The sequence below is a fragment of the Ostrea edulis genome, chromosome 9 (genome assembly GCF_947568905.1).
Source record: "Ostrea edulis chromosome 9, xbOstEdul1.1, whole genome shotgun sequence".
Lineage (NCBI taxonomy): Eukaryota > Metazoa > Mollusca > Bivalvia > Ostreida > Ostreidae > Ostrea > Ostrea edulis.
In genome coordinates, this window is record NC_079172.1 from 26,701,859 (window position 1) to 26,836,454 (window position 134,596).

The 134,596-nt window shown below is 35.9% G+C and overlaps 4 protein-coding genes across 18 annotated transcripts; 2 read left to right on the forward strand and 2 right to left on the reverse strand.

Annotated features, from left to right (window-relative positions):
* Positions 1-3,314: 3,314 nt before the first annotated feature.
* Positions 3,315-36,737, reverse strand: LOC125659132 (peroxisomal ATPase PEX1-like). 2 transcript variants are annotated; one of them, XM_048890683.2, is made up of 20 exons: positions 36,583-36,737; positions 34,357-34,488; positions 34,111-34,194; positions 33,296-33,410; positions 32,081-33,042; positions 31,692-31,815; positions 30,174-30,399; positions 29,647-29,882; positions 28,002-28,172; positions 25,580-25,734; positions 24,300-24,471; positions 19,640-19,845; positions 17,646-17,780; positions 17,332-17,396; positions 17,182-17,241; positions 16,988-17,070; positions 15,132-15,235; positions 13,611-13,994; positions 13,213-13,403; positions 3,315-3,509 (listed from the first exon to the last, which is right to left on the reverse strand). In XM_048890683.2, the coding sequence occupies exons 1-20, from the start codon at positions 36,679-36,681 to the stop codon at positions 3,425-3,427; spliced, it is 3,789 nt and encodes a 1,262-aa protein (XP_048746640.2). In that variant the 5' UTR covers positions 36,682-36,737; the 3' UTR covers positions 3,315-3,424. The 2 variants fall into 2 exon arrangements, with proteins under 2 accessions (XP_048746640.2, XP_056005961.1); XM_056149986.1 differs by having other exon boundaries at positions 19,640-19,848.
* A 9,840-nt stretch (positions 36,738-46,577) lies between these two features.
* On the reverse strand, positions 46,578-65,395 carry LOC125659135 (transcriptional coactivator YAP1-A-like). Of its 10 annotated transcripts, none has more exons than XM_048890690.2 (9): positions 63,865-64,083; positions 63,056-63,710; positions 62,028-62,051; positions 54,142-54,371; positions 52,307-52,518; positions 51,760-51,937; positions 51,101-51,184; positions 49,721-49,824; positions 46,578-49,428 (listed from the first exon to the last, which is right to left on the reverse strand). In XM_048890690.2, the coding sequence occupies exons 2-9, from the start codon at positions 63,493-63,495 to the stop codon at positions 49,327-49,329; spliced, it is 1,374 nt and encodes a 457-aa protein (XP_048746647.1). In that variant the 5' UTR covers positions 63,496-63,710; positions 63,865-64,083; the 3' UTR covers positions 46,578-49,326. The 10 variants fall into 10 exon arrangements, with proteins under 10 accessions (XP_048746647.1, XP_048746645.1, XP_048746646.1 ...); XM_048890688.2 differs by having other exon boundaries at positions 51,101-51,187; XM_048890689.2 differs by having other exon boundaries at positions 51,101-51,187; positions 63,886-64,035.
* Positions 65,396-77,673: 12,278 nt separating this feature from the next.
* On the forward strand, positions 77,674-117,400 carry LOC125659134 (uncharacterized). 5 transcript variants are annotated; one of them, XM_048890687.2, is made up of 10 exons: positions 77,674-78,007; positions 80,853-81,044; positions 95,381-95,451; positions 97,004-97,137; positions 97,715-99,089; positions 113,201-113,222; positions 114,616-114,759; positions 115,627-115,749; positions 116,979-117,110; positions 117,293-117,400. In XM_048890687.2, the coding sequence occupies exons 1-5, from the start codon at positions 77,721-77,723 to the stop codon at positions 98,582-98,584; spliced, it is 1,554 nt and encodes a 517-aa protein (XP_048746644.2). In that variant the 5' UTR covers positions 77,674-77,720; the 3' UTR covers positions 98,585-99,089; positions 113,201-113,222; positions 114,616-114,759; positions 115,627-115,749; positions 116,979-117,110; positions 117,293-117,400. The 5 variants fall into 5 exon arrangements, 1 of the variants encoding a protein (XP_048746644.2); XR_008798746.1 differs by lacking the exons at positions 77,674-78,007; positions 80,853-81,044; positions 95,381-95,451; positions 97,004-97,137; positions 97,715-99,089 and adding an exon at positions 114,284-114,353 and having other exon boundaries at positions 113,182-114,145; XR_008798748.1 differs by lacking the exons at positions 77,674-78,007; positions 80,853-81,044; positions 95,381-95,451; positions 97,004-97,137; positions 97,715-99,089 and adding an exon at positions 114,284-114,338 and having other exon boundaries at positions 113,182-114,145.
* Positions 101,721-110,723, forward strand: LOC125659136 (BTB/POZ domain-containing protein 6-like). The gene is made up of 3 exons (XM_048890693.2): positions 101,721-101,931; positions 107,376-107,635; positions 108,693-110,723. Exons 2-3 carry the CDS (start codon positions 107,382-107,384, stop codon positions 109,744-109,746), a joined length of 1,308 nt encoding a protein of 435 aa, XP_048746650.2. The 5' UTR covers positions 101,721-101,931; positions 107,376-107,381; the 3' UTR covers positions 109,747-110,723.
* Positions 117,401-134,596: the final 17,196 nt, after the last annotated feature.

The following is a 134,596-nucleotide window of genomic DNA, read 5'->3' on the forward strand; positions in this document are numbered from 1 at the left end:
ATAAGAAAGTTATGACGATTTGAAAATCGTCCAATCAGAATTAAGTACACGTGCATGCACGTACCGGATAGTTATTTTGACTGTTTTCGTTTGTTAAGAATATCAAGATACATATACAATACAAGTTTGAAAAGATTTTGACAAAAAACAAAAAAGTTATGGTCATTGAAAGAATTGAATTTTCAAATGTCAATTAATGCACGTGCGTGCGCATGCGCGTTTTCAAATTTTATAACATAGATTTGTAGATATTTATAATCTTTACATATCCTGCAAATATCATTAAATTGTCTTAATTTATATGAAAGTTATAATCGGTTTTGTTTTATCCAATCAAATTAAAGCACACGTGCATGCGCGTGCAGAATTGAAATTTTTACGATGCCAAACGGTTAAGGGTCTCAAGTTATTCCTGCAATATAAATATCAAACGATTTCATTGAAAAATAAAAAAGTTAGACGCATTCCAAAGTTTGTAAACAAAATATCCAATGCACGTGCATGCATTTTCAGACAAAATGACGTTTGTTCCGCACATCTACATAGAGTATTCTATCATCCTAAAAAGGTTTCATCTTGATCCCTTCAGTAGTTTCTGAGAACACTCGTGGACAAAAAAGGGTGACAAGAATAAAGAAAGAATAATAATAATAATAATAAGAAGAAGAAACAGAGTAAAACCAATATGTTCCCAAACTTTGTTTGGGGAACATAACTAGTACTTATTGTAACGGGGACCGTTACAGATGTTCCCCAAACATTCCCCCATTTAGGAAGTGGTGACATTTATTTCAGTACAAGTGGTTTTGACCATTGCAAACTCTGTAGCATGTGAATATATAACTAACTTATAACGTTCAGTCCATTTCATACTAGTTCAAATCAGTTATAAAGATTTGAGAGTTTTGTGCACGTGTACGTACGTGCATGCACGTGCATGTAAATAATTCGACCATTTCGATACATTAGAAGTCTTACTATATGAGTACAAGAGAAGTTTCACAACTGTTCAATGAAAAACGAGAAATTAACGGCAACTCAAAACTACAAAGACCAAAATCAATGCACGTGCATACACGTGCGCGTGAGTACCACACAGCAATTTTGTTGATGCTATTCAATAGACATTTGAACAATATACTTACTATATGAATTTGGTATCGATTGCTTCACTCATAAGAAAGTTATTGGGATTTCAAAATCGTCCAATCAGAATTAAGCGCACGTGCATTCGCGTGCAGGGAAGTGATTTTGAGACTATTAATAAATTGACAGGCCCAAAACATACCTGCAACCTAATTTTCAAACCTATTCATTGCAATCTCAAAATGTTATAGACCAATACTTGAATTTAGACGTCAAAAATCACAATGCACGCGCATTCACGCGCACACGATTTTGATAATGGAAAATTTGTTGACACCATTTCATAGACATTCATATCATAGATCCTCAGGGTAAATTTGAATTCATTTCCGTTTTTAATTCAATAGTTATGACCATTTTAGTCCCCGAAAAATGAAAGAAAAGATATGCACGTGCATACACGGGCACGTGAGTATGACTCAGCATCAATGTTGATGTCATTCAATAGACATTTGATAGATATACTTACAGTATGAATTTCATATTGTTTCCATCATTTATAAGAAAGTTATGGCCATTTGAAAATCGTCCAATCAGAATTAAGCACACGTGCATGCACGTGCCGGATAGTTATTATGACTGTTTTCTTTTGTTAAGAATATCAAGATACATATACAATACAAGTTTGAAAAGATTTTGACAAAAAACAAAAAAGTTATGGTCATTGAAAGAATTGAATATTCAAATGTCAATGCACGTGCGTGCGCATGCGCGTTTTCAAATTTTATAACAGAGATTTGTAGATATTTATAATCTTTACATATCCTGCAAATATCATTAAATTGTCTTAATTTACATGAAAGTTATAAACGGTTTTGTCTTATCCAATCAAATTGAAGCACACGTGCATGCGCGTGCAGAATTGAAATTTTGACGATGCCAAACGGTTAAGGGTCTCAAGTTATACCTGCAATATAAATATCAAACGATTTCATTGCAAAATAAAAAAGTTAGACGAATTCCAAAGTTTGTAAACAAGAAATCCAATGCACGTGCATGCACATGCATGCATTTTCAGACAAAATGACGTTCGTTCCGCACATCTACATAGAGTATTCTATCATCCTAAAAAGGTTTCATCTTGATCCCTTCAGTAGTTTCTGAGAACACTCGTGGACAAGAAAGGGTGACAAGAATAAAGAAAGAATAATAATAATAATAATAATAATAAGAAACAGAGTAAAACCAATATGTTCCCAAACTTTGTTTGGGGAACATAATAAGAAACAGAGTAAAACCAATATGTTCCCAAACTTTGTTTGGGGAACATAATAATAATAATAAGAAGAAACAGAGTAAAACCAATATGTTCCCAAACTTTGTTTGGGGAACATAATAATAATAAGAAACAGAGTAAAAACAATATGTTCCCAAACTTTGTTTGGGGAACATAATTATGGAAGCTCACCGATTGGTTGACTAATGAATATCAATATTCATAAAGTCGAGGATTTTTAAGGTCATATCCGAAAGACCCGTGATTCTCACTTCTAAATGCCGAGCGTTTGGAGAAGGAGAATACAGTGTAAAGAATATATAGTAACATAATTGGGCCAGATTTCATAGTAAATCGGAATACACGAGTTCTGATCAGACAGTTATATAAAAAATCTCATAAAAATCACGAACTTTACAAACTAAATGAGTTTTGTTGAAGACATATAAAGCTTATAAAAATTACGGCCTCTACAGTGCATGTTTAAAGTTAGGCACCAATTTGATTGCAGTGGAAATTAACAGGGCTTTACTATGCACCAAGTAAACTTCGTTCTGCAGCATCGGTGTACAGCGAGGTCACCGTCGCTATGACGTCCCCCCTAAGCCTGGTGATACTAAGAACTTTCTTGGGTTCCAAGTTAATTTAAAAAAAAAATGTGAAATCAAGATGTCAATATCAAGAAAACAAGGTCCTCCATTGCAACAAGTGCTACATATACACAAGATCTCACAACCTTGTGATCAATATGATCAACCTCCACTATACACACTACAGTAAAACATCTTATATACCAAACGTTTTATAAAGTTATTTCATCTACTGGGGAAAAAATAAAATATCAAAACCATTAAAAAGGTATAGGAAAACATCAGATTTTTTTTACATGTATTACCTGCAATGTGTTGTACATCATTGAGGGGGCTGGAAAAAAAATAATGGAAGTCAAATCTAAATTGCACCACACTTTATTTTCACAGTGCTTGGAGAAAAGTTGTGTACAAATCTTGCTTTTATTTCATGAACAAGACAACAATGAAACTGCACATGTATTGCAGGAAGTTAAGCCAGGGTCTGTCTGCTCCCTATCATCTGTTCTATAGATGTACCAAGGCTCCCTCCTCTGGTACCAGTGAAGTTCTCATAACTGAAAAAAATTACATACAGTGCATTAAAAGACTTAATACATGTACTATTAAATACATTTGGATAGCAAACTCACTATGACCATTCTCTAATCACATGTCAACAAGATAATGATTTCAGATGAATAACCATCATGGTGGTAAAAACCATGACCAGAGATGGCGAGTATTTTATGCATTTCGATGAGATACCATGCATAAAATGACTATTCCAGACAAATAATCACAGTGGTAATTATTTTATTTTATGAAATGGCAAGTATTTATGTATCTTATATACGAGCATGAATTTGTAGAAACTAATGGTCTGCAGGTTTTCCATCCTCGGAGATGCTGTATGGAAATGATATCTCGTAGTGACATGCTCGCAAGACTGTCTTATCTTCGGTCAATGAATTACTTCAAACATTCCTCTTATACCGCCATTGTTCAGACTCTTTTTGGTGCTGATGGAAGATTAAGCACATTAGCATACATCAATGCCAACCTTTTATCCATTTTGAGACCTCTATTGAGGAAGATCTCAAGAGTCTATGGTTATCAGCAAAACCATTTAACATTTTCCATCCAGCTTTGTCATTTTACTTTTACAATGTATATTCAAAGAAATGGAAGTGAAAACTATGGACAGTACTTTCTTATGTTACAAAGAGATCAATGTCTAGCACCATAATTACTGGTATTCCTTAAACTGAAACCTTAAAATTCCCAATTCTTCCAAAATATGATTTTTGTTTAATATATCAAATATAATATTTTGGTGTTTTTTTCAAAAGTCTAAGTTATATATGTAAAAAAATTTTTTTATGTCAAAGCGTTTTGTGCAAAAGAATGAAATTTAAGGAGGAATGCTACCCCAGAGAAATTTGATATGGAGGAAAAAATTTGGAGGATATGTACAACAATATTTTGATAATCAAAAAATGCAGATTTAGTAAAAAGTAATCTGGGGGGGATTAAAACTCCCTGCCTTATTCGAACCAGTGATCTTCAGCTTATAATTTCATTCATGGTTTAAAAATAAGTTAGCCACTATGACACATACTGTAGAGTACCCCCTTAAATGGTAGATGAGGAAATAATTGTACATGTATATATATGTGTGTGCACCCAAATATATAAAATATCAATTAATTATAAAGATCACAGATTCAGAAGATATAATACACCCACACAAAGAAAGGGTAAGATTAGTCAACTGTAGATATATGTATTGTGATGTATTCAACATTCACCAATGCAGAAGTTTAAAAATCAATCGCTCTGGTGTAAATTCAAAAGCATTTAATATCTAGCAAGATATATTTGTTGCAACAAAACCACTGCTATTTATTCATTTCTGCTGGTGTATATAAATATATACAGAATGGCATATTCACTGTTTTTATCTCAGGACTTTGTTTAACATGTAATTGATTGCATGTTTATAATTCATATACTACATTTTTTTTTTTAGCTTTGTTTACATTTCAGAATAAGATAGCAAATGTAAGAAGACAAAAATAATTTTTTGTGGCAATTCAGAAGCATTATTATCAATTCCAACATAGAATTCACCTCCTGCTCTCACTCCCACTCTTTCTTCACTTATTATGAATGGCTATTCATTTACATTACACTAATGATATTACTCTGAATACTACAGATTACTAGTTACTAATTAAGTTAACTCTGGTACAGAACATGGATTTTACTGCTTCAGCTCCTATAGAGACTTCCTGCTTTACATCAATTCCTTCATCAACAGAAGAAAGGACTCCTCAACACTCCAACCCCATCTGAATAAAACTCAAACATTCATACAAAGGTCAATTGTTTTTCCCTCCGCTCTAAAGCCCTGTTATGCAGTGGTCCACAATTATGGGAAATACAACAAGTCCACTTCTGGTGGCTTTGAGAAGTGCTTGAAAGAATTGCAATCACCGTCTGTCAGTGAAGAGGGGGTTGGAGAGATCACAATTACAATATGAAGTTGACAATTAGGAGGACTACCAGTGTCCATGGTTGGGGACAAATGCATTTTTTATTTTGTTTTGTTTTGTTTCTTTCTTCCATTTTCTTTGAGAGTTATTGATAAAAATGAGAAAATATATATATATAAAAAAAAAAAAAAAAAAAGATATGGCAAAAAGAAAAAACCCTGAGAAGATTACATAGACTTTCTGAATATGAAATAGCAATAGGATCCATTCAACACCTTAAAAAAACAGAATGAAGAAAAAATTAAAAATTAAATCTGTTTGGAAATTTCATTACTTGACTTATATTGATGTCATTTTTTTCATATTGAACATTTACACAGATTGTATACCAGTAATGTGAAAGTAAAAACAAATTCTTTATGAATAATTTCTGTAAAATGACTCACAGTACGATTTTAACATAAAGTAATTACTTTCATTTCAGCTTCATATCATAATAATACTTTTAAAAAATATTTACTGCATTTCAAACCAAAAACCTATGCCAGATTAAATTGACTAAATCAAAAGATTTGACACCAAGTTATTAGCTTCAATACTCTAGGAGAGATGTTCGAAATCACATCAAGATTTCCCATTCATACAGATAATCTATTGTGCTAAAAAATGAAAATTGTGCAGTCAAATTACAAATAATGAAACATTTCCCTCACAGGAATGTTACGCTTTTGAAAAACTAGAAAATAAATTGAAAGCATCGATCATAACAACTGATTTTTTTCTTATCATTATTTTCTGTTAGAAAAATCTCATTTAATTGCTATCCCCTGCTATATATACAAATAAAGAACTTGGTCCCTAAAAACCATCCTAATTTCATGTATTCAAAGGAACAGCATTCAAATTTGTGTAAATTACAAAGCAGTTGAATGCAGCTCCTCCCTACCTAAATACAAAATCCAGATGAGCAATTTCAATTATAATATTTGATTTATCTTGTTTGTCAAAAGTACATGTTTTTCATACAAAACGGAGACAATACATGTTACAAAGGCATTTTCCTCATCAATAACACAGCTAATAGAAGTTGCACAATGTTTCTCTAAGTTCTTTCAAATCCCCTTTTGTGCAATGAGTTCTCATCACAGGCAGTGCGGTGTGTTGCGTTTTTGTTGTATCTTGCCTGTAATTAGTTGCTTCAGAAAAAGATATTTGATTTTTTGACACTGACAATAAAGCTCTCCGACTGTAAATGCAGCCGGTATTGTGCCATGCTGAATGAGCCCATTTCAAAATTTGTTTAACCAGCCCTCCTATCAATTGCTTCCACTGGTTAATTTTTGACTCCATTTGACATTCTTTTCAGACTTTGGCTGTTATCAACGCAGCACAAGCCCTAATGGAAAAAGATGAATTAAACTCATTGTGCGACTTTTCAAAATCTCCTTTGGAGAGAAAATAGCCTATTGAGGCATGTGGATCTATAAAACATTTTGGTTAATTAGACGATTTTGTAAAGTTTAGTCAATCATAAAATATTCAATCATATCCATTAAATTGGAACTATATGTATGGTTTTTCTATTCAATCAAAGGAAATTCATTGTGTCTCAAAATCAATCACTGACAACCAACCTTGGACCCCAAAACGAAATTCTATAGAGAATATCTGTCAAAAATATAACACTGTAAAAGCCCTCGAATCAATTGAGCTTTGTAACTGATGTATTTAACAAGGAAATTGAGTTGACTTGCTGTTTTCATCTGTTAACAATAAACTGAGACAACAAAGAGGGAACAGTACAATCATAAGATAACACAGTATCCGGTAACTAAACCAGCATAAATCAGGCCGGATACCAGAATCTGGTGCACGTCTGCAGAGTGTGCACTGTATAAATTTACCAGATAATCAGGCAATACTTCAAAACGATCACCCGGTGGATCGTTACGACACTAAATCTTTACAAAGTCATTAAGATGGTCATATTATTGCTTTCAATTACTATGAATGGCTTAAAAACAAATTCCTTTCAATTAAATGAAATCTTGACATGAATTAAATGATAATGGGGCATACATCATTGTCCTGTTCCTATCTTCGGTTCTTATATGTATAAATTTATCGTTCCAATATTTTTTGTCTCTGATATCCTTACAAATTGTAATAGTAGCCATTTCTACATGAATTTACTGCAGTTGAAAAAAATGTGCGTTATGAATCTTGATAAATATAGCAAGTCTATTTAGATGGCTGGCAATTCAGACAGAAATGAGAGTAGAATATAAATACATGTATGTTAATTAATGCACATCATGAAGTGTGCTGGCATGAGGCATTGCAGTTCATACCCTCATGTATTTTCAAAAATGAAATTTATTTCTTCAATGTACTACATGTATTGACATTTGCAGAAAAATGTTACTAATACTAAAGCATTGATCGTGGTAGTTTATTGACTACGGCACTGGTCTATTCCTCCTGACTGTGGAGTTTACAGTAATGAACAAGCTGACATTTTAGCTAAACATGGTGCTGGATAACAACAGTAGGAAAAGCCAGTCTGCCTAGTAGAGATGAAGACGATCATCAAATCTCTGTACGGTCAACCCCAGCAACAAGACAGTCACATGTACCAACAGATGTCAAAACCTGACCAAACTATCATCTTCAGATTGAAGACAGGGCACAACCGATTAAACCAACATCTAAACAGAGTCTGATGAAAGTTGTACCATCTCCAATGTGTCCCTGTAGTGAGGCAGAACAGGATACAGCCCACATTCTACCGACATGCAAGAACCACCAGACATTGGGACAACAGACACGGCTATCCCCAACAACAATCTAGGAGAAACTATAAGGAACAGTGAAAGCCTTACAGGAGACCACCCGATTCTTAGAGGAAGCACAAATTCAATTGCAACAGCAAATGACAAGAAGTAGAGGCCACTTGCTTTTTTCAACTGAAAGGTTCCAGGTTTAATTCATGACCCTGGCACCATCAAACTTAAGATGTTTAAAATAAATAGTGACTATTCCTGCACCAAGTGCCCAGCATCAGAAGGGAAAACCATTGGTTTCCCATATGCATGACCATAAAAACAGATATTTTGTGTCATGGTAGTCACTGGTTCAACAATGAACCCACACTGCTATAGCCCTGAGCACCAACGCATAGGTCAAAATTTGTGACACTTCACCTGCACTGGTTTACTTCTCTCTAAGAGTGAAAAATCGAGTCATAAAAAAACAAAACAAATACTAACTGAAAGTCGGTTTTAACCACAGGCAACAAGTTTAGACACTTGATAAATTTTGACCCCAGGATAATAGTATATATAATAAAGATACTAGGGGGTCAAAATTTTTCAAGCAAGCTTGGTGACTGTGTTCCATATATACCCTCAGTGGCAGCCATTAGTTTTTATACACGGTTTAATAGACGAGTTATTTCCCTTTTCATGTCTACTTTGGTTTCTAAGTGGCAGACTGCTCAGCAACAGAAAAGTCTGGTCGAAGAAACAAATTTCCTACAGTAAAAACTGAATGCGAACAAAACATTGAACACAAATACATAAGCTACGCTGTTTCTCCCTTCACTTGTGTGTGGTATCATAGTTGTTTCAGGTCACAGTCTATTCTACATGATCATGATTACAATTATGCGAGTTATATTTCTCATAGATTTATGCTATTAAAAAAAAAGCCAGTCTACAAAATATATTTGTTACACGATTTGTGGCTGACCCACATGTAATATGGTGACCAGCTGACCTAAACTGGAGCGAATCTCTTGCCCCAAATGGAATTTACTGACCACATACAAACCACATTAGGTCAACTACAAATCATATAAATAATTGTATCTCTATACTAGAATTCCATTATCTATCTTACAATGGGGAAAATATCTTACTTTGTTATAAACAACAATTTGCTATAGAAGCATTCATCATAAATGTGTTCTACTGTACAACCAAAATACAAAAATTCGAAAGTGTACACCATGATTGAATTGCTTCAAATTCCAATGTCTTTAAAGATATGCAACCATTTATCTTTGAACTGGAAATTAAAAAAAACCCACAACGAACCATGAACTTAACTGTAAACCATTACAAAGAATTCAGAAATGTCATTGCATGTACAGGGGGTGGTTAGAGCATCGCGCTCAAAATCACACAGCCTCTCACCTCTGGTCGGCGCGGGTTCAAATCCCACTTGCGCCGGTAAGTGAGAAAGTTTCCCAGTTTACTTTCGGAAGGTCGGTGGTCTCTTCCCAGGTACATTGTATCTGGGTTCTCTCTTCCACCAATATAAAACTGGGCGCCACAAGATAACTGAAAAATTGTTGAGTGTGGCGGAAAACAGCAAAACAATCATTGTATGTACATCTAGCAATGACAATACTCACTAGGATATAAGTGTGCACAGTTTAATAGACTGAACTACAATGACTTTCTCAGTTGTTTTGAAGATCTAATTCAGGAATCCTTACTAGTTGTAAATAATCAACTGTAAGAATCTGAAATATTACAAAATTTGCAGTAATGGAAATTGTACTTTTTTCAGAATATCTGTCATATTGTGACAAAAATCATTCAGGAGGAATGTCACATCATCATGATTGTTTAAACAGGAAGTATGATATCGATATAAAAATATGTATATTCTTTGTCCTTTTACCATTGGTTAAGCTCTGTGGTGAGCTGGCAATTAGGCTACATTATCATGCATTTAAGTTGTATGGGTTTTTAATTTTGATGACTGCACAATAAAATGAAAACTTTTTGTTATATGCAACAAAATTTTTAATTTCCAACACCACAACTCTATTCATATACTCTATCATTTATTCACAGTGTTATAGTTTCACCTTCTATATTTCATTTTATTAAGGGGGTGGCTTTCTCAGAAGAAAGGAGAATATAAAAGACAGCTTATATTCCATTTTTTCGGCAAACAAAAACAAGTACCCCACAGGCCTCATCAGTCACCCAAGTATTAAAAGGATCATACTATGAAATCTATAAGGAAATATTTTCTGTTCTGCATAGCTATTAAGCTAAATTCTAATATTCAGCAACAGCATAAAACAAGATGTGTTCTTAAAACTTAAATGCCCACGAAAGTGCCTATATATTGTTGAAAGATTTGTAATTGGATCTGTCCTAGAGTCAAAACCCTGGGTTGTAAAATTAACACTTTTGGTACATCCTTTTCTGTTTTTCCTAAAGATATATGCATTCAGGCCTAGTTTTTATACCATATAAGCAAACTTAAAGAAGTCTTTCAAAGGATAAAAACAATAAACACTGTAATAATTTTGGTCCTATTCTGTAGTCAAATCCCTTACCCCTGGGATCATGAAATTTACAATTTTGGTAAAGGACTTTCCACTCCCTCTAAATCTTTATCTAGTTTCAATTTAGTACACTATATCAATAGCCTTAAAGAAGATATTATTCAAATGTTTTACATATACACTATATATACCAAGTTTGGCCCCACCATTTAGTCTGAACCTCCACCTTGGGAATTATGAACTTTAAAATTTTGGTAGAGGCCTTCCCATCCTAAATCACTCTGTATTTAGTTTTTCTTACAGATATATGGTTGTAGAGAAGATGATTTTTGAAAATTAATAAATTTTTGCCCCTTCTCTAAGGCCCCGGGGGTGCAGGAGTCCTGAAATTTTCAATTCATGTCACCCTTGTCTCAAATTTGCTTCATACCAAATTTGAAAAGAATTGGAATGATATCTGTAGTTATCAAGAAGAACTTAAAATTTATATTGTTCACACATTCAATAACTGACCATTTTGGCCCCACCTGATAACAAAACCCCTACACCTGGGATCATGAAATTTACAATTTTGGTAAAGGACTACCAGCTCTTTCTAAATTCCATCTAGTTTCAATTCAGTATCAATGGCACCAAAGATGTTATTTAAATGTTTTACACACTCTAGGGATCATGAAATTTACAACTTTGGTAGAGGCTTCCTGCTCTACATCACTATGCATTTAGTTTTTCTTACAGATAAGCATTTGCAGAGAAGAAGATTTTTGAAGAAATTGGTCAATTTTTGACAGTTTTTGCCCTGCCCTTAAGGTCGGAGGTGTGCAGGAGTCCTGCAGTTTACAATTTATGTCATCCTTGTTCCAAAGATGCTTCATACCAAATTTGAAAAGAATTGGGATGGTAGTTAACAAAAAGATAAAAATGTTCATTGTTAATGCACAACAGACAATAATTTTTTTAAAAAACCAACAAGAGGCCCATGGACCATATCACTCGCCTAAGCAGCAATTCCTAGCAATAAACAAGTTTAAGCAAAACTATCATTATACAAGCAGCTTGGTTCAGAAAAAAAAACTTTTCAAAGGTAACCACTAAAAATTCACCAATTTTCAAACTTAATTATTAAATTTTACTACAAATTCTTTAATCATCATATGCCCTTGTAGACGTATATGGCCTTTCATATTAACAAATTTCATCTAAGGATGCTTTGAGTCCAAGTTTGGTTCCCTATACATTCACATGTAAAACTTTGATCCCCTATTGTGGCTCCTTCCTAACCCCAGGGGAAATGATTTTTACAAACTTGAATCTCCACTTTGTCAGGAAGCTTTCATATAAATTTCAGCTCCTCTGGCCCAGCGGTTTTTGAGAAGAAGGTTTTTAAATGACCCCACCCTATTTTTGCATTTTTGTGATTATCTCCATTTTGAAGGGGGAAATGACCCTTCTTTAGAACAAACTTGAAACCCCTTCACCTTATGACAATTTGTTCTAAGTTTGATTGAAATTAGCGCAGTGGTTCTGGAGAAAAAGATTTTCCTATACATCAGCATGTAAAACAATGATTTCCTATTTTGGCCCCACCCCACCCCACTCCACCCCCTGGAGCCATGATCTGAACAAATTTGAATCTACTCTATATCAGGCAGCTTTTGGGTAAATCTCAACTCCTCTAGTCCAGTGGTTCTTGAGAAGATCTTGTACAGAATTTCTTTATATATTCGCATTTGTAACTTTCATGATTTTTACAAACTTGAATCTCCACTATGTCAGGAAGCTTTCATGTAAATTTCAGCTTTTCTGGCCCAGTGGTTCTTGAGAAGAATTTTAAATGACCCCATCCTATTTTTGCATTTTTGTGATTATCTCCCCATTGAAGAGGGCATGGCCCTAAATGCTTTGTGCCAAGTTTGGTTGAAATTGGCCCAGTGGTTCTGGAGACAAAGATGAAAATGTGTAAGCCTAAGACACTGACGTCGCTGACAGACAACGGACAAATTTTGATCAGAAAAGCTCACTTGAGCCTTTGACTCAGGCAAGCTAAAAAAAGAAACTTCTTTGAGATAACAAATAAGAGTTCAGGAGATGAAAGGTGAAGATAACAAACAGTGATCAATCTCATAACTCCAATAAGCAATACAAAATAGAGAGTTGAGCAAACACAGACCCCTGGACACACCAGAGGTGAGATCAGGTGCCTGGGAGAAATCTGGAAGTTTATGTTCCAACTGATATACAGTACATGTAGTTCATTTCAGTTGAGATCTCAATGTACTTCGAGAGAACGAGAACTTCAAGAGGAAGTTCAAGAAATCAAGTTAGAAAAAATTTGCTTACAGCTACGCAGGTATACAGAGAGAAAATTGAGATTGTGATTTCCCTTCAAGAGATGGAGAACTTCGAGAGATACTGTAGAAGTTGAAGTCATCGAAAGTCACCTGTAATATGTTTGTATATATATGAGGTACTTACATATGTTGAAATTTCCTTCTCTCTTTCTCACTAACAGATGCATGTGTCTTCTTAAGGGCAGCCAGTAGATGTGATTGGTTGATTTGGATCATCTGACCTTTGGAGGTGGCTACAGGAGAGAACATGGAATCCACTGTCGACACATGCTCAGTGGCCTTATTCACCATAAGTCGAGCTCGGATTTGTTCCACCTAATTTTCCAATACAATTTTGAATATGTAGTTACATGTACAAAATGTACCATTTGCAGTATTTTAGTAAATAAAACATGTTTTCTGACTCTAAATGAATATCAAATTAAAGTATGTTTTGTAAAAAAAAAATTCATGAAATCTAAATACACTTGACAAATATTTGGATCAACAATTTAGCAGCAGTCCATACTATTTTGTCCTCACCTGACAGGAAAGTTTCTCTTCAATTTCCTCTAAGAGAGGAGAAGGACCGTCTTGTAACTTCAGAATGTGAGCAATCTTTTTATTTGTGGACAGTTTTGGAGGTTCTGCCTCTACTTTCAGCATCTTTTGGCTCTTTGACTTTCTGGGACTTCTACTTCTTTGTTTTCTGTTTCCTTCCTTAGGAGGAAGTAAAATATCAGGGTTTTCTCCCTTTAGTACTTTTCCTGTGAGTTCATGAATGGCCTCTAGTTGAGCATTGTATAATAAAGCTTTGATGTCTGCTCCTGAAAAGTGTTCACATTCTCTGGCAAAATATTGCAAGTCCACAGTCTTTCCTAAAGACATTTTTCTTGTGAGGGCATTGAAAATTTTTAGCCTTTCCTCCTGTAAGAGCAAGAAGAATTGATAGACTAAGTACAACCATACTAATATGTATCTCTAGCAGTTTCTTTGAATTTGAAAAACTTGTCCCAAGTACATGCATGGACTTCTACTTCCCTCTGAGCTTCACCATATTGGGGCATATTTAAAATGTTGTATAGCTGAAGACCGGAAAGACACGAGTTTCAACATTATTCATGTTTCACCTGATTACAGGCTGAACTAAATTCCTTTATTAAACCTCTTCTTTTTTTTTATCAATATCTATGGTATATATAAAGATCAAAATGCAAATCTGAGTAGCACCATTTAGCTCTTTGGTCACCAACTTGAATCTACACTTAAGGAGGTACTTGATCTACATCATCATAATGGCTGACTTCCTCTTAAAACATGGGTGAAAATAAAGATATCAGCAATATTTGTCTATTCATTAAAAAAAGCATCGCCTAGCTGAGTAGCTCAATAGGTTAGCACATCGCCTGATGAACTGTAGATTGCAGGTTCGAATCCAGCAGTGGTTTTAAATTTTTTTCAGATTGCTTTCTACTAAAACTGCATTTTTTAACTAAAGAATGTAAATTTGAAAGTTCTCAATTTCAAAATATTGTTGTACATATCCTCTATTTTTCATCCATATAAAATTTCTTTGGTGTCGCCAACTTCCTTAAGATGAAAACACAGTCAGTCATACACACAAAAGTTGTTTGTGAGGGATAATACTGGCAAAATGTACAGAAATATCATGGAGAGATAACTACACACATGTCAAATGGCCATAACTTTCTCAAAATTGAATGAATCAATCTGGACTACAGATATCAGTTGCACAGGTACAAAATGATGTGTTGATGGACAGATGGACAGGACAAAGTGAAACCCATATAACATGGTAGGGGGCAGGGCGTATAAAAACAGAGGTTCTCTAGCATATCTTTAGTGAACATTCCATAGTAAACTTTGTATAAGTAAATCATACTGATCTTTCATATGCAGTTACATGTAGCTACAGTGTTTAAAGAGAGATAACTCTTGTCTAACAAAGTCTTCCCCAAGAAGTTTTACACAATAAGAATGATATATATTCAGAGCTGTGTCCTTTCCCTATGCCACAAATCTACCAAAGTAAATTTTTCAAACCTCATTTGGGAGTTGGCATCGAAGACATTTATCTAATCTTCCTGGACGGAGAAGGGCGGGGTCAATTAAATCAGGTCTACTTGTGGCTGCCAGGACATACACACCTGTTTACAAATCAAATCAAAAACTGTAAAAATGTGGTCATTAAAACCTTGTAGTGATTCTTATAAGATTATGGTATAAAAGAAAATCCACTATCAGTGATATAGTAAAGCATTAGTGGACAAAACTGCAAACAATATAAAGATATAAATACATTGCCAATCATACGTGGCTGACACTGTCCCTTTGTACAGTATATCATTAGTGGGAGAATTTGATGTTGATAAATGCTACATTTTCAAACATGATATAATTGATTAGTAGATGAAGTTGTAATTATAATGATACCGTTATACATGTATCAATTGTGGACACAATTTTGCTTAATATTGCTACATTACATCATTTGAGGATCATTTTATCATTAACAGTTAATGTTAATCACTTTTTTGTTACATTTCATGACAGAAACTGACCCTAATTAGTTCAATGGCGTCGCCTTGTTGAATTCATAAACAATACCTATTTCTCAAACATTGCCTACTGAATGGATTCTCCTGTTGCTCTTTATATTACAATAGTCCAAGGTATATATAATTTTGTTAACAAGCAGAGTTCTGAGAAAGACGACACTTTTATAACAAAGTCCACACACGCCAACAGATACCCTTTTTTCTTCAATGTTGATTATCTAAATTCTTTATATGCAATATATCCCGGTTAATCTTCTCATTAAATGTGCAAATGTAAAAAATAAAACAAGAAAGGAACACCACATGTTTCCTGTTAAAACAATTACAGATTGGAATACATGTATCACTTCAATGAATCAACATTTTTAATAGCTGAAATTTTGTATTGTATTGTCTACGGAAAAAAGTGCACTATCTATGATTTGACCCCTGGCCAGGATATCAGCAGGACTATATACACAGGAACACGACATTGAGAATTATTCCTATAGTTACGTTCCATTGGTTGTCATTCAGAGGTTGAATATCAACAACATTCTGCTATTCTTTAAAGAGCACATTACCAGTAAACAAAAAAACTGACAATGCGGTATAGAGCTATATTATACAACATCTCTACAGTATGTCTTCTCTAAATTCAAATAAATGAGGGACTGTGTTATTAAAAGCCATCTGTACTATATATTAGTTTGTGTTTACTGTAGAAATGCTGTTCAATTTGTATCGATATATCGACAGCACCACTGCCTTCAAGTTGATAAATTTCTATTTCTCATATCAACTGTGCCAATCTAAAAAGCAGTCATCTGCATAAAAAATAACTTCCCTCTACCTTTATGGAGACTTGGTTCCAGCAATTAACACATTTCCATCATTATTCAGTTTTATAATAAAGTAATTATGTTCAATAAAATGTAACACTATGAACAGGTGGATCCAATTACATCAAAGGTTTGTAAAGGAGGCATTTTTCATCTAAATATAAATCTGTATAAATGATAGCCGGACATGCTTTGACACACACTACCACTCAACTTCACCACTGCTTTACAAACTTATTTCCTGTCGACCAGAATCATTGGTTCCCCGCTGTCAGATTCTAATGACCGTATGTCAATATCCATCTTATAATCACTCCAAATGACAAATTTAAATTCACTCCTCTGTGTGCTTGTTTAAAAGGTGAAAAAAATGTCAAGATGTTTATTTGGTCTTAAGTGCTCTGTGGTCAATAAGTAAAGTTTTCAGGTAAAGTGCTGGTTCAGGTTCATTTATTCTGCTAAACGTAATTGTTGATGATGCTGATCTGAATCCATGAAGAGGAACAGGTGTTTTACTTACCCTCTAGGCCCTCCACCCCATCTAACTGGGTCAACAGCTGATTCACAACCCTATCTGTTACCCCTGTGTTGTCATGGCCACGCCTACAGTATATTATCAGATAAAAGTATTTGAAACTACTGTACCAACACACATGAAATTTTACATTCAATATATACCAGTGAGGAAGAATATATACCACATCTGTATATTACCTGGGAGCAAGGGAATCAAATTCGTCAAAGAAGAGAATGCATGGCTTGGCACTTTGAGCTCTACAAAGTATTTACAAACTCTTGGAAATTATCAAACATCAAGAAAAAGATAATCACAGGGAAATGAAAGATAACTCTTACTTGTCTTACCGTACAAAGTTGTCCCTGACTGCCTGCTCACTAGCACCAATATATTTACTGAGAAGCTCTGGCCCCTGGTAATAGATTAAAAACCATTGACTCATTTAGTAATACATTCTTCTTTGGTATACCTTATTCTGAATGGATTTTTTTCATGCATTGGGTATTTTATTCTAAACAATGCAACAAAATTCGCTTTCAATTTGTACAGTATACATGAATATATTGCTTGAATAACCAATATTACTTTAATCATGAAATCCCCTTGCGATTCAGTAGGGAGGGATGTGGTACATACAATGCTGTATGTGGCCTATGTTTACCTTGATACTGATGAAGTTGAGACCACACTCTTTGGCCACAACACCAGCTAATAATGTCTTTCCTGTCCCTGGGGCTCCATACAGGAGTAAACCGGACCGCAGTCGCAGAGGGCAGGAGGAGAATAACATGGGATACTGTGGATAGTAAAACAAGTTAATATACCTCCTGTATAAACAATGACGGTTAATTACAGGGATTATCACATGGAAGACATGTAACAGGCCATACTAAGGCCACTGCCTGAACTCTTGACAAGTGTTCAAACTATGTAATAATCAAGCCCATGAGGTTACTGTCTGAACTCGTGACAATAATTAAATCCAATATCCAACCCCGACCCCAGTCTGAACTCACGACAATAATCAAATCTAATATCCAACCCCTCTGAACTCGTGACAATAATTAAATCTAATATCCAACCAAGACCCCAGTCTGAACTCGTGACAATAATCAAATCTAATATCCAACCCAAACCCCAGTCTGAACTCTCAACAATAATCAACTCTAATATCCAACCCCGACCCCAGTCTGAACTCTTGACAATAATAACAACTAATTATTAAATATTGGATCCCTGTTGGAACTCTTGAAAAGTGTTTTAACTAATATCTAATCCTGGAACCCTGTCTGAACTCTTGACAATTTTAAAAGTGTTCTAACACCTGAGTTATCAATCTAATTAAAATCAGACTTCTTAATCTGCAATCATATGCAGAATAATTATATGTCTGCTATTGCCTATTAGAATTACTTAAAAGTCATAAAGATATTTCTATAGGTGTAGGTGTTATAATGCAAAAGAATGGCATAATAACATTAAGGTCGTACTCTACATTGTCATAATGGCTGACTTCCTTTAAAAACATGGATGAAAAAATCGATATCAGCAATATTTGACTTTTCCTATTCCAGTTAAATACCTAGCCGAGTAGCTAAGTAGGTTAGAATACCGACTGCTGAACTGTAGGTCGCAGGTTCGAGTCTAGCAGGGGTTTTAAATTTTTTTTCAGATTACCTTCTACTAAAACTGTATTTTTCGACAAAATAAAGTAAATTTGAAAATTTTCAACTTCAAAATATTGTTGTACATATATCCTTCACTTTTCATCTACATCAAATTTCTCTGGTGTAGCATACCTCCTAAAGCAAATTTGTTATAATGAAACAACACAAAACAAAGACGTAAAAATGCAAAACAATTGCATATTAATGTGAAACAAAGGCATAACAACATGAAAGGAAGAAGTAATAATGCCGATTTTAAAGCATGATAATGCAAATAAAGGATTAATAATGTAAATAAAGCCATTAAGGAATTTTAATGTAAGAGAAAGGATTATACATGTAGCATAAACTAAAGGCATTATAACACAAAATAAAAGCATAATAATGTGAATATTTTTATGCCTATATTTTGCATTATAATGCCCTTAGTTTCAACATTTTTAAGGAATTTTAGCAAAACTAAAATTTTTAAAAGGATTTTTCAGGAATTTTAGGGCTGCTAAGTTTAGAAAAAAAGTCCAGAAAACTGGTCATAACAGTAATTTTTCTAAGTTAAAGGGGCACATCTCCATAAACAATCAACAAACCAGAACAAAACTCAAACTCGATCTGTAACTCATCAATATACACCTGCATACAAAAAAATCAGTTCAATATCTCAAGGCATTTAGAAAAAAAGTCTGGAAAACTGGTTGTAACAGTAATTTTTCTAAGTTAAAGGGGCACAACTCCATCAAATATCAACTAACTAGAACAAAACTGAATCTCGATCTGTAATTCATAGATATACACCCTCATACAAAATATCAATTCAATATCTCAAGATGTCTATAAAAAAAGTCCAGAAAACTAAGTGTTACAGAAGGACAGACAAGGTAAAACTATATGCCCTGACCACTTTGTGGCAGGGCATAAAAAATATGTACGTAAATATTGAAGTTATGGTAAATCTTGCAAACTTTGAAATAGGCCAGTGTAACCTACAAACCTTGGAGGGCCACATCAGAGTTTCCTTTAGTGTCTTTTTGACATCTGTAAGCCCTCCAACATCATCCCATCCCAACTCCCCCGCCTCGTGCAGCGGCACATTCCTGATAGATGCTGGTGTGAACCCTGTCATGGCCTCGACAAAATCTTCCTGGGTCAGGACCATCTCTGGCTGGGGACTGTCTGCTGACTGGTCTGGGTTCTTGTCTACTTCAGCAAAGTTAATAATTATAGAAAATTATAGAAATACATGTAGTCATGTAATTACATCATATTAATTAATGTGATTATGTTTGTAATAATTTTTTGACTTCCATAATGTGTATATTATGTTCCGATCTTTAGATGCGCGATTACCTGCTTGCATGTGTGCACACACATATAAATACATGTATGAGATTGTCCCATACAAAAAGGGACCTTATGTATTTTGACGTCTTGATGGAAAAAAAACGCCAGCAAAGATTATCACATCATAATTTGCAAGTTGCGTCTGTTACATATGTTTACAATGCTTTCAATATGACTAATGTGGACCCGTCTTAGAGACAAAACCCTGCATGGGGTTTCGAAATTCACTAATTTGGTACATCCTTTTATGCTTTTCCTAAATATGAATTTAGTTTTTATACTGTATCAGCAAACTTAAAGAATTAAGTCTTTCAAATGATAAAGACAATAATCACTATCATAATTTTGGCTTCACCATGGAACCAAAACCCTTACCCCTAGGATCATGAAATTTACAATTTTGGTAAAGGACTACCTACTCCTTCATAATATCTAAAATGTATTTAGATTCAATTTAGTATCAATAGCCTTAAAAAAAGATATCTTTAAAATATTTTACACATATACACTATATATATCAAGTTTGGGCCCCACCCTGGAGTCAGAACCTCTACCCCGGAGATCATGAAATTTAAAATCTTGGTAGAGACTTTCCTGCTCTACGTCACTATATGCATTTAGTTTTTCTTACACATGTATGGTTGTAGAGATAATTTTAGAACACTGGTCAATTTTTGTCTCACCCCTATAAGGCCCAAGGGTGGAGGAGTCCTAAATTTACCATTTATGTCTCTCTTAAATCTAAAAGATGCCTCATACCAAATCTGATAAGAACTATTCCAGAATGTTAGTTATCAAGAAATTAAAAATGTTCAATTGTTACAATGTAACACATTTAATCACTGACCATTTTGGCCCCATCCTGATACCAAAACCCCTAATCCTTGGATCATGAAATTTACAATTTTGGTAAAGGGCTAATCTGCTCATTCTAAATATTCATTTAGTTTCAATTTAGAATTAACAGCATTAAAAAAGATGTTATTTAAATGTTTTACACATAAATATATATACCACGTTTGGCCCAGCCCTGGAGTCAGAATCTCTACCTTTGGGATCACAAAATTAACAATTTTAGCGCAGGCCTTCCTAGCTGCTCAATATTACTATGTATAAACATGTGGTTTAGCTTAATTTTTTTTTTTTTTTTTTTTTTTACACATGTGCAGTTGTAAAGAAAAGGACTTTTAAAAATTGGCAATTTTTAGTAGATTTTGCCAGAGTAATGGTTAAATTGTGTTTCATGAGAGTATTTTTTAAAAACAATATTATATAATCATTTATTTTTCATTTTCTTATAAATCAAAGTAAGATTCCAATTCAACACATGTGTTCAAAAGATCAAATGATAAAAAAATCACCCAGTTTCTGTCTACACACAGTACAAGCAGATGTGACACAGATACATTATTTGATGGAGAGATGCTTCTGTTTGTCTAGCATTCCTTGCAATAACAACACTTTTGTAGTAAGTACAGAACTAAAATTAGCTCAGCATGTCAGTAGAGCCTAGCTAACTCCCCTAAAGCACCCACAACTCTTTCTCTACATCTCAGATGGAGATTTACAATTTGGTGCATAGATTCAATTAAGAACAAGAAAATTTGAATACAACAAATTTCAAAGTGTTTCCTTCAATATCATTGGAAAAGTTGTAATCTAAGACATTCCCAATAACTTGTAAAACTGTGGAATAATTCAAGACAACATGCAAATTTCTGCACCACTACAAAGAGAAGTTACTTTGACATATGGTATATAATATGCCAATACTCCCTATCATATCTGAGGTCTGTTACTGTCGACTTCTTCTACTCACAAAAAAATGTCCACAAAACATTGACATAAGTTGACAGTGTGCTTTGACCTCTTTTTGTTGTTTTTGTGCTTATAAGCCTTTTTTTTTTTTTTTTTTTTTTACCTTACACGGTATCACTGTTAATTACATAATCATTTGTTTACAACATCCATTGCACATCAACATTCAATTAAATTTTACATACAATATTAAGTCTACACACAAGAATGTTGCTCAAGAATATTACAAAATCATTATATTACATGTACTATTGTTGGTAGCTTTTTAGAGAAATATATTTATAGTGCTGACAATGCAGTGCACCACAATTATGAACAATTTTATTATTAAAGTCATATTTGTAACTCAAAAACAGCCCTTCACAGAAAGTCATGTATACTTGCTGTATACATCTGCACATGTGTAAAGTATGTAAAGGAATCTGCAATCACAAAAAATATGGACAGATGTACTGAGTGAAAACTAGACAACTCCCACATCTGAAGCTCATGAGGCATCTATCAGAAAATATAATTTGTCTATGTTAAAAACAAATGTCTCCCAAGCTCCCCAAATTGCCACATTACACCGCCTCCCCTTAATGCACTGCAATGGTATGGAGGAGAAAGCATGAGCATGCAGGAACATAGACATGAATTGCACTTTGTGCATTGAGAAAAAAGATGGAGAAAAGATTCAACATCATCGATGTGACCAGTGTTATTGTTGTATATGATACAAAAATAATGACTGTTATGCTGAAGTACCAGTAGGAAGGTGACCATACCCTTGTACATGAAAAAAACCCCACTATAAAACAATCCTCTTTGACCTACTGTAAATTGTATGAAAATATATTAGATCCCTGGGTCAGAACAATGTGAACATAATTAAATGATATAAATGAAGAATTGTGCAAAATTTCTAGGCTTTCTGATATTAAGCCATAAAGGAGAAGTGTTCACAAGCTATTTTACACCCTCCACCCCTCTTAGATCCACTATAACTTTAAGGATAACAATTCGATCTTCCTGTCCTAACAATATGCATATCTGAAAATGGCAATGAAGCATTGTACAAAGTTTGAAGTCTATTGGATAAGCCATGTAGAAGAAGGGTTCACAAGCTAATTTTATACCCTCCACCCCTCTTAGCTTTCAGAAAAATAATTGGATCCTCAGATCTCAACAATATACACATCTACAAATGAGAATGAAACATTGTACAAAGTTTCAAGCTCATCCAATAAGTGCTATAAAAAAAGTGTTCACAAGCTATTTTACACCCTCCACCCCTCTTAGATCTATTATAGCTTTTAGGAAAATTATTGGATCCTCCTGTCCGGACAAAATGCACATCTACAAATGGTAATGAAGCATTGTACAAAGTTTCAAGTCTAACAGATAAGCCATATAGGAGGAAAAGTGTAAACAAGATATTTTACATCCTCCACCCCTCTCAGATCAACTATAACATATAAAAAAATAATTGGATCCTTACATTCTGACAATATGCACATCTACAAATGACAATAAAACACTGTACAAAGTTTCAAGTCTATCCAATAAGCCATACAGGAGAAGAAGCATTCACAAGGCATTTTGTAACAGACAGATGGACGAACAGACAAAAAGTACAAAAACAATATGTCTCCCCCTCCCCCTAGAAAAGGGAAGACATCATGAATAAGAGTAGAATATCCTTGGCTGTTTCATGCAGCATGGTTAATATAGCTATGGCTATTTTCATTCCAGTAATCATTATTACATGTAACAGTACATATAAATTTGTGACCCTAAAATTGTTTTTAATCTGAGAAAAAAAATTGGTCAGTGGCTTCAATGGATTTTCAGCACATACATGGATATAAGGATGTGGGATTGTTGGAAACTATGATTATCTCAGGTAATATATCACAGGGATCAAGAGGTTAAATACAAGTACACCTGTTGGTCAGACATTCTCAGCCAGACACAAAAACAAACACTATGACACCCACTTTTCTGTGTCAAAAGAATGTATACATTCCATAATTGTTGCATACAAAATATCACATATTATAATGTATCCAATGAAATTGAGAGGAATCAATCTTCAAATGATCCAATGGGCAATAGTTCATATGGAAGTGGAAGTGCTCAAGTACACAATTGTCAATTCAATATTGTCAGATTAACCATTATGTCATGCATATTTTGATAATAATATAATCCTATGTTGAAAAGTTGTGATGCTTTATGACCCAAGTTTGTTTTGGTCACAGCATCTTGGTTTATAAATGTAAGATAAAACACTGATGCCCTGTATGGCAGCAAAGTAAATAAGGTTTGTATAGTGAACAAATTGCATATTTCTGTCTTTGAACAACCTTTAATTCAATATGACTGGAAGAATATGAAATTCTAGCCTAAATTTTTGCACTTGTTTACTTAAAATATTTGTAATTGGTTACTTAAAAAAATGTTGTACTTGGTTACTTTGAAAAAAGAGTAAATTGTGAGTGCATCTCTACCTTGCATGATTGTGTGAGCATGGATAGCTCGACTGACAAGATTCTCCAGGTCCTGGGCTACATAGCCCTCCGTTCTCCCCAGGATCACATTCAGATCCAACTGTTCCAAAGTCTGATGTGACACCATGTGTCTATTCCTGATAATTGCTGTAAAGATTTCCTGTCTTTTTCTCTGAAGAGAAAGAGAAAAGGTGTGAAACACTGCATGTTTAAAGCTGACAGGTACATCTGTGACAACAAACATTTGCAAGTTTTCAACAATTCACTCACAAAGTTGAACTTCAGTATTTTTCACATTTTGTTTTCAGAAAAATAAATCTGAGAAAAGATACTATATAGCATGGATTTTTTTCTGTGGGTCTAAAATTTGGCGATTTGATGGCTCAAAGGTATGCTTAAAAATTTTAACGGAATAAATTTTGGCAGAAAAAAAAAGTTATCTTTCTTGTAAATACTGAAATCACAATTAGGTGCATATTTGGTGAATGAAATTTTAGCAGAAAGCTATCCAACTTCTAAAATAAGTCAAATTTGTCACCCCGCGGGAAAAAAAGCAACACGGTAAATAGGACTCTTGTAGTTTGATAGTGGAGTAAACTGGTTGTCTTTGTAGAAACCTTGTATTTCTGATTTATTGAAAACATACATGTATAATGAGTGTGAGGTTTACATACTTATATACTCCTGAATCTAATCAGTGATAATTTAAAACATTTTTCAAAAGAGTCCTGTGGCTTTCGAATTGGGAAAAATTGTCAATATTTTGATCAAATTGGAAAAACCTAAACATTATTGTAAACATGCTAAATATATCATATCAAACAAGAATTCAAACACAAATTGATGTCATTCTTCTTTTATTTAACTTTCTTTTCTTTAAGCTGTTAAAATTTTCTACTATTCTTTCTAAATCATCTAAAATTGATGTGTCTTTCTCATGTCGTACATAAACTATTCACATTGAACTTATTTTTTAACAAATACGTTTTTCACCAGTTTTTATTATTGGGAAAAGTGCAAGTTAAATTGGGGGGGAAATTGTAATTTTTAGGAGGGAAAAGGGCTGATATTCAGAGCTAAAATGGGTTTTAAAAAATCACTGACAATTGACAGTAGAAGTAGGAGATGAACACACATAACATGACCATACATGTATGTTCCTTCAATACAATATCGTCTAAAAGTACATGCATGCACAATGAATAATAACATTGTTTAATTAACATTATACATGTGGAAGCAAATTTTGTACATTTTAGAAAGAGTACTCTATTAAATACCTTGTTTGGTGGGTCAATTCGTATCAGTTCTTGTAGAAAGTGAGTCCCTCTGGATGTGATCAGTAATGGGTGAATGGACGTCCGTGACTGACTGGTTGCTATGACAGCAATACCACTGCCATTGGAAATTTCTTTTCTAAGTATGTCTCTAATAACTAAGAAGTAAATATACAATGAATGAAAATTTTGAAAAGAAATAAGTTCGCTTTATGCATAAATGGCCTTGTTATTTTCCATTTCAGGCATAATCTCAATTATGAATAGAAAGAAGAGATTTCAAACTTAATTTAACTATATTACATCTCTTCAATGGAGCTAAAAGATGGAAGAATTATCTTCGCAAGCCAAGTGTCCGATTCACTTACCCTCGAAATGAGACTAAAAGTGTCCGATTCACATGCCCTCGAGATGAGACTAAGCAAATCAGACACTTGGCTTGCGAAGATGTGGAAGAACATACAGAGTATTCCAACCCATACTGTTAATGAGTTCTGTGGGAAAATGTCATATTTTGACATTTGTTACAAAGTATCTAAATATGAGCACAGTACCCTATCCAAAAAGGATGCATTACTATCCATACTAAATCTATTGAGAAACAAAATATCAAAAGCATGACCTATGCCCCTGTGGTGCGAAATTGAAAAAGGTTATAACATGTATGATAGTGCCAAAACAATTCAAGATATTGAGCGAACAATATCTTCCTATGTCCAGAATGGATTGACCCTTGACCTTCGACTATGTGACCTCAAAATTAATAGGAGTCATAAATTATAGCCAACCCACATATGAAATAAAATTAATATCAAGTGAGTGGTTCTCAAGATATTGAGCAGACAACATATGGTCTACTGACAGACATAACGACCGATTGACATACCGACCAACCAACATACCGACCAACCAACAGGTTCAAAGCAATATGCCCCTCTTCTTTGAAAGGGGGGGGGGGGCATAAATATCAAACTGAGGGTTGTGTTCTTTATCAAATTTCGAAAATAGTTCACACTTTTAGCTATGTTACAGAAAACGTGACCGAATTTAGCTAAAATGACCTACTTTAGCTAAAATGACCTACTTTTGACATCAAAATGTATGTTATGAATATTGTGTCATAGATCTTAACATCACAATGCATTTTTGTAATATTTTTATGCCAAAAGCTTTCATTTTTAAAAAAAAAATATCCAGTCAAATAACAGCTAGTTTTAAGACCCTAAATAAATCTTGTTCTTTAATTGATGCAACTTATTTCGTTCCGTTCTTGAGTGGAGTGCATAACATACAATGTTGTGATAAAGATTATGTCATATTGCAAATTGGAAGCCATGATGTATTCAAATAATGATATACTGGTATCTTCATAAGATTTTTAAAGATTTTTTTTGTTTTGTGATAAAATTTTGATGATTCATAATTCATAAAATGATTTTTAAAAAATTAATTCCAGTGACTTGTATATGTTTAGTAGATCAAAGATGAATTTTTGAATATTTTGAAGAGATCGAACTGCAACAACTGTTCAAATTCTTAACCTATTCATACATTGCATATTTATTTCACATACTCCATCATTTTTTCTAAAAAGGCAAAGGAACATTTTATACACGTAGTTTTAAAATATTCTAACATTCAAGAGCAGATCGCTTATTCCAAGGGCAATAACTCTTCCAATCATGTTTAAACCTCAAAACAAATATGTAAAGGTACTGAAAAAGGCCCTGCATTTTCATCTGAAAAAAAAAGGCAGTTCACAAATGGAATAATTCAATCCTGTTAATTTACAATTTAATGATAGGTCAAGATTTCTTGAATTTTTTACAGAACTGTAAGGATGAGGTTCAACATTTTTAATAGATTACAGAATTTGCAAGTCCAGTGGTTTAATTAATTCATGGGAGAACACTTGCAATATAAACTTCATAAGCTGTGACCATATATGGATAGTTTAATACATGTAGTAAATATCTATATTGTCCAAGCCCAATATTCAAAATAAAAAAAATTATCAAGCATCAATGCTTTCTTAATCTATAATCAGAATAACGGGATCAATTAATAGTGGGAACATATAAAAAAAATTATCAAAAAGTTTAAAAGCTGGTGAATTGTACACAATTCAAAAGGTTTAGGAGTATTGACACATATGATAAAAGCTGATAGGAGTATGGCATCTTAATGGGGGACATCTACGAAAGTCCACATGGATCTTTATATTGATGATAATCAATTATCTATAAATGAAAATTTAAATAACTAAAGTATGATATTCACAAACTTTCTCTCTAAAACCTATGAATAGCAATAAAATTAATCAACAAATAATCTGTACATTGATTCAGCATTCACATGTATTACTGCACACCATGGTTACAAAACAAACAAATCCATTTGGAGGTACATGTAGTAGGTGTCATACCTTCACCAATTCTAGCCCCATAAATGGCCTCCCCACTAAGTTCTGCTTCTGGACCAGTAGGAGCTGGAACCACATGATCTAAATCATCCAATAGAATTATAGACGGATGCCTCCAAATCGCCTCATCAAACACCTCTTCTAAATACTTCAGTATGCTGTCTGGGCGTTTTCCTAAGAGAAATGAAAATGTAATTCAAGTATGTTTGATAACCTAAAACAGCATGTACCAGTATCAAAATAATACTGTAAGAAAAAAAATTTTAATTGAGAAAACTTGAAATTACTGGTACTATAGATATTGTAAAACAAACTTAAATACTATAGATATTGTACACAAACTTAAAATACTGTAGATATTGTGTACACAAACTTAAATACTGTAGATATTGTACACAAACTTAACTTAAATACTATAGATGTTGTACACAAACTTAAATACTGTAGATATTGTACACAAACTTAAATACTGTAGATATTGTACACAAACTTAAATACTGTAGATATTGTACACAAACTTAAATATTGTAGATATTGTACACAAACTTAAATACTGTAGATATTGTACACAAACTTAAATATTGTAGATATTGTACACAAACTTAAATACTATAGATATTGTACACAAACTTAAATATTGTAGATATTGTACACAAACTTAAATACTATAGATGTTGTATACATAAAGGCATTTAATGTATAACAACCATTTTCCATATCTAGTAAATGGATGGTGGGATTTTTATGGTGGGATTTTTATGGTGGGATTTTTGTAATCATGGTATCATTTTGAAAGGTTCATGAAATAAAATAATTCACCATAGGAATTTTCAAAATTTTGATTACTGCTTGATTCATTTCACCTACAATTTTACATTGAAGTTTATGGGAAGAGCATGTTTTATTAAAAATATCTTTAAAAGAAATTATATTTTTCATACATATCTCTTGGTAAAAAATTACATACAGTTTCTCTTTATGAAAATATAAAATAAAATAAATCATTTACTGCACACATTTTAAAAAAATTGGATTTTTCTTATTTTTACGAACAACAAAAAAGTATTATGTGCAAAAAGGTCAGCTTTTAATCATTTACCAGTCATATGAATTGATCTACTTCACTTTCATCATTATTTAATAATAAACACTTATTTTGATTTAAATCATTCAAAAACAATATTTTACTTTCCCTTAAAATGTGAAATAATACATGTATATAACGGAGTATACGTGTATATCTTAAAAATAATTGTAGTCAAAACCTACATCAGATGAATATTCACGTCCTGTAAATCACTCATGATTTACAACACTTAATTTCTGCAATATTAGCTTCATCCCTATCAAACTTTGAATTCGTTCATCACTGTTTACTGTATGTAGGGAACTATTTGCCCTGCATTATTTTTGTCTAGACCCATCAAAAAATGATTTTGTCACATTTCAAATCCCCCCCAACCCCCTAAGCCAATTTTTGTTCTTTAAAACAGTAATGAGAAATTTTGAAAATATATGGTACATACATGTACATGTATTACAAAATTCTTCATGAGAACTTTTTCTATCACCTCAGATAAATCTCACCAATTCATCTACGGACATCAAAATTCTCAAAAATGAAAAAGTGACTTCAAGTACTGCACACCTCTGAGTGGTTTACATTCGACGTGAAAGATTCGAGCCAGGTTTTCCTTCTCAGCCATTTTTCTGCACAATGCTTTCGCCAGTGAGCTCTTTCCACTACCTCGACTTCCGGTGATGAGGAGCATTCCATTATATAGCCCTGGGGTGGTCACCCTGAACATACTCTCAGCCAAAGGTTTGATTCCAAGGCAGATCTCTAAGTGAGCTAAAGCTTTGGATACATATTCCTTCACACCTCTAAAACAGAGATCCACTAGATGATGTATATGTATCTACAGGTGGGAAATCAAAAATGGATCTCTCATACAGAACAGAGATGAATACAATGCAGAACAGTCTTGACATAATCATAACCCACATGGTACTGGTACTTCAATTAAGAAGAAGCAATTTTTAACATACCCTGTACATATAATTTTTGAGCATCCCTGTAGCCACACTGGCTTAGTTGCTTACAAAGACACAAAGACACTAACTTCCACATTAAACTTTTAAGTTGATTTTCGGACAAGTTTTAAAAGACCATACCCTAAATCAGTGAGTTGAATCTTGGGAAGCATAGTATCTATGGTATCAATATTTGTATACTGCAGCATTGGAAGGACTGGCCATTTTGGTGGATTGTGACTGTCCTGTCGGTTCAAAGTTAACGGAATATCATTCATGTTGCCCTGGTGTACAATAGAGTATGGAGGATTGTCTTGAACTTGGAAAGTTCCATCTGGGAAGACAAATTGGAACTCCATATCTGTATCTGCAAAAAAAAAAAACGCATTATATTTTAACAATATAACTGTATATGTAATCACATGTGTTTGTGGACAGCTATAAGTATGTCCCTAAAGCTTAAGCAAAACACACCCCATCTCCCTTTGTGATCCATCACATGAATATATCTGATGTTGATATCATTGATCACATACTAGATGTCAATATCATTAATCACATGTTGATATCATTAATCACATTCTAGATGTTGATATCGTTAATCACATACTAGATGTTGATATAATTCACAAACCAGATGTTGATATCATTAATCACATACTAGATGTTGATATCATTAATCTCACACTAGATGTTGATATCATTAATCACACACTAGATGTTGATATCATTAATCACATACTAGATGTTGATATAATTCACAAACCAGATGTTGATATCATTAATCACATACTAGATGTTGATATCATTAATCACATACTAGATGTTGATATCATTAATCACACCCTAGATGTTGATATCATTAATCACACACTAGATGTTGATATCATTAATCACATACTAGATGTTGATATCATTAATCACACACTAGATGTTGATATCATTAATCACATACTAGATGTTGATATAATTCACAAACCAGATGTTGATATCATTAATCACATACTAGATGTTGATATCATTAATCACATACTAGATGTTGATATTGTTAATCACATACTAGATGTTGATATAATTCACAAACCAGATGTTGATATCATTAATCACATACTAGATGTTGATATCATTAATCACATACTAGATGTTGATATCATTAATCACACACTAGATGTTGATATCATTAATCACACACTAGATGTTGATATTATTAATCACATACTAGATGTCGATATCATGAATCACATTCTAGATGTTGATATCGTTAATCACATACTAGATGTTGATATCGTTAATCACACACTTGATATTTATATCATTAATCACACACTAGATGTTGATATCATTAATCACACACTAGATGTTGATATCATTAATCACAAACTAGATGTTGATGTCAATTATTACATTTCCTTTCTGAGAATATGGAGTGACTTCGTGAACAAGATTTATATCTATATATCAAAACTTTACAAATTTTACTTCAAAACCATTGTTGGTATTAAAAAAAAATGTATAGATTAAACAGTCAGATAAAGTCACAAAAATACTTTGAAGAACAAATGGAGCAAGGGACCAGAAAGAGAGAGGTCTTTAGGACTAAGAAATTTATTCCACAGAACTAAAATGAAAACACAAAATAACTGCTTGTACATGTTTTACCTTTGAAGAGAGGAAACTTGATGATGATTCCACTGAAAACAACCAAAGGAAGTTTGACAGTTGTGGCCACTGTTATCCACTTTCTGAAAGCCATCTCCACCATTTGACTTGTGAAACCATGTGGCTGAAAAATTTATGAACATACATAAATCATATTACTTTCTATATGTGGTCCTCCTACACTAAATGTAATGTATGCATGTTCCAGTCTTCTCCTTCGTATTTCAAAAGCATTAAATGCAAAACCTGTTTGGATTACTGTCAGTAGATATACAACATTTTTACATTCACAAAAAAACTCTCCCAATTTTTAATTGACACATACTAGACTTCCCATTTGATGAAATTGACACATACTAGACTTCCCATTGGATGAAATTGACACATACTAGACTTCCCATTGGATGAACTTGATAGGAGGTTGGCATAACAGGAAATGCGGATATCGTCTGCAACCAAACACAACTGGTGGCATCCAACTTCATCAGTCTGCGTAAAGTGTCGGATACAATCACATGATGGCACAATAATGGCTGTTCTTGGGTCACTTTTTGTAGCATTTCTTCACAGCTTTCATTTGTGTTGGTTTTCTTTCTGTCTAGTACAACTACTCGGACAATACACTGTGTCAAGTGATCCTTCTCTTTAGCTGGAGCTCCAGTAGTCTCTGACTTTGGGGATGGGACTGTTTTCTGAATTCCTTTGGATTTCTCTGCATTCAATTCTTTTTCCATTTCTGTCATTTGTATTTTTGGTGAAAGTAGTTTTGAAAGTCTAGCCAAAAACATCCCAGGTATATGTAAGTTCATATTTCCAGTCTGTTCAATGATGTCTTCTGCATTTACAAACACAACTGCTGGCTGTTGCAAGAAATTACACTCATTACAGTGATCCATACTGGGAGAAGGACTTGTGGGGTCCTCAATCTTCCCTTTTCTGGTCACATTTCTTGCCCTACAAGGCTGAACCCTAAATGTGAAATTTAGTCCTTCAGGGATCGTGTCACTCCCCTTGTAATCAACTGACTTTTTGCGAATTTTTTCAAAGTCTCTTATGTCAGGATCCTGGATCTTGTTGGAGGTGTTCTGCACACCCAGTAGCCATGGCACCCATTCCTTCCAGCTCCATTTTGATGGAGAAACTCTGTGACCAGAAGAGTACAGAGAACTATTGGAGTCTGAACTGTCCTCACCCGAGAACCTAGGTTTGAACTCCTCCAGCTCTCTTGCTGGCAAAGAATTTGGTTTTTTTGGTTTAGAGTCTTTGACAGCAGTCCCTCGAACTTTAGGCGATACAACAACTTCCGTGTCAGGGACTAGTAATACACAGTCCTCCGCTGGGTTTGTCACTGCTACAAGATAATATGAGTTGACTGTCGTGATGTTTGAATCATATCCAGCAATATGCTATCATTGCATATTATACAGTGAAAATTCAATTCTTAAAAATTACATATAACTGCATGAAGTGATTAAACATGTACATACAAGCATTGTATATACATGCAGTAACAAAGGTATTAATAAATGTGTCAATTTTATAATGTTTTCCTATATATTCATGTACATGGCAATCTAAATCAATGGCTCCTAAACCAAACTTACTGACTTTCAGGTAGACACAGATGCTTCTTTCCACCCACACAGGTAAGACTAGGCCGGACCAGATAACCCTCACCTGGTCCAGGAGGTGGGACTCAACATAGCTGGCATGCTTTTCCTGAGGAAGAAACAGGACTATAATATTAATCATGTTTAATATGATTTTAATCGTGTTTGATATAATATCAATTATGTTTACTATAGGATTAAACATTCTTTTTGAAAAATTTATTGATGAATAAATTCTGGACATTTTACTCACACACTGATTAAAAGTGCATAGAGGTTTTAAGTTTGTGAATAAAATTTTCAGAGTTTACACATCAATAAATTCTTCATAAAGAATGTTTGATTCTTATAATTCCAAATTGTTCCCTGTATTAAAAATTTCAAAAATTTGAATAGTTTCCTCATCAAATCTCCATATATATGTTTATTTCAACATGTCGTGTGATGTTTTTATCAATACTGTACTGTATCACAAAGTAAATGTACATTTACATGTATATTGCCTTTTCAATGGATTAATGTGAAATCATCATATGGATAAGACAAAAGCCTATTCACCATTTTTACAATTGTGTGTATAAATGCCCCTACTGCTAATATTCGGGGAAAAAATGTAGAAGTCTTGCTACATTAAAAGGAAGAAATCACAAGCTGTCAGAACTTAGTAGGGTTATATTGTCAGAGAGATAAAATCTACTTTGAACTGTGCTTGTACCCAAGTCAATAACCTTATCTAGACCTGACAATTTATGACATCTCCCTGATATAGATTACAGCAGGAACATCACAGTCATTTCCCTGTGACCTACCAGTATTTCCCAGTCGTCACAAGACTGCGGCTCAATGGACACCTGGTTACACATCTGAACATTTCTTCTGACCCTCACAATTACCTGAAGAAAACATTAATCACTATCAGTCTGGAATTATGAATGCATATTCTAACACATGTAGTATAGCATACCCTTCGTGTACTTTGTTTCCAGATTTGCAATTTTGTCAATGTGATATTCCAGACTGCCTGAAGACAAATTATATAATTTCATAATTGAAACCTGTTGTTTGTCTTTAAGCTTGAGCTTCTCAGCAAATAAGCCATTGATGCCTAAGTGATTCAAAGAATTGGTGTCTCTAACAGAAACATACACAGAGAGGCCTTCATATGTCTGAACTTCGAAGACCAGCAACTGAAATAAAAATACATCTGTGAAAGTATCACCTGTTGAACAAAGATATTTGAATGGAATACTTACTTTACTATTGTACACTTTCAGAACATTTTTTTGATTTTAACTTACAAATCAAGAAATCAAATATATAACATCAATAAAAAATATACAAATCATTTTCCATTATTAACCTCATACTTCTAGGTGAGAATTATTCAAAATTGCACTGAAAACAGTGCAACTAAAATATCCCCACATGAATTTAATATATAATTACAGTGATCCCCCGCTATATTGTCCCCCGTTATAATGCCACCCCCACATACCGCCAAAAAAGTTCAAAGTCCCATTTTCCTCGCTATGTAAAACCCCGTTATAACACCATCCCCCGCATACCGCCATCCGCCAACCTATTTACAGTTACGAATTGGTCAATTACCATTATAATCACTCCCACTAATTATCGCCAATCAACGGCAGGAAATTTTCAGTGAGAAGGCTTAACCATTTATCCGCCGTTAGTCCCTCAGGTATCAAAGTTTGGAGCAGATAATAAGTTATGTAACCGATAATCATCTGAGTTCAAATATGCAGTATTGTTTTTGAAATCTGAGTATGGTGGACACACCGAAATCTAATAGCACATTGATGTGTAGATAAAATTTGTTTGATTTCTTATGACAGCTGTACACCCCCTCCCCTCCCCCGATATAATGCCACCCCCGTTATAATGCCAAAATTGCCGAGGTACAAATGTTGGCGTTATAAAGGGGGATCACTGTATATTGGGTCTATTTCATTGTATTCTAATTAATGGATCAAGTCCCTAGCTGGGAAGGAGGAAAGTGTGTTTGCATTTCAATTTGAAAAGTGTTAAGCACTAGCTATCCAAACCAAACATGTACTGACAAATAGTATTTAACTTTCACTTTTCTTTATTATATTATGATTGTGCTATTTGTTGCAAGCGCAAAGACATGTATTTTGCCATTTTGAATCTCATCTATCCAAGTTCCGTCATTTCGAAATGATACATAAAATTTGTAAAAGCATGTAAACTATAATTTCTCAACCATATAATCACTCCTCGAGTACCAACCAGTTGTGGTAGCTCAGTGGTAGAGTGTTCGCTTCATAAGTGGGACATCGTGAATTCAAGCCTTGCTCATGCTATTATCGGATCAAACCTATTAAGATGTTAAAATAGGTAGTGATTGCTCCTTTGCCAAACACTCGGCATTTAGAAGTAAGAATCACGGGTCTTATGGGTTTATGACCTTTAGAATAGAGGTCCTGTGTCGCAGCAGGCGACATGATAAAGAACCCTCACTGCTATGGCTCTAAGCGCTCAGCATAGGTCTAAATGTGTGGTACTTTACCAACAGCTGGTGACGTCTCAATATTATATGAGTGAAAAATTCATGATGGGACGAAAAACAATCAATCCATTGTACTGGGCCCTAGGATGATGAAACACCTGGATGATGTTCATTACTTTTGAACTGAAACTCTTAATTTGCAGACACTAGAAATTTGATGAAACAATATCGAATAATAAGTTTATTTTGGAATGATTGACTTAAGATTAAAATGTTTCATGATCCTGAGGCCAGGTCTGCTACGTTTATGTTAAATACTGACTCTAAATACAACATCACAATGCACTCTATATATCAATTGCTTTATATTCCCCGCATTCAATGAATAGGCAGATCAAATGTATAAACTCGTGCTATGAGATGGTTAAGGTGCTTTGACAGCTGTCCGTACAAGTCATGAGACATTGGGAATTTTTTTATCCAGAGTTGTGGATATAAATACTAATACCAATACTTTTTGCTTCGCCCTCAAACACGGTCACGCGGTCAGACATACATTGTACTGTATTGTACAGATTGATAAACAAACAAATTCACATTAGACCCAGGCTAAAACATGATTTGCCTTCTTTATTTTTGGGAGTAAACTTTTTTCTGAACTTAAACTGAATGTTTGATTTTAGGGCGTTCATGTATATATATACTATACATGTATTTTCATAGGACCTCCTGCAAATGATCACACCCTGTTCTCAAACAGGGTGATTCACTTATAACGAATAAAATAAAATACCTCTGATTTATTGGCAACTTTCTTAATGATTTGAGATGGAAGGGATACAAAACAATTCTTGTCATTTCCAAAATGAACTGGAACAATGTCAAAACTCATATTCGTTCTGCTTTCTGCCTCTCATTTGTCAACATCCTGTTCAGTCACTAAGGAATATCGAGCCCGATATAATTAAGATTTAGATTGATCACCCGAAGAAGTAAGTCATATAACTTGCAACCTAAAATCCAAGTAAACTGTAGAAACTACTTTGATAGCAACTGTTCTACATGATGTATATAGGAAAGGTAAAAAAAAATATCCACTACAGTAAAAAATATTTAAATACATTTTTAATTTAAAAGTAGTACTCCAAGTTATATGATCTATGGAGAAACAGGTCGTTTCACTTTTATATGTAACAATTATGATAATGATATCTCACTGGGCAAAATCACTTTTAAGTCCGAAGAGTAAGGTTTTATAAGCATTTATAAATGATAAATTTTGTAAAAGAACTTTATGCGAATTCTTGGCTGCACGTGTGTTAAAAATATTTTTGCTCTGTGTAATTAAGTATTCCAAAGTATAGAATCAACAAGCCTTTGTAAATATCAGTTGATTAAAATCTATTGTTGAACAACTTCTTAGAGATCAGTTTATTCAGAAATGGCAAAGTAATATCAACGAGTCGTCTATGGGTCAGATATACGGCATTTTCAAAAGTAAATTTGGATTTGAAAAAAATATTTAAGTGTTCTACCTTAAAAAAAAAAAAAAAAAGACTTTAACAATACTTATTAGCTTCGGAACTGCAAATCATCGTCTCCCAGTCTCGATGGTGTGGTGCACTCCAAAACGTGATAGAATTTGCCGTATCTGTAACAAGGATCAAATAGCAAATGGATGAAAGGTGAAGATAACGAACGGTGATCAATCTCTTAACACCTATAAGCAATACAATATAGAGAGTTGGGCAAACACGGACCCCTGGATATAACAGAGGTGGGATCAGGTGCCTAGGAGGAGTAAGCATCCCCTGTCGACCAGTCATACCCGCCGTGAGCCCTAGCTATGTCTTGATGTGGTAAACTGAGTTATGCGTAGTCAAAATCAGTGTGCCAAAAAAACGGCCTAACAATCGGTATGAAACACGTCAGACAGCATTTGACCCAATGATAGGTTGTATTGGCAAACTAGATATAAAGACCATAGACTTTGCTAAATGCTTACTTTAAACGAGACTGTTGGAACCCCTGTACCAACTTGTTTGTCAGTAGCCTGACTAGATTTTAAATCTGACCGTAAGAAGAACAAGCTCTTGCGTATCGATTCAGTTGAGAGATATATAAACACCATATGCAGTTGATAATGGAATATTGCTACATAAATATGGGAAGTTGATGGAGAAGCTGAAATCATAAAGTTGAGTTGTTAGTTTGCCGTTAATCTCTACTTTCAATAAAATGTCTAAGTATGAAGCAGAAGTGGGCGACTCTGTGGTGTCTTTTATTTCAAGTTCATTGTGATATATCGAATCGACATATGAATGAAAATTATAATACGTCGTCGATATATCTAAATGTCGAATTGAAGGCCACAGCAAGAGATTTTTTCTTCTCACGTAGAAGTTTTTGAATAAATTTTGCTACATATGAATATAAAAAAAACAAAAAACAAAAACAGGTTAGCTAACAAAGGAGCACAATTCGTGCCCATAGGAATTCCAACAGACTGTTGGAAGATCTGATCACCAAAGACCACGGACATATTGTCAATGAGGAACTTCATATTTTTTTTTAATTTCAACTTCAGAGTACTTGTGCGTGGAATCAGAGTGGCGTTTAATAAAGAAACTTTTGGACGACTGATCACTAGATATGAATATTTGCGTTTTCATTTTTGTTGGAAGAAGCAACTGTCTATGATGTCAAAAAGTCTAGTCTTTAATTTATCGTGAGGAATGGTCATGTAAAGTGTAAAGTGTTGAAAAGTCATACGTTTTGATGTTGTTGAATTGAGAAAAGCTTTGCGATTTACTAAATGTTCCTCAGATTTTTTTAGAATCCACATTTGATTTACATCACTTCTGGCATATGTAGTCGCACTGTACGTTTGAAATTTCTCCTTCATATCTGTTAATATTTTCGTGAGGAGCAAAGATAGGGGCTTGGTAGAACATTTACTGGATCCAGCAATGTATCTTCGTTTGAAAGGGTTTTAAAATATGAAGTTTAGGAATCCAGTATAGGTACGGTATCTCATATTCATCCGACCCATTGACTGGGATATCAAATGTTTCTAAAACTGAGGCATGGTTTTGAAAAATTCCGTCTTTTGAAAGGACAGTTGCAGTACAATTACGATTACCAAAAGTGCATGGAATTAATGTCAAGTTCGTTTCAAATACAGTTGTAATAATTAGCCTTACAAACAAAGACAATGTTGTTACAAGCTTTATCAGGTGGAACCAAAACACATTCCTCATGTAACATATCTAATTCTTTTATCACTTCTGGTTTAACTATACACAGAAGAAATGGTGGTACGTACTTTTGTTTTAATATTTCTAATGCGGGGATTTTAATATTCCTCTTATACATTCTGACAATGTATCAAGTTCTTTTTCACATTTAGCCCATCGTCTGGCATAATCCTCGACAGAATCCATAATAGAAATGAAGTTCTGTCGCCAATTGAAAGACCGATGTTCTCTGTACTTAGGACCTTCTAGAATAGCTGGACTTCAGTTGAAAGAAGACAAAGGACAAGAACACGTGGGTGGATTACGTATATGATGGTGTAGATTTAGGTACCGCAAAGTTTGTTTATGATTGAAAAGTTTAGATGTAATAGTAGAAGTATATTTGTAAGAAATACTGGGTGTAGATTTGAACTTGAAATATACCTGAAACACGTCAGACAGCATTTGACCCAATGATAGGTTGTATTGGCAAACTAGATCGTTACAACGACCATATAATTTACGAAATGCTGACTTTAAACGAGAAGATTTACATTTTCAACTGTTTTCTCCTATATAACACTATTACGAGCAATACGTATTTATCACTGTATAGATGCCTTCACGGGGTCAACAGAGGTCGCAGCTGTGCGTATGAACATTTGTTAAAAGTAGGTTACAGGTACTACTTTTACTAAGGCAATACAAATCTAGGCTAGCCATCGCTCCCGCTTACTATAAAAGTCTAGGCCTATCACTAGATGAAATCAACATCACAAAATGTATCTATGAATTTATTTGTATTCCAAGCTAATGGACTGTTCGGCACCTGGTGCGACGTTTCGGGAGTTCGGTGGCGACGGTTCGGGAATTTGTTAGCAACAGTTCGGGAGTTGATTACTGAAATTATTTTTTTTTAAAAACTAAAAGTTTACGTACTTAGAGGGGTGCACGACGGTTTGGGAGTTGTCATATGTCGCTCACCCGAACTGTTGATAGGTCTAATTCACTTAAAGTAACAAAATGCATAACTATTTCTTTTGGTTGTGTTATACTATAGCCAGGGCCGTAAATTACATGGAGGCGGAGGAGGCAGCTGCCTCCTCCAACTTTTGAGCCAAAAAAAAATTAAAATTTAAAGTTCATTAGAATTTATGTTGTTTCCAATAACTAAGAACATGATACCTCCCTTAAAAAGCATTCCAAATCTTTCTTTTAGAATGAGTTAGTCAAGTAACATCTTAGAAGGCCCTAGAATCAAGGATTTTGCACGAAACGTGTTCAGTGTGCACAAAATGTGCTCAGCGTCTGGGGGCCTGGGCGGCCCCCAGACCCCCGCCTAGTTTCCTGCCTCCTCCAAATTGAAGGTTAATTTACGGCCCTGAATTAGCAGAGATATTTGTTATTCAATGTATCAGAGGAATTTCGTGCCATGAAAGTTGTCGACTTAATGGGATAAATGTTCACCGTTATCAGCAGACAGTGTCCGTAACCTTTGCAAAAATGCTTATTATCAGCATGTACAATGTCAAAAATAGATTTCAAATGTGAATATCAGCATACAACTTTAGTTTTGTTTCCTTCAAGCAGTCTACTCTTTAGAAAAATACTTTTTGGGCGAAATAAAGACATTTTTACCCCCCAAGTGCAACACTAAAATATTGTTTCCTTGATTATGTTTTACCCGTTATATATGTATTAAGAGTTTTAACACTCAGAATTAATTCATAAATCCACAAAAAAATATCAAAATAGCACTGAAAGTATAACGTTAGTCATGAATCTTGAATCAATCGTACATACATTCTGACAAGGTCATAATGATTACGCTATTTAAAATCAAATTTGATGAAGTTTTAAATAGGCCTAATGTATCTAAAATACAGGTACTATTTTTTTTTCTTTTATCTTTGAGTGTATAGTGAAAATTGAAATTGATCAGATTATGTATTTATCTACTGTCGGATAAAAATGCAGTACTACAGTACATGCAATTATAATACTGAACAAAATAAAGGTTTGGAAATGGTTGAAATAGAAAATCTAAGATGAATTCAGGGCATATTTGGATTTTCCTCTGTCTTACTCTGCGATAAGAATGACATGACGGGAGATTGAGGGGACGTCAATCTTGACTACGGTACTCTTAATTATTGCATTTCCCTCGGAAGAGGGGGGTGGGGTTGAGAGGGAAGCCAATCTCCATTACGGTGCTACTATAAACATCGCTCGCGCGCTCTCCCTTTGGGTAATCATTGATGTTATAAGAATTAAATTATGAGACGTAGCATAATTTAGAACATCAAAAATAAGTATACATATCAATTTTAAAACGGAAAAATAACACTAAATATCAAATTTATTTGCCAGCTCCCAAACTGTCGTGCCCGAACAGTCGCGCACCCGAACCGTCGATCGTCACCGAATTCCCGAACTATCGGTGCCAAACTCCCGAACCGTCGTATATGCCAAATCCCGAGCCGTCGCGCTCCCAAACTGACGATGCTTTCTTCCGTAACAATATGCTTTCCTGCGAAATATATCCATAAATTGAGATATTATCAGTAGCGGATTTAAGGGGGGGGGGGGGGGGCGCAGCCGGTGCGCCCCCACCCCCACAAATTTTCGAATTTAAGGCAAATCGTGGTATCTTGTTTAGAAAAATGTATTAAACGATATAAGAAGCAATAATTTCTTCCACTCCCGGAGAAATAAATGACAAAATCTTTTGATTTCTTGAATTACTTTGATGGGATAACTTTTCCCCCAAAAACCCTCAATATTGCGTCATTTTATTAATTTCATCTTATAAAAAAATGATAGAAAATAGTACAAATGACTAAATAGGAGACATATTTCAAGTACTATAAAATCTGTAAAATCCAGGAGCTTCCGGGGGCTTCGCTGGACCCCCTGCCTCATAAAGTGCCCCCCCCCCCCCCCCCCCCGTAACCGCAATTCCTGGATCCGCCCCTGATTATGCAAAAACGAACCTCGATCATCTATATTGCCGCTTCAGAAGCCTACACTCGGTGATAAATGGGGAATGGACGGCGGAAACAATTTCAAAACTATATGAATATTTTGGACCAACCCTAGACTCAAAACTCTGTGGTTGCGAAATTTCTATTTTGTTACATCCCTTTCTACTTTTCCTTAATATTAAAAAATTTAAGGAGTTTTTGAAATGTTAAAGACGGTAATCACTACATTAATTTTAACAAAAACTCGACCCTTGAGGTTACATGTATAAAATTTACGGTTTTAGTAAAGGACTAACTGCTCTTTCTTAATATCAATCTACTATCAAAAGTATTAAAGAAGATATTATCTAAATGCTTTACACACGGGGTCCAAAAGTCACACAAGTATTTGTTAAAAGTTACATATATATACACTAGCCCCAAGGGCTATGAAATCGATGTCCTTTTCGCCATATCTAAATAAAATTCCAATATTCAACAACAGTGCAAAACAAGATGATTGTGTTCCTAAAACATAAATACCCACACGTATCCATAGTGATGAAAGATTGTACAAAATACGTTCTATTAACACAATATCACTATTTTGTTATTAACACAATGTCACTATTTTGTTATTAACACAATGTCACTATTTTGTTATTAACACAATGTCACTATTTTGTTATTAACACAATGTCACTATTTTGTTATCAACACAATGTCACTATTTTTTAATCAACACAATGTCACTATTTTGTTATTAACACAATGTCACTATTTTGTTATTAACACAATGTCACTATTTTGTTATTAACACAATGTCACTATTTTGTTATTAACACAATATCACTATTTTGTTATTAACACAATGTCACTATTTTGTTATCAACACAATGTCACTATTTTGTTATTAACACAATGTCACTATTTTGTTATTAACACAATGTCACTATTTTGTTATTAACACAATGTCACTATTTTGTTATTAACACAATGTCACTATTTTGTTATTAACACAATGTCACTATTTTGTTATCAACACAATGTCACTATTTTTTAATCAACACAATGTCACTATTTTGTTATGAACACAATGTCACTATTTTGTTATTAACACAATGTCACTATTTTGTTATTAACACAATGTCACTATTTTGTTATTAACACAATATCACTATTTTGTTATTAACACAATGTCACTATTTTGTTATCAACACAATGTCACTATTTTGTTATTAACACAATGTCACTATTTTGTTATTAACACAATGTCACTATTTTGTTATTAACACAGTGTCACTATTTTGTTATCAACACAATGTCACTATTTTTTTATTAACACAATGTCACTATTTTGTTATTAACACAATGTAACTATTTTGTTATTAACACAATGTCACTATTTTGTTATTAACACAATGTCACTATTTTGTTATTAACACAGTGTCACTATTTTGTTATCAACACAATGTCACTATTTTGTTATTAACACAATGTCACTATTTTGTTATTAACACAATGTCCCTATTTTGTTAACACAATATCACTATTTTGTACCCTCCCTAGTTATTACCCTGGGGTTCCTAAATTTTTTTCCTAAATACGCATTCATTTTTATACAATATCAGCAGTCTTCCAAATGAAAAAAGACAATGAAAGAGAGCAGAAGTGAACAAGCTCACATACCCCACACTCCAACATTGCTTGATAATGCCCCACATAATGAATGGTAATGCTCTATGTATTACTGCAAGAACAGGACAGACGGGCTAGAAATTCTAAGTTCAAAAGGGGTATAAGTCCCAGAAAAATTATTGAATTAGAATTTCTTAGGAATATGCACATTTACACTGTGTGTCCTTATTCACTACAAAGTTTCACGAAATTCTGTTTAGTGGTCTCAGAGGAGTTGCGCCGACTAGAACAGGATAGATGGGCTCAAAATTCTAAGTTTAAAAAGGGTATAACTCCCAGAACAAGAGGCCCATGGGCCTCATCGCTCACCTGAGTCATTTTGGCCCATATTTTAAGATTTTCCCTATACTTTCGCATGTGAGACCTTTATCTCTATTGTGGCCCCATCCTACCCCCCCCCACCCACCCCCCGGGAACCATTATTTTAATAAACTTGAATCTGTACTATGTAAGGAAGCTTTCATGTGAAATTTGTACTTTCCTGGCCCAGTGGTTCTTGAGAAGATTTTAAAAGATTCCCCCTATATATTTTTATGTAAAACTTTGATCCCCTATTGTGGCCCCATCCTACACCCCGGGGTCATGATTTTAACAAACTTAAATCTGAACTAGGTCAGAAAGCTGTCATGTAAATTTCGGCTTTTCTGGCCCAGTGGTTCTCGAGATTTTCCCTATATATTTGCATGCAAACTTTTATTTCCTATTGTGGCCCCATCCAACCTCCGGGGGGCCATGATTTTAACCAACTTGAATCTGCACTATGCAAGGAAGCTTTCATATTTTCAGCTCTTCTGGCCCAGTGGATTTTTAAATGACCCCACATTATTTTTACATTTTTGTGATTATCTCCCCTTTAAAGGGGACATGGCCCTTTATTTGAACAAACTTGAAAGCCCTTCAACCAATGATGCTTTTTGCCAAGTTTGGTTGAAATTGGTCCAGTGGTTCTGGAGAAGTCGAAAATGTAAAAAAGTTTACAGACAGACAGTGGACAACAGGCAATCAGAAAAGCTCACTTCGAGCTTTCAGCTCAGGTGAGCAAAAAATTATTGAATCAGAATTTCTTGGGAAATGCATATCTACACAGTGTCCTTATTAACTACAAAGTTTCATGAAATTCTGTTGAGCAGTCTCGTCGGAGTTGCGCTAACACCAAAGGGACTGACGGTACGGGCAAAACATTATACCCTTTGTAACTTCGTTGCGTGGGGAATAATTACTATGGTACAAATGTATTAATGATCCCAACCTGGAACCAATACCCTTGGATCATGAAATTTAAAATTTTGGAAAATGACTATCTGCTTCCTTTAAATAATCACAAGCTTTAAAGATGTTATTCAAATGTTATATACATCTACAATATAAACCAAGTTTGGCCCTGCCCTGTAGTCAGAACCTCTACCCCCCCCCCTCCCCTCAAGGATCATGAAATCTAAAATTTGGAAGAGGCCTTCCTGCTCTACATGACTATCCCCAGCTTTTCTTCTAAGAAATATGTTCAATTGTCAATACAAATTATGGATGCAGACAAATTGCAATAGGTAACCTGAGCAACTCGGGTGACCTAATAATTCCAAGAGCCCTAAAGTTTACAATTTACCGTTTTCCCCTTGTCCCAAAGATGCTGCATACCACATTTGAAAAGAATTAGAAAGGTAGTTTAATAACAAAATGAAGTTAAACATTTTCAATTCTTAAAACATGACAATCGACGTAGACCAATTGCTACTGTGTGACTTAGGTGACCAAAAAATGTCAATTTTTGTCCCACCCCTGAAGCCCCAGGGGTGCAGGAGTCTTAAAATACAATGCATGTCCTCCTTGTTTACAGATGGCTATATAAAACAAGAGATGTTTGTAAAACACATATGCCCCCCATGGTGCAAAATTGAAAAGGGTTATACACACACACATCATTTAATTGAGAGTAGTATCATCAATTCAAAATATTGAGCAGACAATATCTTCCTATGTCAAGAGTGGATTGACCATGTGACCTAAAACTCAATAGGGGTCATCAACTCCTGAAGATGTACCAGTGTGCCAAGTTTGATGTCTGTCAAGCAAAGGGTTCTCAAGATATTGAACGGACAGTATATTCCTATGTCCAATTTGACCCTTGACTTCTGACCATGTGACCTTAAAATAATTAGTAGTCATCTTCTCCTGAAGATGTACCAGTGTACCAAGTTTCATGTCTGTCAAGCAAAGGGTTCTCAAGATATTGAACGGACAGTATATTCCTATGTACAGTTTAACCCTTGACCTTTGACCACGCGACCTCAAAATCAATAGGTGTCATCTTCTTTTGACGATGTACCAGTGTACCAAGTTTCATGTCTGTCAAGCAAAGGGTTCTCAAGATATGGAGCAGACAGTATATTCCAATGTCCAGTTTGACCCTTGACCTTTGACCATGTGACCTCAAAATCGATGGGGGTCATCTTCTTCTGAAGATGTACCGGCATACCAAGTTTGATGTCTGTCAAGCAAAGGGTTCTCTAGATATTGAATGGTCAGTATATTCCTATGTCCAGTTTGACCCTTGACCTTTGACCATATGACCTCAAAATCAATAGGGGTCATCTACTCCTTAGGATGTACCAGTGTGCCAAGTTTGATGTCTTTCAAGCAAAGGGTTCTCAAGATATTGAGCGGACATTATATTCCAATGTCGAGAGTAGATTGACACTTGACCTTTTGACCTGAAAAACAATAGGGATCCTCTTCTACTCATAACTAACCCACATATGAAATATCATTATCATCAAGTGAATGGTTCTCAAGATATTGAGCGGACAACACATGGTCTACAGACCGACCGACAGGTGCAAAATAATATGCCCCCTCTTTTTCAAAGGGGGGCATAAATATAGTACAAACAGTAATTCATTTTATACAATTTTTATTGTTTTTTTTCATATTATTTTTATCTACAAATGTTCATGACCTTCCTTTAGGGTCATTATTTATTGTCAGTGAATTCATTTTCATTCTCACCAGATACACATATATGTATATACATGTATATATAAAAACCCCTGTTACACTTCACTTGCTTTGCTTCTTGAGATCCTCATATGTACACTTATATTTTCTATAAAGATTTGCTATACATGTAATATACTATTTTAAAAAAAAAATTGAAAGAGGCCATATAGTACAGAATATGCTAAATAAGATTAATATATTGATCATCAATAGGCTCATCCTGAAGTTGTTACTTTCACAAATGAAAGATTTACAGAGTGAAGCCACTCTTGCAATTCTTAAAATCTTAGAATAAAAAGACAACGGTATAAATAATCTTTCAAATGTAGCACTTTCAATTGCACATTTTATCTACATATGCGCAAAATTCAAATCTACAAAATACAAATCTAAAATCAGTTGCCCACCCCCAACTCCGAGACACTTTGAGTATGAAAATCTTTGATAGTGATTTTTGTACTCTTAGGCTGGCTGGAAAAAGATACTTTACTTCAATACAAGCCTGAGAAAAAAAATTTGTTATTTTAGGCATGAATTTCCAGCATACAAATGATAAGGACATTGGAATGTATGTTCATGGCTCTGTCTTACACCTGTACAAAAAAAGATGTCCAAAGAACACGGTATTTATCAAAATGTACCAAAATAAAATTTGACAAAACATTTCAACAGACACAACATGGAAGTATAATATCTATAGATTACAGATTTTGTCATCCTATGTAGGAAAGTTCTTCTCGAGGAGACCTTTCTCTTCTTAATGACAGAAAAAAAGCAATAATAAAATGACAATTACTCAACTCTGAACACTGAGCAATGAGAACTAAAACGCTCATCTCATGAACAAATACGGTCAACCGGACCTTGCCCCCTTGCTAAAACAAAGTTGCTTTTACCTTATAATATGGTACAACAAATGCTGTCCATCAAAATCAATTACTAAAACAAATTCACTTTACTCAAATTCTGGTTCAGTAACAACACCGAGGTCAAAGAAAATATTGATGTATCATTTGCGATTGACTTCCAATATTCTACGAGTCCTGTTTCTCACCGGATACACTTCCTTCTTCATTATTTTGAACACGTTCAAGCAGAAAAGGTCCCCCAAAGTATTTCAACAAGTTTAGAGACATCCTTATTGCATAATGATAGTATCATGGTGTGACAATAAGGGGGGAAAAAAAGATGAAAATTTTACAACCTCAAAAAAAAAAAAAAAAAGCAGCACTCAGTTTGTAATGTCCATGGTATTGTGCAAATGAAATGAAGTTATTACAAAATAAGGACAGACTGTTTGTTATACAAGACTATCACAGGGACAATATGAATCAAATATCACATGCATATTAAGGCGATAACAGCATAAAAGGGAGATAATCTCCAAATCTCTCACTACTGAATATTCATTTTTACACATAAATCTAAAAACAATAAGATCTTCTAAAATTATCCACCATTGTGAACAATTCGGAGATGTTCAATCTTTTGACAATTAATGAAAATAATATCAATTCGTCTCACTGCCGCTGCCATTTTCTCTCTCACTCAAATCGTCACAATGTGATCATCATATCACAAAACAATTCATTTAACAGGAAGAGTGTTCAAAGATTATTTTGTAAATCATTCTCTTTTTTCCCCTTAATTTGGCAGGATGTTGTATCTAAATATTCATCTGTTCAGCTAAAAGGTTCATAAAATCTATGTAAAAAATCATACTTAAAAATAACGAATGAAAATACTGACAAATAAAAACAAGGTTTCATTCCAAAACAACAGTATAGCATAAAAATGAAAATAAACACTTTAATAGCCCTTCACAAGGAAAGACAGTCGAGGCTGTTAAAATACACATATGATCAACCCAAATTTTTTACAACAGATATTTATCACATTACAGCCAACACAATAAACTAATGTATAAATGGGTTAAAAATTTTCTTTTTTTTTAAATACAGGGTGCATAGACCATTATTATTATCATTATTGCATGCAATCATCTTCTATGACGGGGACAAAAATTTACGAAATTTAAACAACTTTTCACATAGTAACAGTGTTAAATATTTGACAATGCTACCAAAAAACAAAAATTTCCACCATATTTACATATGTCAAGCCCATCGACACATTGGAGCATCAATTCTTTGGTAGTATTTTGATTTTTGTTTTCCATTGTTCATGCAGTGCAAGTGGTTTTACACTGCTTCATCATGAAGCTTTAAACATTAATGTAAGATTACTTATGTAGAACAATACTGACCATATAACTTTTGTCCTACATATATATGTATATATACTATATCGCATTGTGCTACAAACCATTGTAAGTCAATAAGAATTTCATACACACTGGCATAGAAAAAATTGGCATGGAACACAATTAATAAGATGAGAGTATATGATAAATGATTAATAATAATGATGAGAGAGTACAAAATATATCTCTTTTATTTCTCTTTCTCATTTTTCCCTGATAATCTAAAAAAAAAATCTATTGAAAAATAACTTTCTCACTAAAACTGTGCAACTTTAGGTTTGGCAGTACATAAGATTCCTCTTAAACTGCTCCTGGTGGTCACATGACCTTGTGTCATGTGACAGAGGAGATGCAACATGGAATATGTAGGTTGTTTCCGTGTTTCACAGCCATGTGAGCGAATTGTCCCCCGTGAGAATATTATCCAGTTTATTGACATTTAACACACTTTCCATGTCATTTAAGAGTTCATTGCTGATGTCTTCCTGAATAATACAAACGGAACATTTTGATTATTTTTCAATTTTCACAAGTGGAAAGATACTACTTGTAAATAATTGTCAGCCCTGACACTTGAGAGATGACTATTAAAAGTTTCCCTCCCTAATAAAGAACGTACTTGAACAATATTATCAAACTTATGCCAAGTCAATTCAGTGACAATTTTCTTATCAATGGACTGAAAACTATACAAGCAGTCAGCTATTCCACAGTAAGTATATCAATTTGGAAATATTTAACCCCCCCCCCCCCTATTCAGCCAGAAAACAGACATACCTGCAGGCTGGGGACCAAGTCCTCACTGTCCATGTTGCTATTTTCTTCATTTCCTCCAATGTTTCCTATATCCATGTTATTGAATTCACTGTGTCTGTGTCCTCCTACAAAACCAGCATATAACTTTAAAAATAATGCACAGTAAATATCAGCTCTATTGCACAGTCAATTAACACAGACATATAAACTGTCAGAGTCAAACAGTCCTCTGAAAAATGTGTGTAACTACACCAACATGGAAGCTTCACAACACATTGGCTGTAATCCTAACCTCTATCTACCCAGTTATCTTTATAACAAAATATAGTGAGGATTCTATACAAGTGTGATACATCTCTCATTCAACTCCTTGAAACAATGTGTATATCTGTGGGGCTGTAAAACCAAACAAATATATGCACAATTTCAACAAGATGGACAAAGCAGATACAAAATCATACAATTAGACATTTTATTTATCTCATATTATATTACTATTCAATTCCTTCACTCTGTGCCATGGATTTAGCTTCATACAAGGTTGTGTTTCTTACTTGCATGTAATAGTCGAAAGTACCTTGTATAAATTAAGTTTATCCAATGGCTGATATATATGCCACACATATGAAAATATCTGATACTAATTTTATCTACCCCCCCCCCCCCTCCCCCAAATCTATAAAGCTAAGTTCAGTACTAGAGTTCATATCAAGGAAGTAATTCATATCAAGGAAGTAATTCACATCAAGTAAGTAATTCATATCAGGTAAGTAATTCGTCAGTAAATGATACACAGTTAGACACATTATACACTGGTATTGGTTGGTCGAGTGAATGAAGAGAATATACAAGTAAGCAATACTATACATAAATTTTCAGACAACCAAGAGATACACAAAGTTGGATTCCAGATAAGGCACTGTTAACATGATGTAAATAACCTGTATTTCACAGCATGACCATACATACAAATTATAATATAAATTGAAGACTTTGAATTGTAAATTCACAATCTTTATTTTGAATGCAGAAAAATCTCATGAAAAGTTTGAACTTGAGACAAACCAACTTCCTTATCTCAAATCTTCCTTTAACACCAACAAGTTTCAATTTTTTCAACTCGCACAAAACAAATACTACTCTTTGTCTTCAATAGGCATGGCACTTAATGATACAAATAATTATTTGCATATACATTATTTTTTTCCCTTTCCCAAGTACATGTGTAACAAAGACTTATGTAGAAACATTGTCAACACATCAACGACAGTACAGAGATATATATTACAAAAAACAATGACATCATAGAATAATATGGCCTACGAAAAACAAAATTGGATGGTTTCAGTTTTCGTTCAGAGATTTCTAGAGAGGAGGAGAGAGCTGAAGGGGACAAATTACCTCCATCTTGTTCCATTTCGCTGACATTACTAAGGAAATCTTCAGGAGTTCGAGAGAGGCCATATGGAGTGCCAGTACCCATACCTCCTTAATTTAAAACAGAAAACACTCTTAGCATGGTTAATTGGTTAAACAATTCTGGAGTTCAGAAGATCTTATTTTTAAATGCTAATTACTTAATGAAATCAGAAAAAGCCCAAATTGTGTTCAATTAACTTTTTACAGTTAATTATTTGACGTATGTACATGTCCTGAACTTTCAATATGGCAATAATTGACTTACTTTTTTTGTAACAATTCATAAATTGTATATTAATTTAAATATGAAAGTACACATGACAAGTCGCAGAAAAACAGTAGAAGTTGCTTTTCAGGGTATTTTTTCTCTCTTCAAAATGCTGATTATTTCATTGAATGAATATTCTAATAGTTATGTACAACAAAATGCACTGTTTAAAAACCATATTAATATGCATGTTCTTAGTAAAGGATTACACACACCTACACCTTATAAGGACACCAAAGAAAAGAAAATCACAATGTTACAGCACTATCACAAAGAGATTACAAGTCTGCAGTGTGTTATTGGCGAAGAAACGAAGAAAATAATTGACTCGACCTTCCAAAACCACCGCACAATGAAGGGCAGGATCACTCACCAACACCGCTGTCTGAGCTTTCCTGCTTGATGTGGTTTGTTGTGGCATTTGACTGTCCAAGGAAGGGGTCTGCCACTGTAGTCATTTCCAGAGCTTGAGATATCACAATGCCTTGAGATGAGGGGGGATTTTCATGAATCTGTTGTTGTTGCTGCATATGCGCTCTTAGCATCATTTCCTGTGAATGACGTGAAAATAATAAGAATGCATGGTCTACTGAGAGGTGTGTAACAAATTTTATTGCAATGCATGTCTACAATGACGAGAAATGTGTGTTTTCTTAGCTTTGGTGCATCTGAGAATCATAGATTCCACTCCCTCCCTTGGGACATTTGAACTCGACACCAAAGTGAGTATCATTTTACAGTTGGATGGGAAAATGTAGATAGTGTTTTGAATGTCCAACAAAAAATTGCCATCATGACCCATTTAATTAGTTTACAACTAAGAGTGAATCTCTTTCTATCTGGGACTTGCAGTCAAACACACTACACTCCCTCTCACCTAGAAGGTCTTAGGACTTCAAAAACCCTCCAGATTTCCCTACCTGACGCTGTAGGTCTTCCTGCCTCTTGCGCAATAATTCTTTCTCCATCTGAATTTTTGAAATCTGAACTGAGGCTGGATTTTTTGTACCCATTGTACGATTGGCTGGGTGCTGAGGTGGTTGTCCCATTGGCCGTTGCATTTGCCGTTGCTGCACCTGTTGAACACCTTGGGGTTGGGAGGTGCTGAGTCTCAACTGTTGCAGTTGCTCAGCTACAAAATAAAAGTCCTATTTATTTCCAATACAATGCTCCCTTGTTATAATGCTATTCCGATATATTGCCAGAGAATTTCAACGTCCCATTCTCCTTGATATAAAACCCTGATATTATGCCATCCATGAACATTATTGTTTGCATTATAGCCAATATAATATTTGGACAAAAAAATTCATGATCAGTAAAATGTCTCAAGCAGTGAAGCTATAATCTTCATCATGGGCTTCCCAGGAATCAGTATAATTCAAATTATATAATTTGACTAAAAATGTAGCCACTGTGGAGACTCTTCAACATGTTTCTCTAGACAGAGGCATAAAATAGAAAAGTATAAGATCAATACTTTAACCTAATCATAAATGATCTTATTGGGAAGACTTCATATCAAATAATTTTTCTGGACTGAGGAAAATTTATTTAAAAAGAGTACCGCAAATGGAACATGATACGCCCGTGAAAATGCTAACATGGGTGTTTTTCTTAAGCCATAATTTGTAGAACTTTGCTTTGGGTAGTATCAGTCATCATCAGGTTGTGACATACTTTCTTTGCATAATATGAATATTTCTTAAAAATGAACAAAGTTCAACAACCTGTAATTTTCTTAAAAATTTAAGAAAATCAAAACCCTTGCCACGTGCACATCTTCCATACCCATATAAATACTCTGTAAAATAACAAGGTCCTCACTTGAAAACTGTGCAAGGAAAAACAGAACAAATCGTGTATTCTCTGTGTAATAATTCCTCAAAACGGACCAAGTTCAACAACCTGTAGTTTTCTTAAAAATTGAAGGAAATCAAAATCCTTGACACATGCAGATCTTCATTACCTATATACAAACACTCTGTAAAATAAGAAGGTTTTCACTTGAAAATTGTGGGAGGAGTTCACTGAACAAATCATGTACTCTCTTTGCAATATTTTCTCAAAACGGACCAAGTTCAACAACCTGTAATTTTCTCAAAAATTGTGGAAAATATAAAATCCTTGCCACATACTCATCTTTAATATCCATACAAATACTCTGTAAAACAAGATGGTTCTCACTTGAAAATTGTGGGAGGAGTTAGCCAGACAAATTATGTACCCTTCATAAAACAATAATTTTCAAATAAAGGGGCAAAACTCTTGCAAGAAAGGTCGAAATGGATCAAAATTGCAAAAAGATCTAGAGTGATCCAAAAAGAAGCTACATGGCTAATTTCAGCTTAATATGTGAAAGAGAAATGAAATTAGAAACAAAAAACCATGAACGGACATCTCTGTACTATAATATGTCCCATCTAAAGATGGGCGTATGAAAAGGAGGACAGTTTGGAATATCATCAAGACATCAATATAAAATAAAATAGGACTCTTGAGTTCATGCTGACATTTTGTTTTCCCTACTATTGACTATTGAGGTCTATGGGAAATGAATTGGTACTCTTTTCCCTGGAGCTAGATATGCCATAAAAAAGTTTTGGAATTTCCAGATCTTGGAAAAAATAATGAATGACAGAGAGAAAAATATCAATATTCATCTGTACATGTACACAGGGACTTCTGTGTCCCAACAATCTCAGAGGCACAAATATATGAGAAAAAGTAGTATTTGTAAAAATTGAATACTTACGTATGCGTGGATCGTACCAGCTTGTGGTGCGCTCTACGTGGTTGATGAAATAAATATCCCCTTCTGCGGTTGATGCTTGCTCCCATCCAGGTGGGAGAGGAGGTAGTGGCCCCAGATTCTGGAGTGAAACGTTGGGAGACTGAGAGAGGGGCGGTGGTGTTCGACTGTTGAGAGCATTGGTGCTGCCTGTTTTCCTAGGGTCCTGCCAGGTGGTGATTTGGGTTAAGTGACTTCAAAAGAAGAAAACAGTGTTCATTAAAAATCAGTTCTCCTGACCTTCTAATAATGCTTTTGACAGAATGCATGGGTGATGGTTGGGTTTATTGTTACACACTAAGCATATATATTATCACTATTAGCATATCTAATGGACACAAAATTTACATCAAATCCAAATATTGGTACATCATAAAACTTTAATTATGGTGCATTGTATGTATAGACATTATACATGTTCATGCTCTGTTCAATGTTAGATTTTCTTGTCGCCAACAAGTAAAATATTTAAACTGGAAATTCGTTAGATTTTATTTCATCTTAAGAATAATGCACAAACATTGACATCTGTTCTCATAAACAATGCAATTAATTACATGCAGAAACATCAATTAAACAAGAGGCCATTTCTTGGCTTTTCACTCTGACCCAAATCGGAAATGAATGAGGAATAAAGAAAAACACACAAAACTAGGGTGTTTTTAGTGCAAAGTAGGTCACAGGTGCCAAAGACTGCAGACGAAAATGAATGATTCAGAAGCAGACAGATCTTTACTGCCAAGTCATGCTCCATTGAATTTTTGCACCTCTCCCTTAATTTACTCCTTGAGCATACAGACTCATTCATCTTTGGCCAGTCAATTCTTCCAAGCCGCCAAAACAAACTCTACATGTGGGCAGTAGAATATTTGGGGAGTCAACAATCATGCATGATTCATTCATATCTACAATTATGATGCAGATGACTGCAGCTGAATTGAAGCTATAGAGCACATGAAAAATGACTAGTTCATTGCCTCCATCATGTGAACTACTCTTCACCCTCACTTAATCTGTTCCATTCACACAATTGTTCAATCATGCTTCTAACTAAATCAGACTATAAACAGTGCATCAGTACATGATCACAAATCACTCCATAAAGTTCTTTGAATGTAGGATCTAAGAGTAAATGCTACTTGAGAAAGCTATCTCTGATCTACAGACAAGAATGAGCAATTTGTACAAATGAGGGTGGAGAACATTTTCCCATGCATCTAGTTGTAGTTATCAATGCTGCCTCCTAAATAAAGTACAGCTTATTTAATTCAGGGAAATATCTGAAGTTTAAAATGCCACTCTGTTGAGTAATATCATTACTGTCACAAAAAGATTTTTTGCCTTTCCATGCAGGTTTTCAACCAACAGTTTTACTGAAATGAATTCCAAATGGTGGTCAATGTTAAATTAATTTTATGCTGATAAGTCATTTAATTCCTTAACTAAATAAATTTACTTATAGTCAATACATTTAAAAAAATATTCACTTTGACAATTTCCTAATCCCTCAAATTACAAATTCCACCAATTTAATCTCCATTATATATCACTTTTACCTACAGTTATTGACCAAAAAGTAAAAAGTGTCAAAAATCTGCAAGCGTGTCACGTGAACAAACACTCCTAGGCTAAAATCAGCCTTTTATGACAGCCAAACAATCCCAGATTATCAATATGGCCAACAGTAATAAGAGGTAACTCAAATTTAAAACTCCCAACTTTTTCAACAAACAAGTGCACACGAATACCTGGGTTTACACTTGCACTCCCACAGTTTGGTGGCCATTTTTTAAAGTTTGCATTCTTCTGGCCTTCCAAGACTGCTTTTTGATCAATGTTTTATTCATTATACACCTTTAGTAAATTGAGAATTTTATTCCCATGCTAAGCATTTATTGTGAACAAAATAAAAAAAAAAAACTTCGAAGAATAAATATGTATTTTCATAGAAAATGAACCACCTTCGAATTTCATATATATATTGGCATATTTTGCCTACATTCCATTTCTGATTGTACATATCCGTATTTGGTAATTCTGCTGAATTCCTACATTCCAAGTGCCACACACACACCTGTCAACATTTTGCACAGGTAACAAAACTCGTTTCAAACAGGATGTACACCATCTCTTAATGCATTCAGCCGACATGCTTTGAAATGCAGACTTTGTTTACGTAAAACATACAACACGAAACTTGCAAAATCATAATCATCCAAAAGGAATTAACGATAAAAAGATACCAGCTAACTGAAGGGGCCTGTGTAAGGCTACAGGTAATTTGGAACCCCACATCGACTACCTCTCATTTATCTTCTTTCTATGGGGTAGTTCGGTGCAGGGTTCTCCCACTCTACACTTAATCCTTGTTTACAAGGTACAATTGTAGCAACCTGCTGATTCTGTATCCGCAAATAGACCATCATGTAACTGTCCCTGAACTGCTGCATTTTCAGATTTCTATAACATTGTATGTTCACCAGTACTATTTTTTGTGTACATAAAAAAGAAAAAAATATATAGTTATGCATGTTAAACCCAAGGGAGATAATCTGTACTATATCAGCTATTTTCAAAATACCACAGCAATTAGTTTAAACCACACTTATCAAAATTGTTTCTCTGCTTTAAAATAGAACTACGGAATTTGAAGTATGTGAAATCAGTTATGTATACACATGGCCCACAACATTAGATGAACAGAAACTGCAAGCACTTGCAGATATTTGATGACAGGAGTCAAGAAACCACATGAAAAGTGTTCTGTAATAGGGGAATGTCACCATATGACACCAAAAGTATTGTGATTAATGCAAGTCCCCAATTCTTAAGATTGAAAGAATAAACTGTGTTTGACAAGTGAACATTCATATACTTATCCATATATTTCAAGCAAAACTTTCCATGCGTATAACCAATAAGTATACTGATTGACTTCAGATTCATGACATTACCATATATCACAAACTCTGCTGAAATCAAAATTCAAATCTGCAGGGTATTCAAGGTGTTTCAAACATTATATCAAACTTTCAAAAACTCTTGACACGCACTAGTTTTCATAGTAAATGTGACATAATTTTTTTGTCAATGTTAACACCTTTTCCGCTCTAATCACTGACTCAAAAAATTTGCTTTAAATCTTTTGACCGCTTACAAAAAATAAAAATGAAGATTGTATACCCCATTTTGTCTTTTCTGTGTGTGTTGAACAAAAAATCCTGGGTGGCTTCAGACAAAGACATGATGATTGACATTGTGAAATAATTACACAGCAACACTGAGGCCTGAACAGTAATCCAACCCCCAAATCCCACGGTCACATAGGTCTGAGAAAAACATATCATTCCTTCTCCTTATCATCTTTCAGATCCCCCCATTAAACAAGATACATAGAAGTGTTCTAAAAGCCCCTGTACCCAGCAGAACAAAAGGATCTCCCCACCGAGAATATTAACCTTTTAACCCTCAAGAAAAGAACCATTTACAAGTATATAAAACAATTTGCACAAACCATAATGGCCTGTTAAATTTACCCACAAAATTAAAATCAAAACAAACATTGACGAATATAACATAGACTGGTACAATATGGATTTGTCAGTCATTGGTGTACACCCTGACAGAAGGAATTCAAATGTATAAAGTGAGTTCATTTATAGGTTCGTGGGTTTGAATCCTAATGAAGGCAGTTATATGAAAAGAGGCATATTACATACTACTGTACTGGTAAATCTAGGAGGTATGGACGTGCCATTTTGATAGGCGTTTCATGTAAACATCTGTGTACGTTAGACTGCACAAATCTTAAAATCAAATGCAAAACTTTAAAATTAACATCTGAAAGAAATATATCTTAATTTCTGACTGGATGGCTGGCAAATTGACATCTGAGGAACGAGGGTACATGGTGAGTGGTGACTATGGAGACAGTGGGTAAAACTAGACAAACTATCATCAAAAACAAAAGGTCAACTGTACTAGCTCCTGGGATCATGTAAATCTTACAGGATAGTAACCCCATTCTTCTATGGATTACCAATGTTCTGTAACCCTCCACAAATTAAGGGCAGGCTACAATGTCAGACACAGCAAGAGATTTATCTTCTTTACTATAGACACCACAGCTATACCCTCAACGTTACTCAATTCTCATCCATCTCAATCCATTATTCCTGGTGTTTACAAACTCAGAGGTTAGCATTTATTTACTTGATTTGAAAATACTCAAGTGGCATAATATACACAAAGTAGTACACCTTCCACTACACTAGAACCATCCTTCAGCTGTTTGTCTTGGACTGAGTCCAGGTCTGCTGGTAGTAATGATCATAACGACATCTGCCAAATCCGACAATCTCACCCAGACACAAACAAAACGATACATTGGAGTCAAAATTTCCACCACCACATTCTCTCTGGCACAGTTTTCTTCTTCTTTAGTACTAAGTTATATATCTATATATATATATCTATATATATATCAAAGCCTACAGTCAACTAGTTTGACTGCCGATTTTTATGCCATTAATCATGCCAAATAAGTCAAGGTCATGTATTAGCAAAGTTTAACCGATGTAGCCTAGCTAGCTCACTTTGAATTTTTAATTTGCACCACATGCCAACAATGAAGACACTACATTAACTTTACCATTAAAACTCCCAGGAGTTTAAAACTTAATTGTTTCTTTTTTGAACATCTGGAATTAGCAAAAATCAATTGCCCTCTTTAATCATCATATCTAGGTCACTAAACCAATGACTATCGAGATCGATACATTGGTGTGTATACAGATCACAATATCCAGTCAGTATCACATATGCAATACAATGTGCATCTCCTGTTGTTACTAAGAGATCTTGGTTTTCATCTCCAATACCACATGACCTAAACCTCAGCTCTGGTACTGCAAGCTTGGAGATGATCATTCAACATCAGCCTCCCATTAGGAGTACAGCAGGTGCACTCCAACAAACTCAACTTCTCATAATGCACTCTCAAAAACTGATAATGCAGCCATGGGTGGTTAACCCTGAGAAAGCTACCATATCTCTTACAAGCTCAAAACAATATCCTATTCACTAATGAGCTAAAGATTATGATCAGGATTATGTAAACTTAGGCAACATTCGAAAGAAAACATTGGATTACTATCAACATGTGTACTTTGATCTAAGAGTTTTCGTGTACAGAATGTTACAATATATTTGAAAATTATTTTGCTTTACATGACTTATGAACACCACTGTAATGAATACAGTGACAGGTAGAGAGCTCCCCTGCAGTGTCCCTCTTGTTTAATCAAAATGTCAGAAGTACAACTGACCATTACATCACTATAACCTATGTAATGTTTACAAGACTAATCATTGAGTAAACTAACAGGTTGTACTATAGAGTAAAATTAAATTTCTTCAGGTGTACTGTGTATGAGAAATATGATAACCAGTGCTCTATCACATGACGTTTGTGTCACACGGGGGTCTATGTATAATATATAAATACTGTATACCACTATCATCTAACATTAATGACATGTAAATATACACCATGCTGTTACAAGGTACAGTGGTTGCTGTGAAAATAAACCATGTGTATGTACTTTGTGTTTGGTTTACGAAAATGAGATCACACCAAGCAAGCAAAAGTTCCACACATACAATAACCCCATGGTTACCTAAGGCTGTGTTTTTTAATGCAACACATCTTGTAATCTGTGTAGCTTCTTTATCTAAAAAACAAACAGCCTTAGGCACAAGAAAATTACTTCACAAGACCTAATAAAACCCATAATGAGTATAAGATCAAAAGCTACCCTGCTAATCCCCATCAAATCTACAACTTCATTACATACTAAAGTCATAACTTATAATAGATCAAACACAAAAGGCTTCTCATCAGATTGTTACTTTCTAACCTGCAATTAAGCAGTTGAAAAACAAACACTTGGAGAAAAAAAGGGAGTTCAAGAAAGCATTGCCTTACATCAAAACAAACAGTTGGGGGCCACTGGCCTAGTTATCATCAGAACATGATCTCTCTTTATGGTCTGTGATGAATTATCAAAGAAATATGACCTCTCCTGAATATTTAATACAGCCTTCTTACTGCAGGAAACCTCTTAAATCCATCGTTTGCATAATCTTCACTGTGACAATTCCCAGAGATGGGACTCCTTGCTTGAATTAAGGCTATTCAGTGCAGGTCTTGCACAAAGTTAAATAATGTATGACTATGTAAAAATAGAAGACTAATTCACGATTGTCAAGAGATTTACATGCACTTAATTAATATTTGTTCATACATGTACAATCATTATGTAGAAACTTATGACCACATTAAAGACCCCCACAAGTCATATATAATTGTGCATTGTAACTCCACAGAAATATGTATATCATGTTTGACACTAAATGCCAATACTGGGTAAATGTGGGAACTTGATTTAATAAGAAGTACAAAGTATGTAAAAGATAAATTAAGTGAACAAGGAAAAATAGAAAAGTTTTATTTACTGTAGTAAATGTTCTAAACCAGTGAATCGTAAATGATAAACATCGCAATGGTACAATACATTGGCACCGAAAATCTGCATATAATCGCAATTAACACTCTCAACAAAATTGTATTATACACATACACCATTTTTTAGGGGTTTTTTTTCATGAAATTTTCCCCTATTGCCTCACTGAACAGTTCACATTGTAAATTTGTAGTGTTCAACACTATAACAGTGGTCTACTATCACTGTCAAGTCAACCCAAAAATTAGGTTTTGCGTACTTGGGAGTGTGGAAATTGCTGCCATGATTTTGACTAGCCCATCCCAACTGGAGGGGTATAGTTAACCCCTTCCACCACCCCACCTGCCTCTCATCAATTTATGACTGATCCATCTGTCTTAAACATTAGTTCACTATTGGGATCAATGAGCACATCAGCTCTGTTAAAAAGGGTTGCCATCTTGAAAGTACATGTCTCATACCATCTGTATATGGAACACTAAATATTTCCATGAATGCAAATAGTATTAACAGTTTTTGCACTTACTTCATACTTTTAAATTATATTTGAAAGAATTCGGTGTTAACTCTCTAAATACAAGTGCATTGTATCCAACAGTTGATCATTTGTTGTATCTAATCTATTGGAAGCACCTGGTACCAATCTGGCTATTGTTATTTCAAGCAATTCAAGGTTAATACATTTTACATCACTTTTCTTCTTTAAAATACAGGAGCAATTGCAATGCATTATAATTTCAGCATGATACATTTTTGTCCAGTTATAGAAAAGAATACAATGGATTTATTTCTAATTCAGTGCCCAAACAGGTCATATTAAGGACAAATGCATATACAAGAAAGAAAGCCAAAAGAAAATGTTAACATAAATTGAAACGAAGTATATATATATGGACATTATAGCTTATATACATGTATGGTCTCTGGGATTTCTATCTTGCCAAAGCAAAGTACTGGATATAATAAATAATTTGCTGTAAAATCTCCAGTAGATTTAAAATGAAAGAGGTAGAGGCTTCATTGCAAATACAGATAAGCTTGTGTTTCAATAACATTATCATACTTTCGCCTCCAACAATTAGGTATAAGGTTTAGGTTTTGTTCTAGGTTTGCAAGTTTTTATATGTCACTTTATACTGCGAGCAAAATATTCTTATAAAAATAATTCAGCAGAATCACATATTTTTGTCAACAATTCATCAAATCTTAAGGAAAGAGACCTAGTTGATGGATTTAGGATATGAAGAGGGCCTTGGGAGTCTTGATACCTGGGTTAATGCGTTTGTAAATTTCTCAAAGATCCGTTTATCATAGATATATACTTACACATGTAAACTTTTATCTGATGGACTGCAGCAAATAACAATAGAAAAAAAAATTACCACATTTATTAATACATATGTATAGATCTATTTAAAAATATCTCAATTGTAAAATTCAACTTCAGAAAGATTTGGCAGAATTGTGTCCATGGTTCAGGTAGTTTCAGTTACAGTTTTCGATTTTACACAGTTAGTACATACATATGAAGTAAAAGAACAGGACTTTACATCTACCTATAATAATATATATACCCTATATAATCATAATCAAAAGTGTTATAAGGTGATTTAAATAGATGTGCACACTGAATCACCATGGAAGTATATTTCTTCTCTTTGGCCTCATCAAGTTGAATTGCATTTGACATGCTGATTAAAGTCTTTGTATGTTCCAAAAGAAAGTATTTAAGCAGCAATTTAAACATGAAAAACAAGTATTCCAGTACTTCTTCTTCTAGATTCCAGTACTTCTTCTAGATGCGAGTCTCTATAATTCTAACCAGACGACTCCAGACAATTAAAGCAATCACTACGTCTGCCATGATGAGCAGGAAACATAGTGTAGTACACAAAAATGCAATATTTTGCATGAAGTTTCGATAAATATAAAAAAAAATTTAAACACAAATCCATTGTTTTTCCCCCTACCCAAGTTAAAAAATGACAGAGCTTTCAATATTCAACAAACACTTGTTTTCAAACCTTATAAAGCAGTTTCCAAACTGCACTTACCTAAATTAGGAAACATTAGCAGTCACTGATGAATGATTACAGCCTTATTATGGGAATCATTTATGAGAGAAAAAGAAAGTACAATGGTACTGACCAATCCAGTACTTATACCTCACCTGCTCCACCTTTGATGAATGATAGACATGCACCCATGGTTATGTTGATCTCGTACTTAAATGATACTTCATCATCTTGAATGCATGTTAGTAGACTATATAAACACGAATAACTAACATTTACAAACATCTTTAATTTCATGCATTACACTTAACTAATCCATGTAAGGAAACTTTCACTTACTTCAAATAATATCTCTGTCCATCTTGAGTTTTGGCCATCTCCCACCCTGGGGGCAGGGGTTCGCTCTCTATGGGGTCTAACAAGGCATCACAGGAATGCTGTCGGGCGTGAGTGGGGGGTTGGGGGGCCGCTGAAAGGGTTTGTTGTAAAGTCGCGGGTGAAGAGTGTGCCCTCAAATGGGTCCCCATGGCGGGGTTAACGTTCATTTGTCCAGGAAAACCTGTCGAGTCATTACTACCTTGCTTCACATGGCCAGGTTGTGACGGTTTTGGTTCGTTAAAAAACGATGGAGGTAAATTCCTTTGACGGAACGGTATATGTCCCCCTAATTCGGGGTTTGGATTAGCTGCGTACTGAAACAGTGCATCAAGTTCATTTCCACTATTTTCCCTCACATGCACTACCTGTGTACCTTTCCGTTCTTGCATGTCCTGCGACATTTTGACGATCCAAAAATACCAACACACGCTTAACGAACGGTCAAAGGAATTTCTGGTTGTTCATAGATCCTATCATAGGCGAAAGATGTGGCGAAATCTTGAATGTTTCCTTAGAACTCTCAAAGAATGGAGGACACCATTACGAGTTGAACGAAAAATTTAGCCGCTTCACTGATATACACACGAAAACTTGTATTGCGCAGGGCAAAATAGTGCTACAAATAGAAATGTAAATAACTATTGATATATATTAAAATAAAATACATGCAACTAATTTCTATGAAATAATATTATATGAAATCATTGATTTGAAATAAAAATAAATTAAGTTCATGGGAAAACAAAACAAACAACTTTGTTGAGATTTACCTGTGAACTACTTTTACTCACAACGTATATTCATACATCGCATTTTTTTCATTGACGTCATCGATGCATCCCGAAAAAAGCAAATCGTAGGATGAGAGAGAGGACTAGACTGATTATCATCCGTTGAAATGCAAAATTTTAAAAGTGTATTGAGTTTCTTTATGTTTTCCCTCCCAGCTTTAACTCCGTAAACTCTTATCCTCATACGGGACAGAAGTAGCCCCGCCTTCTTTGTTCCATATTAGGAGTGTCTCGTAAGAACTAGACGCCAATCAAAGCCTGGCCAAATTATTTATCAATGAAAGGTAGAAATTTTAATGTGGGTGGAAATGAATCATAACTTTAACATTTTCAAACACCTTGTTTTAAAATACACCCAAGTGCTGTTTAGACTAAATAAAGTTGACTTTCCACCGATCATGATCTAACAAGGTTGTAATTTTTAAATTAAAAAAAAAATTATTTTTTAAAAACTTTAATAATATGGTGTCGTACCAAACAAAACGAGTTATGTAATATTTTGTGTATATATCAATTAAACCCTAAATCCAGTATGGTATATGATATCGATAGCGGTCAGCCGAATTCGACTGCCGTTGGCCAGCTCAGTTGGTAGAGCACCTGACTGGATATTCAGGAGGCATCCCGGTCTGATTTGTTGCATTTTCTTCCCAGCTTCCTGTTACAATTGTATGAATTCTATCAATATTGAAAAAAAATGTATAATCCAAAATTTATTATAGCCGAATAGCTAGATGCTTGCTACAAAATGTGCAACTCTCTCATGCTTTTGTGGTCGCGGTAGCTCAGTGGTATAGCGTTTGCTGAATTGCGAGTTTACAGCATAAAACAAAACCAACAACCTCGAGATCTAATTCATTGTAAACTACATGTAGTTAACTAAAATCAAATTTGTTTGGAACGACAATATCAATGGGGTTTTCCTCTAAAAGTTAAAAACTTCTCTGCAGAAAAAGATCAAGATTATCAACAAAAAGACTTTCTTCACCAAACTATTTAAAGATAAAGGAAATCACCCATATAGATGTGTTACACCTCGTTCCTATCGGAGGGAGATAAGGACTATATAACAGCTCCTGAGATTGATCACTGTTCGTTATCTTCACCTTTCTCTTAATTAATTTACAGTTCCTTAAAATCATGGGGGAATTTGCATTATACTTGAAAAAAATTCCTTCGAATGCTTTATGCAATATTTTACAACAAAAATTTGAAAGAAAAACGATATCGTTTAAAATAAAATATATGAAGTATTGTAAGTGTGATACGCAATTGTGCAATAAATCACACGGGTATAAACTAGCATTTACTTTAAAATTTTAGTGAAATAAAATTCAAATCATAATAGATTTATAGATCAAAAAATATATACCCTTGCGTAATCTCCAAAAACCGGAAGTTTCCAAGGGAAACAGGTGTTCCATCGAACCAAATAGCCCAAAGTGGGAGTAGCAGAAAAACGTCAATGGGCTCTCCAAATCTGGAAACGTCCCCTAAACCGGCGCTGTATCGCCGGAATGAGATAATGCTGACAAAGCCACAAACACACTTGACCCCTCCCCCGAAAGCAGTAGTCTAAACTGCATCCGGAGATCTTAAGCGGAATGATCTTAGTGCATGCTCTGAAATTGTGTCCTACGATTGTTAAGCACGTATATGCGTCTTGATATGTCGATATTACGAATTTTACAAAAGTACTCGAGTAAAAATCCTGGATCATATATAAATAATAATAATTTTTTAAAAATGGCAAACAACCGAATTTTTAGAGCATACGTACATGTATAGGGCATGATAAAATTATCTAGGTTTCTTTTGAATAAATAATTATGCGAAATTCTAAATATCTTTATAAATAGGGCTGATTTTTAGCTTACTTCGAAGGACTGATAAATTTAGCGAGTCTGTCCGTTGTTTGGTGACCTTTCTCACGGCTTCTTCTCATGAACAGATCAATTTTAACCAAACTTGGCATGTATACATAGTAACCTTGAATAAAGGGCGGTTCAAGTTTGTTCAAGAAATTTCTGATCATAAGAAGTGAAAAATGACTTAATCATAAAAGTCCCAGTGATATATACATTAGTATATATATGTTGTAGTATGTTGGGGGAGTTACAAAGGGGGTTATAGGTACACGATCCATGCAACGGTGGAGCGCCCGACTGTCTGTGGTAATATATATAATATATCCCAACAATCAACAATTATACATTCGATTTATGGTCACTGAACGCATGCATCTACTTTTTGTTAGAACTCAATAATTATGCGTAAACAATGTGTTTTTATTCACACACCTAGCATACACAGACTGTTTAAAAGAAATATTCCACAACGTACAATGTACATGTATGCATATACATAAATATATTCTGATACAAGTATATAAAGTTAACTCGAGTAAATAATTATTAGAATTCAAAAAGGTCATGGTTATTTCGAAACACGTATAATGCATGGGCGGATGCGGTTCCAAAGAGTCTCACCTTCGGAAATTTAAAGTTATATTTCAAAACCTATTCAACTTCCAATTAGATGTCTTAATCATGCCTCCTCTTTGAAAAGTTTCTGGAGCAACCCATGGGACTCGATTATGGACGAACATAAATTCAATAATTAAATTTAAGTATTTCTTTGTTCACGAAACAGATCACGGAACTTCAAAAGAATTACAACCATTTGTAATAACTTCGAAAATGTAGACATTGTAAAGGAAGGTTGATAAATAATGTGTTCTTTAAAACAAGAGTTATTTTCTATGTTGTAATTTTCTTTCATAAATTATTCCTCACATAGCTATCTGAAGTAAATAAAAATAAAATAGGAGAAAAACATCTATGCTACGGAACAAAAAACTTGCAGATGTCGGAATATAAATAATTCAATTTAGGGGCGATTCCAAATTGTAGAATTAATGTTTTTTAAACCTTTTATATTTTGTTTGGCGAAACGAGTCAAGATGCTCACTGACACAGATTTGGTCTAAGGTCAAAATCCTATGATACATGATTATCATATACACATGCATCAAAACATTTACATCGAGATCATAAGAGCGGATCATGAATTTCTAGGAGGGTGATTATGGTTTTCGATATTCATTTTTCTGCATCATAAAGAGAAATTACATCCAGAGGTATAACTAGGTTTTTTTTTATGTGGACTCCCCAAAGAAGCAGGGGTTCGGTGATGAAATTTACATGACTGATAAATGATTAGAAGCTGACCTTTTTGCACTTGAGACTTTTTTGCAGAGTTATCTGCTCTTAGTAAAAATATTTTTTTTAAAAATCCAATTTTCTAAATATATGTGTGGTAAACGGTTAACTTCATTTCATATTTTCATAAAGAGAAAGTGTATATTACTTTCTACCACGAGATTAATTTCTTTAAAAATATTTCAATACAACATGCTCTTCCCATAGAATTCAATGTATAATTCTAGGTGAAACAAATCAAGCAGTAATCAAAATTTTGAAAATTCCTATGGTGAATTATTTTCATTTGATGAACCCTTCAAAATGATAACATGGTTACATAAATCCCACCATCGATTTACTAGATATGAAATATGGTCGTTATACAATGAATACCTTAAGACCCTTAATGAGATCATGCCCCCCCCCCCCCCCCCCTTCCCCCGAAAGCACCTTAACTGACATCGTCCTTTTCTGTAATCACCTTTACCGGTAAGAAGCAGTTACGGAAATAGCCGAGTAGTTACGATTTAACTGACATAGGGATTAGTGCGTTCCAAATGACATAGAATTCTGGTATTATTAAGTTCAGAAGAGATCGAACGGACACACGCCATTAGCTTTTTTTATGAAAATAAGAAAAGGATTTCGCCGTTGAATTGGATAAAGTTATTACATACATTGTATTTTGTTTAGGGGATTCAATTTAGTATTAATAGTAATACAGAAGATGTTTTTAAAAATGTTTTACACATAAATACTATATACCAAGTTTGGCCCCACCCTTGAGTCAGAACCTCCACTCCGGGGATCATGAAATTTACAACTTTGATAGAGGTTTTCCTGCACTGCATCACTATGCATTTAGTTTTCTTACACATGTGTAATCCTGTGGGGATCCGGCTTAAAATAGGTCCTCAGTCTCTTGCTTGTCGTAAGAGGCGACTAAATGGGACGGTCCTTCTGACGAGACCGCAAAACCCGAGGCCCCGTGTAAAAGCAGGAGTGGCACGATAAAGATCCCTCCCTGCTCAAATGCCGTAAGCGCCGAACATAGGCCTAAATACTGTTACCCTTCACCGGCAATGGCGACGTCTCCATATGAGTGAAAATTTTGAGAGGGACGCTAAAACAAATATAGTTTTAACAAGAGGTACTGTGAGCAATGCTCACTAAGAATACCCCCCGCTTACCCCAATCTCCCAAAGGGTGTTGGTAATAGGTATAAACTACCTCTTTTCTGAGTGTAAAAAACAAATGGCATGACAAACCGAACCATATTGCTACTTCGATGTCCAGTGTGCTTGACCTTTGACCTTTTGACCCAAAAATCGATAGGGAACATCTTCATCCCATGGGTAGTCCATATATATGATATGGTGACGGTAGGTGGAAAGGATAATGCTTTAGAGCCCGGAAACCATTGCGTCTACAGACGGACGGACAGACAGACGGACAACCCGATTCCAGTATCCCCCCCCCCCCCCACAACTTGTTGCGGGGGGTATAATGAATGATTTTGACTACGGATTACTCCGTTTACCTCATCAAGATATAGGATTCGCGGCGGATGTGACCGGTCTACAGGGGATGCTTACTCCTCCTAGGCACCTGATCCCACCTCTGATATATTTGGATTGCCCAATTCACTATTTTGTATTCCTTATAGGGGTTAAGAGATTTGTCACTGTTCGTTATCTTCACCTTTCATACAATCAATTAATCTTACACATGTGTGGTTGTAGAGAGTTTTTTGGGTGTTTTTTTTTTAAAGGTCAAATTTGGCAGTTTGCACCCCATCTCGAAGGTCCCAGAGATGCAACAGTCCGGAATTTACAATTGATGTACCCCTTGTCCCAAATATGCTTCATACCATTTACAAATTTGATAAAGGACTACCTACTTCTTCTAAATATCCAATTAGTTTCCATAGAATTAAAGCAGATATAATTATATGTTTTGCATATATACGCTATATATACCAAGTTTGGCCCCATCCTGAAGTCAGAACCCCTACCCCGGGGATCCTAAAGTCTACAATTTTGGTAAAGGTCTTCCTGCTCTAGAGCACTATGCATTTAGTTTCTCTTAAAGATATTCAGGTGTAGAAAATTTGAAAAATGGCCAATTTTTGCCCCATCCCTAAGGCCCCGGGGGGTGTAGGAGTCCTGAAATTTACAATTTGTGTCTTTTTTTTGTCCCAAGATGCTTCATACCAAATTTGAAAACAATTGGAAGGGCAGTTATCAAGAACAAATTAAATAAATTCTATTCTTCACATATTTAATAATTGGCCATTTTGGACCCACCCTGATACCAAAACCCCTACCCTTGGGATCCTTAAAATTTAACATTTTGGTAAAGGACTATCTGCTCTTTCTAAATATCAATTTAGTTTCAATTTCGTACCAATAGCACTAAAGAAGATGTTTTTAGTGTTTTACACATAAACACTATATATTAAGTTTGGCCCCGCCCTAGGGCCAGAACCCATACCCCTGCGATCATAAAAGTTAAAATTTTGGTAGAAGCCTTCTTGCTCTACATTACTATGCATTTGATTTTTCTTACACATGTGCAGTTGTAGAAAGGATTGGTAAATTTTTGTCCCGCCCCTCAGGTTTCATGGGTGCAGGAGTCCTGAAATTTACAATTTATGTCCCAAACATGCTTCATACCAAATTTGAAAAGTTATCAAGAAGTTAAAAATATGTTCAATTGTTAACGCACTATGGACGTCGCACGACGACGGACGAAAACCAATTGCAATAGGTCACCTGCGTTTACTCAGGTGACCTAAATACCAAGCATATTAAAAACAAACTGTCTGAGCATATCTAAAACAAACTGTCTATAAGCATATTAAAAAGATACTGTCTGAGTATATCAAAAACAAACTGTCGGAGCATGTTAAAAACAAACTGTCTGAACACATTAATAATAAGAAATTGTCCAATTATATAACAAGTGTACCGCCAACGGTACATACTACGCCCGTGAAAAGCTAATATACATGCAGGGTGTTTTTCTCACACCATGATTTGTAGAACTTGACTTCAAGTAGTATCAGCATTCATCAGGATGTAACATACTTTCTTTGCATCGTAAAAACAAGACAAATCATGTACTCTCTATGTAATATTTTCATTTGGCATAAAATGTATGTGTACCAAGTTTGATGGTCCTTGCCCCAACGAATCGGTCTGTATCCTGTTACTACGACCTTGACCTAAAGAAACAATAGACATCCTCCACTTGGCATAAAGGGTATGTGTACAAAGTTTGACGGTCCTAGTCCCAACAGTTCAGTATGTGTATTGCCTACAAGATTTTCCTACTAAGTGATACTGTGACCTTGACCTTTTACCTTGAAAAATAGACATCTTCCTCTCCTTATGGTGATCAAATGTACCAACTTGTAATGTCTTGGAGCTTAAGGTTCGGTTTATATCCTGCCTACAAGGTGTTCCTACTGTGATACTGCAACCTTCACCTTTGACCTCTAACCTTGAAAAACAATAGGTATTTTTGTTTCATCATGGTGATGAAATGTACCAAGCTGCAATATCCTGGAGCTTACGGTTCGGTTTGTATCCTGCCTACAAGGTTTTCCAACTAAGTAATACTGCGACCTTGATATTTGACGGTTCGGTTTGTATCCTGCCAACAAAGGTCTCCTACTGAGTAATACCACGACCTTGACTTTTGACCTTAAAAAACAATAGACATCTTCCTCTCATCATGATGATCAAATGTACTAAGTTGTAATATCCTGCAGCTTATGGTTCGGTTTGTATCCTGCCCACAAGGTCCGGACAGACAGACGGATGGACGGACGACGCCATACTATAATACGTCTCGTCTTCGACGGGCGTATGAATCTGCGCATATTAAAAACAAACTGTATGAGCATACATATATCAAAACAAACTGCATGAGCATATCAAACACAAACTGTATGAGCCTTCGCTCAGGTGAGCTAAAAAGAGTCAAGAAAACTGATAAGTCATGCTATTTTTCTAAGTCCAAAGTCCATAACTTAATAATAATAATAAAAAAACCGGACCGAGAATAGATTCGAACTTGATCTGCAACATGTTATGCCTAAGCAATGTACCAAATATGAAATAAACAAATAAATGCATGAACGTACAGAGGAACAAAACACCCATGGGCCACATCGCTCACCTGAGTTACATTGGCCCATATTTAAAGATTTTCCTTATATATTCGCATGTAATCTTGAATCTGCACTATGTCAGGAAGCTTTCATGTAAATGTAAAATTCTCTAGCCCAATGGTTCCTGAGAAGAAGATTTTTAAAGATTTCCCTATATATTTGAATGTGAAATTTTGATCCCTTTTTGTGTCCCCAACCCTTCTCCTGGGGGACATAATTTTAACAAACTTGAATCTGAACTATACTAGGAAACTTTCATGTAAATGTAAATCTTTCTGGCCCAGTGATTTTTCAGAAGAAGCTTCTTTTAAAAAAATTCCTTATATATTTGTATTTAAAACTTGGATCCCCTATTGTGGCCTCACCCTATCCCTAGGGGCTATGATTATAAGAAACTTGAATCTGCACTATGCTAGGAAGCTTAGATGTAAATGTAAATTTTAAAAAGATTTTCCCGATATATTTGTATGTAAAATTTTGATCCCCTATTGTGGCCCCATCCTACCACCAGGGGCCATAATTGAAATAAAAAACAACCTTGAATTTATACTATGCCAGGAAGTTTTCATGTAAATTTGTACTTTCCTGGCCCAGTGGTTCTTGAGAAAAAGATTTTACCCATTTATTCGCATGTAAAACTTTGATCCCCTATTGTGGCCCCATCCTACCCCCAGGGATCATGGTTTTAACAAACTTGAATCTGCACTATGTCAGGAAGCTTTCATGTCAATTTCATCTCTTCTGGCCCAGTGGTTCTTGAGAAGAAGATTTTTAAATGACCCCAACGTACTTTTGTATTATTGTGACTATCTCCCCTTTGAAGGGGGCATAACTCTTTACCTGAAAAAACGTGAATCCTCTTCACCCAAGGATGCTTTGTGGCAAGTTTGGTTGAAATTGGTCCAGTGGTTCTAGAGAAGAAGTCGAAAATGTGAAAGTTTACAGACAATCAGACGTTAGACGGGTGATCAGAAATGCTCCCTTGAACTCAGGTGAGCTAAAAGTATGGAAAACTGACAGACGGACGGATTTCAAATCCAAGTCCCCTTCGACTTCATCCGTAGGGGACTAACAAACAAAGTGTCTGAGCATATTACAAAGTGTCTGAACATATTAAAAACAAACTCTCTGAGTATATGAAAACCAAATTGTCTCTGCATATTGCTGAAGCAGTTGATACACGAATCACAATTATTTCTTTTAAAACACCCACCAAAGCTTTATGAATATTACCTTCGTTAAAGTAGAGTAAATCGTGACGAAAGGATCTACACGAGTCATAACTCAGTACACCTTAACGAAAGTCAAACGAAAAGATTCAATTTCAAGCAAAGGGCCAAATTCTTGTAAGACAGGGCCAATTTTGACAAAATATTACGAGTCAAAAGTGTAGATATTTTAAATTTCCACACCATTTCGTTGCTGATGTTGACTATCTGTCAAAATATAAATCGTAGAGTACCACCACTCTAGTTTCTAACATTTACGTTCTCTGACACTAAACAGATTTGCATGATTTATCAGTTCTTTAACTATTATCTCCTCTCCACCGTAAGTAGCGGAAACTTCGAGAGGGTCTCTCTTCTAGAATTAAGTGTGGCACTTGAAATCATTGACAATATCACCAGCATTTGTCACAGATTTTACGTTTCGGCACGCTTTTTTTAGTATTGCATTGGATTATACATAGTGACTGTACAAATTAGATCATACATGAATATGAAGGCGGTTCTATTTCAAGAAAAGTAACAATATATTGTAGGGTCGAATTAAATGCCAAGATGGATACCATGCAATATACATGTGATGATTTCTCAAGATGAAATTAACACACTGGTACTTCTCTGTTGCATGTCTGTGTGAACTGAAAAATCAAATGACTGTAAATACCGAAACACACACAATTAGCAAATTCTTTCAATTAACCATTATTTGAAGAAGAAAAAATTAACATTCGTACTAGCAAGTATAAACCAAAGTCCAAATCATTTTAAATATCACATGATCAGAAAATGAAAAAAAGTATTGGTAAATCTTTTACCCAATCTGTCACATGTCCCGTGTTGGCGTTGTGATTCTCCAGCAATGTTCGATAACTCTCATCCGGGGATTTACTTGATTTTCATACCATGTGTTACATGTAAGTTACAATGAGAGTTGAAGATGTGTAGCAGCTCTGGTAACAGACTCTTCTCGTGTACATATATTAGAGAAGTCCACGGTACTGCTCTCGCTTAACGGTATTCAACGAAAGACTATAGTGTATATTTGGGCTATTTAACAATTTGAACACATGTGGCTTCTCAAGCTCAAACCTTGTCAAGCGAAGGTGTATGGGACACAAACAACCCCTCCTCCAAATACCTCTGTTTACAACTGGGATACATGTCCATTGTACAATTCTATGTACGGTGTCATCCTTATAAATAACATGGCAATTTGTATACACTAATATGGAATTCGAAATGACAGTTGGTTTACAAAAAATGAGCAATGGACCCCAGTAACGAATTAAGGATTTTACGACACTTAATTTCATTGTTGATTATTTATCTGAATGAAGTTTCTATTTGTTTCTTTTAATATACTGTATTTATTTTGATTATGCATGTCTATTTCAGGTCCTAACCTTGTGATGCTATGACATTCGAGCGATGCATGTCACAAAGGTTACTAGCAACCAACAAGTCATGACTACCGACTGGGTCATTATGACCAAGTCATGGTCACAGTATGTCATGACACTAGTAAATCCGTTTCTTATAGCCATGCATTGTAAACTAATTAAGGGATAGTAAAGCTCATACATGTTCTGCACGGCACATATACTGCTTATAATGTTTTTTGTTCGGGTCACCAGCAGTAGATGAAGTGACCCATATTTTGACCTATGCATGACGCTCAAGGTCGTAGCAATTAGGGTTCTTAAAAATAGTATGTCAACGCCTATTCACGGTGTATAGGCATAACGGATTCAGAGAAATCAACGGACACTTTCCAAAATAAAAATAGAGTCCTCGACAACTGATGATTCTTGCCGAAAAAAGAAGCGTTAAGTTTCTTTAACTCGAGTTCCACGGTATATCAGTGATATTACCTTACACCTTTGGTAATCGTACTTATACTCCTACTGTCCTTTCAAAAGATGAAATGCCTCAAAATCATACTTCAGTTTTAGACACATTTAATCTCCCAGTCAATGGGTCGGATGAATGAGTTTACCGTACCTATACTGGATTCCTAAACTGAAAACCCTTAAAAACAAAGATATATTGCTGGATCCAGTAAATGTTCTATCAAGCCCCTATCTTTGCTCCTCACGAAAAATATTAACAGCTGTGAAGAAGAAACTCCAAACGTACTGTGTGACTACATATACAGAAGTGGTGTAAATCAAATGTGGATTCTAAAAAATTCTGAAGAATATTTAGTAAATTTGAAATCGCAAAACTTTTCTCAAATCAACAACATCAAAACGTATGACTTTTCAACACTTTACACGACCATTCCTCACGATAATAAATTAAAGACGAGACTTTTTTGACATCATGTACAGTTGCTTCTTCAAAAGAAAAAAAAATGGAAAACAGAAATATTGATATAGATCTAGTGATCAGTCATCCAAACAACTGCAGTACTTTGTTAAACACCATTCTGATTCCATGCACAAGTATTCTGAAGTTGAAATTAAAAAAATACTGGAGTTCCTCAATGACAATATATCGTAGTCTTTCGTGAGCAGGTCTTCAAATAGTCTGCTGGAATTCCCATGGGCTCGAATTGTGCTCCTTTGTTGGTTGACCTGTTTTTATTTTCTTATGAAGCAGAATTTATTTAAAAAAAACAAACAAACAAAAAACAAACCTACAACTTCTACCTGAGAAGAAAAATATGCGAGGCGAAGTTAACGAACAGTGATCAATATCATAACTAATATAAGCAATGCAAAATAGAGTTGCCAGGGCAAACATGGACCCCTGGATATACCAGAAGTGGGATCAGGTGCCTAGAAGGAGTACACATCCCCTGTCGACCGGTCACACCTGCCGTGAGCCCTATATCTTGATAAGGTAAAAGGAGTTTTCCGTAGTCAAAATCAGTGTACCAAGAACGAGATGCTTCAGTTTTAGGCACATTTGGTATCACAGTCTGTGGGTCGAATGAATATGAGTTACAGTACCTATACTGGATTCCTAAACTACATAAAAACCCTTACAAAGATACATCACTGGATCCATTAAGTGTTCTACCAAGCCCCAATCTTTGCTCCTCACGAAAATATTAACAGCTATGAAAGAGAAGCTTCAAACGTACTGTGCGGCTACATATGCCAGAAGTGGTGTTAATCAGACGTGGATTCTAAAAAATTCTAAAGAACGTTTATCGCAAAACGTTTCACAGGTCAACAACATCAAAACCACGATGAATTAAAGACTAGACTATTTGACATCATAGATAGTTGCTTCTTCAACAAAACTGGAAAACGGAAATATTCATATCTAGTGATCAGTCATCCAAAAAAACTACTTTCTTAAACATCACTCTGATTCCACGCACAAGTATTCTGAAGTTGAAATAAAAATATGCTATAATAGTTCCTCATTGACAATATCTTCGTGGTCTTTCGTGATCAGGTCTACCTACAGTCTGTTGGAATTCCCATGGGCACGAAGTTTGCTCCTTTGTTAACTGACCTGTTTTTATATACATGTACATATGAAGCAGAATTTATTCAGAAACTTCTACGTGAGAAGAAAAATTATCTTCCTTTGGCCGTCAATTCGACATTTAGATATATCGACGACGTTTCATCTATCAACAATGATAACTTTCTTTCATATGTCGATTCGATATATCCCTGCGAGCTCGAAATAAAAGACACCACAGAGTCGTTCACTTCTGCCTCATATTTAGATATTTTATTGAAAGTAGATATTAACGGCAAACTAACAACTCAACTTTATGACAAACGGGATGATTTCAGCTTCTCCATCGTCAACTTCTCATATTTATGTAGCAATATTCCACTATCACCTGCATATAGTGTTTATATCTCTCAACTGATTCGATACGCAAGAGCTTGTTCTGCGTATAGTCAGTTTCTAAATGGAGGTAAACTACTGACAAACAAGTTGATGGTACAGGGGTTCCAACAGTCTCGATTGCAGTCAACATTTTGCAAATTCTATGATCGTTATAACGATGTAGGTCGTCAATACAACCTATCATTGGGTCAAATGCTGTCTGACGTGTTTCATACCGATTGTTAAGCCGTTCTTGGCACACTGATTTTGACTACGGATAAATCCGTTTACCTGATCAAGATGGGTGTGACAGGTCGACAGGGGATGCTTACTCTTCCTAGGCACCTGGTCCCACCTCTGGTGTGTCCAGGGGTTCGTGTTTGCCCGGCTATCTATTTTGTATTGCTTATAGGAGTTATGAGATTGATTAATGTTCGTTATCTTCACCTTTCATTGAAATTGTTTCCAGATTTTAAGGGAAAATATTGCATAAATCATTTATACAAACAATGTGGGAATATTGTATAAGCCTTCGCGTGCACCTATTAACGGATGTCTTCATTACTTGTGAAGGACTTCTGAAACCTGATGTATTCTACTTACTTACTCTCAGCTGTTTGAAGGTCGATTTCAGTCGGATTGCAGTAAATCGAGTACAGCCACCTGATCAGAATCCGCTCACCGACGTACAGAAAAAATACTTTCGTGATTAATTATTAATAACAGGTTAGATATATATTTTTGATATATATTTTCATTCAATGTTCCTTTTGCAAATAATGAGCTTGAAATGTTAAATTAATGAAAAGGTGAAGAGAAAGAACAGTGGTCAATCTCATAACTCCTATAAAGAATACAAAATAAAGAGTTGGACAAACACGGATCACTGGACATACCAGAGGTGGTATCAGGTGCCTAGAAAGATGTAATATCCCCAGTCGACCGGTCACACCAGCCGTGCATCCTTTATCTTGATGAGTTATTTACACAATCAGCGACCGAGTTTCGTCTAATGCCGCTATTCTACAGTTTTACTTTTACAGACTTTCCATCGGAACACGATCCCGATGAATATGAAACATACGGCAGGCCCTATCAGTCACCTGAGTATTAGTTAAAAGTATCACTGGCCCCAACAGCTACGGAAATCTATAATACTTTTCCTGTTCACGATCAGCATACCGTAAACCAACTTTTATTCGCGTGCGAGAACATCATCGTCGCGAATATTTCTCATCGCGAACCAGTCCTTGAGTGTATTGACCTCTTCTAACCCGGATCCCTACGGGACTGCTGTACTTATGTATCTTAACAAACTTTGTGTGCATTATCAACAGATAACATCACTACGTATGTAGTCTCTCTTGTTATCAAGGCATAGAGTAAATAACCAGGTTTCGTACCCGGTGTGGACAGTCATAACTATTGAATATGCGCGATATCGACATCTGCAACAAATACTATACTATAACAATGGTTACAGTCAGTCTAACAATGCTAATGACGTCATTTTTCCACGGAAGTTACTCTTTGCCAATTGAAAGCTGTCCTATGTTCGGTTGTCGCCCATCTGGAACGTTCTCTTACGACCTGGACATCAGAAGTAATGTTTCAATGGCGTGGCCGAAACCTTTTAAACAATCGTCTTTTCCAGATTCACTGGGTTGCGTTGGAAACGAAGAACTGATAGTCTGTCAAGGCGATGGACAGACAAATAGGTATGTCACAGCGGCCGAATGAATAAGTAAGCTGTCCACACAACTTCCTCTATTTTCTCAATTTTATAGTTTGTCGGTGAAAGTTTTATAGATCAATCAATATTTTCAAACCTTGTAAAAATCTTATCACTGTTTACTCTCACGATTTCGTCGTATGTTGAGACCAAAATTCGCCTCACGTTTTCATATACCGAAAATACAGAAATCCGTCCGTTTGAAATTTAGCAGTAACAGTTTTAAGTCATTATCATTCGTCTCCTCTTATCGTTTAACCAATCCTGTTGCAAAACATTTCCGTGATTCAATCGTACCTCCTCGGCTATTTCCGTAACCACAAATAACGGGTACGGAAAAGTACGAGCGTGATCGGATTGTTCCGTGATTGTGACAATGCATTGCAACTTAGGTCACTAATTTAAAAATGGCGGAAACAGGGCGAAAGAAAGGTACAATCAAAATTTTAAGGCCACTTACTAGCAGATCTTTGAAAAGTTGTCCGTTGTATATAGTATTTGTAATATAGATTTCACTGCTTGTTCTCGTGCTAGCAGAAATGCCTGTAAAGTTCATATCGAAACAAAATAAATTATTGTACAAGCAATGGGAGTCGCTTCGCAAGGAGAACAATCCATACAAATGGGAATAACAAGAATTGAAGTACATATTTGGGAAAGTATCGCCCACATCATTCAAAGATTAATAGCCGAAAACTTAATTCATGAAATAAGAAATTTCTTCATGTTCTATTGACAATATTTCTAATTTAGAGACTTCTTATATTTGCTCGTCCTCTTCTACTTCTTTCCGCAGCCGTTCTTCGTAACCTGTTGATGAAAGTATTAGATATTCAAGGATATGATAGGCCAATGTACATTTTGTATCTAGTTGTGCAGAAATATTTTTGCTTTCAGATTGATGGGAGCTGTCGAGTTAAGGTACATTTTGAGGTGATCAAATTGGGGTGGGGTCTTAGATATAACTCTATGGGGGCGGGTATAATTCCAAAATTCAACAAATATAACTTGACAAATATGATAAGAGTATTAAATTAGGAAATGAGAAGAGAATGCGAGAGGCTACGAAACTGTATCAATAGAAACATGTGATCTTCAGAAATGATGAGTACAAACTATTATCAAGGCCCAGTGACCTTGACACCTAAAACTAGTATCATTTCAGAAAGGATGAAAGAAAATTTATATAAATTAGTATCAAGGTCAAGTGATCATGACCTTGAATACAAAAACTGGCATAACTTTAGAACTGGAATTGATATAAACGTGATTTTCAGAAATGACAAGTGAATACATACTAGAAGCAAGGTCAATTGACTCCTGACTTTGACCTTGATCATAAAATCTCGTATTACTTTAAAATTGAGACATGGAATTTACCATGGGGATCCTAGTTAGAATTGGTCCTCAGTACCCCTTTGTTTGTCGTAAGAGGCGACTACATGGGGCGGTCCTTCAGATGAGACCGCAGAAACCGAGGTCCCGTGTCACAAACGGTGTGGCACGATAAGGGTCACTCCCTGCTCAAAGGCCGTAAGCGCTGACCATAGGCCTAAATATTGCATCCCGTCGAGAATTTTTCACTCAAATTGAGACAGCACCATGCACCAGCTCTATGAAGTACCTTAGCGCTCAGGGCTGTAGCAGTAAGGGTTATTTTTACTGTGCCAATGCCTGCTGCGACACGGGACACCCGTTATTAGGTCATATCCGATTCTCACTTCTAAATGCCGAGCGTGTGTTTGGCGAAGGAGCAACCACTACACTACCTATGTTGTTGTTTTTCATTTATTATGCCCTCCCCCCCTCCTCCTTTCAAAGAAGAGGAGCATATTGGTTTGCACCTGTCGGTCGGTCGGTAGACCACATGTTGTCCACTCAATATCTTGAGAACCATTCACTTGGTGATAATGATATTTCATATGTGGGTTGGTTATGAGTAGAAGAGGACCCCTATTGTTTTTTAGGTCAAAAGGTCCAGGGTCAATTTACTCTAGACATAGGAATATAATGTCCGCTCAATATCTTGAGAACCCTTTGCTTGACAGACATCAAACTTGGTACACCGGTACATATTTAAGAAAAGATGACCTCTATTGATTTTGAGGTCACATGTTGAAAGGTCAAGGGTCAAACTGGACATTGGAATATACTGTCAGTTCAATATCTTGAGAACCCTTTGCTTGACAGACATCAAACTTATTACACTGGTACATCTTCATGAGAAGATGATCCCTATTGATTTTGAGGGCACATGGTCAAAGGTCAATGCTCAAACTGGACATAGTAATATATTGCCCACTCAATATCTTTATAACCCTGCTTGACAGATATCAAACTTGGTACACTGGTACATCTTCAGGAGGTGACTTCTATTCATTTTGAGGTCACGGTCAAAGGTAAATGGTTGAACTGGACATAGGAATATATTGTCTCCTATATTTTAAGAATCATTTGCTTGATTGACACCAGACTTGATACACTAGTACAGCATAAGAAGTGGATGACCCCTATTGATTTTTAGGTCACATGGTCAATCCACTCTTGACATAGGAAGATATTGTCTGCTCAATATTTTGAATTGATGATACTACTATCAATTAAATGATGTGTGTGTATAACCCTTTTCAATTTTGCACCATGGGGGCATATGTGTTTTACAAACATCTCTTGTTGTAGTAAAAGAACTGTAAAAGAAAATCTTACTAGTAAATACAAATTCTCACTGACAAAGCTAATCACAAATAGTGAGAGACAACCACAGGGGTTAACAGGTCTGCATTATTTCAATTAGAGTATTTATATACATGCACTTTGATTTCCAATTCCAGGGGATATGTGAGTTTGAACGTTGAGAATGGTTCCCTCGCGTGGTCAGACAGAGTTCTTCATCACCCAACCTTACCGATAATGGACATATACGGGGACATCGTGGGAACGGACGGAAGTAAACTCGTCAAGTATGAGGTGGATGGGACGCTTGAGAAACCAGTTATAAATGATAATGTCTCTCCTGTTTACAGGTATAGTGCGAATGTTCATTTTAATCAATGAGCAATAGAACACCCAATACGAATAATAGAAGCCTTAGACATTTTCGTCAATATTTTACAAGATACAGGGGCGGATCCACAAATTTATAGGTCACATGAGTTCATTCAGGTAATCTATTGCAATTGGTTGTCGTCCGTCGTCTTGCGTTAACAATTGAATGTTTTTAACTTCTTGATAACTATTATTCCAATTCTTTTCCAATTTGGAATGAAGATTGTTTAGGAAAAAGGGGCATATATTATAAATTTCAGGCCTCCTGCACTCCTGAAGGCTTAGGGGCGGGGCAAAAATTGCCATAAATTTACCAATTATAAAAAATCTTATCTACAAGCACACATGTAAAAAAAAAAAACAACTAAATTCAACCACCTGTAAATATTGAAAACATCAAACAAAATTAAAAATTGTTGAGAATTAAAATCCTTGCACTATGCAAATCTTCAAGTTATTTACAAATATCATAGCTTTTAATCTGTGAGAAAAATTACAACGACATGGTTGTCCTTTATTTAATATTCCTCAAAATGGACTATAAGTTTAACAACCTGTAATTTTCTTAAAAATAAAAAAAAAACCCAGTCAAAATCCTTGTCACATGCACATCTTCCATATCCATAGAAATATTACGTAAACATAAGGTCTTCACTTGAAAACTATGGAAGAAAAAACAGAGATATCATGTACTCTATATGCAATAATTCCTCAAAACTGACAAGTTCAATAACCTGTAATTTTCTCAAAAATTAAAGAAAATCAAAAATTCTTGCCACATGCACATCTACAATATTCATACAAACACTAGTGATGGGCAATCGGGAAAATAAAATTAATCGATGATCGGATTAATCGGATGTACCTTTTCGATTGATTAATCGAAAAATAATCGAATTTTAATTATTTCAAATTTATGGCATAACTATATTAAATTTACTTTATGTTTTACCCTAGATATTAAGTTATTTAGAATAAAATCATTAGATTGATTGTATCTTGTTTAACGTCTCTCTTGAGAATTTTTCACTCATATGGAGACGACCAAAATCATAATTACATGTAGATATTTGAAGTTAATAATCCCATACTTTCGATTTTATTTTCCCGGGATAGGGATAGATCTCTCGACTTTTGTTGTTCTTATGGGATCCGGGTTAGAATAGAGCCTCATTACCCCTTGTTTGTTGTAAGAGGCGAAATCCGAGGCCCCATGTCACAACAGGTGTGGCACGATAAAGATCCCTCCCTGTTCAAAGACTATAAGCGCCGAGCATAGGCCTAAGTTTTGCAGGCCTTTACCGGCAATGGTGACGTCTCCATGTGTGTGAAAGATTCTCAAGAGAAACATTAAACAATATTCAATCTTATCGGACGATTCAGGTGGCAGGGGACAGTTTCTTTGGTTTTGAAACATGTGGATAGGGGGTATACACCAAAGTCAGATTATGACAGACTTATGAAAAATCACATTTCCCTTTTATGTCAACACTTGTATTTCATATTAGTTTAGTTAATAAATTAGGACCCTAAATTACATGTAATCTATAAATACTGGTGCTGGTGCACAAAACATGCTCTGAGCAGGTTCCCCTTTTTTGCTTTGATTTTCCCTCATTTGGGCTAATCCGAACCACCCCCACACCATCACAGTACCAAACATGGGGATTTAGACACTGTGCACAATCAAGAACCCTGTCTGCCCTTCTCAAAAATCTACCTCTCATATGGGGCCATCCACCTTCCCTCACAGCTACAGACCTTTTGCTAGACCCTGCATGTTTTCACCGGAATTTCTTCAGCAACTGACCACGTGTCTTAGTTTCGTATTTGCACCCATCTATATGCTAGGAATCATGGTGGCACCTACATGTTGTATATCAACATTTTTATTAAGCACTCAGCTACATTTGACATGCATCCTAAAATTATTGTATACATTTTTACACATGTAATATCACTTCAAATATGGGGTATTTCCATTTTTTGAAAAAGTCCGGGCCTATAGTGCGAAACTGTCCCCTGCTACCTCAGCTTCGTCAGGTGGCAGGGGACAGTTTCTTTGGTTTTGAAACATGTGGATAGGGGGTATACACCAAAGTCAGATTATGACAGACTAATGAAAAATCATATTTCCCTTTTATGTCAATACTTGTATTTCATATTAGTGTAGTTAATAAATTATGACCTTAAATTACATGTAATCTATAAATACTGGTGCTGGTGCACAAAACATGCTCTGAGCAAGTTCCCCTTTTTTGCTTTGATTTTCCCTCATTTGGGCTAATCCGAACCACCCCCACACCATCACAGTACCAAACATGGGGATTTAGACACTGTGCACAATCAAGAACCCTATCTGCCCTTCTCAAAAATCTACCTCTCATATGGGGCCATCCACCTTCCCTCACAGCTACAGACCTTTTGCTAGACCCTGCATGTTTTCACCGGAATTTCTTCAGCAACTGACCACGTGTCTTAGTTTCGTATTTGCACCCATCTATATGCTAGGAATCATGGTGGCACCTACATGTTGTATATCAACATTTTTATTAAGCACTCAGCTACATTTGACATGCATCCTAAAATTATTGTATACATTTTTACACATGTAATATCACTTCAAATATGGGGTATTTCCATTTTTTGAAAAAGTCCGGGCCTATAGTGCGAAACTGTCCCCTGCTACCTCAGCTTCGTCAGGTGGCAGGGGACAGTTTCTTTGGTTTTGAAACATGTGGATAGGGGGTATACACCAAAGTCAGATTATGACAGACTAATGAAAAATCACATTTCCCTTTTATGTCAATACTTGTATTTCATATTAGTGTAGTTAATAAATCATGACCCTAAATTACATGTAATCTATAAATACTGGTGCTGGTGCACAAAACATGCTCTGAGCAAGTTCCCCTTTTTTGCTTTGATTTTCCCTCATTTGGGCTAATCCGAACCACCCCCACACCATCACAGTACCAAACATGGGGATTTAGACACTGTGCACAATCAAGAACCCTATCTGCCCTTCTCAAAAATCTACCTCTCATATGGGGCCATCCACCTTCCCTCACAGCTACAGACCTTTTGCTAGACCCTGCATGTTTTCACCGGAATTTCTTCAGCAACTGACCACGTGTCTTAGTTTCGTATTTGCACCCATCTATATGCTAGGAATCATGGTGGCACCTACATGTTGTATATCAACATTTTTATTAAGCACTCAGCTACATTTGACATGCATCCTAAAATTATTGTATACATTTTTACACATGTAATATCACTTCAAATATGGGGTATTTCCATTTTTTGAAAAAGTCCGGGCCTATAGTGCGAAACTGTCCCCTGCTACCTCAGCTTCGTCAGGTGGCAGGGGACAGTTTCTTTGGTTTTGAAACATGTGGATAGGGGGTATACACCAAAGTCAGATTATGACAGACTAATGAAAAATCATATTTCCCTTTTATGTCAATACTTGTATTTCATATTAGTGTAGTTAATAAATTATGACCCTAAATTACATGTAATCTATAAACACTGGTGCACAAAACATGCTCTGAGCAAGTTCCCCTTTTTTGCTTTGATTTCCCCTCATTTGGGCTAATCCGAACCACCCCCACACCATCACAGTACCAAACATGGGGATTTAGACACTGTGCACAATCAAGAACCCTATCTGCCCTTCTCAAAAATCTACCTCTCATATGGGGCCATCCACCTTCCCTCACAGCTACAGACCTTTGACATGCATCCTAAAATTATTGTATACATTTTTACACATGTAATATCACTTCAAATATGGGGTATTTCCATTTTTTGAAAAAGTCCGGGCCTATAGTGCGAAACTGTCCCCTGCTACCTCAGCTTCGTCAGGTGGCAGGGGACAGTTTCTTTGGTTTTGAAACATGTGGATAGGGGGTATACACCAAAGTCAGATTATGACAGACTAATGAAAAATCATATTTCCCTTTTATGTCAATACTTGTATTTCATATTAGTGTAGTTAATAAATTATGACCTTAAATTACATGTAATCTATAAATACTGGTGCTGGTGCACAAAACATGCTCTGAGCAAGTTCCCCTTTTTTGCTTTGATTTTCCCTCATTTGGGCTAATCCGAACCACCCCCACACCATCACAGTACCAAACATGGGGATTTAGACACTGTGCACAATCAAGAACCCTATCTGCCCTTCTCAAAAATCTACCTCTCATATGGGGCCATCCACCTTCCCTCACAGCTACAGACCTTTCGCTAGACCCTGCATGTTTTCACCGGAATTTCTTCAGCAACTGACCACGTGTCTTAGTTTCGTATTTGCACCCATCTATATGCTAGGAATCATGGTGGCACCTACATGTTGTATATCAACATTTTTATTAAGCACTCAGCTACATTTGACATGCATCCTAAAATTATTGTATACATTTTTACACATGTAATATCACTTCAAATATGGGGTATTTCCATTTTTTGAAAAAGTCCGGGCCTATAGTGCGAAACTGTCCCCTGCTACCTCAGCTTCGTCAGGTGGCAGGGGACAGTTTCTTTGGTTTTGAAACATGTGGATAGGGGGTATACACCAAAGTCAGATTATGACAGACTAATGAAAAATCACATTTCCCTTTTATGTCAATACTTGTATTTCATATTAGTGTAGTTAATAAATCATGACCCTAAATTACATGTAATCTATAAATACTGGTGCTGGTGCACAAAACATGCTCTGAGCAAGTTCCCCTTTTTTGCTTTGATTTTCCCTCATTTGGGCTAATCCGAACCACCCCCACACCATCACAGTACCAAACATGGGGATTTAGACACTGTGCACAATCAAGAACCCTATCTGCCCTTCTCAAAAATCTACCTCTCATATGGGGCCATCCACCTTCCCTCACAGCTACAGACCTTTTGCTAGACCCTGCATGTTTTCACCGGAATTTCTTCAGCAACTGACCACGTGTCTTAGTTTCGTATTTGCACCCATCTATATGCTAGGAATCATGGTGGCACCTACATGTTGTATATCAACATTTTTATTAAGCACTCAGCTACATTTGACATGCATCCTAAAATTATTGTATACATTTTTACACATGTAATATCACTTCAAATATGGGGTATTTCCATTTTTTGAAAAAGTCCGGGCCTATAGTGCGAAACTGTCCCCTGCTACCTCAGCTTCGTCAGGTGGCAGGGGACAGTTTCTTTGGTTTTGAAACATGTGGATAGGGGGTATACACCAAAGTCAGATTATGACAGACTAATGAAAAATCATATTTCCCTTTTATGTCAATACTTGTATTTCATATTAGTGTAGTTAATAAATTATGACCCTAAATTACATGTAATCTATAAACACTGGTGCACAAAACATGCTCTGAGCAAGTTCCCCTTTTTTGCTTTGATTTCCCCTCATTTGGGCTAATCCGAACCACCCCCACACCATCACAGTACCAAACATGGGGATTTAGACACTGTGCACAATCAAGAACCCTATCTGCCCTTCTCAAAAATCTACCTCTCATATGGGGCCATCCACCTTCCCTCACAGCTACAGACCTTTGACATGCATCCTAAAATTATTGTATACATTTTTACACATGTAATATCACTTCAAATATGGGGTATTTCCATTTTTTGAAAAAGTCCGGGCCTATAGTGCGAAACTGTCCCCTGCTACCTCAGCTTCGTCAGGTGGCAGGGGACAGTTTCTTTGGTTTTGAAACATGTGGATAGGGGGTATACACCAAAGTCAGATTATGACAGACTAATGAAAAATCATATTTCCCTTTTATGTCAATACTTGTATTTCATATTAGTGTAGTTAATAAATTATGACCTTAAATTACATGTAATCTATAAATACTGGTGCTGGTGCACAAAACATGCTCTGAGCAAGTTCCCCTTTTTTGCTTTGATTTTCCCTCATTTGGGCTAATCCGAACCACCCCCACACCATCACAGTACCAAACATGGGGATTTAGACACTGTGCACAATCAAGAACCCTATCTGCCCTTCTCAAAAATCTACCTCTCATATGGGGCCATCCACCTTCCCTCACAGCTACAGACCTTTTGCTAGACCCTGCATGTTTTCACCGGAATTTCTTCAGCAACTGACCACGTGTCTTAGTTTCGTATTTGCACCCATCTATATGCTAGGAATCATGGTGGCACCTACATGTTGTATATCAACATTTTTATTAAGCACTCAGCTACATTTGACATGCATCCTAAAATTATTGTATACATTTTTACACATGTAATATCACTTCAAATATGGGGTATTTCCATTTTTTGAAAAAGTCCGGGCCTATAGTGCGAAACTGTCCCCTGCTACCTCAGCTTCGTCAGGTGGCAGGGGACAGTTTCTTTGGTTTTGAAACATGTGGATAGGGGGTATACACCAAAGTCAGATTATGACAGACTAATGAAAAATCACATTTCCCTTTTATGTCAATACTTGTATTTCATATTAGTGTAGTTAATAAATCATGACCCTAAATTACATGTAATCTATAAATACTGGTGCTGGTGCACAAAACATGCTCTGAGCAAGTTCCCCTTTTTTGCTTTGATTTTCCCTCATTTGGGCTAATCCGAACCACCCCCACACCATCACAGTACCAAACATGGGGATTTAGACACTGTGCACAATCAAGAACCCTATCTGCCCTTCTCAAAAATCTACCTCTCATATGGGGCCATCCACCTTCCCTCACAGCTACAGACCTTTTGCTAGACCCTGCATGTTTTCACCGGAATTTCTTCAGCAACTGACCACGTGTCTTAGTTTCGTATTTGCACCCATCTATATGCTAGGAATCATGGTGGCACCTACATGTTGTATATCAACATTTTTATTAAGCACTCAGCTACATTTGACATGCATCCTAAAATTATTGTATACATTTTTACACATGTAATATCACTTCAAATATGGGGTATTTCCATTTTTTGAAAAAGTCCGGGCCTATAGTGCGAAACTGTCCCCTGCTACCTCAGCTTCGTCAGGTGGCAGGGGACAGTTTCTTTGGTTTTGAAACATGTGGATAGGGGGTATACACCAAAGTCAGATTATGACAGACTAATGAAAAATCATATTTCCCTTTTATGTCAATACTTGTATTTCATATTAGTGTAGTTAATAAATTATGACCCTAAATTACATGTAATCTATAAACACTGGTGCACAAAACATGCTCTGAGCAAGTTCCCCTTTTTTGCTTTGATTTCCCCTCATTTGGGCTAATCCGAACCACCCCCACACCATCACAGTACCAAACATGGGGATTTAGACACTGTGCACAATCAAGAACCCTATCTGCCCTTCTCAAAAATCTACCTCTCATATGGGGCCATCCACCTTCCCTCACAGCTACAGACCTTTTGCTAGACCCTGCATGTTTTCACCGGAATTTCTTCAGCAACTGACCACGTGTCTTAGTTTCGTATTTGCACCCATCTATATGCTAGGAATCATGGTGGCACCTACATGTTGTATATCAACATTTTTATTAAGCACTCAGCTACATTTGACATGCATCCTAAAATTATTGTATACATTTTTACACATGTAATATCACTTCAAATATGGGGTATTTCCATTTTTTGAAAAAGTCCGGGCCTATAGTGCGAAACTGTCCCCTGCTACCTCAGCTTCGTCAGGTGGCAGGGGACAGTTTCTTTGGTTTTGAAACATGTGGATAGGGGGTATACACCAAAGTCAGATTATGACAGACTAATGAAAAATCACATTTCCCTTTTATGTCAATACTTGTATTTCATATTAGTGTAGTTAATAAATCATGACCCTAAATTACATGTAATCTATAAATACTGGTGCTGGTGCACAAAACATGCTCTGAGCAAGTTCCCCTTTTTTGCTTTGATTTTCCCTCATTTGGGCTAATCCGAACCACCCCCACACCATCACAGTACCAAACATGGGGATTTAGACACTGTGCACAATCAAGAACCCTATCTGCCCTTCTCAAAAATCTACCTCTCATATGGGGCCATCCACCTTCCCTCACAGCTACAGACCTTTTGCTAGACCCTGCATGTTTTCACCGGAATTTCTTCAGCAACTGACCACGTGTCTTAGTTTCGTATTTGCACCCATCTATATGCTAGGAATCATGGTGGCACCTACATGTTGTATATCAACATTTTTATTAAGCACTCAGCTACATTTGACATGCATCCTAAAATTATTGTATACATTTTTACACATGTAATATCACTTCAAATATGGGGTATTTCCATTTTTTGAAAAAGTCCGGGCCTATAGTGCGAAACTGTCCCCTGCTACCTCAGCTTCGTCAGGTGGCAGGGGACAGTTTCTTTGGTTTTGAAACATGTGGATAGGGGGTATACACCAAAGTCAGATTATGACAGACTAATGAAAAATCATATTTCCCTTTTATGTCAATACTTGTATTTCATATTAGTGTAGTTAATAAATTATGACCCTAAATTACATGTAATCTATAAACACTGGTGCACAAAACATGCTCTGAGCAAGTTCCCCTTTTTTGCTTTGATTTCCCCTCATTTGGGCTAATCCGAACCACCCCCACACCATCACAGTACCAAACATGGGGATTTAGACACTGTGCACAATCAAGAACCCTATCTGCCCTTCTCAAAAATCTACCTCTCATATGGGGCCATCCACCTTCCCTCACAGCTACAGACCTTTGACATGCATCCTAAAATTATTGTATACATTTTTACACATGTAATATCACTTCAAATACGGGGTAATTCCATTTTTTGAAAAAGTTGACCGGGCCTATAGTGCGAAACTGTCCCCTGCTACCTCAGCCATTTTTGAATTTAGATAAGTCGCGGCAGGAATATTCGTATTATCAACCCAAAAAAAAAATAAAAAATACCGACGTCGGCGATTTTCGATTTTCAAAATGACAATCGATTATCCACATCGTTTCAGTTATAGCGACCGAAAATCGAAAGTCGGCGACAATCGGTACATCACTAACAAACACTCTGTAAAACAAGATGATCCTCACTTTAAAATTGTGGGATGATTAGCTGGACAAATTATATATATATATATACCATCCAAATAACAATAATTTTCAAATAAAGGGAAACGACTCCTGCAAGAGAAATCAATGGATCAAAATTGCAATAGGATCTAATATGATCCACAAAGAAGCTACATAGCGAATTTTAGTTTGATATGTGACAGAGAAATGAAATTAGAAACAGAAAACCTCGAGACGACGGACGACAGACCTCGCTGTACCATAATACGTCCCGCCTAAAGACGGGCGTATAATAACATCTTCTTTAGTGCTATTGATACTAAATTAAAATCAGATAAATATATAGAAAGAACACGTAGTCCTTTACCTAAATTGTAAATTTCATAATCCCAGGGGTAGGAGTTTTGGTATCTGGGTGGGGCAAAAATGGTCAGTTATTGAATTTGTGAACAATAGAAATTGTTTAACTTCTTGATAACTGCCATTCCAATTCCTTTCAAATTTGGTATGAAGCATACTTGGGGCAAGGAGGACATAAATTGTAAAGCCCCAGGACTTATGAACCCCTGGGGCGTTTAGGGGTTGGACAAAATTTGACCACCTTTCAGATATTTTCTGAATATCTTAAGAAAACTAAATGCATAGTGATATAGAGCAGGAAGTCTTCTACCAAAATTGTAATTTTCACGATCTCTTGGGTAGAGGTTTAAACTCCAGGGTGGCGACGAGCATAGGCCTAAATTTTGCAGCCCTTCACCGACAGTGGTGACGTCTCCATATGAGTGAAATATTCTCGAGAGGGGACGTTAAACAATATTCAATCAATAGCTTTTAACGGCATTGTAGTTTTAAAGAGACACTACAGCTCATTTTCCACATTTTAATGTGTTTTTTAAAACCCGTATTGATAAAATGATAAAAATCATATCGATACTGACAATTTTGGATAATTTGGATGCATCAATTTACTCTCAACTTCGCTTTGGAGATCATCCGGAATTCAAAGGACACGAGACTTTTGAATGCATATTTACATCACGTGATTTTGAATGACAGTAAAGTATCTATAATATTTGTTACAGTGTATCTACATAAATCATGGGTTCCGCGGACTTAACTGCTCCGCCTGTTGTCGGTATCTAGCTTCGGGTAGATCCTGCTGTACGTCTGGCATGTACCATAACCACGGGGAATCTCCTCGTGCTGCCGGATGTTGATCCTCCGCAATTCGGGGATAAACAAGTCGTACTGGGGAAGACTCCCCAGATACTACACCCCCCCCGCCCGTTTTCTCTGAAGGACGGAGAAACGGGTCCAACCATTGGTCAAGGTGGGCGCGACACGCCCCCTTGGAGGAACTATCCGAGGACGCCGGAAAGGGTTCCGACAGGAAAGGTCCGGATAAATGCCCCGCAGAAAACTGACTGAGACTAATCTAATCCCAAACGATGTGGGACAGGGCGAGCCCTGGGTCGCACACCCCTAGCTGAAAAGGATCAATAGATCCTCCCAACAGCTCTAAATCCAGGTGGGGGCCAAGGCAACCTGATGCCTCTGAATTGACGGACTCGGGTTCTGAAAGGGTCATGTCCCACAAGATCCATCTCAAAGTCAAACTCCGCCCCTCGAGTCCAACCTGGGAACCCGAGAAGTTCTCGGGAGACATAGTTCCATGACGCCTCGCTAACAGGACCACTGTAACCATCCGGAACACCTTCACCAGGCGCACATCGAGTAAGGCCAACAGCTGGGGCTTTAATCACACTGATTTCCTCAGCAATGTTAGTCGGCTCCAGGGGGAAATCTCCCCCACCATCTTATATGGCCTCCTTGGAATTCGACCAAGTTCCAGGGCAAGCTACGGTAGCAACATCAACTCTTGCTGTAAATGTGCCGAGCTTAGTCCCTGCCTCAGTGTGGGGGTCCACACTCTCAATGACCAAGTCAGGTGCCAGCACCCATGGTTCGGACTCCAAGGCTGATCCTATCGCACTGCCTCTGGAGATAGACACTTTCTCATCTGAGGCATTGCCAATGCTGGTCACTAACGTTCTCTCTCTAGCAGAAGTGTGAGGCACCAATAAGACGTCCGAGATCTGCTTGATCTGAGGGCTGACTACAAAGTCTTCCAACTCCTTATCCAAACGACCATGAAGGTCTCTAAGAGAGGGTCCGCCCTCGGATTTCCTTCTCTAACTCCTCAAGGCGCTGGCGCATCTCCTTGAACTCCTTGTCAGGATTGGGAGCTTCAATCTGAGCTACCTGCCTCACATCCCTCATGGGCTTGGATGACTTCATCTGCCGTGAATGCTGATAGTACTGCATTCGGTCGACGGCTTCCTCAACTGTCTTGGGCTGGCCGTCCAGGGCATAAAGTCCTGCGTCTCCATCCTCAGCACCGTAGCACATCCGTGGGATGGCATATACATGAAAATCCGGCACAGACGGGAAAGCCTGGGTAGCCAGGGTAAGTACCCTGTCAGCCCAATGTCGCAATGACTCGCCCACATCCTGTGATGCTGACTGAAAGTTCTACTGATGCGTGAAGCCTGGTGCAGATGACCCAAAGCGTTTCTCAAACCGCCCAATGATGTCAGCCAAAGAGAGACTGCGGTCCGTTTCCATCAACAGGGTGTAGTAGTCACTTGCTGTTCCCTCCAATGAAAGGCAGAAATGATCGTGTTGTTCCATCTCAGTCCACTTTTGGCTGCGGGCCAGGCGAATGAACTTGTGCAGGAAGGACTTCCAGCTAGAATTTCCATCGTACCGCAAATCCTTGTACTGGGGTGCGTTTCTACTGCAGCCCATCGACTGCTCCCCTACACAAGAGTACTGGGGGACCTGGTACGTGGTGCGAGACGCTGGAGCTAGTCCCTGGGCAGAATGCCCAGAGAATGGTGTTAGTCATTCTGGTTCACCTAACTGGGGTTGAATGTGCGCTACGCTACCCCCTCATCCCCCAACCCACAAGCCGTGGTGCCAGGGCACGTGAAGGGCCCCTGATGTTGATAGGGAGGAGTCATCATGGTAGTGTAGGGCATATGTGTGCTAACGTAACCGCCAAGCATGGGAGGTATCAAAGGCTGGGTGTGGGGGGCATTCCCCCCCAACCCAAGGGTCTTGCACATAGGATGGGTTGGCACGCGAGACTGAGGACCCTGTAAGCAAATCATAGCCCTGGTTGGGCTGTGGGGACTGGTAATTCCCGTAGGTAATCCCTGGCTCCGAAAATGGGGCAACTGGGGAATACGGTCCAGGAGTGGGGTGCTGCAAGCGTGAACCCAAGCCCATCCGTGGCAAACCCTGACTAAGCTGGTCTAGGGCTTGATCATCAACCCATGAATGAGGGGGTGGGGCTGACCTTGACACTGGAGTGTAGGAATGCAGAGAAGGGGTATGATATTCTGGGAGACTCCCAGAGCTGGGTACATGACCCCCCCCCCCCCCTGAACTGGAGTAGGCCTCACCGGGACCTTAGGAATAACTGAGCCCCCACCTGGGGACAAGAAATCCTCCTCCCACCTATCCCAATCGCTAAACCCTGGGGTGTCGTGTCCAGACCCTTTCTTGGGCGAATCTAATCCCATTAAATTCCCCGGAAGTCACACCTACGTTGCATATCCCAATCTACACTATAACCTTCATCAGGGCCAAACTGTGTGCCACTAAACCTCACTTCCCCACCTGTGGCATCCCTTAACCTACCTCCCCCTCCCTCAAACAGGAAGGCAAGGACGGCGTGAAATAACATTCGCCACCGCCTGAGGATACCTGGGAGTACGCGGGTACATTCCGCGTGACCACAGGTGTGTCCGGGTGAGGTCTCAAGCCCAACCCACATAACGCCTCATCTATAAACATATCCATCTCACATGTAAATAATCCACAATTTTTTTTAATATCAAAAATGCAATCAAGTAATGTCTAAAATGATTCAGTAATTAATATAAAAAAATATATTCCCTGTTAATAACAAAAATCGAAATCTATTCCCGAGTAGAAAAAGGAAAAATCCCAAAGACTTAACTGCTCTGCCTGTTGTCGATCTCTAACTTCGGGTAGGTCCTGTTGTACGTCTGGCATGTACCATAACCGCGGGAAATCTCCTCGTGATGCCGGAAGTCGCTCCTCTGCAATTCGGGGAATAAACAAGTCGTACTGGAGAAGACTCCCCAGATACTACAACAGCAAAGGTGTTGCGTAGAAAATTATTTAAATACCCCTTCAAGGGGGTCCACACTCACCTTCCAAGTATGAAATTATTCCCTGCTCCTTATAATCAGTGATATTATTTAAACAGCCACCCTTCCATGTTCCTATTGACCAATGTTTTTACAACTAACACGTGTCATGTTCAGATAAAGATAGACATCCTTCACGGCTAGTCCCAATGGCAGATTTAGAGGGGGCCAGGACCCCCTCCCCTTTTCGCCACAGATTGTGAGTAAAACTCCTGATTTGGCCTGAATACCTTGGCTAATATTTGACTTTCACATCCACCTTTTGGAAATCCTAGATCTGCTACTGAGTCCTGCATGCGTTTCTCCCAGCTCTTTGTTTTCCAATGGTCATGATACTGATCACAAAGTAAATTTTAGTTCACGTATGAGTTTTATTTCATTTTATTTTGACCTCTTTTCTCACAGAATCTGTCAAACTTCTGGATCTATCCACTACACCTTCTCTCACTGGACGACATACTGCACTGTTCACCGTCTATGCGCATGCGTCTGAAGCCCGAAAGGAGGAGATTAGATATTTTTTGTAAAAGCCATCAAAGAGTATTAATTTTTACGTTGAAACGAGAATTTTAAAATTTAGATCAGTGTTATTTTCGCAAAGTTCATACATTCAGCTATGCAACGAAAATTGGGAAAACTCTGGGAAAATTGTCAATTCATGCTTTTTGCGCAAAATGAGCTGTAGTGTCTCTTTAGTTTAAGACCACATCTTGTTTTATATTGTTGCTGGATATTAGTAGAATTTATCTAGCGTTTGAGTGAGCGATAAGGCCTGGAATCTACCATTCATTTTGGTTTTCAAAGGGGAGTTCCACCCTCAATGGATTACATGTACATGTATTTGGTTTTTTTCCCTTACTTTTTAAGCAAAGGTTTCTGAAAAGAGGGGAGGGGTCCGGGTGTTGGACCCCCAACTCTGGATCTGCCAATGAGATATTCAGTGCCATGATATTTATTGATACCGGAAATACTACAGAGGTATAGCTATATAGATTCCCCGGAATTCAACTGAATAGTGTTGTCTGCTACAGTGAAGTATGGTTTTTTTTTTCCCAGCATTACGTTCTCCGACAACAATATACTTGCCATAGTGTCGAAGCGTGGATCGTTAGTGACGGTGGAATCCAGTAAGTTCAAGTTCTTTATTATCCTTGAGCCAAACGGCTCATCAGAAACAGAATAACATAAATATGGTATATACAGACATCACACAGGAGAGTATACATAAATAGAACAAAAGCTAAATTAAGCATCTCTTTTTAAGCATGCTAAATACAAGTATTTACCTAGATTAATCAATTCTTTGACATTTTGAACACTTAGTAATTGAACCAATTTGAAAGTACTTGGTCTTTTATAATAATATCTTTTTATATATTTTGATCAGTGTACAGTGTTCTAAGACCGCGAATTGATTGTTTGTTTGTTTAACGTCCCATCGAGAATTTTTAACTCATATTGAGACGTCACCAGCTATACGTGAAGGACTATGCTTAGCACTCAGGGCCGTAGCATTGAGGGTGTCGCGACAGGCGTTGATACAATGAAGACCCCTCACATCTACGGTCCTGAGCATAGGTCGAAATTCGTGACAATTCACTAAGCTGGCGACGTCTCCTTATGAGTGAAATATTCTCGACGGAAGTAAAACAAAGAATCAACCATGAAAACATTGAATTACTAGCTCTATTGCCATGCGGGTAGGAACAATAGTCAATTTCAAGCCACTTTGGTTTGAGCATAATTTTATTGCATATACATTGTGTAATATATATATATATATATAAGGTTCAACAACTTACGAGGTTCTCAAAAAAGCATAATTGATAAATATGGTTATAAAGCGTAATATACATGTATGCATACACAGAATAAATACCATAATTATACATGTACATATAGCTTCCCCGGCGTATGTATTACTGGCATGCGAATCTGCTTGAATTCATTATATTGGTTATGACACATGCAGTTGCAAAGTGGATTGAAATTGATTGCAGACACTAAACTCCAATCCAATGTTTTCACGGTCGTTCGCTCTGAGTCATATCAGGTCTGCAATTTTCATTTGTGGCGTGAAATGGTTTGACTGTAATATATGGCAATCACGAACACTATATATCTAAAATGCTATTTATCATATATATTAATCTGTTTGTGGCGGTTCATGTAGGAGGTTATACTATAAATTCTTATTAATCTGTTTGTGGCGGTTCATGTAGGAGGTTATACTATAAATTCTTATTAATCTGTTTGTGGCGGTTCATGTAGGAGGTTATACTATAAATTCTTATTAATCTGTTTGTGGCGGTTCATGTAGGAGGTTATACTATAAATTCTTATTAATCTGTTTGTGGCGGTTCATGTAGGAGGTTATACTATAAATTCTTATTAATCTGTTTGTGGCGGTTCATGTAGGAGGTTATACTATAAATTCTTATTAATCTGTTTGTGGCGGTTCATGTAGGAGGTTATACTATAAATTCAAGTACTCTGCCGATTTCTGTATTTTTAAATTACAGTGTAGCAATATTTGAAAATGCCACTTGCTAACCATACAGTAATAGAATTAATGTAATATGATTCTTTATCATCTAAGAAATGAAAACTGATGATTTAGTGCATAATAGAATCAACAATGAAAAACTGTACATCTAATTCGTGGATTTACTTCCAAAGATGGCATCCCCCATGCGTACATGGAGTTTCGTGGATGGGAGGAACGGATGAATGGCACCTTTATACCAATAGCGCCACCTGTAGTTGCTGGTCACCGGATATACATTCTTACGGCTTTCCGTCCTGATCAAGAGGTGTCAATTATTATATATCCCCTCTTCTTTCTGTCCGTCCGTCTGTCTGTCACAAAATCTTATGATCGCTTCTCCTCCTATATGGCTTATCGGATAGACTTATTGTTGGGACGGGCGGATCCAATCATTTTCCTAGAAGTTATAGTGGATCTAAGAGGGGTGGAGGATGTAAAATAGCTTGTGAACGCTTCTCCTCTTATATGGCTTATTCGATAGACTTAACATTTTGTACAATACTTCAATGCCATTTGAAGATATGCATATTGTAGGGACGGGAAGATCCAGTTGTTATCCTTAAAGTTATTGGTTTCTGAGGGGTGGAGGGTGTAAAATAGCTTGTGAACGCTTCTATATCGTAATGGCGTATTGGAGTTCATAATGTATATGTTCCTGCTCATGCTTTCTCCTCCATACCATGCAGTACATCAAGGGAGGAGGTTTCATTTGGAGCACTTCAAATTTGGGGAGCTGGGGAAACAATTGTTTTTCATTAAAATAATTTCTAAGATTTATTTTCAAGTAAAATAATACCCACCGTCTTCTATTAATAATTCCAAATATGCATCTATATTTATAGAAAAAAGAGCTCTCAATGCAACGACTCTATGCTGTTGATATTTTCAATGTTCTGTCAGGAAAATTAAAAATTGCGTGGTACTTCAACTTTGAGAGACTGGCTAAAGCAAAATCTAACAAAAGAACAGGTGATAAAGCAATTTCCGTACAACCACAAATTCTGATAAACACGGATACCAACACGTTATTCGTCAATTTACCACCTGTACAAAGTACTGGCGAAGCCACGCACGTGGTGTGGGGGTTCAAAGATGATCTGAAGAGTAGTGCTCCGACTTTGTTATTTAAAACTCCCCAACCTGTCTCTGAGCTTGCGCTGTATGAATCAAGCAAATCAGTACCAGTCAACAACAGAACAGACTTTCTGCATAATCCGTGGCAGCATTTCCAAGGAGTGTTTGGACCTCGACTTTCAACAGATCCTGACAAAGCGACACTGTGGGCTGTATCTACTGAGAAGGAGCTCATTCTGAAATTGTCTCCACTCGATGGATCTGTTTTACAATTAATCAGACTAAATATCTTGTTCAATATGACGACAACCGTTACTTCGAGGTTAATGGTGGCAAGAACAAAGTCCAGTCCGGAGGATGTTCTTATTTTTGGAATTGAAGTCACACCCACACGGAATGGGGTTGTGTCAGAAGCATTCATAGACATATGCCGTTCTCACTCTGTTAACCCGAATTTGAAATATTATGTTGTGTGTCTCAGGGATGCGATTGTGAACTGGATTATCGACACGCCCAGCGAATGCCCAGTTGTTGGTCAGATAACCGGTATTAAAACGTCGGACAACAACAAACCTGACATGCTGGTAGTTACAACGAACTCTCCAGATAAATCTGAAATATTTGCCTTAAATGTTTGATATATAGGAATAATAAAGATTCCCATATATGGTGTTGCATACTGTAGATGCATTATATTTACTTCTTCCAAACAAATCTAGTTTTCTGATTCTCGCTTTTTGAAGAGTCAAGGTTAATTCTTAACTCCGTTACTTTGTTCACTAGATTTTCGACCCTTGGTAAAATTCTGCTTGTTTACATCCACTGGGAAGTTATATAAAATTACGTAATTTCCTACATAAAGATATAACTCGGTCAAAAAATACTTGTATTTTCCTTAGAGTTATCGTTCTTTTCCTAATTGAGCTGTGCATGTAAATCGCGAATACTTTTGCTATGACGCTGTATACATGTTTTAGCTCTGTCTGACATAAATTTTCTTATATTCAGTGATATTCGAGGTCCACATGAAACTATATTTTACTCCTATGTGATTTACACATATCCATTATATCATTCAATACATCTTTAAGTGTCAATGGAGGATTTTGCAGCTTTGTCAACCAAATCTCGCAGGCCTCAATAGTACGTATCTTTATTTTCATCACTTGTGAGAAATGTCTGATAAGTTTTGTTATATATATATATATATATATATATATATATATATATATATATATATATAACTATTTACATTTATTAAACCAGTTGTATACTGAAAATGAGACTTTGACAACTGCAATGAAATACATGTAATTGTTATCTATAGTTTTTTGTCGCCTTTGAATGCATTTTTACAGCCTTAAAAAATAAATGATAAAATTCCTACCCTAACCTCATTTTATTCTAGATTCTAGAAATTAATTTCCTATAACCTAAGTATAAAAACATTTAAAACGACTAGAAGGAATATTTTTTCTTGTAAAATAGAAAGTCGTTGTAAATATCAATTGCATATAAATGACAACTGCAACTGTTCTGGCGAATATAACAAAATGAACCACTAATATATAAAATTATATTCAGAACTTTGACTATTTGTCATGCAAAATCAATTAGATTGTCACTTTGTTTAGAAACAAATTTGTAACACTTGATTTATGCTGAGAAAAAATATTTAAAAACCGGTCAAATCTCTGCCTTTTCTCTTCTTGATGCCTGTCCATCTCTTTCACCATTTCATTTAAAAAAAATTGTTAAAATCCTCAACATACTTCCACGTTGTGGGACTTTTTCTTGTTTTATCATTTTCATCCAATACTTCTCGGTTTTCTTTTTTATTTCATGTTCTTCCATTTGTTCATGACCCGAGCCTTGGGTACTTTAACTCCAGATGACCCGAGCCTTGGGTACTTTAACTCCAGATGAACTGAGCATGCGTATTATCATTTATTCAGCAGAAAAGCATCTGGTGGGTGGCCATGTATATGGTCATGCTATAGATGACGTGGATGTGCATGAGGGGCTACATGTCTCACTACAGCACAAAAACTCATCTAAGCTTTTCTCATAGTAAAACTTTTAAAGTTTTTTCTACATCATTCATGTATTGTCCATAAAAGCATGCCTCTACCTTCTCTGCAAGTCTATCATTTGCCTCAGAGGGAATACATGTACATGTATTGGATAAATTGCAGTTCTGTGTTGCATTGCCAAACACCTTGATTCATCAACGACTTCTTCACAGCAGGATCTGATGGGGAAATATAATATCTTGATGAATTATAAATATTTCTCTTCTGAACTGTATATGAGACAATTACCAAACACTGCCTGTAAAATTGAAAAAGTAACATTTTTTGAAATATTTTTAAGGTATTACCACCCTCCGGTGACGTCATAAGATTTTGCAAAGTCAATTATTAAATAAGATTTATGCATGACAGGAACACAAATTTTTTTGGAATCTTTTTCAATAAGTATTGTAAAAAATCTTGTTAACCATAAAATATTTAAAAAGTCTTAAGTTTTATATGAATAATCAATTATATGTTTCAAAATATTGAATCCAAGGGCAATAACTCTATTTTCATTAAATTATTTGTCAAGTCCATTATGCGATATATTTCCTTTGTTTTTCACCAATATTTTGTATATTTTTTAAAGAAAGAGTTTCATGAAATTGTTATGAATATTATTATATGATATATCGTTGCAACCAGTTTTTGTTAAAAATTGATAATGCTGTTTAAAGAAATTGCAATTTCCTGACGTTGATAAGAGGTATATTGTGCTACTTGATAAAAATATCATTAATACCGCAACATACTTATTTCATCAGTTTTATTTCTTACTAAGATATATTATTTGAAGAATCTACAATCAAATAAAAGATTTAACTTATAATTCTAGAAGGATGGAATTACATGTACCTTAAAGATGTTGATTTCAGACTCTTTGTGTTTGATTTTTTGCCTCTATATTGAACAGTCTGGCAAATATATAACAGGTATGGTTTAAAATGTTGCTCTGGATCACAACATGAATTTCAAAATATTTGATTAACCACACCACACTTGGAATCTTCAATCCGGTTGTGAATAGACGGAAAGCACCCAGGTAAAGTGTCTTTGATATACTTCCAACACAATCAATCAAAGTCCACGAAAAAGTTTTGATAGGTAAATAAACTGTTAACTGTTACACAGCCTCGCTACTTTCATCCGCCAACATCTTTGAACTCGATTAACCCTGTCGGGAAGTGGGATTCAACTCGGATTGAGGTCAAAGTTTAAATGACGAACATTGTACAATAGTTACAAGTGTAAATGTTGGTGCATGTCTTGTGAACATAAAATCCCATCTTTTTTTGTAAAGGGTTTATTTGTATCCTTAATAAAAGGGTTGGCGAAACTCCGGACTTTTGTCGTGTCCAGAGTTAAATGTCGCACTTTTATAGTTCCAGTCGAAATCGCCCTCTGTCAACGCTTGGAATCACGTGACAATTTTTAAATCACATGATATAAACCGTCAATATCGTTTCCTTTCCCTTTAAAAGTTCTCGCAACAGGTGATACATCAGGCTCTTTAAGTACATTTTTATCGCATGTTTTACAGCCTTTCTTACTTTTGGTTCTATCAAATACCCATCACATGAATGTCCTACATTCGTACGCGTACTTCCAAAAGGATGCGAAAACAGAAATTTCGAACCATTTACAGTACGTATTAATTAATTGCACCAAAAGCATTTCATAATATGACTAAATATTTAGTCTGAAACATAAATGGTAGATATTAGAAACTTCTACAAAACTTCTGTCAAAAGTCGTTGACAGAGGTGTAGTGCTTGTAACGCACGGAAGTCTGGGTAGCCAATGCTGGTGACGTCTCAACGCGAGTAAAATATTCTCGAAGGGAACAAAGTAGCGGCGAATGACTGTTCCAGGCTTCCATACAACCTCCCAAGACCGAGTGAGTTCTACGGGTACGTACTTCTACTTGTGTTAATAGTGTATAATTAACCAATAGTAATTTTGTTTTCATATTTTCATAGATTGATCTAGTATAATTAATGATAGGATGGCTACTTTCTGTTTCATATTTGACTACAATGTAGTTTGTTTTGTTTGTGGTCTTCCGTTGTGAGTTCATACTCAAAAGAACCGTGACTCTCACAACACATTTTACGTTTGATGCGGTCGTTGGGATGTACATGTAGTTGTGCATAAATGAATAGGTTAACGTCCGAGTATCTCTCCATTCCTTAAAAATAATGGAGCCGAGGCCCCGAAGGGACCGAGGTCCATTGCTTTTAAGGAATGGAGAGGAACTAGGACATTGACTGACTTAGTATCCACCCCCAGTTTAAATCTAACTATAAGTGTAACTCATATTAGGAAATTCTTTCAATAAATTATAAAGATACTGTTAAATATCAGAATTATATATAATACTGATGTAGAGTTTTGTCATGTAAAACATCTATTGTTTAATTATTCCAAGGTTATCATTGTCCTCATTGGCTCAGTGTATAGGGCTTCTGCCTTTCATGTGAGAGGTCTAAGGATCGACTCCTATCTGTGCCTTTGGATTTTCATTTTAAAAGTATTATCTACATTTTGTTAAAAAGCTCCACAGTCACAGGGGGGGGGGGGGGGGGACTTCATAAAAAAAAACATTTTAACTCAACAGAACATCTCTAAGTAGTTGCCTGAAACTCTCCATTCCTGAAAAAATAATGGGAGTGTTCGAACAAAAGAATGACGTCGCATGTGGATTCTAAAAACACACAAGAAATTGATATGAAGATTGCAAATTGCAAATATATGTGATGACAATCATATGGAAGGACATATACATGTATACCAATGACACTGAATACACTTGGACAAAGCATGTTTAATTCAATTGTTGTGGTAGCATCCACAAGTCAAATCACGTCATTACGTAATGCTATGTAACTCCATACAAAACGATGTATTTTTAAAACACGGAAATATATTATTTTTACTATGTTAAAAACATTTCCTTATAAATCAAAAAGGTATAATATTGTCTTCTTTCCAATAAATTCCGTCCAGTCCGAATAACATGTAAACTCTTTGGCTGCAACAGAACCACATTACATGCTGATTAATAATAGCCATCGCTTATCTTTTATTTACTGATTTATAACAGTGATTTCGGTAGGAATTTCTTGGCATGGTAATGACTACACTGTAAGATTACTATACCAGTGAACACCGCTCACCCCACACAGTTCACCATACATGTATACACGCTTGTTCGCATGAAATACACCGAAATCATTAAGGTGGAATGATGCACCTGGTGATTTTTCCTGTACCAATTCCTTATATATAAATAGACACATCTGTAATAACCCCAGATCACAAGTATTTGTCGTTAATTTTTCACAAGTTTTATTAATTTTTTAATGAAAATTTAATTTCATAAATTTTCTGTTGCATACTCACGAAATCTTTGTTTTGTCATTTGAGATATTCCTGTTTACGCTGTCTGAATTATTAAGGTATTTCGTTTCCAACCGAAAACCTTAAGTCATTGTTATTGTAAAGTTTTATGTTCCTATTTTTTCCCCTTACAATGTTTGTGAACACGATTTCTCGGATATGCGTCCGCCGATTTTCGTGAAGTTTTCAGAGATGATAGATATTCACTTAAACTTGATAGGTATTTTTAAAAAAAATTGATTACGTCAATTATTACATAAGATAGTGAATTTTGTTCTGAAATTTAGGGGGTCAGTTTGTGCAGGAGTGTTCTCGGAAACTATTAAGATATCAACTTGAAATTTTCAGCGATTGCCTACTGCGACACTGATTCTCCGGTTTTAAGGTCCTATCCGAAAGATCCGTGATTCTCACTTCTAAATGCTGAGCGTTTAGGCGAAGGAACAATCACTACCTATGTTTACGTCTTAGGTTTGACGCGGTCACGACGAGTGGAGCTTGAACTCACGACCTCCCAGTTACGAATTGAACGCTCTACCACTGAGTAACCGTGACCGGTTGTTTGACCTTGTGACCTTGGAGTTTGACTTACTGTTAAGAAAACCTTACCTATTCAATATCTGATGAACTGACGTACACTTTTGTATCTACATGAGTGAAGAATTCTTGAATCATATGGCACGTAAAAATAATATGTGAGACGAAAAATTATTTTAATATCTTAAATAAATATGCGTAACATGCACTATTTAGTTATACAATGCTTAACAAATGATTTCTACAATGTGCAAAATAAACCCATGACTGCATTATAATTTGTTTATGTTCTATTTTCTTTAAAAATCCTTTATAAATTAGTGACATGTTAGCTTAACGCTCCGTAACGTGAACATAGTGTCATTAGATTGCCAATATCTATATTTAATTACCAAAAGTATGAAAGTTTCAACCAATACTAGATGTTTAAACAATTCATTGTTTATGCAATATTTACAGATTTTTATTAGCTCACCTGAATTAAAAGCCCAAGTGAGCTATTTTGATCACCTTTTGTCTGTCGTCTGTCCGTCAACTTTTCACATTTTCATCTTCCCCAGAACCACTGGGTCAGGAATTTCAAGCAAACTTGGTACAAATCATTCATGGGTTATATGAAACCTTTCTGACATAGTGCAGATTCCAGTTTATTAAAATCATGGCCCCGGGTGTAGTGTGAAGCCAGGGGATCAGTTTTACATGGGAATATAAAGGAAAAATCTTCGAAAATCTTCTTAAGAACCACTTGTCCAGGAAAGTTCAAATTTACATGAAAGCTTCCTGAAATAGTGCAGACTCCTAATTGTTGAAATCATGTCCCCCGGGGATCAAAGTTTTACATACACATGTATAGGAAAAAGATTCGTCTGCAGAACCACTGTGCCAGAAAAGTTTATATTTACATGAAAGATTCCTGCTATAGTGCAGATTCAAGTTTGTTAAAATCATGTACCCCGGGGTAGGGTTGGGCCACAATAGTGGATCAAACTTTTACATGGGAAGATATAGGGAAACTTTTCTTCTAAGGAACCACTTGACAAGAAATGGAAGCTTCCTGCTATAGTGCAGATTCAAGTTTGTTAAAACCATGTCCTCCGGGGGTAGGATGGGGTAACAATAGGGGTTTTTAGTTTTACATACAAATACATAGGAAAAATCTTTTTAAAAATATCATTCTCAAGAACCATTGGGTCAGAAAAGTTTACATTTGCATGACAGCTTGCTGACATAGTGCAGATTCAAGTATATTAAAATCATGGCCTTGGGGGTATGTTAGGGCCACAATAGGAATGAAAGTTTTACATACAAATGAAAGGTTAAGTATATAAGGGAAATATTTTTCTCAAGAACCACTAGTTCAAATTTACATGGCAGCTCTCTGACAAAGTGCTGATTCAAGCATGATTTAGCAAAATTGTTAAGACCTTGTTTTGTGAAGCTTGACCTTGACCTAGAGTTAGACCTACTTACCGCCGCGGTGGTCTAGAGGTTAGAGCTTTCGCCTCGCATGTAACGTGGAAGGCCGGGTTTCGAATCCCGGCCGCGACAGACCTACTTGTAAGTCGTTAAAGCAGGTAGTGAGTGACAGTTCCATCGCCAAACACTCGACATCAGGTGTGAATGTCACCGGTCCTCGGATATGACCTTAAAACGGATGTCCCGTGTCACAATAGGTGTGGCACTCTAAAGAACCCTCACTGCTCAATGGCCGTGGCGGTTCTCGGCTGTCTAGCAAGTTTGCATAGTACACTCCAGTTATTGTACTTCTCTTGGGTAAAACGTCCTACATAGTTCGTCTTTTGCGTCCCAAACTACTGTAGCCATCACCTTGCCAGCAGATAGTTGTGTCTTGAACTTCTTTGGCCTCGGGGACCCAGGCGCTATACCCACTGACGACTCTTGAGTTTTATTCTCTGACTCATAATAATGAACCCAAGTCTCATCTACAGTTACCAGACTCAAAAGAAAATCATCTTTTGAGCTAAAATACTTAGCGATGAGCAAATGGCAACCAGAGCATTAGCCTAGTACCCGAGGCCTTCCGAGTTCAAGCACAAAGCTTGCACTCGGAAGGTCACGGGTACTAGGTTACCAGAGCATCAGTATGCAGCGCCTTTGAAACTTTAGATGAAAAGCATGTCTTTGCATCACTAGCCATGTTTGACATTCAATATCTTATTAAAGAATGATTCGATACGCGTGCAATTTTGTACCCAGGTATAAAACATGTATTGCAACAAGGTATGAAAATCGTGACCATCTTGGTATGTCGGAAATGAGATAGGCTTGTTACTTATTGACTCGCCCTCGTACATCACAGTAATAAAACAAACAAATCAAAAACTTGTACTATATGAATAAAAACACATACACATACAGAAGAATCAGGGGTAAAAATGAGGCAAAAAGCACAGCACTAATACAGAAACATAAAACATGCATAGATATAAATAAAAACAGATACAAACAGAAGAATCAAGGATAAGAAGGGAGTAAGATACACAGCACTAATGCAGATGGGAAACATAAACGTGTATAGATATACAGGGACTATATAGAACACAGATACATACAAAAGAATGAAGGGTAAGATACACAGCACTAACACAGCTGGAATAGTAAAATTAAACATATAACAATAATAGTTTAAATTTTAAAAAAAGAAAAAGATTGAGGCTGGAGTCTGCATGAGCTACAGTTACAATTTACTTCCCACACCAATTTAAGGTATGCTGTAATTTGAAAATTGACTGTATGATGAGAAATTTCTGACCTTTTTTGACAAAGAGTTCCAGAGCTTTGCTGCGTCATATCTGAAAGATTTAATCCCTTTGACCTTGAATTAGAAAATGTATCCTATTAGATATTTTTAGAAGTACATGTATTCAAAGTAGGGATTTCATATTTTGTATATAGATTCTTTATGACAAGACGACCTTGTGATACATGTGACCATGACCTACTTTCTTTGAAAATCTGACGTAATCAATATCCTGAACTATCATATTTCTATATAGAATTTTATGGCAAGATCTTTATTTACTTCAGTGTTTGACCTTGACGTGGAAGTTTGTCCTACTTTTAATTTGGTCTGTAAATTGAAACCACTTACTTTGTGAGAAAAGTTGTCACAAACAACTCCACAACTATAACATTTCGCAATCTATTTTTAGTAAAACATACGACCAGTAACCCCCAGCATATGGGTTTCTTATTTTCTATATGTTTCAAAATGATATACGATATAAATGATAAACATACTAGTCTAGGATTTCTTAGAATATAATTTTGATTGGTGTAATCTTCATGAAATCTACCGCGATTTTGTCCTTCTACATTTACCAATCAAGTCCGCGTGTTGCCCCCTAAACCATTTAAGTCTACATTCTCTCCAGATAGTTTTTTTTTTCAATTTCAGCAAAACATGGACAAATCCTGCAGCAACTGGCAAGCTGGAAAAACAGTTCTTGAGTGTAATAAGTACATGTTATCCAATCAAATCCACTGTGATGTCACATTTAAAGTAGGCAAGGAAGAACGAGAAATACGAGCACATAAGTATGTGATGACCAGTAGGAGTTCCGTCTTCTGTGACATGCTGTTTGGAAGTTTATCCGAAAACACTGATGTTATTGTTGTTCCTGATGTTGAACACGACGTATTTGAGGTTTTGTTAAGGTGAGTAAGATAAGTTTTATTCAGACGTGGTGAATTTCTTTAACAATTACATATTCAGTTAAATATTAAAATTATTTTTCAAAACAATTTCCATGGTGTAGCATGAATACTCCTCTCGAAACTTAGTTCACAGTTTTATGGGATATATTTTGTTTTATATTTTGTGATACTCCCAGTCCTAAAGTAGCTTTTAGATATAAATTTTTAGTCCGCTAGCGACGAAGTCGAAGAGGACTTAGGTTTATACTCCGTCCGTTTGTCTGTCCGTCCGTCCGGTAAATCAGTTTTCCGCACTTTTTCTGTTCTTGCAGATTTTCATTTGATATATTGCTTTGCCCTAACAAATTACAGATCAAGTTTAAATTTTGTTTCGGTCCGTTGGTTTTTCACTTTCACTAAGTTATTGCCCTTAGAAAAATAGCGTGAATTATCAGCTTGTTGTGCTTTCAGATATTTATTTGATACATTGCTTTGCCAATAGATGTTAATACAGACCAAGTATTAATTTTGTGATTTTTTGCTGAGTTGTGGTCCTTGGACGTCAAAGAATAGTGTGAATTATCTGTTGTTCGAACTTTGTTTTGTGCATGCAGATATTCATTCGATAATTGGTACATTTTTAATTCGCCTCTACAAAGTTGATAAGAACTATTGGAGTCACTTCCACACCAGGTTAAAATTTACATCCAAATTTCTTTTTTCTGTAGATAATAGTACTACACTCATTGAAATACAAAATTGTAGCTAGATTATTCATAATCATCAACATTTCACAGTTCAGTGACTCGGTTAAAGACCTAAACCTAAGTATAGATTTGTCTTTTTTCCTGGTCTAGTCTCTACTCGAATAGTAGTTGATTTCCAACCACTCCTATCTTGGTTCCTCAGCTTTCCCTTTTACCATGACCTACATAATGAACTTTGAATATTGTTACGGTCCAGTAATTTTGCGACCGGTAGGGGACTATGTATTGCCATGCAATACTTTCAGAATGCTTGTTACGTTTGAATACGATTAATGTGATTTACGTGTACATATCTTAAGACAACTTTGTAGGTTTCTCTATTACGAAGAGGCAGACTTTGGTGAGGTAAACGTCACAGACATTTTACAAGCCGCCGAGAAATACGCAATCCCAGATCTAACTGCTGCATGCGGCTCCTACCTGGAAACTCAAATTGGAGTGGAGTCAGTCTGTATCATTATGGAGAATGCCAAAATGTTTCATTTAAACGATTTATTCATCAAATGCACCGAGTTTATTGTACAGTCCGAGGCTATTTCTAAAAGAGTCATAGAGTCATATGGATTTCTGCAACTTAGCAGGGGTATTGTCAGGTCTGTACTAGAATTAGACGAATTATTGGTGAATGAAGAATGTGTGTACAAATCACTTTTATTCTGGGCACAGGAAGCTTGTGAAAGAGAAGGAAAAGACAAAGATGATGCTGAAGAGATTCGCAGTACATTGGGTGACCTTTTATATCGTATTCGATTTCCAGTGATGTCTTTAGAAACATTCTGGAAAGAGATTGCTTACGACAATGTATTATCGCTTGAAGAAAGAGATCAAATATCGAGAGCAATTGTCGGGAAATCTGATGTAAATTCTTTACCGTTCCCAAAACGACGTAGAGTGAAAAACGTCACCGTTTATAGAGGTACGGAATACCAACCCACTTGGGATTTGAAGGGCAAAGTAGATGCACTACGGTTCGAAGTCAACAAGGCTTTGTTCTTACGCGGATTGGTTTTGCTCGGATGTGGCGATACAGACCCATACACTTATTCAATAGAAGTCAAAATCATAAATAGTGACAATGAAAATGTTCTTCATTACCCCGAACAATCTATTACCAGTTGTGGACCTGAATTCCATATAGTTTTTGATAAGCTGTGTCCCATTCAAGCAAACCAGATGTATACCATTTGGATAAACATGTGTGGTCCCAACAGCTTACAAGTGAGGGGGTGTGATAGTGAGGTCGACGAAATGGACTTCCAGTTTAAGTTTTTCAAGAGTGAGATGTGCACTAATGGTACTAGTGTCAATTGCGGACAGCTGCCGGGACTTTTGTGTGTATTTCCACAACAAAACCTCAGATGTTAACGAATATGAAGGGAACGAACAATATTGATTATGTTTTGCGATTTAGTTTAGTCTGCTTCGTAAATAAATTCAAACTATGCTTATACATGTATATGAAAATGTAATTTGCCAAACATTTTCTGTTGTGATACCATTTTGCATTTTGTGGTTTGAAATTAATGTTTAGAAAATGTTTTTAACAAAATTCATTACATCATAATTTTAAGGATGTGGATCGAGTCTTTGTAAATATGGATTATAAACTAGCTGTCTTCGCTTTGAATTTAGAATGTGTATATGTGATGAAATTGAAACAGAAATTCCAATGGTAATAAAATACAATTTTTACAAAAAGCTGTCGTACAATAAGGTCATTAGTAGAAAGACACTAATTACAATCATACAGTGTATATTGCAACTACAAAACTACAGCACCATAATTTATTCTCTCGATTTCAACAATTTTAAGGCGTTTCCAACGATTAATAAACGGGCAAGAATGAAAGTAAACAGTATTAATTGTCATATTTGCTTTCCATGAAAAGCAATTTCCATTATTCGAAGGTCTGTTTCAAATTCAGAGGAACACGTGCGTTGTCAGATGTGAACAAATTTGCGAGTTCACTTTTAGAGACTAACGTTAGAAATATTGTTACTGGATTAGATTTGCTGAACAGAATTGATAGTACTTAAAACCTACCCTCAGACGGACGACAAATGGAAATGTGATTTATAAATACACCTCAAATCTATTAGAATAACCTTAGGTAGTTTATTACATTAGAATTGTATCTAATGGCTCGCTACAGCACCTCTTATGAAGTATGATTTCACCATCGAAAGAGTGATACAAACTCTCAATTATTTTATATGATTGTTTTGATGATTTTTCATGGAATGATAAAAATGGTACTTTGTTTGCAAATAAGTGATTCTGGAGTCCAAATTTCGTTGTAATTTGGTGTATGATATGAATGTCTAATAAAATTTGCCTAAAATATTCAGATTTAGACGTTCAAATTTTAAAGAAAAAAATATTTATGAAAATTGAAAACGTTATTTGTTAATATTTTTTAATTCTACAGATAAAATCCTAAGAAAAACAAGTCAGTTAGAAAAGAGATATATCGAAGAAATATATTATGAGAAGAAATTTGAACGAAATGACCAAATTTCAGATATAATCACTATTTTCAAACGAGAGAAAAAAAGTACCAATCCCGATCAAAATTGATAAAAATTCCTAAAATAATCATATTGTTGCTAATTGTGTGCACTGTTCATCAAGAAATTAGTTTCCTCTATAAATTCGTTTAATTTGTAAACCATTTTACATCAAGGGAATGCAGTTTTCTGATTACAATGTTCTCTATGACTACTTTTTAGCTCACCTGAGCTGAAAGCTCAAGTGAGCTACATGTATTCTGATCGCTTGTTGTCTGTCCGTCTGTCTGTGAACTTTTTACATTTTTGACTTCTTCTCCAGAACCACTGGGCCAATTCCAACCAAACGTGGCCAAAAGCATCCCTAGGTGAAGGGCTTTCAGGTTTGTTCAAATGAAGGTCCATGTCCCTTCCAAAGGGGAGATAATCACAAAAAATTGCAAAAATAGGGTGGAGTCATTTAAAAAATCTCCTTCTCAAGAACCACTGGGCCAGAAGAGCTGAAATTTACATGAAAGCTCTCTGACATCGTGTAGATTCACGTTTGTAAAAATCATGGCCCCCTGGTGTTGGATGGGGCAATAATAGGGGATCAAAGTTTTACATACAAATATATAAGTATTCAATTCAATTCAATTCAATTCTTTATTGGCACTAAAGCACATTATATAAGAATGTGTTGTTAGCCATACATAGATACACATATATATTGATACATTACAAAATATCAAACTGTTGAAAACTTATTTCTAACATTAAAACAGTCTCTGATGTATAGACAGGTTTGTTTTGTAGATACAAGGTTATGTGGATTTAGTAAACAAAATAAGGTATTAATATCTAGTAGTTTTGAATGCATTTTTCTAATATGTTCATACACAGGACAATCAAGTAAAAATGTTTTTCATCTTCAACAATAGTTTGACAATGAAAACAAAATCTATTTTCTCTAGGAATGACAGGATTACAATATCGACCTGTTTCTACATACAACTTATGTGCACTTATTCTTAATTTGGTAAGATAAGAAACTAAATTCTTAGGAAGTGGAAGACATAAATATGGTTGGATTTCTAGTTTCATAACATCATGGTTGAATAATGTACTATAAAATGAGAGCTTACCACTTTGAGTGTTGTTAATATGTTGAAGTTCAGAAAAGAATTTATTTTCAAAGAATTTTTTAAGTTTCAGTGTCAACGTTAACATTTAACATCTTTTGTATTGATTTTATACAAGTTTGCCAGCATTTTTTATTTTCACTAGCCAAGTGTACATCTTCCAAGTAAGCATTCCTTAGTAAAACATTGTTATTAGGAAAAATCTTCTCAAGAACCACTTAGCCAGAAAAGCTGATATTTACATGAAAGCTTTCTGACATAGTGCAGATTCAAGTTTGTTCAAATTATGGTCCCTGGGGGTAGGATGGGGCCACAAGGGGGATCAAAGTTTTACATACAGATAAATAGGAAAAATCGTTAAAAATCTTCTCAAGAACCAGTGGGCCAAAAATGTTGACATTTACATGAAAGCTTTCTGACATAATGTAGATTCAAGTTTGCAAAAATCATGGCATCCAAGGGTAGGTTGGGGCCATAATAGGGACTACGGTTTTACATGCAAATATATATGGAAAGTATTCTGATATGGGCCAAGGTGACTCAGGTGATCGATGTGGCCCATGGGCCTCTTGTTTATAATTCCGATCGGGTTTGGTTCAAATTTGAAAAATCGTAATGTTTCTGAATTTTGACCATTTCATTTCAATTTCTTTTTAAAATATATTTCTCTTATAGATCTTTTTTCTAATTGACATGCTTTTTGAAGATTTTATCCGTAGATTTAAAAAATATTAGCATATAATAAATACTTTTTTTTTCCAGCTACGAATATGAGCTCAATGGGCTTTCGTAGTTTTGGTCACATGCTTTTAGGAAAAGCGCTTAATCCATCCGTCTTTAAAGTATAAGCCTAAAGTTTTTTTTTTACAATGCCGACAAGCCTACAGGCTTGAAGATGAGGTAAGGCCAACAGGCAGTTGACGTAGTTTTGCAAGGCTGCCCGTCCAGTATATCGGTATACATGGGCTGCACTGTAAATGTAATTGGGGAAAAAACTCCACAAATAAACACAAAAGTATATTTATAAATACATAAGATTGTGTACAGTCATAATGCCCATTCTGGGGGGTTTTCTCGTACACATGCACAACATGGATAATGAGACGTACATATGTATATGCACATTTAAGTAATTCATAAATATGAAGGAATTCATTATCATGTTATTTGATCATTATCTTTCTTTACAGAAGGCTGTGTATACCATGGTAGGTAAGAAGTTTTATGTCGTTTTATCAACACTGATCAGTTCAATTCAACCAACTCTCTAAACAAAAATTGTGTTTTTGCGGTATGCACACCTTAAAACATTAATGGCGGGTGTGCGCGACTTGGTCTTTTTACATGTCCTTTATTGGTGCTTATCCCCCTTAAACATCTAGAAAGACTGTGGGAACCCTGGTATTGTTGTCCTTAACTAAATGCGTGTGTGTGCATGTGTGAAACATACTAAATACTTTGAGGTGAAATTGGTTTAAAAAGCCATGTGAGTGTGACTCGAAATTGATATGATACATTGTTCATACATGTACGTTTCATCATGGCTATAATACATATTTAAATTCTCCCTGAATCCATCCTTTTACTTGCATTCAGCCCAAAGTAGGATCCTGTTTCTGCTGAAATTCAGTTCAATTATTTGATATAGAAAATGACCAAATCTTTACCTAATAGATGGATTTTCATGATTTTTTTTTTTAAATTTCATGTATTTGTGATTGATTTACATTGCAAAAATGTCATGAAAGAAATCTCTTTTCGCTTTAGTTGAGCATTTATTTTGACCCAAGCATTTCTTTTTAGAAGTTTTGGGCATTATACTAATATCAAGACAAAATTTAACGTCAGAATTAACCTTGTCTGAAAGCTGACCGATAAACTAGTGCTGTACGAATTGAAGTGGCGGCCACGGTGAATTATATCAGGATTAACGCACTAGATGATCCTTTGAACCAGACGCATGATCAAGTAATGTCATACTACCTGATAAACGTGTCTGTACTCTGTAGACCAAAGGCAAAGCAAGTGTGCCCAGCGCTATCGACTTTGGTAAATGTTTAAATGAATCTTTCCCCTCACAATTATTTATAATGGTCTTCAAAGAGAATCATTATATTTTAAGCTGCATCAAAATGGTGAGTATATATATGTATATGAAGTACAGATGATTTATGTTTTACGGTTATGATTAATATGTTGTAATATATACACTTGTGGATATGTTAACACACGTCGCTATATAACTATATTACATTACCCCATGACAATTATAGGTATACTAGTTGTACGACAAGCGATAAAGCTGAAGAGATTCCAAACTTAAGCATGGTTTGTATCGCAGTGGTAAGTATGGTTGACTTTGGGTAACACTGTGTTCTCTGCAAGCTGATATATCTGGTGTTATTGTAAAAGCTAATGGCATCAAGAACATGACATCGACTTGTGGTAAGTTCATGCTTCACAGTGTGGTGGTGGTGGTGATATTGGAAGGGTATGCTGTCCCCACCTTTTCTTTCCCTATATTTGCTCCATACCCCATAAGAGTAGCCACAACTTTATCTTTTCTTCTTGCGAATATTTACACATTCTCTCTCACTGTGAACAGGACCCTCTGGAAACCTTACGACGGAATCTACAACAGCTAAAGGTACATCCCAAGGCTCCGGAAACACAGCTGAAACAACGACAGGACTCACGTCTGCTTCGCCTATTGTGTCTTCCGGAGGCCCCACTCCAGGATCAAACGGAAGTATGGCAATCTAGTTTTCTTTACGTTAAACTGCAATTGATGGCTAGTCTGAGTATTGACTGTTTGAAGTAAACTGTTAAATTTTGTGTCCATGTACAACATTTGGTATACCCTGATATTTCGTTTCACACATCTGATCAAGATGCTCTGGATGTGTGTGAACAGTCAACAGGCTTGGTCAACTGATACCACCTCTGGTATGTCCAGGAGTCGGTGTTTGCCTTCTCAGAATTTTGTATTCTTTATAGAATTTTTGAGATTGATCATTACGGCGGGTGTGACCGGTCAACAGGGGATGCTTACTCCTCCTAGGCACCTGATCCCACCTCTGGTGTGTCCAGGGGTCCGTGTTTGCCCAACTATCTATTTTGTATTGCTTGTAGGAGTTATGAGATTGATCACTGTTCGTTATCTTCACCTTGCATTCATGATCTTTACTTTTAAAAATAACACAGCGTTAAAATTTATGCTTATGTGTAATTAAAATAATTGTATTTATCACAGTATATCCATTACCAACTAAGCAAAAGATCCTGTTAAATGAATTATTTTGCATATTTATGTAAATATTGTGTATATACAATAATTGTGTCATTGGCTGGGATACGATTTCATTTCTAGTCGTCTCTATTTTGCAATTATATAACGCAAATTGTGTCATATTACATGTTCTTGCATAATCTTATTCCAGCCTTTAACTTTGTTTTCAAGTCATTTGTTCAAGAATAAATGACCAAACCTCACTCAGATTTCATGTTGTCTATTGTATAGAAGTTCATCTGATGGGAAGATGCAAAAACAAGCTGCGTCAAAGTCAGATAGCTCAAGTTTTCAAATAGTTGTGGATATAAATGATATTTTTTGCAGATTGTAGAGACAACCCTAGTATTGATTGTAGAATGTACAACTTTAACGTGACTTGCAAGGTCGATGGAATGTATTATCCGTGGGCTAAGGTGAACTGTCCATTATACTGCGGGTATTGTCAAGGTAAACTTCATTGGCTGAATAAGTTTTTTTTTAAACTTTTGAATGAAATATAATGACCGTGGTTTCTCAGAAATGTTAATACCAATATTAATACCAAAACAGTCTATATTTCAATTTGATTTAATGATTGGTGATTGTTTGGTACATGTTATTGTTTCATGTCTGGATCAAGATTATGTATATGGTGTATGATTTTAAGGCAGTTTTGGTAATTTTATGTTATGGGTTACTGATGTATGTAATATTTAATTTGCTCTTCGTTAAGATCACGTTTCTGTTTTTCTGTAGGGGTTAGAATTAGCAATTTGTATGTCAATTTGTTTAACTATAGTATATGCACTGCAATTTCAATTTCACGAATTTTGACAACTGCGAAAATAGTAAAATTTAAACTGCATTGAAAATAAGATAAATTATCGTACTATCACTTGCACATACGAGTATATTTTATAATTACTTTCCACTATTTTCATATCAATATTGACTAACAGAACTATTACAACATTCGTGCATAGACAAATTGTTCTTATCATGGTGTCGAGTTTGACTTTAGTGCTGTTTTAGTCAAATTGAGCTGGGGAAATGTTAATATTCATAAATTGACTTTCCACAATTTCATCAGCTTTGATAGAACTATTGCAGTTGGTCAACAGAACTTGTCACAAAGTGTATCACTGGTGATGGGAATAAAATTAAGCTGAATTAAATGACTACGCCCCTTAATGTACGAATTATTGATAGAGCACTAAATATTAAACGTTAAAATATTTTTTTTTTAAAGTAGCATCGCTAATCGCGATGCAAGCAAGCCTATACGATGATAAATTGCAGTTGGGATTACATTTATACGTCTTCAACATATTACTATTTTTAGATACATGTATAAATCTTAACATGTTTGACATCCTTTCAATAGTCACGTAATACTGTTACAACTGACCAACAGCTGTTAGTGTAGTAAATAATCATGGCATGTGAATTAAAGTTTTTCAAACATTGTCAGCCCGAGTCCGGATTTGAAAAGAAAAAAGAAAAATCCGAATAAGCATGTACGAAAACAGGTGAAATACATGCGTGTATATATTTTACATCCCATCATATCATACTTTGACAGGTTGCCAAACATTGGAGTTACAGTGTATATAAGGAACACATTCAATATTATTGTTCAACTTTTTACGGTTACGCTATGTATCCAATGTGTGTCTTAATTAACATTTATCATGTAGCTCCGACGGTTTCCGTGGAATGCAAGGACAAACTGACAAACTGTGATGAATATCAAGATGACTTGTGTTCAAATCACATGTTCTTAGTGTTCAGAGAAACCAATTGTCGAAAGTTCTGTAACATATGTACAGGTTGGTGCTAACAATTCTTTTAAAATTCACTTAATTGATCTCTTTAACATGTCTAATACAGTTGATTAGTATTCATAATGAGTGCTTAAGACAAATATGTTATCCTGCCATTTCTAAAGAAATAGACGATTTAAAAAAAATTGTTGTCAAATTCTTTATACACTGAAAAATTTACATTTCAGGTGGCGTTGATTTCATCCATCAGTCTTTTGGATGAAAATAGATATAAAATGCCAGTGTTATTACTTGCATTCATGTAATAAAACAAAATAAACATTTTATGTACAGATGCAATTGATTATCAAAACAAATACTGTAACTTCATGACCACTACAGTTTGTATTACGTACAGATAGGATATTCCGATCTGCGTAATCTAGATAATTTGATGGAGATGAGGGCAGGTTTCTTAACCATTTAGTCTAAATCCACATTAGACAATATGAGCGCATTTGTTTCGGTATTCGATGACGACCCGGTTCACATTTATTACTTTAAGATCCAATGTGTCTTGCAGAGGAGTGGGGATTTAAATTGCAATTTCTATGAAAATATAAAAAAAACAAAAATTGTGTATTTTTCAAAAAAGCATCTACAAAGGAGATTTTTAAAAAGAGAACAACAAACGGTACAACATACGCCCGTCGAACAGTGAAATTCAACTTGTAAAAAGCCTTAAAGTGGGTCATGGTGCACCAATCCATCTGACAAGTGAACTGATTAATATGTATTTCTCTGAGAGGGAGATTTTGATAAAATGTCAGTGCAATATCTGTATCTATGATGAAAGAAGTCCATGAAAGTATTTGACCTACTTTTAGCCCTAAAGTAGATCATGATGCACCAATTAACTGAAATGTGAACTGATTATATATTTCTCTGAAAGGGAGGTTATGACAAAATTTCAGGGCAATACCTGTATCCATAACGAAACAAAATCTGGAAAACCGTCTGCACAACTTCTATCCCCAAAGTAGGTCATGGTGCAACAATCCAGCTGAAATGCTAACTGAACTTGTATTCCTCCTAGAGGAAGCTTTTGGCTGAATTCCAGGGTAATATCTGTATTCGTAACGAAAACAATATCCAGAAAACTTTTTGACCTTCTTTTAGTAGGCCACAGTTAACTAATCTAGCTGAAATGCAAATTCATTCTTACGCTTCTTGATGAAGAAACTGTGACCAAATTTCAACGCTGTACATGCATCCGTTAAAGAAAAAAGTCTGGAAAACATTACCTTGGACTGACACACAGACAGACAGACATACCAATCCAGCTGAAATGCAAACTGAACTTGTATTCCTCCAAGACTACATCTTTCTTTCAAATGGTCTCGAAAAAGCTTTAAATAATATAATATACATAACATTACCACAATATAACTAATTTGAACCGATCCTAGAATCAATATCCTGGGGTTGCGAAATTATGAACTTTGGTACATCCTTTTCTGCTTTTCCGAAATTTAATTTTTATACCATATCAGCAAACTTCAAGAAGTATTTCGAATGATAAAGAAAATATGATCACTTTAATAATTTTGGCTCCACCCTGGAATCAAAGACTTAACCCCTAGTATCATAAAATTTACAGTTTTGGTAGATGACTGCCTACTCCTTCTATTTATCTATCTAATTTTCATATTGATTGCACGAAGAAAGGTATTATCTAAATGTTTTACACATATACACTGTATATACCAAGTTTGGTCCCTCCTTGGAGTCAGAACCACTACCCTGGGGATCTTCCTGATCTGCATCACTATGCATTTGGTTTTTCTTACACATTTGCCGTTGTAGAAAAGAAATGTTTTGAAAATTGGTCAATTTCTGCTACACGCGTAAGGCCCCAGGGGTGCAGGAATCCAGAAATTTCCAATTTAAGCACCCCCCCCTTTCGTTCCAACAATGCATCATACAAATTTGAAAAGAATTGGAATGATAGTTATCAAGAAGTTAAAAATGTGTTATTATTCACACATTAATAACTAACCATTTTGACCCCACCCAAATACCTAAGCCTCTACCCTTGGAATCATCAAATTTACAATTTTGGTAAAGGACTACCTGCTTTTTCTAAATATTCATTTAGTTTTAATTTGGTATCAATAGCACTAAAGAAGATATTATTTAAATGTTTTACACATAAACGCTATGTACCACGTTTGGTCCCGCCTTGAGGTCAGAACCTATACCCCAGAGATTATGCAATTTACAATTTTGGTAGACGTCTTCCTGCTCTACATCACTATGTATTTACCTGTAGTTTTTCTTACACATGTGCGGTTGTAGAGAAGAATGCTTTTAAAAATTCGTCAATTTTTGACAGTTTTTGTTCAGCCTCTTAGGCCCGAGGGGTGCAGGAGTCCTGAAATTTATAATTTATGCCCCCCCCCCCTTGTTCCAAAGATATTTCATAGCAAATTTGAAAAGACTTGGAATGGTAGTTATCAAGAGGAAGTTAAAAATCTTGACCCCACCCTGATACAAAAACCCTCTACCCCTGGGATCATCAAAACTTACAATTGTGGTAAAGGACTACCTGCTCTTTCTAAAGATCCATTTAGTTTTAATTTAGTATCAATAGCACTAAAGAAGATATCATTTAAATGTCTTACACATAGACGCTATGTACCAATGTTGTCCCCTCCCTGGGGTCAGAAATTCTGCCTGGGGATCATGAAATTTACAGTTTGGTAGAGGTCGTCCTGCTCTACATCAAGATGATAGTTTCATTCGTTGTGTATTGTTTAACGTCCCACTCGAGAATTTTTCACTCATATGGAGACGTCGATAAATTAAAGACTAGATTTTTTGACATCATAGACGGTTGCTTCTTCAACAAAAATGGAAAATGGAAATATTCATATCTAGTGATCAGTCATCAAAACTTACTTTGTTAAACACCACTCTGATTCCCCGCACAAGCACTCTGAAGTTGAAATAAAAAATATGCTAGAGTTCCTCATTGACGATATCTTCGTGATCTTTGGTGATCAGGTCTTCCAACAGTCTGTTGGAATTGCCATGGGCATGAATTGTGCTCCTTTGTTAAGTGACCTGTTTCTATATTCCTATGAAGCAGAATTTATTCAAAAGCTTCTACGTGAGAAGAAAAAATATCTTGCTGTGGCCTTCAATTCGACATTTAGATATATTGAGGACGTGTTGTCTATTAACAATATTAACTTTCATTCATATGTCGATTTGATCTACTTTCAATAATATATCCAAATATGAATCAGAAGTGGACGACTCTGTTGTGTCTTTTATTTCGAGTTCACTGGGATATAACGAATCGACGTATGAATGAAAATTATTATTGTTAATAGATAATATGTCGTCGGTATATCTAAATGTCGAATTGAAGGCCATAGCAAGAGATTTTTTCTTCTCACACAGAAGTTTTTTAATAAATTATGCTTCACAGGAATATAGAAACTGGTCAGTTAACAAAGTAGCAAAATTCGTGCCCATGGGAATTCCAACAGACTGTTTGAAAACCTGACCACCAAAGACCACGAACATATTGTCAATTAGGAACTCCAGCATATTTTTTATTTCAACTTCAGAGTATTTGTGCTTGGAATCAGAGTGGCGTTTAACAAAGTAATTTTTTGGATGACTAATCACTAAATAGGAAGATAATGGAATATTGCTACATTGGCGATGGAGAAGTTGAAATTATTCCGTTTGTCAAAGATGCATTTAGTGGTTCTTACACATTTGCGGTTGTAAATGTTTAAAATTGGTCAATTTTGGCAGTTTTGCCCCGCCCCTTAGAGCACAGAGGTGCCGTAATCCTGAAATTTACAATCTATGTCCCTCTTGTCCCAATGATTTTTCATACCAAAATTGAAAAGAATCGGAATAGTAGTTATTAAGAAGTTAAAACAATTCAATTGTTATCGCACGACGACGGACACAGAACAATTGCAATAGGTCACCTGAGTCATTCAGGTGACCTACAGAGTCCGGAAAACTGACCTAATTTTGACACTAATGTAGTTCACGGACCTACGGATCAATTCAGCTTAAATACAAATTGAACCTGTATTTCGTTGAGAGGAAGCTTGTGACTAAATATCTGTATTCGTAACTAAAAAAAAAAGCAGCGTCAGGAAAACTGTTTGACCTACTTATGGCCATACAGTAGGTCAATATGCACCAATCCAGCTGAAATACAATCTCATTCCTACGCCTCTTCAGAGCCGCACATGGATCCGGTACGGAAACGAGCATTCTGAAAGTATTGCAGAAGCAATACATGTTCCCTACCCGCATTAACTGACCACTGTACTTACTATTCGAGGAAATGTACATTTGATGTTGTTTAACCTAAACCTGTGACCCGATACATTGGTATCAAGTCACCATGTTTAATAGTGTCGAATTTATTCAATATTTTGCTCATATACTAGTAGTTGACGCATGTAGACTGTATAGGGGATGGAATAGTAGTCTGCTTAAAATACGTGGGGGAATATTTAAATCATGCGACGCAACACAAAACAATATACTTTTTTCATTCTGACAAAGTATCAAGTTCTTTTTCATATTTTTTATCTATCTTCTGGCATAATCTTGGACATAATTCATAATAAAGATGAAGTTCTGTCCCCAATTGAAAGATCGAGGTTCTCTGAATAAATTTTAAAATAAGTGATTTTAGGTCCTCATTTTCAGCTATATCAACATCACCGGTAATGACATGTCCAGATGGACTATAGTTGAAGACGATGAAGAACAAAAGCACGTGAGTGGATTAAGTATAAAGTGGTGCATATCTAAACACTGCAAAGTTTGTTTGTAATTCAAAAGTTTGGATACAATAGCAGAAGTATATTTGTAGGAAATACAGGGTGTAGACTTTAACTCGATATATGTTGAAAATACAAGACTTTTTATGACGAGGAATGTTGGTTATGTTGACAGAATCTATTCATTTGTTAGTAAATTCGAGATTAAGGAACTGGCGGCAAAAGTTGGAAGGAATATCACGTTATTTCCTTGTAAACTAGTCAAATTCCTATATCTTGTACATGATCATTGCATCCGTTTGGAAATGCTGTACCTAGAGTTTTTCTCCAGTAATCTTCTTGGTGTCTACAAAAAGGGTTAGTTAAAGTTGGATTATTTGTATGGTGGTAAATGTATTATAGACTCCCGACCCTCATGGAGAAGATGGAGTGGTCAGGGGAATTAAAATGTTTATAGAGAAGTTGGTTACCACCATTATTTATTTAAAGCCTGGATCCCGATATTCTTTTATTTAGTGAACCCTTAGTCTCCCCGACATAAATTAAGCCACAGAGGTTACACTTAATAGCTTAGACAACTGTAGAAGATTTACAGATCAAATTCTCAGAAGTTGTGGTACAGAGACGGTGAGATTACTAGTAAATAAATATCTGGTGATCAATATATCACAAGTTTTACAAAATAGTTTAAGATCTAGCACATGAGATCTGAAAGGGAATCATAAAGAATATATTATCTTAATGGAATATAGTAATCTTTAATTTTGGTATACGGATTTTCATTTCTGTACTAAGACTGACTATTTGACGACTATACTTATGACAAGTGTTTGCTTTTTCGAAGAATAATCTGAGGTACACCAGTCATTTTGTTAGAGCCTGTACCCCTTATAGACTCCACAGAGTTATATTCATCAAAGAAAATATATCGAGCGATAAAGGGTGCATTTTTACAGAAAACCGGGTAACATTGTGAATCTCGACAACGGTTTTCTTGGGGAATTTTTTCAATGGTACCCTCAACCATATGTACACTGTACTATTTGTCTTACACTACTAAATATGTTATTTGTAAATGTGCTTGCTATATTGTAGAACTGCATTATACTTGTATTCTTTTCTTTTTTGTTTATAAACTATTGTAATCGTATGAGATTACCTTTATTGTTGTAAGACAAATGCGCCAAAGTGCAATGGTGTGATACGCCAAAGTCCGATGGTACACTCCAAAGTCGGAGTGCATTCTCGGTTTTGGGTAAATCCACAACAACCAGACACATGCTGCATTCTATGTTCTGTTTAAACAGTAGTCTGGTATATTCTCTCGTCACGGGGAAACGAGTTTTCCTCATTCTTTCCTACACAGCATTACATTTCCTGTTGCCCACGCATCGGTTTCGTTGAATTTTCACTATCATTTTCGTTTTTTAGAACCTTTTATTTAGCGTTTTAAAATAAAAATAAAAACAATTTTATTTGATAAATTCATCACTAATTGCGATGTCTCGTCCCAATGCAGCTGTTTGTCATGGCCCCATTGGCATGTTAAAAGATGCAAGGTGAAGATAACGAACAGTGATCAATCTCATAACTCCTACAAGCAATACAAAATAGATAGTTGGGCAAACACGGACCCCTGGACACACCAGAGGTGGGATCAGGTGCCTAGGAGGAGTACGCATCCCCTGTTGACCGGTCATACCCGCCGTGAGCCCCATATCCTGATCAGGTAAACGGAGTTATCCGCAGTCAAAATCAGTGTGCCAAGAACGGCTTAACAATCGGTATGAAACACGTCAGACAGCATTTGACCCAATGCGAGGTTGTATTGACGAACTAGATCGTTATAACGACCATAGAATTTGCAAAATGCTGACTTCAATCGAGACTGTTGAAATCCCTGTACCATCAACTTGTTTGTCAGTAGCTTACCTCGATTTAAAAACTGACTATACCCAGAACAAGCTCTTGCATATCGAATCAGTTGAGATATATAAACACCATATGCAGGTGATAATGGAATATTGCTACATAAATGTGGGAAGTTGACGATGAAGAAGCTGAAATCATCCCGTTTGTCATACAGTTGAGTTGTCAGTTTGCCGTTAATGTCTACTTTCAATAAAATATCTAAGTATGAAGCAGAAGTGGACGACTCTGTGGTGTCCTTTATTTCGAGCTCACATGGATATATCAAATCGACATATGAATGAAAGCTATCATTGTTAATAGACAAAACGTCATCGATATATCTAAAAGTCGAATTGAAGGTCACATATGTGGTGGAATGACCCAGACTAAGGTTGCAGAAAGGTTGGGAGTGCATCGGAATACCATAAGATCACTCTGGATGTGCTATCGTCAATTGAGTGTCCGCATGTGATGTTATTAAACTATTTCATCCAGCTGTTCATTTACGATCTTCAATTTCTACACTTAGAACAATTCCAGATCCGACAGTAATAAGTTTAAGAACAGTTCCTAACAGACTGCGGCAATATAACATCCGCCCACGACGCCCAGCGATCCGCCCCTTACTGCTGCAGTGACATTGTGTGATCAGACTGGCATGGTGCAGACAACATTTGCGCTTTAGAATGCAAGATAGGACACACATTTGATTCACAATTGAATCTCGTTTTTATCCACACAGCCGTGACAACCGATCAAGTGTTTACCACTGAGTCAGATAACGCTCCGTAAAGTTCTACGCTGTACGGTCTCTATATATACATCTAGCTTATAAAGTTAAATACGTACTACATTTTTTTTGGTTTTTTTCCAAACAAACATGGTTAATGTATCTAAAATGTCGATATTAAATAACCTGTGCAACATAAACTATTTTATTTTATCTTAGGTGAAAGATTTTCATTTCATTCTTGACTACGTTAACACTCGAGCATCTTTGGTTGGTCTTCTTACATTGGACAAGCCTTCATTACACGCGGTCGGAGAGATAACAATGGTATCAGCACGTTTTGACATCAGGTTCGTGGACTAGATATAGGAATAAGGACATATCAGACCAAATAGCATTATGCTACAATGTGTAAAACACTAAAGGGTAGATGTGAGCATGTCCAAAAATTGCTGGGAAAACAATACAACTGTACATGGTATATAATTAAGACGTTCATTAAAGATTTCCCATGACCGACTTCCGATGTAGATACAGAAATAAAACTTCTTACAGTTATTAGTCTTTCTCCATATAGGTCCTACCAAGAGTAGCACACTTTTCTCATCATTTTATGCAGCTGTGGACACCTCGCTTGTAGAAGTCAGCAGGTTGCGTTTGAAACCCTGTGATGATTTCAGAAATCAGTATCTCATCATCTTGGAAACGTTTGCCCTTCAAAAATGACTTCATCGTGGGAAAGATGTGAAAGTCAGATGATGCAAGATAAGGAGAATGAGGAAGGTTATCATAGCCACAGGACCGCGCATCCATCTGAGCAATGTGGGCGTTGTGAACAGGAGCGTTGCCATGTAGGAGGCAACTTTGGTCATCATTCCATGCCTCTTGGCTTTGGTAGCTTCCCGCATTTTCTGCAGCAGTGGAGCATAGTAATCTCATGTGAATGTACTACCTTTTGATAGGAAATCCGTCATTACTACTCCATGCTGATCCCGAAAGACAATGAGCATGACCTTGCATCGGTATAATTATTTTTATGTATTTCTTTTGTGATGTCGTTTTCCATCGTAATATTACTGTGTCTGTTGAACGTCTGGTATCAATTTTAAGAGCTGGTGTTTTTGTTTACGATGGAAAACGACATCACAAAAGAAATAGATAAAAATAATTATACCGATGTCTGGTTTCTATTTTAAAAAAATCTAAAACTATAGCATCTTCTTGATATTGTATGAAGTACAATATAGTAATGTTTTTTTTTAATATTCAAAATCATGCAGTAAGAAGAATTCATTTATGACGTTAATGTGAAATTTTCTGATAAACACAGGAAGAGATTGGAACAGTTTCTTCTTAAGTTTGCACTCATGAATCCTAGTGCATGTTTGCTGTAAATTATACTACGTGTAGCATTCCATTGCTGTAAATAATATTACTTGTAGCGTACCAATGCTGTAAATTATATTACTTGTAGCGTTCCAATGCTGTAAATTATATTACTTGTAGCGTTCCAATGCTGTAAATTATACTACTTGTAGCGTTCCAATGCTGTAAATTATACTACTTGTAGCGGTCCAATATGATGCTATTATTATGAAATGTCATGACCAGAAACAAAACTGAGAATTTAATTCAATAAATAGCGTATTTTCGATCATGTATAAATGGTATGTTCTGACAACACCTTTACCACTGGATTCATTACAGGTGTAGACGCATAAGTAAAATGTACACTTGGCGTTACGCAGTCGCTATTGGCGATAAACCGATAATGATGTTTCTGATTTTTTATGCCATTAAATTTTCATCCAAAAAAACCCAACACTAGATGATTAAGATAAATTTTCATATTTTAATGAAATTGACATGAAGATTTGATAATTTCAGATAAATGGAATGACTAGAAAGAAAAGCAGTCTTTGGTTAAATAAACACAGGCACCTGAAGTATGAATACTACTTACCCCCCCCCCCCCCCCCGATATTTTTTGCGGCGATAATCTCTCAGAAATGTGTGGATTCCCTGTCTATCTCATCCTAATATTGTTTTACGTACAATCGTTTCACGCTTGTTGTATGCTTATGAGGTTGTTATTTTATCATACCAGTAGAAGGTCAATCTCCAAAGCTTACAAAAAGCATGAAACGATTACATAAATCGAAAGAGGGAGGGAAACCACACACTTCGGATAATTATCGCCGAAAAAATCAAGGACGGGGTACGTATTATCCATTACCTGTGTAAATAAACCAAAACGAGTGACACTAGCAAAAAAGAGGAGTTTAGAAACACCACCTAAATGCGTTACTCCAAAATGATGCAAGAATCCTTCTTGGTCCATTTAAGCGAAAATTCCCCTCAAGAAACGTCACGGCCGATACGTCAACGAATTTCCTATATCTTTGCAGTTACTGCCCTTTCACAGAAAGTTGAGGGCGTGCTTATCGATGTGGTCCTAAGCTTCTGTAAACCTGGGCACCCCCACTTCTATCGTAACGTGCTTGATTGATTGTTTTGATGATTTCCGCCACACACAATCATTTTTCAATTATCTGGTAGCGCCCAGTTTTTATTGGTGGAAGAAAGAACCCAGATACAATGTACGTGGGAAGAGACCACTGACCTTCCGAAAGTAAACTGGGAAATTCTCTCACTTACCGGAGCGAGCGGTATTCGAACCCGCACCGGCAGAGGTGAGAGGCCGTGTGATTTTGAGCGTGATGCTCTAACCACTCGGCCAAGGAGGCCCGTGCTTGATAATCATTTATATGTACATTTGAGTAAGTTGATCTACACTAACATTGGTTTTCAAAAGATTGAATTACGCGCGAGTAAACATGTTTCAACAAAAAGATTGCATTTGAGATACGGGTTCGATATGATTAACATGCTCCGATCATTGACACCTGATGTACATATAAGTTAATCATTAAATGCTTTGCTTGCACATGTAATTTCTGAAAAGTAATAATGAAGAATTTATGATATTCTGAAGACATCTTTATCCTGATCCTAAGATGTTAAGGACTGGAAAAAACACAAACAAATGACACATAAATATAATCAATGACTAAAAGTATTGTACAGCAATAATTACACTATTACTTAACTGGCACTTATTTACAATCAGAAATAGTAAATCCTTATAATGATGCATTGAATTGAGGACCGCAACCAAACTCAGCCTATGTTCGTTTTAGCATGGACCGCAAAGTGGCGTGCGCCACCTGTATTCAGGGGGAAATAACTCGCATTGCACTGTGAAAAAAAAGTTTGATTTCGACGCATATGATGTTTCCCGCATATATCGCAGATCTGCTGGATTGATTGAGATTCCATCATTTCCTCTACATGCTACCCATTTTACTTTATAAAACATAAATAACTTTAAACATATCGATAACCGTCAATCCTGCACTGTAATTTTACTTGGGTACCCTTTGAACAAAATGATCTGAGAATTTTCCTTATACTTTTGAATAAAAGCAATATTCACAGTGCTGAAGATGTCTATTCTAGTAAGAAACTTTGCTTACGTTAAAAGGAGTCTCGGTCCCCTACGCCACAAGATTTTCACCCCCTACGCCACACGGGGTTTCAGTCAAATACTCGGCATATCATGATTTTGTGCTGGTTTCTTCTGACGAATATTGAGTTTCCATTCAAGAGAAATGTTTCTGGTCGAAAAAACTCGGGAATTTATGGAGTAGGAATGAAGATTTTTCATCAAAGACACCGAAAAATATACCCGGCGCCTACCCTACTTGTATATTGTCAAAGTGTTTAAGCAATTCCAAAGAGTTCCAGACTCCCCAATTTCTAGTGCTAGCTTGTCAATAACCATTGTCTTCCGTGCAATACATTTTGATATCTAGAATTATCTTAATTAAACATAATCAGTCTTTAAATACTTATCGACCTACTTTCTCCGCTTGGAATTCACATACCCCGCGCTACACCATTCACAGTTCCCGCATGTGACATTGTACACGGTGATTGCATTCAATTAAATTGTATGCAACTCTCTCTCTCTCTCTCTCTCTCTCTCTCTCTCTCTCTCTCTCTCCTTACATCCTGTAAAACTACAACTTACTGACCCAGTAAAACTGCGACCAATCGCGGCTGAGCATTAACGTTGTGATAAAATGTCTGTCTGTCTGGTGCGGTTAACATAACCATGACCCAATCTGCGCAATGTTATCTAGTCCTTCCTTTGACATGATTTATTGACCATTCTACACTACAAGATTAACAAAAAGTCTGCATTCTATGTTTTCTACAGTCAAACCTGATTTTGAATTAGAAAAATGTTTCACTGATTAAAATGTCTAATATCAAACACGTAACATCTGACGAAATACATGTGGGTGGGTATTTCAAATGAAACTTATTATATAGAAAAGATCATACAGGTTGTAAGTGTCACACTTTTATATTGGGCGTAAAGGGTAAAGGAAAGGCATACGTAGGGTTAGGAGGAGACGGGAAGTGAAGGGAGAACAGGGAGATGTAGGAAGGTTGTCTAGAGAAGAGGGAGAGAGGGGAGAGAGGAAAAGGTGCTGAAAAATTTGTTTGTTTGTACGTCCGTTCGAGACATTGTCTCTCATATGGAGAAGTCGTCAGGTTTAGTTGAAGTGCTATAATTATGACCTATGCATGGAAGCATTGAAGGGTTTACATCGTGCCAACGCCTGACCTGACAACTCTCTTTTTAAGGTATCATCCGCAAGAACTGCGACTCTCACGTTTAGCAAAGGTTCAGTTACTACCAGTATTCTAAGTGAGGTTTCCAGTGGCAAAGGAACGAATGGGGCTCGAATCCACGACCTCTCCGCCACAAAGCTAACGTATAAACCACTTGTTCACGGCGATCGAGTCGCGGTTTGTTTAGATGAGACATTAAACACCGAGGTCCCGTGCACAGGCAATCGCATCGCGCTTGGGTTCGAATTTTCTATTAAAGAGTAAAGGTATAGAACTCTAAATATAGAGTACCCCAGTTAGCCGATGTAAAAACAATAAACCAAATAATATAAAATTCTACTTTGTATTATATTTCATTTTATGAATTGGGGTAAGAAATTCATTCTAGAAATGATATCTTATGTCGCACATTCTATGTAATAGCTTGTTGCAATGCTCAAACATTCTGTTAGTCGTATAATACCAGTGCCCAGCTAAAAGTCGACCAAAAATAATAGGCATTTTTCCTAATTCATTTCTGCATATCTTGGGAAGTATACGAAATTTCAGGATGAAAGTTGGTAGTAATGTAGATTGATTGTGTATGGATATATTAGAATACAAAGTAGAATTTTATATCATTTGGTTTATTGTTTTTACACCGTGTCACACGTATCGTCGCCGGGCGACCGAACGTGCCGTGTGGGTGGACACGATTGATCGCCAACTTTAGTCTATACCCGAGCACGAATGGTCGCCACCCAAGCCCCCAGTCCCTTACTCTAAGTTTGCTTTTCTCCTCCTCCTCCTCCAGCACCTATTCCATTTCCTTCTCTTTCTCCCTTCTAATCCTCCTCCTCCTTCCTCTCCAAATTAAAGGAGATGTGGTGCTTTCTAGTAGCCTTCGATTAGCAATCAGATGCTATTGGACGTCCCCTATAACAATCTCAGCATATCCTATTCCGATTCGAACCTTCGACATGTTTCAAGTGTGCAGAGAATAGGCCTAATATATTCTTTTTAGAGAAATCAAGAGGCATAGCTCTTCGCAAGCATTCATGTTTTGATTCTGGAAAATGTGTAAATGCCGGAGTCGGTGACGGTTTATGCTTCGACCGACCTTTCGACTCAGATGTGCCTGGATTTACACAATATACAAGTTGTTTTCAAACATATAACAGTAATGCACAAGACTGTCACAAGGAAATCAACACTCACTTGCTATTAATCCATTTTCAACATATCCCCTGTCCCGGGTTTACGTTAACTGGTCTTGGGAGAAGCGATGTCACAATAGGGGACCAGTCAGTTAAGAAATGGCTGACGTAATCAAAGTTGTGGTTATGCATTTTAGAAGTTGATAAGTCACATGAGGATCGATCCACCTTAAGGAGTAGATGACCCCTACTGATTGTCAGGTCATGTGATCAAAGGTCAGGGGTTAAACTGGACATAGTAATATATTGTCTCCTATATTTTAAAACTTATTTGCTTAACTGACACCAAACTTGGTACACTGGTACAGCATAAGGAGTACATGACCCCTATTGATTTTTAGGTTACATGGTCAATGAGCTCTTGCCATAGGAAGATATTGTCTGCTCAATATTTTGAATTGGTGATACTACATGTACTATCAATTAAATGATACATTTGTATAATCCTTTTCAATTTTGCACCATGGGGGCATATATTTTTTACAAACATTTCTTGTTGTTTTTGGTTTACTAATCAAAGTTTTCTTATAGGGTGCGAATGAAGACACGTCCTCTTCTTCCGATGGGTTTATGGGCTGATCCACAATGCGTGAAGTAGTAAGTTTTAGTGCTGCCTGCTCTTCCTGAACTGCATGTGATTTACTTGAAAACACCTAACTATATGTTTATTTATAATTTTCAATATCTGCTTGTATATTTTTGTGACCCTTACATGTACCTATAATCATTGTTTATATATGTATATATTTGTTTGTACCTCATGTACCAGTGATCAGGTTTTGAGTGAATAAATGAATTGAATTGAAAAAATTAATGATAGACTTAATCTCAGGTAGGACAAGTTAACTAATTACATATGTTAATCAGTGCAAAAGTGAACTTGTATCCAGTGATATTCTCTCGCTACTGTGCACCACGAATAAATGAAAAAGAAAAGAAAATGCAAAAAGTAAGCAATAAAAATAATCTATATAAAGATTAATAAATGATAAATATAAGAAAATAATAAATAAAAATATATTTAATTGAACAAAATTGATAAAAAGAACAAAACGGTAAACGATTCCATTAGTACGGGGATATCTGCTAATTCTCTCATAAGTTTGTCCTTATTGTCTACGTTTTTGTTGTTCTTTTTATTAATTTTCTTTTAATTAGTATTTTTATCTTTTCTTGTATTTGTCTGATAGTTCAGCGGACGCGGAATATTGCAGATCAAGGATACGCATAGCGCGCGTGCGTTTGCGCGTGTGTGTTTCCTGTTTAAATTCTTAATATAGGTTAAAGCCTCTGGAAAAATTTGCATCGGTTGGATCCAATTTTCCATGGAAAATTTCTGGATCCGCGCATGTATAAATTAGTTTACTAGGTTTCCATACTCTGAAATTCTGAAATGAGTTCAACATTTCAAATATTAGGCTTGTACATGTATATTCATTTTACCGTCAAAACTAAGGATAAATAGATATACACTGTACAACCGTATTTTTGTGTTTGATCAATGTTGTATAGAAAAATGCAGAACTCTAAAACAAACGTGAAGAATTATTTGTAGATTTCAAATATATGAAAATATATTTGTATCTTTTCTTATTCCATTATCAACACGAAAATTTGTGAGGTATGTCTTACATACGTCAAAGGTCGCTTGTGAGGGTTCAGTTCTTTACTTTAACGTGACAATTAGCGCCTAATATGCGTATTTTTCAAATTCTTTATCTTTCTTCCAGTAAGGAGTTGACCACGTTCTTGAGTGTTGATAAACTGCTTTAGTAGACGAATCGAGTGGTAATTCTACCAGCTGCTTGCTCTAAAGCATCTGAGGAGGATTAAAAACTCTACAGTGAAAGAAAAGTTGTCGACACCTTTAACGTATTCAACAAGTGTCTGTGTTATCATCGCCGTGAATCTATCAGAAATCGGGTCATGGTGGCTTACTTTATACAGATGACCCATATATTGATATCGCAGTCAGAGTGCCGCGTCCAAGAACAGTTCATGTACTTTTGAGATGCCATATTTTTGGTGAATATCATTCATGTACTGCCCGTCCGGGTTTGCCGTTACTATGACTCGTTCACACCGTGTAAGGTTTTTAGTCGTATTAAAGCCTGCAGTGACTGCTAATGAGTGTTACCATAAAACCTGTATGGTGTTAATAAATTTCATTTGAGAAATGTTCTACCATACTGAGCCGTCATCAGCTGTAGGCGAAGTGCCACACATGTAGCTGCAGAACTTGTAGCTCTCTGGCGAAATAAAAATGATTGAGTTACCAGAGAGCTACAGATCCACCCTTGTAAACACCTTCGAATTACAGCGCAGTTCATCTGTGCACAATTGAGGTGCATTCTTGCATCGGCGTCTGAAACTATTAACATAAAATAATTCCTAGCACCCCCCCACTGCACTAGTGTTCATTCATACATGTAAACATTCATTAAAGCCCCATGCAAATTGAAAACTCATAGCTTTAGAAGAGAAAATCATAAGACCCCAATCGTGCACAAGAAAACACCTGAGCTGTAAATGGAAAGTTTATAAGGGGTGGATCCGTAGTTTTCAGGTTTGTCCCAATTTCCACCCCCAAGAGAGCTACAATTTAGCAACTACCATAATCTTGACCCATGCACGGCGTTTTACGGTTGTAGCAGTGAGGGTTATTAATCATGTTTTTAAGGTAAAACTTATACGGTACCAATTTTGATGCACCAGATGTGCATTTCAATAAATAATGTCTCTTCAGTGATGCTCAAGCCGAAATTTTGGAAATTCAAAATAACAATAAACCTGTAAGAGCTAAAAGGAAAACCAGAGTGCCAAAAACTGGAGCCGAAGTCGTAAGACACGCAACTTTCAGTGCGGGACGTTTAGGGAAGGAGTAATCACTTCCTATGTATCCGTCTTAATGTATGAAATGGCCACGGCACGGGGGAGGGTTATTCTCTTTAGAGAAGTCGAGAGGCATAACCTACATCGACTTCTCTTCGCAAGCATTCATGTTTTGATTCTGGAAAACGTGTAAATGCCGGAGTCGGTGACGGTTTATGCTTCAACCGACGTTTCGACTCAGATGTGCCTGGATTTACGCAATAGACAATTTGTTTTCAAACATTTAACAGCAATGCTCAAAACTGTCATAAAGAAATCATCACTTACTTGCTTTTAATCCATTTTCAACATGTCCCCTGTCCCGGGTTTACGTTAACTGGTCTTGGGAGCTGTCACAATAGGGGACCAGTTAAGAGAAAGGCAGGCAGACGTAATCAGAGTTGTGATTTAAACCCGGGACAGGGGCATATTGAAAGTGAATTAAAAGCAAGTAAGTGATGATTTCTTTATGACAGTTTAATTTTCTGTTTAATTAATACATGTATATTTCCTTAGTTTTTCTTTGACCTCTTTTAGCCGTTTCTTTATTGACCTTTAAAACAATATTTCGCAGAAAATATAACACCGTAAGAAACATGCGAAAGATATTTTAAAATCAATACCTGTGAATAATAAGACATTTCTAATTCAATTTTATCTTTGTTTAATGAAACATGACAAAATTTAGAATGTAAAAAACCTAAGTATGGTTATATATATCACGGATGAAAATCACTAGTTCCGGTTAACTGTCATTGTGAAAATAAAACTTGTGTTCTGTACAAAGTGTGAAAATACCAGTTTTTATACGCTCGTTAAAGATGGTATGGTATGGCGTTGTCCATCTGTCCGTACTTTGTGGGCAGGATACAGACCGAACCGTAAGCTAAAGATTATTACAACTTGTACATTTAATCACTATGATGAGAAGGAAGATGCCTATTGTTTTTTAAGGTTAGAGGTCAAAGGTTAAGGTCGCAGTATTACTTAGTTGGAAAACCTTGTAGGCAGGATACAAACCAAACCGTAAGTTCCAGGATATTGCAACTTTGTACATTTGATTACCATGATTAGAGGAAGATGCCTATTGTTTTTCAAGGTAAGAGGTCAAAGGTCAAGGTTGCAATATCACAGTAGGAATACCTTGTAGGTAGGATACAAACCAAACCGTAAGCTCCAACATATTGCAAGTTGGTACATTTCATCACCATAATGAGAGGAAGATGCCTATTATTTTTCAAGGTCGAGGGTCACAGTATTACTTAGTAGGAAAACCTTGTAGGCAGTATACAAACCAAACTGTTGGGACTAGAA

What these genes read in the sequence shown, in the direction of transcription:
- LOC125659132 (XM_056149986.1), bottom strand. Translation starts at nt 36,681, where the DNA reads ATGAGTTTTGACATTGTTCCAGTTCATTTTGGAAATGACAAGAATTGT. An exon ending in GTGACGACTGGGAAATACTG is followed by an intron (nt 33,411 to 34,110) that starts GTAGGTCACAGG and finishes TTTCTTCCTCAG; the next exon opens with GAAAAGCATGCCAGCTATGT. An exon ending in TTCATCCAATGGGAAGTCTA is followed by an intron (nt 31,816 to 32,080) that starts GTATGTGTCAAT and finishes TAAATTTTTCAG; the next exon opens with CCACATGGTTTCACAAGTCA.
- LOC125659135 (XM_048890688.2), bottom strand. Translation starts at nt 63,495, where the DNA reads ATGTCGCAGGACATGCAAGAACGGAAAGGTACACAGGTAGTGCATGTG. An exon ending in TCAGATAAAAGTTTACATGT is followed by an intron (nt 54,372 to 62,027) that starts GTAAGTATATAT and finishes CTTCTTTTGAAG; the next exon opens with TCACTTAACCCAAATCACCA. An exon ending in CGAAATGGAACAAGATGGAG is followed by an intron (nt 49,825 to 51,100) that starts GTAATTTGTCCC and finishes CTGGTTTTGTAG; the next exon opens with GAGGACACAGACACAGTGAA.
- LOC125659134 (XM_048890687.2), top strand. Translation starts at nt 77,721, where the DNA reads ATGCGCGATATCGACATCTGCAACAAATACTATACTATAACAATGGTT. An exon ending in AATGTCTCTCCTGTTTACAG is followed by an intron (nt 81,045 to 95,380) that starts GTATAGTGCGAA and finishes TTTTTTTCCCAG; the next exon opens with CATTACGTTCTCCGACAACA. An exon ending in GTTAGTGACGGTGGAATCCA is followed by an intron (nt 95,452 to 97,003) that starts GTAAGTTCAAGT and finishes TTACTTCCAAAG; the next exon opens with ATGGCATCCCCCATGCGTAC.
- LOC125659136 (XM_048890693.2), top strand. Translation starts at nt 107,382, where the DNA reads ATGGACAAATCCTGCAGCAACTGGCAAGCTGGAAAAACAGTTCTTGAG. An exon ending in GTATTTGAGGTTTTGTTAAG is followed by an intron (nt 107,636 to 108,692) that starts GTGAGTAAGATA and finishes ACAACTTTGTAG; the next exon opens with GTTTCTCTATTACGAAGAGG.